The 118,642-nt window shown below is 51.7% G+C and overlaps 5 protein-coding genes across 8 annotated transcripts; 3 read left to right on the forward strand and 2 right to left on the reverse strand.

Annotated features, from left to right (window-relative positions):
* The first annotated feature begins 21,506 nt into the window (after positions 1-21,506).
* WLS (Wnt ligand secretion mediator) lies at positions 21,507-42,878 on the forward strand. The gene is made up of 12 exons (XM_065737201.1): positions 21,507-21,684; positions 28,835-29,107; positions 34,915-35,039; positions 36,151-36,312; positions 36,765-36,901; positions 37,278-37,446; positions 37,608-37,705; positions 38,055-38,118; positions 38,502-38,645; positions 40,260-40,343; positions 41,823-41,976; positions 42,497-42,878. Exons 1-12 carry the CDS (start codon positions 21,579-21,581, stop codon positions 42,604-42,606), a joined length of 1,626 nt encoding a protein of 541 aa, XP_065593273.1. The 5' UTR covers positions 21,507-21,578; the 3' UTR covers positions 42,607-42,878.
* An 8,652-nt stretch (positions 42,879-51,530) lies between these two features.
* On the forward strand, positions 51,531-67,953 carry GNG12 (G protein subunit gamma 12). The gene is made up of 5 exons (XM_065737745.1): positions 51,531-51,549; positions 58,183-58,240; positions 58,796-58,895; positions 66,855-66,971; positions 67,626-67,953. Exons 4-5 carry the CDS (start codon positions 66,876-66,878, stop codon positions 67,749-67,751), a joined length of 222 nt encoding a protein of 73 aa, XP_065593817.1. The 5' UTR covers positions 51,531-51,549; positions 58,183-58,240; positions 58,796-58,895; positions 66,855-66,875; the 3' UTR covers positions 67,752-67,953.
* Positions 67,954-71,355: 3,402 nt separating this feature from the next.
* On the reverse strand, positions 71,356-72,303 carry GADD45A (growth arrest and DNA damage inducible alpha). Its single transcript, XM_065737719.1, has 4 exons — positions 72,124-72,303; positions 71,943-72,044; positions 71,639-71,852; positions 71,356-71,469 (listed from the first exon to the last, which is right to left on the reverse strand). Exons 1-4 carry the CDS (start codon positions 72,165-72,167, stop codon positions 71,356-71,358), a joined length of 474 nt encoding a protein of 157 aa, XP_065593791.1. The 5' UTR covers positions 72,168-72,303.
* Positions 72,304-76,685: 4,382 nt separating this feature from the next.
* SERBP1 (SERPINE1 mRNA binding protein 1) lies at positions 76,686-92,528 on the forward strand. Of its 4 annotated transcripts, none has more exons than XM_065737572.1 (10): positions 76,686-77,177; positions 79,740-79,899; positions 81,007-81,144; positions 81,261-81,356; positions 81,933-82,007; positions 84,285-84,462; positions 87,465-87,512; positions 89,927-90,100; positions 91,009-91,047; positions 92,097-92,528. In XM_065737572.1, the coding sequence occupies exons 1-10, from the start codon at positions 76,796-76,798 to the stop codon at positions 92,151-92,153; spliced, it is 1,347 nt and encodes a 448-aa protein (XP_065593644.1). In that variant the 5' UTR covers positions 76,686-76,795; the 3' UTR covers positions 92,154-92,528. The 4 variants fall into 4 exon arrangements, with proteins under 4 accessions (XP_065593644.1, XP_065593653.1, XP_065593662.1 ...); XM_065737581.1 differs by having other exon boundaries at positions 76,687-77,177; positions 81,285-81,356; XM_065737590.1 differs by lacking the exon at positions 87,465-87,512 and having other exon boundaries at positions 76,689-77,177.
* A 5,721-nt stretch (positions 92,529-98,249) lies between these two features.
* IL12RB2 (interleukin 12 receptor subunit beta 2) lies at positions 98,250-112,325 on the reverse strand. Its single transcript, XM_065745770.1, has 15 exons — positions 112,271-112,325; positions 110,217-110,543; positions 109,269-109,383; positions 108,489-108,667; positions 108,145-108,281; positions 107,237-107,381; positions 104,834-104,913; positions 103,360-103,579; positions 102,789-102,989; positions 101,905-102,006; positions 101,667-101,822; positions 100,818-100,955; positions 100,015-100,099; positions 99,113-99,212; positions 98,250-98,839 (listed from the first exon to the last, which is right to left on the reverse strand). The coding sequence occupies exons 1-15, from the start codon at positions 112,323-112,325 to the stop codon at positions 98,327-98,329; spliced, it is 2,553 nt and encodes an 850-aa protein (XP_065601842.1). The 3' UTR covers positions 98,250-98,326.
* Between the last annotated feature and the right edge of the window lie 6,317 nt (positions 112,326-118,642).

The raw sequence follows: 118,642 nt of genomic DNA on the forward strand, positions 1-118,642 counted from the left end.
ACACACTTCTTAGATTGTCAGACCAAAGGCAGGAAGGTTCCCACAGGGCCCTGCTCCCGAAGCAGCTTCTGTTTCTCATTTAGGTTTTGTTTCTTAGTACTGAAAAGCCTGTAGTGGCATTCTGACGGTTGTGGCCTGGAAATTTGTCTAAATTAAAGCAGGTCTTGTTTATTTACTTAAAACTACTGACAGACTTAGGCAGTTCCACAGCATTTTTTAGGGGTTGCATAATCCTGAAATAGGTTTAGTTGATTCAAAACAAATATGACAAAAAAAAGCATTTTTCTTAGGCCACTGGAAGTATTTGTATATATGCAATAAGGACATCTGAGAAGTTGTAGGTGTGCTGGGTGAAGTGTCTGGAACTGATAGGAAGTGTTACGGGCCTTACTTCTGTTGCTGGAAGAGAAGCAAGAACATGATTTAAGTGAATTGAAGGTGGAGAAGTCAGGAGACAGCTCCCCAGATAGAGCATGCCATTTCTCTGGTTCCACAGGATACTTCAGGTAGACACGTGTCTGCTCCCATCCTATTTGGATTCTTGTTCTGTGTTCTTTGGGGCTTTGTAAAACCCCACAGCTGCTGATACTGAGTGTCCTGTGGCAAAGTGTTAACTCCACTGGAGGACAAAGGCAGCAGGTTTGGCAAATGAGAGATTTGGGGACTTCATCATTTATCTTTCGAGCTAAAAGACATCAGGTGCCTACATATGTGCTGGGAGTATAGTAAAAAAGAAACACCTGAAAGAATGAAATCCTGCACAACTCAGTTTATGCCTAGAAACTCCTCTGCGTCAGTCTCTGCCTCTCCTGATTAAGTGCTGGGAGACTGTATGGGAACTGCTGAATCACGGCCTGAACCACTGATTGGTCACCTGAGGTGAGCACCCAGTCAGCCATGGGGCCACAGGTGGAGGTGATATACCTGTGTGATTGGAAGGGGTGGAGCCTGGCTCCACCTCTCCCAAACCCCATTTAAGGGCTGACCACCACCAGGGAAGGATCTCTTCTTGGAGATCCCTCCCACGTGGAGCCTGCAGTGAGCCTTTATCATCCTAAAGGTGAGCCACCTTCTTTTTGCTTACTATTTGTGTACCATCCATATAGTTCTACAGAAATATACTACCTTTCATACTATTTTTGAGTACCATCCTTGGGGACTATTTACCCTACAGAGACCAAACTGTAGGGTGAGATTTCTGGGATGAGGAGGAGATGTGGCAGTGGTGGTCAGGTACATGGCAGTTGTGGTACACGGCAGTTGTAGTAGTAGTAGTAGTGGTACACGGCAGTTGTAGTAGTAGTAGTAGTAGTGGTAGTGGTACACGGCAGTTGTAGTAGTAGTAGTAGTAGTGGTAGTGGTACATGGCAGTTGTAGTAGTAGTAGTAGTAGTGGTAGTGGTACACGGCAGTTGTAGTAGTAGTAGTAGTGGTAGTGGTACACGGCAGTTGTAGTAGTAGTTGTAGTAGTGGTAGTGGTACACGGCAGTTGTAGTAGTGGTAGTGGTACACGGCAGTTGTAGTAGTGGTAGTGGTAGTGGTACACGGCAGTTGTAGTAGTAGTGGTAGTGGTAGTGGTACACGGCAGTTGTAGTAGTAGTGGTAGTGGTAGTGGTACACGGCAGTTGTAGTAGTAGTAGTGGTAGTGGTACACGGCAGTTGTAGTAGTAGTGGTAGTGGTAGTGGTACACGGCAGTTGTAGTAGTAGTGGTAGTGGTAGTGGTACACGGCAGTTGTAGTAGTAGTAGTAGTAGTGGTAGTGGTACACGGCAGTTGTAGTAGTAGTAGTAGTAGTGGTAGTGGTACACGGCAGTTGTAGTAGTAGTAGTAGTGGTAGTGGTACACGGCAGTTGTAGTAGTAGTTGTAGTAGTGGTAGTGGTACACGGCAGTTGTAGTAGTGGTAGTGGTACACGGCAGTTGTAGTAGTGGTAGTGGTAGTGGTACACGGCAGTTGTAGTAGTAGTGGTAGTGGTACACGGCAGTTGTAGTAGTAGTAGTGGTAGTGGTACACGGCAGTTGTAGTAGTAGTAGTGGTAGTGGTACACGGCAGTTGTAGTAGTAGTAGTAGTGGTAGTGGTACACGGCAGTTGTAGTAGTAGTGGTAGTGGTAGTGGTACACGGCAGTTGTAGTAGTAGTGGTAGTGGTAGTGGTACACGGCAGTTGTAGTAGTAGTGGTAGTGGTAGTGGTACACGGCAGTTGTAGTAGTAGTGGTAGTGGTGGTAGTGGTACACGGCAGTTGTAGTAGTAGTGGTAGTGGTGGTAGTGGTACACGGCAGTTGTAGTAGTAGTAGTGGTAGTGGTACACGGCAGTTGTAGTAGTAGTAGTGGTAGTGGTACACGGCAGTTGTAGTAGTAGTAGTGGTAGTGGTACACGGCAGTTGTAGTAGTAGTAGTGGTAGTGGTACACGGCAGTTGTAGTAGTAGTAGTGGTAGTGGTACACGGCAGTTGTAGTAGTAGTAGTGGTAGTGGTACACGGCAGTTGTAGTAGTAGTAGTGGTAGTGGTACACGGCAGTTGTAGTAGTAGTAGTGGTAGTGGTACACGGCAGTTGTAGTAGTAGTAGTGGTAGTGGTACACGGCAGTTGTAGTAGTAGTAGTGGTAGTGGTGGTAGTGGTACACGGCAGTTGTAGTGGTAGTGGTGGTAGTGGTACACGGCAGTTGTAGTGGTGGTAGTGGTAGTGGTACACGGCAGTTGTAGTAGTGGTGGTAGTGGTAGTGGTACACGGCAGTTGTAGTAGTAGTGGTAGTGGTAGTGGTACACGGCAGTTGTAGTAGTAGTGGTAGTGGTAGTGGTACACGGCAGTTGTAGTAGTAGTGGTAGTGGTACACGGCAGTTGTAGTAGTAGTGGTAGTGGTGGTAGTGGTACAAGGCAGTTGTAGTAGTAGTGGTAGTGGTACACGGCAGTTGTAGTAGTAGTAGTGGTAGTGGTACACGGCAGTTGTAGTAGTAGTAGTGGTAGTGGTACACGGCAGTTGTAGTAGTAGTAGTGGTAGTGGTACACGGCAGTTGTAGTAGTAGTAGTGGTAGTGGTACACGGCAGTTGTAGTAGTGGTAGTGGTAGTGGTACACGGCAGTTGTAGTAGTAGTGGTAGTGGTAGTGGTACACGGCAGTTGTAGTAGTAGTAGTGGTAGTGGTACACGGCAGTTGTAGTAGTGGTAGTGGTAGTGGTACACGGCAGTTGTAGTAGTAGTGGTAGTGGTAGTGGTACACGGCAGTTGTAGTAGTAGTGGTAGTGGTAGTGGTACACGGCAGTTGTAGTAGTAGTGGTAGTGGTAGTGGTACACGGCAGTTGTAGTAGTAGTGGTAGTGGTAGTGGTACACGGCAGTTGTAGTAGTAGTGGTAGTGGTGGTAGTGGTACACGGCAGTTGTAGTAGTGGTAGTGGTAGTGGTACACGGCAGTTGTAGTAGTAGTAGTGGTAGTGGTACACGGCAGTTGTAGTAGTAGTGGTAGTGGTACACGGCAGTTGTAGTAGTAGTAGTGGTAGTGGTGGTAGTGGTACACGGCAGTTGTAGTAGTAGTAGTGGTAGTGGTGGTAGTGGTACACGGCAGTTGTAGTAGTAGTAGTGGTAGTGGTACACGGCAGTTGTAGTGGTAGTGGTGGTAGTGGTACACGGCAGTTGTAGTAGTAGTGGTGGTAGTGGTGGTAGTGGTACACGGCAGTTGTAGTAGTAGTGGTGGTAGTGGTGGTAGTGGTACACGGCAGTTGTAGTAGTAGTGGTGGTAGTGGTACACGGCAGTTGTAGTAGTAGTGGTGGTAGTGGTACACGGCAGTTGTGGTAGTAGTGGTGGTAGTGGTACACGGCAGTTGTGGTAGTAGTGGTGGTAGTGGTACACGGCAGTTGTGGTAGTAGTGGTGGTAGTGGTACACGGCAGTTGTGGTAGTAGTGGTGGTAGTGGTACACGGCAGTTGTGGTAGTAGTGGTGGTAGTGGTACACGGCAGTTGTGGTAGTAGTGGTGGTAGTGGTACACGGCAGTTGTGGTAGTAGTGGTGGTAGTGGTACACGGCAGTTGTGGTAGTAGTGGTGGTAGTGGTACACGGCAGTTGTGGTAGTAGTGGTGGTAGTGGTACACGGCAGTTGTGGTAGTAGTGGTGGTAGTGGTACACGGCAGTTGTGGTGGTAGTGGTGGTAGTGGTACACGGCAGTTGTGGTGGTGGTGGTGGTAGTGGTACACGGCAGTTGTGGTGGTGGTGGTGGTAGTGGTACACGGCAGTTGTGGTGGTGGTGGTGGTGGTAGTGGTACACGGCAGTTGTGGTGGTGGTGGTGGTGGTAGTGGTACACGGCAGTGGTGGTGGTGGTGGTGGTAGTGGTACACGGCAGTGGTGGTGGTGGTGGTGGTGGTAGTGGTACACGGCAGTGGTGGTGGTGGTAGTGGTACACGGCAGTGGTGGTGGTGGTAGTGGTACACGGCAGTGGTGGTGGTGGTAGTGGTACACGGCAGTGGTGGTGGTGGTAGTGGTACACGGCAGTGGTGGTGGTGGTAGTGGTACACGGCAGTGGTGGTGGTGGTGGTGGTACACGGCAGTGGTGGTGGTGGTGGTGGTACACGGCAGTGGTGGTGGTGGTGGTGGTACACGGCAGTGGTGGTGGTGGTGGTGGTACACGGCAGTGGTGGTGGTGGTGGTGGTGGTGGTACACGGCAGTGGTGGTGGTGGTGGTGGTGGTGTGGTACACGGCAGTGGTGGTGGTGGTGGTGGTGGTGGTACACGGCAGTGGTGGTGGTGGTGGTGGTGGTGGTACACGGCAGTGGTGGTGGTGGTGGTGGTAGTGGTACACGGCAGTGGTGGTGGTGGTGGTGGTAGTGGTACACGGCAGTGGTGGTGGTGGTGGTGGTAGTGGTACACGGCAGTGGTGGTGGTGGTGGTGGTAGTGGTACACGGCAGTGGTGGTGGTGGTAGTGGTACACGGCAGTGGTGGTGGTGGTGGTGGTAGTGGTACACGGCAGTGGTGGTGGTGGTGGTGGTAGTGGTACACGGCAGTGGTGGTGGTGGTGGTGGTAGTGGTACACGGCAGTGGTGGTGGTGGTGGTGGTACACGGCAGTGGTGGTGGTGGTGGTGGTACACGGCAGTGGTGGTGGTGGTGGTGGTACACGGCAGTGGTGGTGGTGGTGGTGGTACACGGCAGTGGTGGTGGTGGTGGTGGTACACGGCAGTGGTGGTGGTGGTGGTGGTACACGGCAGTGGTGGTGGTGGTGGTGGTACACGGCAGTGGTGGTGGTGGTGGTGGTACACGGCAGTGGTGGTGGTGGTGGTGGTACACGGCAGTGGTGGTGGTGGTGGTGGTACACGGCAGTGGTGGTGGTGGTGGTGGTACACGGCAGTGTGGTGGTGGTGGTGGTGGTACACGGCAGTGGTGGTGGTGGTGGTGGTACACGGCAGTGGTGGTGGTGGTGGTGGTACACGGCAGTGGTGGTGGTGGTGGTGGTACACGGCAGTGGTGGTGGTGGTGGTGGTACACGGCAGTGGTGGTGGTGGTAGTGGTACACGGCAGTGGTGGTGGTGGTAGTGGTACACGGCAGTGGTGGTGGTGGTAGGTGGTACACGGCAGTGGTGGTGGTGGTAGTGGTACACGGCAGTGGTGGTGGTGGTAGTGGTACACGGCAGTGGTGGTGGTGGTAGTGGTACACGGCAGTGGTGGTGGTGGTAGTGGTACACGGCAGTGGTGGTGGTGGTAGTGGTACACGGCAGTGGTGGTGGTGGTAGTGGTACACGGCAGTGGTGGTGGTGGTAGTGGTACACGGCAGTGGTGGTGGTGGTAGTGGTACACGGCAGTGGTGGTGGTGGTAGTGGTACACGGCAGTGGTGGTGGTGGTAGTGGTACACGCAGTGGTGGTGGTGGTAGTGGTACACGGCAGTGGTGGTGTGGTAGTGGTACACGGCGGTGGTGGTGGTGGTAGTGGTACACGGCGGTGGTGGTGGTGGTAGTGGTACACGGCGGTGGTGGTGGTGGTAGTGGTACACGGCGGTGGTGGTGGTGGTAGTGGTACACGGCGGTGGTGGTGGTGGTAGTGGTACACGGCGGTGGTGGTGGTGGTAGTGGTACACGGCGGTGGTGGTGGTGGTAGTGGTACACGGCGGTGGTGGTGGTGGTAGTGGTACACGGCGGTGGTGGTGGTGGTAGTGGTACACGGCGGTGGTGGTGGTGGTAGTGGTACACGGCGGTGGTGGTGGTGGTAGTGGTACACGGCGGTGGTGGTGGTGGTGGTAGTGGTACACGGCGGTGGTGGTGGTGGTGGTAGTGGTACACGGCGGTGGTGGTGGTGGTAGTGGTACACGGCGGTGGTGGTGGTGGTAGTGGTACACGGCGGTGGTGGTGGTGGTAGTGGTACACGGCGGTGGTGGTGGTGGTAGTGGTACACGGCGGTGGTGGTGGTGGTAGTGGTACACGGCGGTGGTGGTGGTGGTAGTGGTACACGGCGGTGGTGGTGGTGGTAGTGGTACACGGCGGTGGTGGTGGTGGTAGTGGTACACGGCGGTGGTGGTGGTGGTAGTGGTACACGGCGGTGGTGGTGGTGGTAGTGGTACACGGCGGTGGTGGTGGTGGTAGTGGTACACGGCGGTGGTGGTGGTGGTAGTGGTACACGGCGGTGGTGGTGGTGGTAGTGGTACACGGCGGTGGTGGTGGTGGTAGTGGTACACGGCGGTGGTGGTGGTGGTAGTGGTACACGGCGGTGGTGGTGGTGGTAGTGGTACACGGCGGTGGTGGTGGTGGTAGTGGTACACGGCGGTGGTGGTGGTGGTAGTGGTACACGGCGGTGGTGGTGGTGGTAGTGGTACACGGCGGTGGTGGTGGTGGTAGTGGTACACGGCGGTGGTGGTGGTGGTGGTGGTACACGGCGGTGGTGGTGGTGGTGGTGGTACACGGCGGTGGTGGTGGTGGTGGTGGTACACGGCGGTGGTGGTGGTGGTGGTGGTACACGGCGGTGGTGGTGGTGGTGGTGGTACACGGCGGTGGTGGTGGTGGTGGTGGTACACGGCGGTGGTGGTGGTGGTGGTGGTACACGGCGGTGGTGGTGGTGGTGGTGGTACACGGCGGTGGTGGTGGTGGTGGTGGTACACGGCGGTGGTGGTGGTGGTGGTGGTACACGGCGGTGGTGGTGGTGGTGGTACACGGCGGTGGTGGTGGTGGTGGTGGTACACGGCGGTGGTGGTGGTGGTGGTGGTACACGGCGGTGGTGGTGGTGGTGGTGGTACACGGCGGTGGTGGTGGTGGTGGTGGTACACGGCGGTGGTGGTGGTGGTGGTGGTACACGGCGGTGGTGGTGGTGGTGGTGGTACACGGCGGTGGTGGTGGTGGTGGTGGTACACGGCGGTGGTGGTGGTGGTGGTGGTACACGGCGGTGGTGGTGGTGGTGGTGGTGGTGGTACACGGCGGTGGTGGTGGTGGTGGTGGTGGTGGTACACGGCGGTGGTGGTGGTGGTGGTGGTGGTGGTACACGGCGGTGGTGGTGGTGGTGGTGGTGGTGGTACACGGCGGTGGTGGTGGTGGTGGTGGTGGTGGTACACGGCGGTGGTGGTGGTGGTGGTGGTGGTGGTACACGGCGGTGGTGGTGGTGGTGGTGGTAGTGGTACACGGCGGTGGTGGTGGTGGTAGTGGTACACGGCGGCGGTGGTGGTGGTGGTGGTAGTGGTACACGGCGGCGGTGGTGGTGGTGGTGGTAGTGGTACACGGCGGCGGTGGTGGTGGTAGTGGTACACGGCGGCGGTGGTGGTGGTGGTGGTAGTGGTACACGGCGGCGGTGGTGGTGGTGGTGGTGGTACACGGCGGCGGTGGTGGTGGTGGTGGTACACGGCGGCGGTGGTGGTGGTGGTGGTACACGGCGGCGGTGGTGGTGGTGGTGGTACACGGCGGCGGTGGTGGTGGTACACGGCGGCGGTGGTGGTGGTGGTGGTACGCGGCGGCGGTGGTGGTGGTGGTGGTGGTACGCGGCGGCGGTGGTGGTGGTGGTGGTGGTGGTACGCGGCGGCGGTGGTGGTGGTGGTGGTGGTGGTACGCGGCGGCGGTGGTGGTGGTGGTGGTGGTGGTACACGGCGGTGGTGGTGGTGGTGGTACACGGCGGTGGTGGTGGTGGTGGTGGTGGTACACGGCGGTGGTGGTGGTGGTGGTGGTGGTGGTACACGGCGGTGGTGGTGGTGGTGGTGGTGGTGGTACACGGCGGTGGTGGTGGTGGTGGTGGTGGTGGTACACGGCGGTGGTGGTGGTGGTGGTGGTGGTGGTACACGGCGGTGGTGGTGGTGGTGGTGGTGGTGGTACACGGCGGTGGTGGTGGTGGTGGTACACGGCGGTGGTGGTGGTGGTGGTGGTGGTGGTACACGGCGGTGGTGGTGGTGGTGGTGGTGGTACACGGCGGTGGTGGTGGTGGTGGTGGTACACGGCGGTGGTGGTGGTGGTACACGGCGGTGGTGGTGGTGGTACACGGCGGTGGTGGTGGTGGTACACGGCGGTGGTACACGGCGGTGGTGGTGGTGGTGGTACACGGCGGTGGTGGTGGTGGTGGTGGTGGTACACGGCGGTGGTGGTGGTGGTGGTGGTACACGGCGGTGGTGGTGGTGGTGGTGGTACACGGCGGTGGTGGTGGTGGTGGTGGTACACGGCGGTGGTGGTGGTGGTGGTACACGGCGGTGGTGGTGGTGGTGGTGGTGGTACACGGCGGTGGTGGTGGTGGTGGTACACGGCGGTGGTGGTGGTGGTGGTGGTGGTACACGGCGGTGGTGGTGGTGGTGGTGGTGGTACACGGCGGTGGTGGTGGTGGTGGTACACGGCGGTGGTGGTGGTGGTGGTGGTACACGGCGGTGGCGGTGGTGGTGGTGGTGGTACACGGCGGTGGCGGTGGTGGTGGTGGTGGTACACGGCGGTGGCGGTGGTGGTGGTGGTGGTACACGGCGGTGGCGGTGGTGGTGGTACACGGCGGTGGCGGTGGTGGTGGTACGTGGCGGTGGCGGTGGTACACGGCGGTGGCGGTGGCGGTGGTGGTGGTACGTGGCGGTGGCGGTGGTGGTGGTACGTGGCGGTGGCGGTGGTACGTGGCGGTGGCGGTGGTACGTGGCGGTGGCGGTGGTACACGGCGGTGGCGGTGGTACACGGCGGTGGCGGTGGTACACGGCAGTGGCGGTGGCGGTGGTACACGGCGGTGGTACACGGCGGTGGCACGCGGCAGTGGCGGTGGCACGCGGCAGTGGCGGTGGCACGCGGCAGTTGTGGCGGTGGCGGTGGCACGCGGCAGTTGTGGCGGTGGCGGTGGTACGCGGCGGTGGTACGCGGCGGTGGCGGTGGTACGCGGCGGTGGTGGTACACGGCAGTTGTGGTGGCGGCGGTGGTGGTACACGGCAGTTGTAGTGGTGGCGGCGGTGGTGGTACACGGCAGTTGTAGTGGTGGCGGCGGTGGTGGTACACGGCAGTTGTAGTAGTGGTACATGGCGGTTGTAGTTGCGGCAGTAGTGGTACATGGCGGTTGTAGTAGCGGCTGTAGTAGCGGCTGTAGTGGTACATGGCGGCTGTAGTAGCGGCTGTAGTGGTACATGGCGGCTGTAGTAGCGGCTGTAGTGGTACATGGCGGTGGTAGTACATGGCGGCTGTAGTAGCGGCGGTAGTAGTGGTACATGGCGGCTGTAGTAGCGGCTGTAGTGGTACATGGCGGCTGTAGTAGCGGCTGTAGTGGTACATGGCGGTGGTAGTACATGGCGGCTGTAGTAGCGGCGGTAGTAGTGGTAGTACATGGCGGCTGTAGTAGTAGTGGTAGCAGTAGTGGTACATGGCGGTTGTAGTGGTAGCAGTAGTGGTACATGGCAGTTGTAGTGGTAGCAGTAGTAGTAGTGGTACATGGCGGTTGTAGTGGTAGCAGTAGTAGTAGTGGTACATGGCGGTTGTAGTGGTAGCAGTAGTAGTAGTGGTACATGGCGGTTGTAGTGGCAGCAGTAGTAGTGGTAGTACATGGCGGCTGTAGTAGTAGTAGTACATGGTGGTTGTAGTAGTAGTACATGGCGGTTGTAGTACATGGCAGTAGAAGTGGTAGTTCATGGCGGTTGTAGTGGTAGTAGCAGTAGTAGTGGTAGTACATGGCGGTTGTAGTAGTACATGGCAGTAGTAGTGGTGGCAGTAGTACATGGCGGTAGTGGTGGTAGTAGTACATGGCGGTAGTAGTAGCGGTTGTAGTAGTAGTTCATGGCGGTTGTAGTAGTAGTTCATGGCAGTAGTAGTGGTGGTGGTAGTACATGGCAGCAGCAGCAGCAGTAGTACATGGCGGCGGTGGTGGTGGTAGTAGTACATGGCCGTTGTATCTCACATTTGTCTTTTGCCACAAAGCGCTTACAAAACCCTGAGTGATGACATAAGAGTTATGGTCATGGAAGTGTAACTCATGTAGTAATGACCGAGAGTGCACACACTTGCCATATTGCTGAGAGATGTGAGATGCTGATTTGTCTTGTTCCTGTAAAATGCAGAGAACTAAAGGAGTAGAATTACATCTCTCACAGTGCATACAGTTCACAGCTGCAGGGCTAGAGCCTGTCCTGGGCTGCCCCAACACAAGCTGCTGAGGAAAAGATTTGGTCCTGAGGCCCCAGGAACCTGTGACAGCCAAACCAGAGGAAAAATCAGTGACACTTCTGTGGTTTGTGTTGGAATGGCAGAGCTGGCCGAAACGTCTGAAATCATGGGGTGGCTCCTGAAAAGCTCTCTGATCAATTCAGCACGCAGCAGCTATGTGAAGGTCTGCTGCTTCTCCACTTTAATGGTGTAACCAATTTTCTGAAGCCATCTAAAAGCTCCTTATTGTTTGGAGGAGATGTCAGTTCCAAGCAGCTGGGTTTCTCACTGGGCCTTCATTCTAGGAAATTGCTGATGGATTTATTACACCATGAGTGTTCGCTGCTGAGCGGTGACACCGAAGCCTCAGACCACGCTGGATGCTTACCATCCCCCGAAGGCAGTTTGTAGGGCTGCAACAGCTAGTAATCAGTGACTGGATGTGGTCAGGGGACTTAGATAAACATGCAGAGGAAGAAGATGAATCACAAAGTAAATATGGTATTGACGCTGTAGGAACTGCAGCTGTACTGTATGTTTGTGGCAGATGTGACATAGCTGCTCAGAGGCTCCTTTGACTTCTCTGGCCCTACGGTTCAGATTGTGGCCAGCTCATCTCTGTGCTCCTGAGATCATTATTTGTGCATTTTCCTGTGCCTTGAGTGATGAGCACAGCCAGCAGTGAGAGTCACAGTGTGCTGTGCAGATCACCAGCGTGGCTGCGCAGTGTGTGTAGTTTTCCCTGCGCCTGTAGCACGCAGAGAGCTGTGGGCACAGCAGAGCGGTTTCCCTGCCCATTACATCACTTCAGTGCTGCATGCTGGTTATTTGCTCTCTATATCACTCCCCCCCAGGAGGTCCAAAGAAATCAGCAAATCTCCCCCAGCAGAGCCACGAATACCTCTGCAATTCATTCAGGCGCAGCGGGAAGGCCGGGGATTAATCTGAGGGGGAATGCTGTGAATTCCAGCACACTCTTTCTTCCCCTGGCACAGCTGGTGGTGGGATCCTGCCACATGAAAGCCAGGCTGTCACTATCCATCATCGTTACTTGGGCGGCCACATTCCAGGACATGAATTGGCCTCATTTGGTAACTCTGGTGCTGTTTTCTTCTGCCACATGATACGCAGGAGGAATCCAAATTCAAGTACACCTCGACATTCTGGCTTTCAATCGGTTTTTAGGGGTTTCCAGAGTCCCTAAGACAAAATTAGGATGGATGTATTAATGAAGGATGGACTGCAGCTTTGCTGGGACTGGAGGTGGAGCAGTTTGTTGCAGCCCATCTGCTTAGCACCATGGAGGAATTCTCTTTCTGCTCTTAAATTCCCTAAATGAGATTCCAGTGATGTAACAGGAAAGCTATTCTTAAGCTTCTTATGGGAAATTGTTTTCTATAGGATGGTATTGTTTGGCTACAACTTATTGTCATAGATCTCAGTAGGGATAAAATACCAACGGATGAGGCTGAATTCTTCTTCCTTCATAGAATGCCTCTATATGTATGAATTATTTTCTTTTCTCCAGCCCCACAATCTTGCCCTCTGTTACCTAGCTCTGCTCTCCTACACCTCATTTAAGGGCTGATCACATTGGGGAAGGATCTCTATCTGGAGATCACTTCTTTGGAGCTTCCTACTGCAAGCCTAGGACACAAGTGAGCATTTTCCTTTATTTTGTTTCTCTTTTCATCATGATAATATAACTATACCATCTACAAAATATGTTGACTACAATACTGTTTGGCATTATTCATTCTGTTAACCATCCACTGAGCCAGCAGCATCTCACGGACAGCAGCAATGCTCTGCAGGGAGCAGAGAGGCAGGAGGCTGCTGGGAATCACTGCTGCCAAGCAGAACTGGGGTGAAAAACAATATTCAATCCTTTACAACGATGAGAATCGATTTATTTTCAATATATAATTACAGTTTCTTTGTTTGGCATGTGTAACTCTGCAGCTGTGTACATTCTTTCCTCGAGCTGAGAAGTCTACATCTGCACCTGTCATGGCAGAACAGGGCATTTCTTGAACCATCATGAGTTGCTCGTAAACATGCTCCTGGAGTGCTCTCTGCATACATGCTGCATTGTTGCATGCACGCAAGGAAAATGAATTCTCCTTCAGATGCTCTGCTATGTCTGTAGGTTGACTTTTTGTGCTTGAGAGCAAAGACTTCTGATTGTCATTTTCTGTCAGGACCGAGAACTCGTGTGAGATTACAGGAGGTGTTTGTTTTGGCAGTGGTGCTGGCATAAGTAGCTCCTTCCTCTTGTGCACATTCATGTACATATTTCATTTGCTTCAGGACAGGGTCAGGTTGGGTGTTAGGGGAAATTCCTTCCCCAGAGAGCACTCATCACTGCACAGCTGCCCAGGGGTGGGGGGTCAGCATCCCTACGGGTGTCCCAGGGCCATGAGGATGTGGCACTGAGGTGCAGCTCTTCTGGAGCTCCCCAACCCATCCTGACAAAGAGAAATTACACTTAATCATTCCTGGGTGTTTTCAGAACACCTGATTCTAACAGGGAAAGCAATTTGTGTGGCTTAACTGTGATTAACTGTGATCAACACTTTCCTCCCCTTGATTTGAGTCATACCACCTTATTTTATCTGAAAGGTTAATCTTAGTTTAGCAATTGGGGTTTTGAGAGTTAGGTGGGAACGACCTCGTTCCAAATAATCCACCGGGACAACGTGTCATCCCAGGAACCAAAAATAACTCCCTCCTCATCTCCTTCCACCTGCCGTGCCTGCGCTGGGAGCAGCACCTGATGCACCCTGCCCTGAGCTGGGGGCTGCAGCTTCCTGCAGGTACGGGCCGGCAATCCATGCGAACGCCCCCAAGAGTCTGGGAGGAACGGAGGAGCAGTGAGTCAGAAGTGAGTCATGGAGCCTCCCCGGATCTATCCCGGGACGGGGGACGGCGTGCACCGCTCCTTCGTCTGGTCTGTCTCGAAAGGACAGGCCAACAGCCCCGAGTATAATTGTGGAAAAATAAATGTTAGCGGCAGCCATCCCTTGGCAGCTGCAGGCTGTTCTGTTTTGTAAGGTATTCCCTGTGCCTCCTCACTATTATTCTGATAAGAAACGGGGAAAAAGAGCAGGGTGGGATGCAGGGAGAGGGGTTTTGCTGGCAGGGGTGTGCAGCCACCCCGCTGTCACCCTGGGCACAAGCTTCAGGAGCTGTGCTTGTCCTTTTCCCTCCGTGTCTGATTGCCCAGAGCACTGCTGCTGCCTGGCACTGGGTGTGGGGTGCACCTCCATCTCCCACCCAGTCCCATGCCATACAACGTTCTGTAGCCATCACACAGTGGCAGCACCTCCAGGCCCTTGTGAGGTACAGCCATCTGGAGGCTACTTAATGATTTAAAGATCATAAAGCCACTTTAATGTCACAATCCCTGTTCTTTGCCAAAGCACAGGAACCAAGTGGCTGAGGATGTGGGCTCCGACAAAATCCTGCTCCAGATCCTGGAGCAGTGCTAATTGAAACCTAGTTGGGACTGCCTATACTGTGTGTCTCTCATGGAGCTGGAGCTGCATTTGTCTTACTCAGCCTTATGCTTCTGCTTCCACTCTCCTATTTGAACTACAGTGCTTGTTTTACCTCTGGTTAAGCTGGTTTAGCTCACAGCCTGGCAAGAACCTGTTGGCTTTGTGAGATTAGGAGTGCACTTTCTGCTTGCTGAGCAATTGGAGGAGCACAGCAGGCATGCATGATGAGCACCAGGAATGTGGAAGAAGGAGGAGAGGTGCCTCCCCCAGACGTACCAGAAAGCCATCAGGTCAGCTTACATCTCCCCTAACTTCACCCTGAACTTCCCACCGCATGCCACACTGGAACAGTCAGCTGGTTGGCAGCAAGGGAACAGGCAACCAGAGCCAGAAACTGGCACGGGGTGAGAATCTCAGCTGCTGATGCCAACGGCTCAGGAGAGTTTTCACTCCTCTTAACAGCCCTCTCTTGGCTTGTCCTGTGTATTTCCTTGTTTGAGTTCCATGAATCCTTAGAGTTGGAAGAGCCCTTTGGAAGCCGTCTGTTCCCACTCCCTGCACTGAACAGGGACACCCACAGCTCCACCAGGAGCTCAGAGCCCCATCCAGCCCAACGCTGGGTGTCTGTGGGCACGGGGCACCACCACCTCTCTGGGCAGCCTGTTCCTGTGCTCTCACCCTTACCATAAAGGTCTTCCACATGTTAGTATGGAACCTCCTGTTCATGTTTGAGGCTCCTTTATCACCTTTGTGGCCCTCTGCTGGGCTCCTTCTAGGGGATCCCCATCTGTTTTGACATGGGGAGCCCAGAAATGGACACAGTATTCTACATGTGGCCTCACAGGGCAGAGTAGAGGGGGAGGGCAGAAAGATACCAATTCCTTTTTATTCCTATTTCTTTTGCACACTTAAAATGATGGTATGGAAGTTGGATGTGAGCAGAGCTGACGAGCTCGCTGCGCTTGGCATTCTGACCAACACAGCATCAGCAAAGCACACACATCTGGATGGGAGGGCAAGGTCCATGAGAGGCAGCACTGCACGAGAAGGGCTCCATTTCTGCAGCGTTCCCAGCTCAGCATCACTCGGAGTGAATCCAGGTTAAGTTGCCACACCTACTAAAGCAGGCAGAGACTGATGGTGGTTACCTGCGTGAGGTCCCGTTGTGGAGTGCTGTGCCGTGGGAGTGCATCCCACTGGCTCAGAGCATGCCGTGCCTACATCGTTCTGCAAAGTTCCTGCTGCATTTCCTCTCCAAACGCAGGAGGAGCGATGTCACCGACCTCGGGGAGCAGCTGCACAAAGCTCCCAGCTCGCACGCTGCCCTTTACTCACTGGCAGGAAATGACCTTTTAACTCCGCTTTTGCCTGATGAGGCAATTTTCATTCCAAGAGCACTTGCGTTTATGCAACTGTAAATCAGCAGATTAAAAACAGATCAAAAAAACTTCGCCCGTGTACGTGTTGGGATCGTGCAGCGATAACCCACCCAGGGCCGAGCTCCGGGACGCGGCGCCGGGTCCGTGCGGGATGCCGTGCTGCCCTCTGCGGGCTGCTGGGCATCGGGCGGCTGCGGAGAGCTGGGGGCTGCTACCAGGAGCAGCGATGGGACGAGAGGTGACGGCCTCGCGCTGTGCCGGGGCAGGGCAGGCTGGGGGCTGCGGGACATCTCTGCTCCCGCAGAGTGGTCAGGGAGTGGTGGGGTCACCGTCCCGAGGGGGGGGGGTGCCAGAGCTGTGGGGATGTGGCACTGGGGGATGTGGGGTGAGCTGGGGTGAGCTTGGGGTTCTCAGAGGGCTTTTCCAGCCTCAGTGGTTCTGTGGTCCCTGGGGCCGAGGCACACAGCCCTGTGTGGACACACGTAGAGGAGTGGTGGGGAGAGCACCGAGTGCTGCCTTTGTAGGTAGGCTGGAGCAGAACGTGTCCTGTCCCCATTCTTGACACAGCTGTTACTGCAGCAGAGATCTCTCCATGAGCTCTTTCCTTCTCCAAACCCACGAGCAGCACTGGAGTTAAGGAGCTGAGCTCTTTTCTCACCTTTCATCTCATTCTTTTCCATCTCTTGAAGGCACACAGATAGAACTGTGTGCTGGCAGCACTGTGCCATATAACCAGAGGAGTCTTTTCCAGCTGAAATGTCCCTGATTCTGATATAAAGCAACTGCAGTGATTTGCATCAGCATGTACAATAGCACTCAGCAAACATTTGCTCCATCATTACACAGACCTGATGTAGATCTCGGAATTGTCACTCCGTTAGTCACGTGCTTCCTGTATTGGTGCCTTCATATGCTAGAACACCTCTTAGAAACAGAACTGTTGAACCAAAACATTTGCTCAGGTATATATTCCCAGAAAAGTGAGTGAGCACTTGAATAACGCATGAAATCTGTGTCAGAGTTTAAGACGTGTGCTTATACTGATTGCTTTTACTGTAAAGAAATGCCTAACAGCAGAAAAAGAAAAAGGAAAAAGGAGAACAGAACAGCCCATGAGCGGTCCGTATTAAAAAGAATCTGGGTCATTGTGTCTTGCAGCTGGAGCAGAGAGCTCCAGGAATGCCGACAGACAGCCCTGGCTGCTCTTTGTGCTGCACTGTAACATGATGCGGCCTTACAGCAGGCCTGGGGGCTCTGCAGCAGCCCCACACCCGAGCTGTGGCCTTATACCTGACTTGACAGGGGGTCTGCAGCAGTCCCAGCTCTGAGCTTTGGCCTTACAGCTGACCTGGGGGGTTTGCAGCAGTCCCAACACTGACGCTGCCGTTCTGCTGCCCTGGTGTCTGTGAGCAGAGGCAGAGCAGGTGGTGGGCTGGCTGGTGCTGTGTTTGAATGCAAACCACTGTGTGATGACTGGAGACCACAGAGCTGTAGTTTTTTTCCTTCTCAGTTCTCTCTCATCACCTGTTTCAGAGTGAGTAAAATGAGGATAGCAAAGTCCAGCCCTGCAAATTCCCAAGACTGAAGCTCCAGGTACAAGGTGCTTCAGTGCCCTGGGACACGGCAGTGATTGCAGGTGGGTTAATTGTGCCAGCGAGGCAGGTAGTGCTGCTGGCTGCTGTGCCAGGCTCCCCTCCTTGCAGGACACAGCTCCTCAGTGCAGGGTGCTGCTGTGTGGGCAGCAGGTGAGAGATGCCACCAGGCCCTGGGGGGCTGTGGAGAAGGAGGGGGCCATGGAGCAGGAGGGGATGTGGAGCTGGAGGGGGCTGCAGATCATGAGGGGCTGGCTGTGGAGCGGGGCAGTGCTGCAGGAGCACAGCCAGCAGCACTGCTGCAGCTGCCTGCCTGCCCATCTCTGTGCAGAGCCTGGCATCGCATGCAAAGTGAAATTAGAAAGAGAACCATTTTTTCTTTCTAAGCATTTCCCTGTGTAACAGACACACTTGTATTTTAAGAGAACAAAAACCCTCTCTTACTCAAAGTCCGCCCCTTGTCTGGAGCAGCTTGCCTTGATTACATCGTACTAAATTACCCATCTTGGATATATGATTCTCTTCCTTTTCCCTGCCAAGAGCAAAAATATGAGATTATTTGGCAAGAGGAATGTGTATCTAAAATGTCAAATTACAGCTCATAACGATTACGGGATAGTTCTGGCGATAGCCCTTTGTGGTGGCTCCAAAACAGATGTCTCTTTCTAGGAGATCTCTAGAACCAAGCCATGCTTTGTCTTTGCTTTCAGATGGTGCTTCAAGAATGCTTCACCAGCACACAGTACTGAAGTGTCCATGTCCAGTACAAAAATAGTGTTCTTTGCTTGCTTTTGAGGAGGACACGAAGCTGGGATCGGCCCCCCGGTCTGGCAGCACACCTGCAGCCCTCCTGATGTCTGCCTGCCCTGCACGGGGCAGCCACCTCCTTGGGGCTGCTGCTGACCTGTGCCTGCTTTGGTCAGTGTCAGTGGTGTCCACTGCTGGGGAGAGAGGAAACACAGGCACTTATGTAGAGAAATGCCAGGCTGCAGTAGTTGTGAAGGAAGGTGACACACGCAGTCTGACAGCTAGCTTTCGTAGAAGCACGGAATCACTCAGGATGGAAAAGCCTTCTGAGAGCCCCAACCCCACCCCATGCACACTGCCCATGTCCCTCAGTACCACATCCCCACAGCTTTTATGTGTCAGTATAGTAGATAATAAGATAATAAGCCAGATCTGACAGGGACAGTATGATCAGCGCTGGTAGACCGAGTGGGCAGGAGGAGAGCAAAGCACGCACACCTGGCTTGCAGAAGTTTGGTTCTTGCTGCAGGGTTGGTCCTCTGTAATCCCATAGTGGTGGCAGTGTGGAGATGGAGGAGCTCGAGGTGCTGTGCATGAGCAAAACCTTGGGATCCTCTGCATCATCACTCAAGATAGAAGGGTTTGAGCAGAGCTGTGCTTGCTGCCAGATGAGCGCCAAGTCAGGGCAGAGGGGTGGGGGGAGGAACTTGGAAACGCAGTGATGGGGGTGATGGATCTGCCCCAGCCTCACTCACAGGTCCTGCCACAGCAGCTCTGCTCATCAGACCAACGGTCACAAGAGCTGGCTTGGCAGGAGCAGAGAAATGCTGAAAATTTGGTCTTTCCGCAGTTCTGCTTTTGATGGCTTGCGCCTTCTGACCACACAGCAATTGTAAAGGCTATAAATAAAACTTAGGAATCCAGTTTAAACAATCTTTAATAAAATATAAATTATTTTAATACGCTGTCATTGGCCCCTCCTTCAGGATGTCGCAAGTCTGCACTTTCATCCTGACAGGCTGTGTTCTCCATCAAAAATGAGCTCTGTTTTGCTTTCCCTGCAGACTGGAGACCTCACTGTCCCCACCGCAGCTCCATCCTCATGCATTTCAGGCACTGTGTTATTCGGGGAAGGTTTTGAGGGAGAATCAGAGAAAGGAGAGCGATCTGGGACGCTGCCCTCTGAGCGTTTCCAAGTTCAGGCCCACACCCACAAGTAACAGCTCTGCTTGCAGGGACAGGAGGGCTGGAGAGGGAGAGGAGAGCAGAGATGCTGAGCAGCGAGGGCTGCGGTGAGGACGCTGCCATGCAGTGCGCAGTGCTGCCCGTGCAGTGCCCCACATCTCCCGTTCTCTAGCAGCTGTGGTTGCTTACAGGTTGTAATCCTGGTGGGGAGGCAATTCCTTTCCTAAGGTCGTGTTCTGTTCGCTTGTGCTGTGTTGGCATCACAGCAGCTGCACCAGGAGCTCGCGCCCGGCGCTCGTGTGTGGGGATTAATTAACCAGCGGCATTCCTCGTGCTCAGCTGACACAAGGGCAGCCAGCAGGGAGTGCAGCGCGGCCGCTGTGGCTCAGCTTCCCCATGGAAGTAAACCTGGGATGTAAGTCAGAGAACCACGGAATCATTCCAGTTGGAAAAGCCCCATAGCTCCCCCAGCCCACCCCCCACTGCCCACGTCCCTCAGTGCCACATCCCCACCGCTCTGGGGCACCCCCAGGGACGGTGACCCCCACCCCCGGGCAGCTGTGCCGGTGCTCTTTGCACGAAGAAATATTTCCCCTAATACCCAACCTGACCCTCCCAGGCACGATGTGAGGTCTCCACCTCTCGCTGTTCCTGAGACGCTGATTCCTGCTCCTACAAGTGAGTGCACACTTAGCACAGACCTACCCTGAGGGCTGGGAATTCTTCTGGGTATTTATAGCTCCGAGCAGGGCTCGGGATGGAGTGGTGCACAGCTGTCGGTTCACCCCGACCCCCGAGCAGTGGGCAGTTGCAGGCCATGGATCTCTGCCAGCTCGTTGGTATGAGCCCTCCCCACCAACACTTCCTTTTTAGATGGATGCTGCACTACCAGCCATAGAACAGGGGTTTCTTACAAAGATAACATTTCCCTTCCCATCCGGGCACTGGAAATAATGCAGAACGCCCTTTTCCCCTTTGAGAAAATGTTCCGTGCTATCAGTGTGTATGGAAGAGACCAAGAGCACACATCACCCACAGGAGCAGTTAAGAGCAGAGAGAAGCAGGCGGTGTTCTGAGTGCCTTTAACCCTCTCCCCCTCTGGCAGTGAGTCCCGTGCTGTTTGTCCCCATCGCCTGCACCCCCCGACACCCTTGGGTCTTGGAAGCACATCTGCATCAGTGATGCCACTGCCTTCATCATGGGCACAAAGCATGTGTGCATTAAGAGCTATTTTTAAAGAGTGAAGTCATAACTGTAATGTAAAAGCAAAGCCAAAACAAAGCTGAAGAGGTCGAACTCGAGAAGCTCGAGCCTTCCTGCTTGGTAGTGTCACATTTTGTGACAGATGCTGCTCTGCTGTTGTCCTCCAGCAGCGGATCCATGCAGTGTCCTGGCAAGGGCCAGGCACAGGTAGCTGCAGCCCTTCCTTACGAGGCAAAGCCTGCACTCTGCTTCTGTACCACGCAACACATCTGCCATCACTGCCCCTCTGCCTCTGGTGATGCACGGAGCTGCCACGATGCTGGGCCGTGCAGATAAGCACCCGGAGCTCTGCGTCCCACCCGTGAGCAGTGCTGGGAGCCCGGGGTGGGGTGCAGTTTTGCTGTCTGTGAAGACCATTGGTTTTGGGTTTGTTTGTTTGTTTGTTTGTTTGTTGTATGTATTTCTTCTATGTGTATTCTTTTTCTTGTCCATGACTATTTGCTTCAGGTTATTGTTTGTTGCACCCCCTCAGTATTTGACCCACCCTTCATTTTATGTGTAGTTGTGGCACTCGGGGACACGGGCAGTGGGCACGGCGGGGTGGGTTGGGTTGGGTTGGGTTGGGTCGGGATGAGGACCTCAGGGGGCTTCTCCAGCCTCAATGGTACTGTGAATCCTGCCCATCTTTTGTCAGTGATCGTTTCCCTTCCATACATGCCCTCGAGGAGTGTTTTCAGTACTACAGAGTCCCAGGACATCCTGCTTTGGAAAGGACCCACGAGGACCGCCCTGGCTCCACACGGGACCACCCAAAATCCAAACTATCCGTCTGGAACAGCGTTCCTCATCCTAATCCTGACAGCAGCACCGCGGACCCTTCCGGCGCCCCATCCGTGCTGCGGGGCACCGATGCCTCAAAGCAGACGACGGCGGCGGAACGAGCTCGCTCTTACGGGCACGCGCCCGGCCGAGGGGCAGAGCAGCGCCCGCGTCCCCGCGTGCCCCCCAGCCCCGCTCCGGGGTCCCGGAGGGGCTGCGGGTGGGAGCGGCGCTGAGGAGGACGAAGCGGGGACGCGAGAACCGGAGCGTGACCGGGATGAAGGCGGTGCGGGTGCCGTGCCCCGGAGCGGTGCCGCGGCCGCGTTTCAGAGCGTCACGCATCCGCCTGAGCCGGAGGGGCACTCCGAAGGCCACGGGGGACGGGGACACGCGCAGCCCCGCCTCGGCCGCCCCCGGTTCGGGGCACGAGCGGCGCGGGGCCGGGCCGGGCCGGGCGGGGCGGCGGTGCGGGGCCGGGGAGGGGCGGGGGGGGAGCGGCGCCACGTGATGCGCTTCCCCGCTCCTTAAAGCCGCCCGCCGCGCCCGCCCCGCCACAATCACGGCCGCACGGCCCCGCCGGCAATCAGTGCCGCGCCCGGCCCGGCCCCGCCGCCACCATGGCCGGGGCCATCATCGAGAACATGAGCACCCGCAAGCTGTGCATCGTCGGCGGGATCCTGCTGGTGTTCCAAGTGATCGCCTTTCTGGTGGGAGGTCTGATCGGTGAGTGCCGGCGGGGCAAACTTCGTCCCCCCGCCGCGGTGCCGCCGCTCGTGGCGGTGTGGGCGCCATCGGCTCATTAGCGCGGCATTGTCGTTAAGCACGCGGAGCTCCGCGGGTCCCTTTGTGCTCTCGGGCCGCCGCCTGCGGACGGCGGGGGGCACGGAAAAGTTTGCCCGGCCTGCTCGAGGCGTGCGCCTGGGAGAGGCAGGGCAGCCGGCAGCATGGCGACCGGTGCCGCGGGGCCGTGCCGCCCATCGCTTCTTTTTTTTTTTTATCTCTTTTTTTTATATATATATTTTGTGCTGACCCCCACCACCACCCTTGTTTGGTTTTGTTTTTTAATTGTTAATTCTGCCTTCCCTCTTTCCGCTTCCCCGGGCCGCGGGAGCAGGGAGCCTGCCCGCCTGCGGCAGCGCTCGCCTGGAGGAAAGGGATGCTGGGGGGGGGGGGGAAGGATTGGGGGCCGCCCGCCCCGGAGCCGAGCCCCGAACCCGGAGAGCTGTGCTGGGGAATGGAGGGAGAAAGATGGAGGAGGGCGGGCTCGCGGCAGTCCCGGGGCTGCAGGGCGCTCCGAGGCAGAGCGGGGGATGGATGGCTGCAGTGGGCTGCGATCGGCGTTCCCTCGGCTGACACGCGTCGCCCGTTTTTGTTTAGGGGAGCGCGGGTGGGACGTTGTTGCAGCGATCTTTATTTCGGAGGCGCTGAAGAAACTGCCGCAGCCGCCGTTCCGAGGGCAGCTCCGTTGTTGTGCTGCTCGGTGCTCCTGTCCCCACGAGCTGCTGCTCCGTAAGAGCTGGAGAAACTCTGCCCAACCTAATTGCGAGATCTGTGTTTCCATCCTTCTCTTAAGTGGTCACAGAGCAGCCCCTGGCAGCGTAGAACCTGGGCGATCTGCTCCTGTGGGCCAGATCCTGCTCTGCACAACACCAGGGTTGGCTTTTCTGTCCTCTTCTTCTGGTTCAGACGATGCTGGGTCGGATGTGGGTTACTGAACCCGATGCTGATTCATTGGATGTGGTTTCTTGCTCCGTGTTTCATATAGGAGCTGTGCTCCATGTTTGTAAGGCTATCTTCATTCCTAGAAGTGTTTTGCCACAGAGCTCTCCAAGTTCATAAGGCATAAGTTGTGTGTACAAGGCAGTCCTATTGAAAGCTTTGGTTCTTTCTGCATCTGGGGACAGGTATGATAAACAGATGTATTTGTGTTTAGGATTGCATGGACTAAACAGGCCTCTTCCTTTCATCTCGAAATCCCTGCAAACCTGAGCAGAGCCTGGATCTTGTTTGGTCCACCATATGTGCCTCCTGTTAGGGCCTGGCCAGCTGCTGGCAATGTGGCAGTGGCTCAGGGCTCAATGCCTCTTTCATCCCGAGGGTGACTTTGCACCAGTCACGCAGGGGCACCTTCTTTGTTATGGTTCTTTTGCTGGAAAAGCCCACTTGGAGTCTTTGGGCAGGTAAAACTGTGTTAATGCATCACCCAGACTGCATCCCTGGCTGTTCTGCAACGAGCCCAAGCCCTGGAGGACGGTGCTTGGGCAGCTGCTGGCAGCTCAGAGCAGGGCCGTGAGTAATGCTGCTCGTGTCGTGCAGGGGGTGAGAGCTGAGGTGCCACTGAAATAGTGACCCGGTCTGGTTTGATCCAGCACGCCAAGGAGACAACAAGAATCCAGTTATTTTAGTGTGTTCAGGTCTAGACAAACCAAAATATGTACACAACGGGAGTGCAGCTACAAAGCGAGCTCGGCCGTTCCTCTAGCAGGGAGTTAGGTCATGTTTCAAAACAATGACTAAGTGCTCTATTTTAACAGATTATTTTGCGAGTAGAAAATACACAAATGCAACACATTGGTACCTGATAAGGCCAGGAAGCTTCCTTCTCCTGAGTTGTGCTTTCTGCCAGTGCTGGTCCTCAATGGAGTTTGTGAACAACAAACTATTTATGTTTAATAAGGCTCACGTACTTCCATCAGCACTTTTGTTCAGATGCAGAACTTCAGTGAGCATCCCTATGGGTTTTTGCTTAGAAATGTGCATGGGCAAAACGTGGGATGAAGGCATTGCAGAAGTCATAGCATGTAGAGCAGAGCTCCCGCAGCATCTACAGGAGCTGAGCAAAGCTGAGGTGTGAGATGAGCTGAAGGGATGGTTTATTGGGCTGTCTCTTTGCAGTTCTCCGTGGAGGAAACTACCCCTCCTTGGGCAGCTGCTCAGTAACTTGCTCGAGGGCAGTTCCTTGCTTCAGGACCACCAGGATTGCATTACTGCCATCGCAGTGAGCTGGCTTTGTGTACCAGGGCTCAGTAGTGGATACGAGCAGTCCTGCAGCTGCCCATACATTTCTGCAAATGTGACTGTTTGGAGAAGTGAAGGCGTTTATTTCCTCACTGGGATGAGGGGATGCGTTAGGGAGCGAGCAGCTCTGCTGCTTCCTTCACTTGCTTTAAGACTGAAGGAAAAAAAAAATGGAGTTGTTTTGACTGGAGCCAATAAAACTCCTGCTCGTGTCTCTTGCCCAGAGAGATAATGAGTCATGAGTGCAAATGGCTGAGCAGCTATCAACAGTCCCAGCTCATTATCTACATGTCGGGTTTGGCTCCCAAGCAGTGAGTTTCCAGGATTTAATTTCCTTTCCCAGGATATCATTACCTTCCTGGGGCTGAGGTGGAGGCGGCTGGGCCCACCTCAGCCCCCCCAGCACGTTGCTGCACCGTGGCCGTGCATGCCAATGGTGTGCCCTGCGTGGTGCATTGCTGGCCCTGCAGCCTTGGCAGGGCTCTGGTTGCCTTTGGAGAGCAGACGTGAAAGGTCATCATTGCCTGATTCTTCTTTGGAGGAGCAGTAACTGTAGCAGAGTGGGCGAATGTGCCAGGAAGCAGGAGTTCCCAGCAGAGAGGGCCAAGCTGGGGGCTTTGAGGAGCGAGCAGTCGAGGCTGGAAATCCTTTGAGATAATTTTTTCTTTATTTTTATTTCCCTCCCCCCCCCCCCACTCTTCTCACAGTTGCATCACTTTCAAACTAGAGCTCTCTGGGGGTAGCTGTGTGACAGAAATGCTGTCCCTTGCAGCTTATGTGCAGCAGGAGCTGCTCCTGCCCCTCTGTGCCTTGCAGTCTGCATTGGCTTTATCAGACAGCGTGCATGCAGCCTCTGCCCTGCAGGACTGACCGTGTGGCTCCTGCAGCACAGGACAGCCCCAGCCTTTGAAGTCGAGGTGTCAGTCCTGCAGGGTGCCTGGGAAGGAGGAAGGGATGTGCACAGCATCTCTGTGCCTGCTCCAGCCCTGGGACGTCACCGATGGCACTTGTGGCATCTAGGAGGCTGCAGCTCTGTGAGGATCAACTCGTGGCTCCTCCTGCTCCCAAGGGGCTCTGCTGCATACACTCTGCACAGATCCTGGCTGCAGATGTGGGCTGGGAATCTCACAGCCAGGCTGTGTTTGTATGGGCACGTGCATTCCTATGGCCCAGGAGTGATGGATGTGCTGGGGCAGGCAGAGCCAGCAGTGCTCAGCTGCAGGGCTGCCCCACCACGTCCCCTGTGACAGAGTGCACAGCTGGTGCCCTGCTGCAAACTCCTGCTTCCTCTTTACTGAGAGTGGAACACATTTTCCTATTTTCATTTTGATAGAAAAGCAGTTATTGTTTCAGCAGGAGTAGGATAAGAGATGATAAAATCTCACAAAAAAATACCTTTCACAGGAGGAACTTCTCAGATAGCATGGTAGCTTAATGGGTGCTAAAAAGCAACAGTGAATGAGTAACTCAAGGTAAATTGGTGGGGAACTGAGAACCCAATTTTGGGGCAGCACTATTGAGATTTCCTTTGTTTTGTTTTAGAGATACATTAGAGTTTTTAAATGGATAGCAATTCTGTATTCAAAATCTGCCATCAGTCTGAAGAAAAATGGCTTTCATGTAGGCTTGTGAATACAGTAACTAGCTTTAAACAAGAGGGATGGAAAGATTTCTACAGTGGTCAGTCACTAATGTTAAACTGGGAGTGGTGAGGTTAGCAAACAGCAGTTTTGTGCTGCAATAAATGTATATTTATAAGTAAAATAACGTTATTCAGGTTCTCACTGCTCTAGCTGGAAAACCTCTATCAGTTGGATGATAAATTAGCTTGTTTATTCCTATCCTGCTGTTGGTTAGTGTAATGAAGCAGAAGCCCATTGTGTGTGCTCATTGGGTAGTGATGGCTCTGCACAGAAGGGGGTAATTGAGTAGAAAAGCAGAATGCTCCTGGTGCATGGGAGAAGTTAACACCACATGAGGTCAGTAGGATTCCAGCTTTAATCAATGTAGACACAATGCAACTGAGATTTTGTAAAGGGCTTGTTTATGGTGCCAGAGCAAGGGTCAGTAGTTAATTGGAGATGCTGTAGGTGTTCTAGATGAGAAGGTGCAAAAATCTATATCCTAGAGGTAAGGACATGTGTGGGAGGAGAGGATGCTGCTCCGGTGTGTGGGCTGAGCGCTCTGTTTGTGAGGTTAGGGAGGAAGGAGAGAGGGTTCATTGTCAGAGCCTCATTGGATTCCCCTCTAACAGGCTGGCCAAGGAAGCATTGTTCTGTGAAGTGAAGCTTTGATAGCGTGCATTTTGATACAAAAGCCAGAATTTGAGGGTAGGGTTTTGTCTTTAACTGTGCTCATGTTGGTTGGGGAATGGACACTCGCCTTTTTAAGCAACCAAGCTGGGATGGTTGTCTCTGAACTAAAACTTCTGCAGAGCGAATGAAAAAGATCTGTTTGTCTCATTCAGTCTGCCCCTGGGCTCAGCAGTGCAAGGCACCTGTAGCTCCTGTCTGTCCTGGGGACACGGCTCCTTGTGGGATCCCTGCACGTATGGGATGGGATGCTGCAGCCCTTGGCTGGGCAGTGTGGGGGTTGAAGCAGAGTGCAGGGCTGGATGCAGTGCTGGAGGTCCCAGCTGTGCAATGGGTGCTCCCTCCTCCTGCTCTGTGTAGCAGGCAGGAAGTGGAAGAGCTTTGATTCCACTTGAGATGGAGGAGAGAAATCCTCAGTGTTTGGCAATAGGATGGCTGCCAGTGCTGAATCAGCTCACGGGATCTTTGACTTCTCTGACCACTGCTGTCAGTGGATGTAAAGTCTGCTGCAATGCCTCCTTCAGCTCCTCTTCTTCGGAGTGTTTGTGTAACCTTGCCATCTCCTAAATTTCAGGTGAATCACAGCTCATGATTCAACACGATGCTGAGCAGCTATTCAAAGCTGAAAGCAATTTGGCTTCTGGTTTCCTGTCTCCTGTCCCTATTAGCCGCTGCTTTGTCCTGTGGACAGAGTTAAGCCAGCCTGAGCATACAAGTTTTCTGAGACAATGGCTTGGGAAGTTCCTCAGTGCCCGTGGACTGGTCCCAGCCCTCGGATCCAGGATGTCCTTGGGGCTCCCAAGAGTTTCAGCCTCCCTGGAGGCAGAGGCTGCCCTCTGCCTTGCAACTGGGGGAGGGCCTGACTTCACATCCCATCCAGCACAATGGGAACATGGCTGGGGCTCATCCCACTGTTGCATGAAAACAGCCATGGAGCTATTTAGGGGCAGGCATATCTCACTTGATGCGTCACACGGAGCCGCCTCGCAGCCCACGGCGCAGTGGCTCAAGTCTCCTGATGCTCCTTTGTTTTGCACAGCACTTTGTAATGCTGTGAGCAGACTTGGCTGCAGTTTCCTGAACCGTTTTTTTTTTCCCCCACTTGGTTCGACACTTGCTTGAATTTAATGGGAGCGGAGCCAGACAAGGAACACAAGCCAAGTGCCGACGGTTGTTTGGTGCGTGGCTCCCGACGAGGAGTACGTATAGGAATTGTCTCTTGCTCCTCAGAGCTGTAGCTTTGGCAGGGGGATACTTGTGTTAGCATGCCAGGCCTTTAAAATTGTAATCAGCCTGCGATGAAAACGTGTATTTATGGCTGTAATGAGCTGCATCAAAGGGGGAAACATGAGCCTTCCCCGCAGAAGTCACTGTATCTCTTCACTCAGAAATGCCTGCTTCTATATCGCACAGACCTTACCAAGCTCAAAAGCTCTGACAGGGCTTGGCCTGACTGTCTGCCTATTTCTCAGCAGCGTTCTTCTTACTTTTTCCCAGCTGCAGTTTTAGTCACTGCTACCAGGTTCTGCATTGAGCTGTGGTAGAGGAATGCTGTGCCTTACGAGTTTCATGTTTAATGCACTGACGGTCCTCCAGCTGACTGTGGCACCCTGGGCTGGCAGTGAGGCTGGATATTTTTGTAATGCTCAGTATATTCTTTCTTTTGCTGCTTTGTTCTGGCATCTCAAAGGTGGTGGTGCATTGGTTTGCTCCATTTGTCTCATTAACAGGCTGGAGTTGTGCACAGGATGCCATCACCTGATGGGGGTGTTTCCGATGGGCTGGGGTCTGCCCAGAAGTCCTGGGCTGTGTGTCAGAAGGACCGTGGTGACAGCATGGGAGTAGTTCTGTAGGAGCCCACGGGCAGGCTGGCTGCAGGCCATACATGGTCTCCCTGGCTCCTTTCTTCCCTGCAGGTGCTGTCATCCCAGTGTCCGTTGCTCTGTGTGCTTCTCCTGCTTTAATTCCTCGTGTTGGGAATGTTTCAGTGCTCCTCACTCCCATTGGAGCAATCTTACACTGTTGAATTTGCACTTTCTAACTTCCCTCCATCTTCCTTTAAAAAAGGATAGGACAGGTTTGGTGTCTCTTTATTAATTGCAATTTCACATTTAACTGGGTTTACACAATTCCTTCAAACTCTAGTGAGGACAGAAGTAAATAAAACTCTTTAACAGCTTAAGAAGAGTTAACCTGTTCCTTCTGCTTGCCAAAGCCTGTGAACCTGGAAGTAGTTAATGTGATCACGTTGTGATACTTCATGGATAATGCTTTAGAAAATAAGACAGCTCTGCTTCAATGCAGCAAAATGCATTGCGTGTTGTGCAGAGTAGTGCTGCATCTTGTGACAAAGGCCTGTGAGGAATGGGAGCGTTGTCACTGAGTGCTGGCACCCTCAGGTCAAGGAGCTGTGAAGAAGAATCATTTGATGCATTTGCTTTGAGTTGCTTTCAGGTAGCTGAACAGGGAGCTGCATGTTTTGGTGGGGAAACCACGGCATGAGATGCTTAAAGATCCTAAAAGCATGGTTCTTTCATTTGCAGCTCCCAGCCCCACTACAGCTGTTCCTTACACGTCAATGAAGTGCATTGATGTAAGAAAAAACCACCACAAGACCAAGTGGCTGATGCCCTGGGGACCCAACCACTGCGAGAAGCTCAAGGACTTTGACGAGGCGGTCAGCAGGCAGATCGAGGCCAATGACATTGTCTTTGCTGTGCACGTCCCTCTCCCCAACAAGGAGATGAGCCCCTGGTTCCAGTTCATGCTCTTCATCATGCAGCTGGACATCGCCTTCAAGATGGACAATGACCTGAGTAAGTGGCATCCTGCTCCTTGTTACATGCTCACCGTGTGTGTTTCCCAGCATGGTTTCATGTTGCCTTTATGCAGTGCCATGTGCTGAGTGCATGCATGCAGGGAGGTGATGCAGAAGGGTGGGGGTTAGCCATGAGATGTTAGTGTGGGACCTTCCATAGCCCAGGTGCTCTATGGCCTTGGGCACCTCCAGGGATGGAGCACCCACAGCTCTGGGTAGCAGTGCTGGGACCTCACTGCCTTCTGAAGGAAGAACTTTCCTATAACACCTAATGTAAAGGTCCTCTCTTTCAGTTTAAAACCATTCCCTCTTGCCTTATTGCTCTAGGACTGTGTAAAATTATCAAGATGTACCCTGTTTTAAGTTCAGCAGTTTGCTTTCATAGCATATGCTCCTTGGTTCCTTGCAGTTTGCCCAGGTAGTTTGAGTTGTGGAGTGCCCAGCACTAGCTTGCACTAGATCGAGTCCCTTTGGGGATGAATTTTTATCTTCAAGCACAGAGTCATAGAATCAGCAAGGCTGGAAAAGACCTCTGAGGTCATCCACTCCAGCCATCCACCTACCACCAGCACTTCCCCACTAAACTGTGGCCCTTAGTACAACATCTTAATATTCTGTGAACACAAAGCAGGTGCTGTCAGGTGCTGAGATGCTTCTGTGCTTGGCTTGGCTTTGGGAAATGTGGATGCAGAGTACTTCACTTTGAAGCTACAGTGATCCAGGTGAAATGGCCAAACCATACAGGTATGGGAACCGTGGAAGAAGTGACATATTGGGATTCTCCTGCCTGGGAGAAGGTGAAACACACACAGAACAAATCCTTAGAAAATCTGCAGAGAAGTGAGGAGCTGCATGGGCAGTCTGCTCTTCCCCTTGCCAGAAGACAGCTGTAGGTGTGCCTGCATGTTGTGAAGTTGTGGAAAATCCCTCTCTTAACAAATACAGCCAACAACAAACAATTTGCCTCTCAAACTGGTCTGAACTGGAGCCTTGGCAGCTGTTTGGCTGGAGCAGCCACGTAACATATGGTTGCTGAGAGAAGTTCAAAATGGGGCTCTCTAAACCTTGCATGTACTCTTAACCCTATAATCATCTCTAACATATAGAGAAGCTGTGTGCCTTGCTCACTTCCCAGGCTTCACCAGGCTGCTGCACAAAGCTGCTGCTGTGGCTGGAAGCACTGAGCTGGAACAAGCACCTGGCTGAGCACCTGGGGCAGGCTCTTAAAATGCTAAATGAGCTTTTTGACAGTCGTTTCTCCTGCAATTGCAGAGCCTTTCCTTCCTTTTCTTACTTGAGCTGCTCTGTGACCAACTCCTCCAAGTCTGGGAGCTGAGATTAAAAGCAGAACAACTTCTCTGGTTAGTAGAAGTGGAGTTTTGGGGATGGTCTGTCCCACTGCCCCAGTGCTGGGGGTTGGGTCAGAGCTGCTGGTGCTTTCTGATTGTGAGAAGTGTTTGGAGAGAGGCATGCCAGTACTTTGCATTGTGTGAGCTTACTGGCACATCCTGCAGGTTTCCTTTCACTGGCTGAGGGAAGCTTAGAAGTGCTGCTTTCCTCCCCTTGTTGTCAAGCTGAAGTTAGATGCAAATGAAGTGTGAAATCTGTGAAACAAGTGGACAACGCCTCTTGCTTGCTAAATTGTGTTGTAACGTTTAAAAAAGAAAAAGCAAGGAACTTCTTAACCTGAAGTAATTACCTGTGTGTCTGAATCTTGCTGCTAACTTAGCTTTAAGAACTTCATTTAACAGATGATTGGAGCTGGCTCTGAAGAGCAGGCAGGATCACCTTACCTCTTCTTTCCAAGTGATGTGGGATGATGCCCCTGTGCACGTGGGAGATTTATTTTTGACTGATATTTTCTGACCTGGACTGCTTTGGGTCTGGGCTATTTGCACTTAACAGGGAGCAGCAGCCCTGCTCAGAGCTGGGCATTACTTAAGGACACCTGTATTTATCAGAGGGCAAAGCAGGGTGGTATGGAGGGACTTCTACAAGTGTTCTGTCTCCAGAAAGATGTTTTCCTCTCTTTTTATAGCCAGTGAATCTGAAATATTAATAAGTGAGAGACTTGTGGCTGCTTTGCTTCAGAAAGAAATTGCACAGCTGCATGCTCCTGTTCAAATCCATGATTTGGGTCTCTGGTAGGCTTTGTAACTTCAGAGTTAGTGGAGCATGGAAGCATAATGCAAGTAATTGTAAAGTTTCTTCTGTTTGCTTACATGTGCTTCTTCCCAACTAGCAGGATCAGCATGCAGCTGGCACACAGCTGTCTCCCAGACAGCTTCTCTATTTTTAGACTATAGAAATGGGTGGGAAGATACCCTGAGTGAAATCATACTAGAGTAAATCCTGGAGGAGCTCTTAGGTACTGAACAGTCAGCAGTACAATGCACCAGAACTCCTGCTCGGGCAGTGCTGGGAGCATGAGAGGCACAAAGCAGCTCACTTACAGAACCGGTCACCTTGAAGGTGCCCAACCCATTCCCCCCATGTACTTCAGTGCTACATCCCCACAGCTCTGGAGCACCCCCAGGGATGCTGACCCCCATCCCCGGGCAGCTGTGCAGTGCTGAGTGCTCTCTGGGGAAGTGGTGCTTCCTGACAGCCCTGCGATGGGGGTCTCAGGTCTGTGGGCTGATGGTGTCTTCTCATGGTTGGCCATCCCTGGAACACACAGATAGAAAGACCAACCAAGCATGTCACTAAAATGAACACAGGTAGGCTTGGTAAGTGTTTTCAGATAAACCTGTGATGCTAGTGAGGTTGTCACTCTGCCAACACCCGAGCTGATTTGCCAGGCTGACGATGACACAGGCAGTATCTCTGCACTTTTTGTTGGCCAGGATTGCTGAGGCTGTGCTTTGCACCAGGTCTGACGTGCATGGCTCTGGCTCCTGGTGACAGATAAGGCAGGTTTCTGTCTGTGTATTCATACCTTTTGTTTTGGGAATTTGTGGAGAGTCTTGTTTGGCGTGCATGGAGGAGCCAAGCGATGACTTTCCTTGAATGCCTTAGCATCTGAAAGGCGGAGTGTAGGTGCCTGCCAGCTTGTCTTCCTCCTTCCTTGCACAGTTCTTCCCCTCCTGCTGTGCCTCAGCCTTGAATAATTAAAACACTGCACTCTGTCTCTGCTTTTCTGAGTCTGTTCTCAGCCTGAATTCACTTTTTTTTTAACAAAAAAAAAAAGCCCTACCAGATTGTTTGCTTATCTGTCAGAAAGGCAGAACCAATGACCAGAGATTTGTGGGGATGTGGCTGCCCTCTGCCTTCTGATCCCAGAGCTGTCCCGTGTGGGATGAAGACACCAGAGGTGCCTGGGGGTGGGCACCTCCATGGAAGTGTGGAGTACAGCAGTGGGGGCACTTCCTCATTCAGTTTCAGCCAAACTGCAGAGCATTGGCCTTGGTTGTTCCCCTACAGAGGTGTGCCTTATGTGGGTCCTCCTGGAGGCTCTGTATACAAAGCTCTATTCTAAGGGGAGATGATACCCCCACGTAGAGGGTGATGGAAATTCAGACATGGATGGTAATTCATTACTTCACAAACATATGCTGGTATATATTTTCTGCTGTCTGGTTTTCATCCTCAATGGCAGCAGCAACATTTGGATTACAGAGATGAGATAATGAAAGCTGTTTTTGTTGGATTTAGTCCCAAGCATTCCAGTTGGTTTTATGGCTTCTGAAATGAAGTTTGCAGTTCTTTTTAATTGGGCCAAGTTCAACCTTATGTTCCCATTTATCTGTTTTCACTGGTCTTCTAAATAGCAGATCTGAGATGGCAAGTGCATGTTTCATGGAAACCTGACCAGCGGCTGTGGGAAGGAGCTCCATCTCAGTCGAGATGGTATAGATCACGTGTGTGCAAAAAATGCTCAGAAAAATCTAGTTGCATCCACACTGAGGCACAGCAGAACTGTATAAATAGCAAGCTGAAACCACCCATCCCATCCACGCCCCTTCCCATCATTTTGGATGAGCGTGCCACCACGTAGTCCCCACACAACTGTAACTGAAAATGATGACAGATAGATGGGATGCACAGCACTTCAAAGTTCCTTGCAGACACGAAGTGGTCTCCTGCAGCACTTTGAAGGCCAGACTTTTTTCGGAGGAGCCGAGTGCTCTGTGCTGAACTTCAGAGCTCCCCAAGCACTGATGTTCCCTTGCAGCCCATTCCCTGCACAGTCCTTGTTCAGGAAACTCTGATCAGTGCCTGCAGCTCTGCATGCCTCCCTCATCCCCCTGCAGTGGGAGGTGTGCGTGTCAGCTCACCCACAAGCTGCTGGCCTGGAGCTGCAGGTGTGCTGCTGCATGTTTCCAGGGACCTGCAAGTGTGAGCAGTTAGCAGCAGTGAGAGCACTGCCTGGGGCCTGGCACAGCACGCAGCAGTGCACGCGGAGCTCTCTGGGGCTGCTGATGGATGGAAGCGGGTGAGGTTGCAGCACACACGTGCTGCAGAACGCATGCCTCTTTCAGAGCCTTCCCCTGGAGCTGTGCCTGGTAAAGAGGAGGATTTTGCACCTGGTGGAGCTGGTACAGGCTTGCCTTGGATTTTTACGCTGTTTGTGTTGCTGCTTGGCACACTTCAGCTGTAACTCTTTCAGTTTCGTGGGCTGACTCACTTGGGATACCTCAGTACATCTGTTCTAGCTCCGTTTCCTCCTGGCAAGAGCATTTTTAAAGGCAGCTATGCCTCGGATGCTTTCTAGGAGGAGGTCTGGCAGAGATATGAAACCCAGGAGCCCTCCCCTCCATGTCCATTATTTGCCCTGCTGGTTTTCCCTCCAGGTGTGGGGCAGTGTGAACGTGCTGTGCGGTTCTTATCTGGACACATCAGTTCTGTGCATGTTCGATGTGCAGGCAGAAAGCAGTCAGTGCTGGGGTGGGGGGCTCCTCAAACTCCTGATGTACAAAGGCTTCATTTACATGGGATGAGTGAGAGTCATTTCTGAAGGTGCAGCCTTTCCTTTTTCCAGCAGGGACAACATAGCTACATTTACTTTTTTTTTTGTTGTTTTTCCTTTTTCTTTTCATAAGGTACTTAGGATAATGTTTTCTTATCACTCCAGGAACCCTTATTTCTCTTTTGAGAGCAGTTGTGTGCAATTTTAAGTGAATTGTGCTTGTGATGTGCTGTGATTCTCTCCAGCAGTGTTTCTGTGTTCCCCACCCAAGGGTCTCTGCAACCCTTTTTTTTTTTCAGTTCCATTTAAAATCTCTCTGGCAGAAAGCACCTGTGTTCAGGAGCATATTCCAGGCCTTTTTATTTAAGGTGTTGGGCCTTCGTGTTTATGGCAGGTGATCTACATCCAGCAGAAACCCAGCATTACGTGGATGGATGACTAAATGCCATCATGTCCAAACGAGCAGTGTCCCCTGTGCTACCTGCAGCAGCAGTGTGTGCCAGCCCATCCCTCTGTGCCCCTGCCCACCTGCAGTGAGGGCTGCTGATGGCTGCCTGCCTGTCCAGCTCTGTGACCGTCTGGGTTCCAGATTATTGCTCCTAATGCTGCATGAATAAGTAAAGCTCTTTGCCCACAACCACAGCACGGCTACGTCACGGTATGTCAGCAAGATGCCAGAGCTTTGTGACTGCTAAAAATTAGGTTCTTTCTTCTCTACTGGAGAGGAGATAAATATTTTGGAAAGGGTAATTTGAACTGTGGCGTTTGAAACGCCAAAAATCCCATCCTTTGAGACTGTGTGCCTCTCACAGGTCCTTTCAGCACACAGAGACTCTCCCAACTTTGTGGTGTTCTGTGCTGCTCCTGAGAAGCTCCATGTTTCCTTTCTCTTGCAGAAGAAAATGCAGAAATTACCCTGGATGTGTCCTTAGCATATCGTGATGGCATGTTTGATGACTGGGAAGAAATAGCACATGCAATAGAGATCAGAAAGCTGAAGTGCACCTTTGGTTCCCCAAAAGTAAGGTGTTCTGGTGGTGCTGGAGGTGGGGAGGTGTGGGAGAGCAGTGGGAATTGTTCTCCTTTGTGGTGTTTCTCAGAATTGTTCCCTTGCAGCTCTCAAGCTTGTTGCCTTCTTTTGGCTCAAAAGCTTTGAAAATCAAATGAGCTCCACATGCAATCTGTTTTTGTTTTGGTGATGCAAGAGAAAGGGGTGAAGTCAGACAGGGCGTAAGAAGGGTGTGAGGTCGGTGCACAGATGCAGCTACAAGCAGAGTTTGAAGGCTTTAGGATCTGTGTACCCCATGCTGCTCTTAAGCAGTTAGACCTTTCTGTCCTGTGCTTCTGTGGTGCACAAAACCTTGTTCTTCAGGAGTGGCAGAGAAGCATACTGCAGCACTTCCAGAATGTGGCAGGGTGGGAGTTCCTTAAAATAACTTCTTAATGCCTCGAGCTGCAAAGCATACACGTAAAAGCTACAAAGCTTATGAGTAATGAGCACAACTAGCAGTGAGAGCAGAGCATCTTGTTTGAATATGTATTTTTTTTCATGCTACAGACTGTAATTTCTGTGCTCAAATCAGTCTGATGTCTTCAGCAGGCTTTTCAGCCCTCTGCCTTGCTCTCCTGGTTCACGGTCCCTCTCAGAGGGTCACCTGTACCTCCAGTAACACCCATGCCCTTCCACAGAGCCATGCAGACACAGTAAATATGTATAAGGTGCGGAGGAGAATATTGCTGGTAAAACAGGACTTCAGACGCTCCAAATTTAAACATGTGGGAGGGGTGGCAGATTTGTTTTGGCTCAAACTTTATTTGCTGGTGGAGGGACTTCAGGTCCCAAGGCAATCTTTTATCTTGAAAGGCTCCACTTGCTTGAAGTTGGGTTTAGGAGCTTGAAACGTGAGCCTGCTTGAGTTTAAACGCCATTGTATCAGCGGCCCAGAGAAATACAAAACATCTAAGGAAAAATGTTCCCAACGTGCTGTGTCTCCAGGCTCTGCCCACCCTTAGGATAAGGTGGGGGTGAGCAGGTGATGTCTCGGTGCCAGTGATGCTCCCAGCTAAGCTGAGTGCTGGGGCTCACAGTGCTCAGGACGCAGCTGACTGTGCTCTTCCCATCCTTCCTCTAGACCCTGGAGTCCGAGGGCCGTCACTACGACTGCGACTTCCTTCCCTTCATGGAGATTGGCAGCGTGGCTCACAAGTACTACCTCATCAACATCCGCCTGCCCGTGAACGAGAGGAAGGGCATTAATGTGGGCATCGGGGAAATCAAGGACATCCGCCTGGTGGTGAGCCTCCTCCTGCCCACCACGCTCAGCCAGCAGCTCGTGGTGGCTGCAGACGGCGGTGGGAGGGCGTGTGTCTGGAGAGCTGCATTAATTTGGCCTCTGCTTTTCCCACCCGTGGTGACTTAGCTTCATGAGTATCTTGTTACTTGTCTGAGGGCAGCTCTATCCGTTTTTTTCCACGCTGTGTCAGAAGGGCCTCTCTGACCGCTTTCTGCCTCATGATGGAAGCTGTGGGTTTTGGCATCTGTTTCTGGGACTGCTGAAGCCTCCTCAGATGGTGTGGGTGCTCAGCAGGCAGCTGCTCCCTTCCTGCCTCGGCCAGACCGCGTCTTTCAAAGGGTGGTTGCGTCTGCGTGTGCTTACATGATAAATTCAAACCTCTCCTGCCAGCTGCTGTAAGCGGGATAGCACCCATTGTGTCAAAACTCATATCACACCTTGTTTCTCCTCAGGGTATCCACCAAAACGGGGGCTTTACGAAAGTGTGGTTTGCCATGAAGACCTTCCTCACCCCCAGCATTCTGATCATCATGGTGTGGTACTGGAGGCGGATCACGCTGATGACACGTGCCCCTGTCCTGCTGGAGAAGTGAGTGAGGGCACTGCGCAGGGGAAGGTGGCCCTGAGGGAAAGGAAAGGTGCTGAGCGGGTCCTGACCGTGTCAGCCCGTGTGCCAGGCAGAGCAAACAGCCAGCTGTCAGGAACTGTCTCTTCTCCCTCCTGTCCACTGCCTCCACCAGTAGACACCCACAGCATCTCTTTTCTGTTACATTAACCCCCCTCCCCCCCCCAGAAAAGGAATAGCTGCATTTAGCCTGGAGGAGCTGAGTCCCTCTTTGAAAATCTGCTGCTGCTGCCCAAATAGTGTGGGGTTTTCTTGTCGCTTGCTGGGCACAGCTCTGGCTCCTGTGGCTCCGGCTCCCCTCCTTGCAAACTGGAAAGAGATGGTGTTTGTGTCTCTCCAGGGTCATCTTTGCTCTGGGAATTTCCATGACATTCATTAACATCCCAGTGGAGTGGTTTTCCATCGGGTTTGACTGGACTTGGATGTTGCTCTTCGGAGACATTCGACAAGGCATTTTCTACGCCATGCTGCTGTCGTTTTGGATCATCTTTTGTGGAGAGCACATGATGGTGGGTACAACAGAACAGAAGGTAGTTTCCGTGCCCCCTGTAGCAACACCAGAATCCCCTGGTGGGCACTGCAAACAGTGCTCTGGGGACTTGTTCCAGGTGAGAGGACCGCAGGCTAATGTGCTCTTCCTCACTTTTCCTCCTCCTCATCCTTCAATTAGGACCAGAATGAGCGGAACCGCCTCTCGGGGTACTGGAAGCAGGTTGGACCCATAGCTGTTGGCTCCTTCTGCCTCTTCATCTTTGACATGTGTGAGAGGTAGGTGTCACTGCCCTCCAGCTGGCATGCCCCAGGAGCCTTCCCTGAGCAGTGGGCAGAGGCTGGCGGCCACCTTCAAGCACATGGGTTCACAGTGCCTTGGGGACAGTGGGGCTTGACCCACGTGGGTGGATGTGCAGCTCTGTCTTGTGAGGAGGGAGCAGGCTCCCGGTGAAGATGCTGAGGCCTTTGGGCACCTCACAGCAGTGCATCTTGTCCTGTAGGGCCAGAAGGACGTGCCTCCCACTTCTGTGTCCTCCTTGACCATGGGGACAATTAACAGGGGCAGCTCTCTGCATATATGGGGTTCTCTGTGAGCATTTGACAGCTCTGTGTCTTCTCTCTGCAGGGGAGTGCAGCTGAAAAATCCCTTCTACAGCATCTGGACCACTGAGGTTGGCACAGAGCTGGCTGTATCCTTCTGCCCGGCCCAGGCAGGCCCAGCACACAGTGTTGGTGTCTGAGGGAGGTGGGCCTGCCCTGTGGGTGCTGCTGCCCAATACCTGCAGCCACAGGAGGCCTTCTTCCTCCTGGCTGGCCAGGGCTGGGGCACTGTGGGGTCCCATGGTGGATGAGGAAACTGTGGTGGGAGGTTCGGTGCCAGATGCAGGGACCAGTGCTGTGCTTGGGGACGTGGAGATCTGGGAGGCAGCACTGAGGGTCCAGATCCTGATTGTAACACAGCCTTCCCACCGAGAGGTTAACGATGACCGTCGGGATCGTGTTAGGAGAAGTGAATCAGCCAAATAATGTTTTCAGTTATTTTATGCTGTTTTCTTTTAACTCTGCCGCTCAGATGGCCTTTATTATAGTCGCAGGAATTTGCTTGTGCCTCTATTTTCTCTTCTTGTGTTTTATGGTCTTCCAAGTGTTCAGAAACATCAGTGGAAAGCAGTCCAGCCTGCCAGCAATGAGCAAGGCCCGCCGCCTGCATTATGAGGTAGTCACTCCTTGCTGCACGGAGCCTTTGCTTTTGCAATGTCTTTTCACCTAAGTACTCTACTGAAACCTTCACTGTTACTGCAGCCCTGAGCTGAGAGGTTTGATCCTCATCAGCTTTCTTACCTGCTCAAATCCCCTGGCTGCCTTTTTGTTCCCTTTGGCTGCCATCATGTCTTTTTCTGCCCTGGGGTCTCTGGCTGTGATCATTTTATTCTCTCAGGACCATGTGTGAACCAGCTCTCGGTTTTTGAGTGGTTGTCTCCCAGCTTGCTGAACTCTGTTGTGGGATAGAATGAAATTGCCCATCCCCCCCATTTAAAGTGATGACAGTGCTCCCTGTACCTTGGTTTCTCCTTGTCTAATATTAGTAATTGCGTTTAATGAAAAATATTACCAACACCACCCAGTTTTCTTAATGGCACTAATTCAGATTTACAGTGTTGTCTTTTCCTAACCAGAGTGCAGGAGGGAAGCTGTCACACTTGGGTCAAAATCAGACATGTGCAGCTCATTTTCCCCCTTTGTAGCCCCTGAGTGCTGTTCCTGTCCTAGCTCTTTACCTGCTGCAGAGCACGAGCAGCTCACTCCAGGTGCTTGAGCTGAGAGAGTCTTGTTGTTCTCACGGCTGTGTAAACATTTGTCACCAACATCATTCTGTACAATGCAGGCAACTTTCAGCAGGTTGGTTATCTCTCATCAGTATTGTACATGAAAAACAGCAAATGGGACTTGAAAGAATTTGCACGGGACGTTTAGCATTTTTTCCATCTTTCCCTTTAGCAAGAGGCAGAGGAAGTTAGCTTGTGTTATAGAGCTGTTGCAGCCATGCTGTAAGTAGAACCATCTGGCAAGCACGAGTCTGGTCTGGAAACATAAAACTAATGGTCATTTATGGTCACTGTATAGCCCAGTAATTATGCACACACAGACATTACCATCAAAATTCCAGAAGTTGTTGAAAAATGCAAATATTTTTAAAGCAAGAACTTTGCTGGCAAAAGCAAATAAAGAATGTAGTAGGATTCCCAGCCGAGAGCCATAAAGACTTCGTCTTACTTTCTGCATCACAGAAGAATGTGAATGGTAATTCTGGCAAGCATTCAGCACTGCTGCAGCTTCCTGCAGGCTCTGGGGTGGGAATGAACCTACACAGACCCCTGGCCTTGCAGTTCAGTGCCCCGCTGTCTTGCTAAAACCTGAATGCTGTCTGCAGGTTCTGCTTAACAAAAATTGGGAGCCCTCAGGTATGCTGTCCTGTGGATGGAAGCCCTAGCTCAGCCTGCCCTGCCTCCTCTCCCACGTTAACTCTTGTCTGTCAGTCCCAAAAGCAGCTGTAATGGAAAGCAGGAGCTGTCCGGACACGCACGGCCCGCTCGGAGCATTGGGGAGGAATGCAGACGTGTGTGGGGAGCGGAGAATATTGGCTGTCATGAATGTAGCACAGAGGAGTGGGTGGAGGTTGTTTTGGTTTGGGGTTTCGTGGGTTGGACCCTTTTTGTCTTTCTTTCTTCCTTTTTTTTTTTTTTTATCCTTGTGTCCTTTGCGCACTGAAAACAAGAACGTGTTTTTGTGGATTCTGTTGATGTGAGCGGTGGCATTTCTCTCCAAACAGGGGCTGATCTTTCGGTTCAAGTTCCTGATGCTCATCACCCTGGCTTGTGCAGCTATGACAGTCATTTTCTTCATCGTGAGCCAGGTGAGTGTGACAGAGCCCAGCTGTGTTGGGGAACATCCCCCCTAGGTTCTGCGGTGGCCGACGGTGTGGAGGTTCAGAGAGACCAGGTGTGCATCTCATGGGTACATTTGGGAAGAAGTCTCTTTTTAAGAAACTCTTTTCATGTATTTGAAGTGCTGCCATGAAATTGCTTCGGCTGAAGCTTCCCCCGGGGCCTTTGGCTCGCAGGGTCTGTGTTTTTTGAAGTATCAGCCATTTCTGAGAACTCAGTGAGAGCAAAAACGTTCTGTTCACATTAAAAGAATCTGGTGGCTTTCTATACCCACAAAGAAATGCCAGAATTCAGTCTTTCCGGGCTCTGACTTTACAACCCTGTTGTTTCTAGCAGGATATATACCTACTTATTCTGAGCTATGATGCAGTCTCTGTCGCATGAGCTTGTATAGCTGTTCAAATATACTTTGATGGTTTACTTCAAGTAACAGTTTGCTGTTCAGATTGTGTCTGTTTCAAAGCTGCCCTTTATGGCTGTTCCTAAGCATAAGCAGCTTGCAGCTTCAGGAGAGCAGTGGTACAGCCTTGCAGATCCGATAGTGCAGAATTATCCCTGTAGGAGTAGGTTCTCTTTCGCTGCACTGCTTATGCTCTGGGGTACGTGGTGGGTCCCAGTGGAAAACACAGTAGTAAAGGATTTTGCTCTTGAAAATCTGCTTGGCTGAAGCAATCTTCATCAGTGGCAGCTGGTGATCCAGTTCATCACTGACCTTAGGCATAACACAAAGGCTCTTGCCCAGCAGCTCTTTTCAAGGTGAGCTTTAGTCTCCCCCTGAAGGCAAGGTTGTGCTGCTGTGGCTTCTCTTTGGAGCAGAATGTCCTGTTTTTTTCATATCAGGAAAAGGCATGCTACAGTCACACATCTTTTTCTTTATGGATGGACAGCACTTCAGCACGAACGGTCCATGTAATGTTAGTATTGGTGATGGTTGGGTAAATCCTGACAAATCCCTGCGTGTCAAAGGCTGCTGCAGTCAGCCTAGGCCTCATAAGAGAGAAGCAGCAAGAGGGCACCCAGCACTTCAGCTCTTGGCATTATTCACACCGCTTCCCCGTGTATGGAAGGTCTATTTATAGAAGTCTCATGTTCTCAGATGCAAGTGGTTGTCTCTGAGGTGCTGCCCTTCTTGTGGCAGCCTTTGCTGAACACATCAGCTGTGGCAGCTGCATATTACAGAACATGAGGGATTTGACTGCATTTGAGAGTGATAACCTAGAGTTAGAGAAAGCCCAATGCAGCCCCATTGCAGGCAGTGTTTCTTGCTCGCAGGCTGGGGCTGAAGCAGACAAGTCTTGCCCAGCTGCCATGCCGTGTATGTAGTGCCCTGCTCTCATGGAACTGACTCTTTTCTCATTGCTTTTCTCCAAGTTGGAGCTGTAGCAGCCACAGCTGCGTTTTAGCAGTGTGCATTTAGAGCTCAGCTGTGACTTCTTTCTCGTGGGCAGGTGACAGAAGGCCACTGGAGGTGGGGGGACATCACGATACAGGTGAACAGTGCCTTCTTCACCGGCATCTACGGGATGTGGAACCTCTACGTCTTCGCACTCATGTTCCTGTATGCGCCATCACACAAGAACTACGGGGAGGATCAGTCCAATGGTAAGTGGCCCTGAGTGCTCTGCTTGCAAAGGCTACACTGCAAGAAGGATGTGAAGTGGATGATGCTTTTGGTGCACCTTTATTGCCAAACTGCACGTTGAGCACACGGAAACGTTGTGCAGATGACCATTTGTTCTTCAGAGCACTGTTGTTTAAGCAGATATCTTCATTATCAACTAGGTTAGATAGGTTTAAGTGTTCAGCCGTAGCTGTCTAAAGCCTTGCAGCTTGGCTTTTTGTACTTCTTGGTGTTGCCCAGTTGTGACTGCATAGCTCGAACATGAACAGAAACTTGGGCAAGCGGAGAGTGGCAGTGCTCTTGGTTGCCTTCCAGTGACCTGCCAACACGCTGGCATTGTAATGCCTCAGATAAAAGCATTCACACAAGCACAGAACAGCAGAGGTTGGAAGGGGCCCTGAAGGCCACCTGGCTCCAGCCCCCTGCCACAGAGCTCATGCAGCTGTTGTGCAGCCTGTGGCTCAGGTAGTGACCATCTGATGTTGTGGCTGTGTTTTGCAGGTGACCTGGGGGTGAGCAGCGGGGAGGAGCTCCAGCTCACCACCACCATCACCCACGTGGACGGCCCCACAGAGGTTTACAAGCTGGCTCGCAAGGAGGCTCAGGAGTGACACGGAGACGTCGGGTGCAGTGGCGGGCACAGGACGACGCGATGCTCTCCTGCAGGAGCCGTGTCCGACCTACCTTGCTTTTTGAGCACCTCAGCTTGTGTACTTCCACAGAGCAGTGACACCGAGCGGAACATTTGTAAACTTTAATATGGTGTAGTTATTTCTGGGGGGAGGGCTGTGTGTATTGTGTTACTCTCAAGCACATAAATATCTGCTAGAAAAGCATTAATGTTGCAAAGTGGCACGTTCTGGTGATTGGAGGTGGCAGAGCTGACCTTCTGTTGGGCAGCATGAAGCCGGTGCTGATGGTGAGTTGGTGAGCACGTGCTGCTCTTCTTGTGTGTGACTTCAGACAAGGGCTCGGGCTGGTCTGGAGTGAATGCCTCTTTTTTCAGGAGCGTGTGCTCCTGCCCCAGCCCTCATTGATCCGAGCTGTGGGCAGTGTTGGATGCCCCACTCCAGGTGCTGTGTCTCTGTGCCTGAAATCACAGCAGCACAGAGGTGCTGAATGCCACTTAAAGACATCATTTTGGATGGTTTTGGATACTTGAACTGGAACTGTTTTTGCTAAGTGTGTATTTCTGTAAGGTGGGATGCTGGTGCTCCTGTACTCAAAGCAAATAAGTTAAAAGAGGGGGCACATGTAGTGCAAGTGCTGGGGCCATGGGCACAGCTGGCAGCTCACGAGCAACGTGCTGAAGGAAACAAGTGCTAGGGAGAGCAAGCAGGATGTTTGGCAGCAGATCTGCCACAGAGCACACAGCTCCAGCATTTCCCTCTGCGCTGTGCTCAACTTTGCAACTTTAATGTTCTTCTTTTGCCAGGTTCTTATGTGATATTTATGTTCTTCCCATAGGTGTGCCCATGGTTTCCTTTACAGCGTAGTATAGCATTGCATTTTTGTAAAGGCTCTTTACAAATGGGGCATTGCAGCTTTCAAACCAAATTGTGTGTCAGACACTAACAACTTGTTTACGGGGCGCGTGTACGTGTGAGCGTGTGTGTGTGTGTGTCCACTTTTTTATTTCTCCATTCCTAAGCCCTACTCATACGTCTCAGAATTAGTCCCTGGATCTTATTAAAAGTATATCCTTTTTTTGTTTAGGTTGAGTTCACTTTTTACAGAATGCTTTTAAGCAACCTGGAAAACGTGTAGCTTTGTTAATTTAAATAAAATAGCCACCGGAGCGGTTTGTTGCAGGCCTGGTCAGTGGCTGCAGCACTGTGGCCTTCCTGCTGGGGTCACTCCCCACGTTGGGCTCTCACTGCCCAAACCATTCTGTGACTCACTCAGACAGTTCTCTCCCATCACTTTTCAGATGCTCTGGGCTGCAATGCCAATGGCTTTTTGTCCCGCAGCCCTCTGCTGTGGGAGCAGTCATTGGCAGCACTGGTTCTCCCAGGTTGGCACAAGCAGCAGAGCATCCCCATGGGCAGCAGCCAACTGCTGTCAGGACGGCCACAGAGCAACTGGAGGATGCTGCCTTGACTAAATTACATGATTGCTGCCTTTGAGATGGGAAATAAAAGTTTCCCAGGGGTTACGCTTGGGAAACAATAGAAAATTTGATGAGAACAGATTGAGTTCAAAATTCAAACCACTGCAGCAGGAGCTGCCCCAATAACACAGCACGTTGGAGGGCAGCTCCCCGCAGAGCACGGCTCCGAGGCTCAGGGAGCAGCTGGAGGGAGGCAGTGCTCCCAAACCCCACTGGATTGCAAAAGAGCAAATTCATGAATGTTAAATAGCACTGAAGTCTCTAGCAGCCTCCTGCTCACAGCTCCCTCCTCCTGCTTGGCGATGTGCTCCAGCGAGGTCCTTTGCTGCCCTCTGCAGACTGCGTGGTGTTAATTGGGTTTAATGAGGAAAGGAAAAAAGAGTACCGAAGATGGACACCCCACTTTCTCAGCTGGCTGCCAACAGATTTACTCCTGGAAGGATTTTGCTCTGTAGTGTTTCGCAGTCTGCTTTCCTATCAGCACGTGATGTTACACTCTGCAGGAGGTGATGGCTTCTTGAGGATTCCCATTTCAGAGACTCACTGCTATAAGTAATCAACAGGAATTTCAGGCTTCAGATCCAGAGTTTTAAATGAAGTGAGAGATTCTGTCTTGGCTGCAGTTGCTGTCTCCTGCCTCCCATCCCTGCCAGCTGTGAGGATAGTGCAGAGCGAGCCTTCCTGAGCCCCCACACCAGGAATACCATCTTCTCTTCAGCTGTTTCGTGACCTGGAGTCAGGGAAACTCCACCAGCAGGCATCAGCGTTCCCCTCTGCTCTCTCCATCCTTGTTCACTATGCCCAAAGCTCCCCAGGACTTCCAGGAGAAGGGCTCTCCTCCACGTGCAGCTCAGGTGGGTGCTGGGGCTCTGGAACAGAAGAGGCTCTGGAATGCTTTCTGCCTAAGGTGCTGCAGAAAAGGGCTGGGATCCTCCTGGTGCTGCCCGGTGCCTCTCCCTGCGCCCTGCTTGCAGGAGGAGCTCTGGCAAACAGCTGCTTTCCATTTAGAATGGAAAATGTGGTCACTGTCAGCTCCTGAGCAGAGCTGCCAGAGGGGGGGAGCCCAGGCAGGGCCAGCTTGATTGGGATCAGATGGGGAGCAGCCCCAAATTGCACTGCCCTCTGAAATGGCTGCTTGAAAAGGGGATGTCTGCCTTTGAGCAACAATGCCTATAGCTGAGAGAGCGGCTAAGCTAGGTTAAGTTTTCCCCTTTGCTCTGCAGCTTCTGTGACTGCAGTGATTAGAGATGTCTGTGTGTAATCAGGCTGTTGGCTTTTTTGGCCTCGTTACTACATCTTCATGCACACTGTGATAGCGGTTGTGCTTTTGCCTTCCTAACCCCTGTCCCTCAGTCCAGCACTGATCATCTCCAGGTCTGAATGGGAGAAGAGCAGATGTGAAGCCTGAGGAGCTCAGCTCTGCTCACGGCCTGGCCAGCCAGTGGGAAGGGGCAGTTCATTTCTCCTTTCACACGTGAGTCTGAATAACTGCAACAATGCCAGGGCTCAGAGCAGTGCTGCACATCCTGCTGTGAGCGAAGCTGGAGGCTGCATCATTGCGCTGTGATTTTGAACAGCAACACTGCTGATATGAGGGATTGCTTTTTTATAGCACCCCTTCTAGAGAAATGATTTCATTGTCGAAGGTGAGCAAAACACTTCCATCCTTTGGAGGTGCCTGCTGCCTCTACCCTGCTTACAGTTTTGCCTTTAAAACCAGGCTGGCAGCAGGGACACTTGAAAGGAAGTGTTGTGACGCCCAAGTCCTGCACTGTGCTCGCTGGCAGCTGGAGGTGATGTGGGGCAATGGAGCATCAATGTGGGTTTTCCTTAGAGCTGTAGCTCAGCATCTTGGGCTTGCTTAAAGACTGGATCAAATTCTTTATCAGTATTTTTAGTTTCCACTACTCCAGAGTTCTTTTAATTCCCAGAAATGCTGACAGCAGCATTGCAGTTAATTGCTGAGGACCTGTTAAGCGACACACGGATCAGGAGGTGTTGAATCAGAAGTGTTGAATGGACAGAGAGAAGCCCAGCAGATTTCCCTCGCTGCTTTGCTGGAGGAAAAATGATTCTGACAGCGTTCCTCTTGGAGCCGCTGCCTGGCTGCTCCCTGCTGTGCAGAAGCCTGAGTGCTGCTCCATCAGCAGTGCTTACGTTTGCACACAACACTTGTTGCTCGCTTGGGGCTGCTTCCTTCCTGCAGCTGGACCCGACCTGTGAATCAGTGCCAGGAGTACGTATGGGGAGGAGAATATCTGACAGATCTGCAAGAGGAAAATGCAGGCAGCAAGGGAGTGCCCACCTGCACGTGTACGGCTGCAGCCAGCAGCCCGGTTAGTGCTGTGTCCTACTTCCCAGAGCCAAGCAGGAGCACAGTTAATGTAACCAACAGCTCTGGTGTACAGCAGTGTTGCTGTACGTGTGTGTTCTGTCACTGCACGGTGCTCAGAGCACTCCCTGAGAGTAAAAGCACATCTTTGTCTTCGCCATTGTCTGTGTTCTGCGGTGCGAGCCAACAAAGCATGCTGAAGCAGCGAGGAGCTAATGAAAGTGCCAAAGACAGATGGAAATGAGTGGCAGCATAGCAACCTCCTGCTGAATGGGCATGGCCGGGCACTGGACTAGCACTGCTACACCCCATTTGCTGATGTTTTTTACTTTTGAGCCTGCATCTAATAATGAAGGAAATCAGGGGTGAGGAAAAGGCAAAGCCACAGGCGTCAGCACTGCACTGCTATGGTCGCTGCTCTCAGTCTGCTTTGTCCTGACCCACCTGCTCCCCCCACCCTCAGCTGAGCCCCTTGGCTGTAGCAGTCCCTGAGGAGCAGACCCGAGCAGCAGTGCGCAGGCACGAGCTCTGTAACACACAGAAGGAATTCATCCCATTGTTCCGAGCTGCTCCTCCGGGCCAGATGGATCCACAGCTTTTCTGTGAGCTGCTTTGCTCTTGAAACAGCAGGCTTCAGCACAGAAAAATCAGAAGGGAGTGCTCATCCTCCAGGAGCAGCTGTAGGTAGGGCTAGGCTCACTGCTGGGACATGTCTGCACCCCATGGTGCGAGGCATCCTCCACATCACCAGCAGGAAACACAGCTCCAGAAATCTGGGAGCAGTGTTGGGAGCCCCAGGCACCGTGTTAACATGCCGCCCGCGTTGCACTGACTTTACAGTCCAGCCATGTTCCTCCCTCCCTCATGGGGAGAGGGGAGGGAAAATAACTTCCTCTCCTTGAATCCCCACCAAAGTGTGCTACAGGCACAGACGGAGCGCAGGAAAGGGAGGAACGGGACAGAAGATTGGAAATGACAGCAAAAGCAGCGTATTAAAATCTGTCTAAATGTGATTCTTGAGTCAGCACGATGACTGCAGCTTTCAGGAGGAAATGAGCTCACTCTCCCCTGTGCTGCACGCCTGCTTGCTCCTGCTGTTAGCCCACGCTCGGGAAGCAGTGCTCAGGCAGCCCCTGCTGGAGTCCCCACCACACGCTGCAGGAAAACTGTGTCAGTGTGGCACTCAAACTGTGGGCTCAGTGGAATCACCTTATCTATAACTGCCCTTGTGTACACCCTTCGTAAAGGATGAGAGCTAATGGACTTAAGCTGTGCCAGGAGAGGTTCGGGTTGGATAAAAGGAGGTGTTCCTTCTCTGCTCCCCGATCCCTCTCCTTTTTTCTGGGTCTGTATCCTTCAGCAGTCCATTCAGCATCCACCAGAACAGCCAAGTCGCTGATTCTTTTGGCTCATTAATTCAGGCAGTGCAAAAGCACGGAGCTCTGTGCCAGGGCCCTGGGATGGAGCGTGGGGGAGGGAGGTTGTTTGGTGGGACGGGGTGCTGGCTGAGGGGGCACGCTGGGAGTGCTGGCACAGAGGCAGCTGCCGTCATCAGCTCTGTCAGCAGCAATGCCACAGCCAGCGTGACTCAGAGCCGGGGGCGGACAAGGAACAAAGCCCAGTTTTGGCAGCAGTCTGCCTGGGAGGGTCTGTGCCCCCAGTTGCTCCATCCTGAGCTGGGGGGATCCCCTGAGAATGCGCTCAGCCCACATCGTGGCAGTGATGAGCACAATTAGGGTGTGTGGACACAGGCATGCTCATGGAGGGGATACACGCTGCAGTGATGAGTGATGCCCGACCTGCAAATTATATCAGACCGTCTCCTACACCTCCGGCTCTCCCTCCTCCGATGCCCAGCAGAACTGCTGCTCTGCTTGAGGGTGAACCTCGCTTCACTGCTGGCTGTGGGCATCTTTCTGTTATTTGTAAAGTACCTTTCTGTCAGTATTGCTCCGGACTGCTCAGGGAACCCAACCCAGGTGTGTGGGGCTACGCCTTCTCAAAAGCAATCACAGACACGCACCTCTGTGTTCCGGCTTGGGGAAAGCCCCGGCCTGCTCCTGGCTGTTTGTGGATTGTTTTCTGTGCTTACAATTAAGCATGAGCTGAGTGAAGTTGTCAAGTCAAAATCTCTGTTTTGCAGGGAAATAAAATAGGGGGAATTTTGTTGTTTGTTTGTTTGTTTTTGCAAGGGGGGGGGAGAGTGTTGAAGAAGAAACCTAGGAAGTGTGAGCTTGCTTCCTCGTGCCCCATCGTCCCAGCTCCTGCCAGGGGAAGGGCAACACCGTGTCCCCTTCCCTGCTGGGAACAGGCAGCTCGCTCACCTCTGGAGCTGAAATGTTCAGGGGACACATGCTCACTGCTCCCCGTGCATCCTGCCAACAGCAGTCCTGCTGATTGCCTTGAAGAAGTGACTGCTGCAGCCGCTGCTGTTTCTCTCGTTCAGCTCATTGTGTGCTGTGTTCTGTGTATGATTATTTTGCAAGAAAAGTGCCCCGGGGTGCTAGCAGCACCCTTTGTGCTCCTCACCCATGGCACTGCAGCCCTTCCCCGGGTTAGCTAGGTCCCCCTGTCCCATGGCTAGGGGTTTGCTCTGGCCACATGCCACAAGTGGAGCTGGAGCGTCCCTTCATTCACTGCTGGAACTGACAAAAGCATGGCCGAGACAGGAGGAGGAGCAGCTCTACACGACTCACAGCAGAAATCTTGCTTTGCATCAGCGTGGCCAAAGCGTGCACGGAGTGCAGACCTTCTGTTCTCCAGGTTTGTTATTGCAGCGTGTCCCTTGGCTGAACTCTGAACGTTGTTACACGCAGAATAATAAGAGCTCAGTGGAGATAAATGATTGTGGTGGACAGGATTCCGCCCTGGGTACTGCACCAAATCCCACAGGCATGGGCTGCTGCGAAAACCTCATGTTCAAGGTGGTGTTTATGCACTTTGCTATGGGTTAAGGGGAGCAAAACAAAAGAATCAAATGAAAAGGAAGTCTTTGCAGTAGCCAAGGCTGAAACACAAGGTGTCGTATGTAGCAAGCAAGCTGCAACAGAAACTGTGGCTTTGTAGGATTTTTCCACACGGGCTGGAAGCGATGTAGGGACAGAAGGACAAGGGGGTCAGGGCTGCTGCTCCACCAGCCTCGCTCCATCTGGCTGCTGCCCACCACCAGCACCTCCTCGTCCCGGAGTTATCCCAAGCAGTGCTTGCAGAGAGGGGGATCCACCTCGAAGCCGCTCTGCTGTGAATCAGGAGGTTGGGATGTTCACATTTCTGTGCCTACGTTCTGAATTCCCGCTGGCCCCACGCCAGCACTGTCATTTTTCAGACATACGGTCACACTTTGTAGGGCAGTCGCACAAATGGTTGTGAATGGCAAAGAAATGCCTTCTTTAAGAACAAACGAATAAAAGGAAATGAACCTCATTCATCACTGTGAGAACGGCTGGAGCAGCAAATCCTGTCGTTCGTCAGAGGAATTACTCAGCCAGTCCAGAGCCATCATTTTGCTGCTACAACCTCAGCTTGTGGCAGCGTACTCGGTGTTTGTCAAAGCTCCATGGAGGTCTTTCCATTCACCCGAAGGTGGAAAGTGGGCTCCGTTTTCTCCTCCTCTCCTCTTGCTGAGGCAGCACAGGTGGGACGGGGCCAGGAGCCCACGAAGCACGGCAGCAGCGGTTAATGACGCTAACTATAACCGAGTGACGGGAGAGCTGCTGATTTAGCCCACGAGAGGGCATTGTTTCCTGGAGCCGGCTGCTGGAGATGAGCGAAACTCTTCCGTTCGGAGCAGAGATTCCCTAAGTTCCGTTTCTTATGGTAGATAGATCTCCTGTGTCATTTTTTCCCCTCTGGCTTTTTTTTATATCAAAATTCAAACATGAATCTTCAAAAAGTGGCTCACTTCAAACAAAAGCAGACACTTCTACACTAATCAGGGAAGAAACCCTGGAAAACTAGACCAGATTTCTTGCCGCTGTCAGAAGTCTGGAAGACTGTGGCGGTAAGGAGAAACACCCCTAGAAATGGACAGGAGGGGGACACAGGGCACGTACTGAACCTCAGCGGTTTGTGCCCTCCTGAAACACTGCAAAAATTGTCCAATCCTTAACCTGATCTCACTGCAGGCTTCCGGACCTGTACTCAAACTGCAGGCAGCTCAGGGCCCGCAGCACCGCGCCCTGCAAGCCGCAGCAGGCCGGGACGCTGGGACAGCAGGCGAGCCCTGACAGCTGCCGGGCCTGCTACACCGTGCCCTGCTCATGCAAATCCCATGCAAAGCCCAGCTCCTCTCCGTGCTGCTCCGGGATGCACTGGGGGAGCCGGAGAGACCGGATCCGGTGGTGAAACCATGGAGTGGAGGAGGCCTGTGGAGCTGGGCTGGCGATGGCATCGTGGAGGAGCCATGGAGGAGGCAGGGATGGGCGTCTCCAGCTGAGTTTCTGGGGGGACTGTCTAAGCGTTCCCTCCCACTCTGCTCTCCTTGGCCATGGCCGCTGAGTAAGGAGTGCCTGTGGGCATCGGGCACTTGTCTTGCAAACCAGAATGACCTCCAGCATCCGCCTTACGAAACTGAAGTATCAGCTTCCGAAGTTTGAACTGAACCACGGAATAATCACTGAGGTTGGAAAAGCCCTCTGAGCTCCGCAATCCACCCCCCCTGAAAGCCCACGTCCCTCAGTGCCACATCTCCAAGGCCCTGGGAGACCCCCAGGGACGGTGACCCCCACCCGTGCGCAGCTCTTTGCGAGATTCCTCCCAACACCCGCGCTGCCCGCCGTCTGACACAACGCCAGTCCCACCCCCACGAACATCGACCCTTCCTCCCAGCAGCACCACTACGAGAAGAAAAAAGCTGGGGAGGGGTGAAGGGGGGACCCACTTCCAAGAGGAGAGCATTCAACGCGAGCCGGGCGCTGAGCCCCGCCCCGCCCAGCCGCACCGGGCCCACCGCCCCGCGCTCCCGCAGAGGCCCCGGGGCGGTTCGGGGCGCAGCGCACGCGGCCTCCGGGGGCCGGGCCGGGCCGGGCCGGGGTCGGGCGGGGCGAGCGCGGGCGGAGGGCGGAGCGCGGGGCGGTCGCCCCTGGAGACGGCAGAGGGCGGCGGACGGCGGCGGTGAGCGCGGGCCGGGGGCTGCGGGCCGGGCAGCGGGGCCGGGCAGCGGGGCCGGGGCCGGGCAGCGGGGCCGGGGCCGGGGCCGGGACGGCGGCGCTCAGGGCCGAGTTTGGAGTTGTTCGTGTGTTGTTGCGTTGCGTTTCTGTTCGTTTGTATTTATTTATTTATCGTAGTTATGATTATTTTTCCTGATTTTTAATTCCCCCCCTTTCCTCGGAGCGCCGTTCCGCGCCGCAGGGCCGCGTTGGGGTGCGGGCAGCGAGCCCTCCCCCGGCGGCCGGATCGCGTCGCCGCCGAGTTCCGAACTCCGCCGAGCCGCGGCTCTCCGGTCCTGGCGGAAAAGAACCGCTCCCGCCGGGCAGCGCCTCGCGGCCTCGCGTGGGTGGAGCGGCGCCGGGAAGCGGCGAACGATCCGGGGCGGGGGAGCGCGGCCACGGAGTGCCCCGAGGTCGGGGACGCGCCACTGACGGCACCGGACGGGTTATGGGATGAGCTGCTGGGCAGGAGCTCGGCGCTGACGGACGTGGGGGTCCCGGGGGGTGAGAGTTGACCGTGAGCACTGTGCCCTGGTGGCCAAGAAGGGATCCTGGGGTGCTTTAAGAAGAGCGTGGCCAGCAGGTCGAGGGAGGTGGTCCTCCTCCTCTGCTGTGCCCTCGTGAGGCCTCACCTGGAGTGCTGTGTCCAGTTCTGGGCTCCTGGTACGGAACAGACAGGGATCTGCTGGAAAGAGTGCAGCCTCCCTTATGAGGAAAGGCTGAGAGAGCTGGGGCTGTTCAGCCTTGAGAAAAGAAGGCTCAGAGGGGATCTGATCCACGTCTATCAATACCTGAGGAGCGGGAGGCAAAGGGACGAGACCGGACTCCTCTCAGCAGTGTGTGGCGATAGGATGAGGGGAAATGGCCACAGACTGAAGCATGGGAAGTTGTGCAGCAGTGTGCGTGGGAACTTCTTCCCAGTGCAGTGACGGAGCACTGGAGCAGCACATAGAGGCGGTGGGGTCTCCTTCTGTGCAGACATCCCAGCCCCGCCTGGACGCCGAGCTGTGCACCCTGGGCTGGGAGCTGCTTTGGCAGGGGGTTGGACTCGGTGAGCTCTGCAGGTCCCTTCCAACCCCTGCACTTCTGTGATTGTCAGTCACAAGTTGTTTGTTTGTGTCCATCGTGGTTAGATTCACTTAGAAACAAAACTAGGTGAGGAAGTAATGGGACAGCAGTAGGATGTTATGCTACGGTACCGCTGAATGTGATTAAGGGATTAGGATGTAGTTAATGACTTCCCAATCCCGTATGTCAGCCTTGTGTTGGATGTATGGCTGTAATTTAGGGTATCTTTAATCAAGTGCCAAAGTGGGAAATGAATTCTAATGGAAAGCAGCTGGTGAGGCCGGAGTAGTGCCATGGAGCTGGCTCGTGTCATGACACAGCGACGGGAGCACCTTTATTTACCTGCTAACAAAGCCCTGGTGTTGAGGGAGGCACTGAGGGCTCCAGCAGTGATGGCCACTGGTTGGGACTGTCTCTCCATCTCATCGCACTTTAAAGCAAATACTGAGCTGTGTTGCGTTTCGGGTACTTCACTTGTTTCAAATACGTGTCTCTGTAGCTTTACTTTTATGAGCACTGAGAATGCATTTCTCAGGCTGTGTTCCTCAGAATGCTCGGAATATTTCGGCCTGGATCATGGGAAGTTGCTGTGTAGCACAGAGCCATGGGAGATGCCCACAATACCTCCAAATACTCTGCAAACTGAGCCCACCAGAGAGCTGCCCTGCAGTGCTGCTCTTCCAAACAGGAACAGGCTTCTGCCCGGGTCCTGGTGCAGCATCTTCTGATTAGGCTCCGTTGCAACAGCAAACTCAGATTGCTCCAGAAGTTCATGGTGCAGCCTCTCAGTCATCACTGCCAGCCCCCCTGCTTCATCCCTGCTCAGGAGCAAAGGTTACAGCACGAGCCATCTTCTCGGGGCAGGAAAAAGAGGTACTTGCTAAGCAGCGTGTAATCAGCTTGCTGTGATAATGTTGGCCAAATGATTTAGCTGCATTCTTAGAAGGATTGTGTTTCTGCAAATGAAATGGTCATCTGTTCTTACCAAAAATGCAGAAATGAGTGGGGCTGTCAGCTCTGCTCGCATAGAAAAGCCCTTATCTTGCCGAGAATCAGTAGTAAAGCTTTCATTGGCTTTAATGAAAGCAGAAAGCAAGTTCCCCAGATCTGGAAAGTAGTTGCAGGCTTGCTGTTTCTTGGGAAATTGGAGCTGCAGATGTTTGATGGCTCTCGGGATTTGCTCCGAGTTAATCACTGCTGGAGTCGTGCAGCTGTTTTCTGCATTTTGTCATATTACACAATGAGACCCACTTTTCCCAAAGCTGAGCGTTTGTGCTGCACTCAGCACTGCGGTCCCTCTGAAATCCCCTCGTTTCTGTTCTCCACAATAAGCTGATGAGGGCTACGGAAGGGAGGAAGAGAAAGTCCTAATGTCGCGGGGGAAAAGTTTTTACTCCGAGTGTTGCAAGGACTGATGAGAAGTACCTCAAACAGCAGAGGTAACGGGAGACGTTCTGGTAGAAGTCTCTTATTTTCCCTCTGTCCAGAGAGTCCGGCGAGTCCGTATTTTTAGCTTTGTTTCTTGGGCTGTTCGGTGCAGCAGGCGGCGTGTTTATGTTCAGCTTCCTGTCTCCATGTCAGCGTCTTGGCATGTGATGGAGGTCGAGCGAGAATCGGAGCGCCTGGATGTGCTGGGTGATGGAGGCAGGCTGTCTGCCTGTGGCTGCTGGGGTGCTGGCAGGTACAGCAGCCTTTTCCTCCTCGTTGGGACGAGAACTGGGCCATTCACACCATCACAGTTCCAGAGCTGCTTCACCCTGCTCAGGAACTGAGCCTTAAGCATTGTGGTACCTAGCAGAGAGTAGGGTGCTTGGGGAGTAGCTGTCGGTGTAGGATTGAACGTGGGGAGGAAATCAATGGCTTTTGGTGCTTCAGGATGAGGAGAACAAAAACAACTCGCAGTCATGATGGGATGGGGTTTTGCAGCAGGGAGCAGGCTGCTGCTCGCCCTGGCCATGGGTGCAGCACTTTCCTGGAGCAGGGGCTCACCAGAGTGGGCGCACGTCAGCCTGAGGGCTCTTCTCATCAGGAACCAGTGGATATCACTGGAAAGAGAAGACATGGGTTGACAAACAGGGAAACCTGTTGTTGCGAGTCCGGCTTGCAGAGCAGGACCTGCTGCAGCAGCGCTGCTGGGCGGGTGGAAGAGCCTCGCAAGCAGTGGCTCTGCCCTGACAGAAAGGTGTACACCTGGACGCAGTGCTGGCTGTCCCTGTGACAAGCCTTGGGGCCACGCATCTCCCGTGCTCCTGGTGTGTTTCGGTGCTCCCTTCCCTGGGCTTTCCTCCCTTCCATGCCTTGAGATGCCACCAGCAGCCAGCTGGGAGGTGGGCAGCACTGGCACGCTTGGTTCCTCCAGCATTGGCATTACCAAGCTCTTTCACTGTGGAAAAAAAATAAATCCTTTGGCCCATGGTCATCCCAAAAGCATCACTATTTCTGTGCTGCAAAGCTTTTGTAGCATCAGCACACTTTATGTGATACACACGTGCTGATGTACATGTATATGTGCATATCACATGGGTGTACTCGGCAGAAATGCATTTCAGTTGTTTATGGATGTGAGCTTCCACTTAAAAGCAGTGACAGCGTAGGAAGTCTGCCTGCAGAAAGGCTTTTCCTGGGCTGTCTGTCCCTAATTGGGCGTGTTTGGATTTCTGTCCTGTTTTGTTAGGTCTTTGTGCTTAAATTTTCTCAACATTTTGGTACAGTCTTCAGTTCTAAGATACGTGATGTATCTGTGTATACCTTTTAAGTTAATAAAAGAGAGAAAGGTTCTCTGCGGTGTCGTTAATCATTGCAGGGAATGGCCAGAAGTATTTCCAGAAGCAAATTTCCTTTCTGTTTTTAAAAAGGAAACGGGGCAGATACGAAAGGTGTTTACACTCACTGACATCTTACAGCATTGGGTGAGGAGTTCTGTCCCGGGGTGGCTGGCTTGAGTTTGCATTGGTGAAATGAAGCTCAGGGTGCTGTGCAGCAGTGGCACACTTCTCTCTGTGCTGCCCAAGGCAGTCCCTGCTGGCTGTGAAGGTACAGAGAGCCAGCGCTTTGGGTACGAAACCTCACTTGAACAAGGCTGTTGTGCTACTCCCATGCTTGCTTCATAACCAGTTATTATTTAAAAGGAAATGAGAAGTTGGTTGAGACTTCACGACCTGCTTCTCCTCTGCGTTGCAATAGAGCATCAGCTTCGGACGAGCGTGGTTTAGGCAGGCTGGTGCATCGCACGAGTGGGTAAGGTTGTGTTTGTGTGCAAATTTGCTTTATTACCGAGCTCGTAAAATCCTCCCTGGTATCTAGCAGCATGAAAATTAAACCTTAGAAGGAAGAAAAATGCACGTCCTGAAATGTCAGGCAGCAGTACATCGGTTCACGTACAAACCACATCGTTCCCCTGCCCCACTCCCCTGAGTGCTGCCACAGGACGCCGTCCCTTAGCACAGCTGCCATGGGAAGGCCTGGGGCAGCAGGGCCCTGCAGCGGTGACGCAGGTCCCAGAGGTGCTCCTTTCTGAATCAAAGTCACGTAGCAAAGGATCTCCAGTTGAGTTATCAGGAGATAACTATGAGGAGCCCGAGGAGTCGGGCGCTGTGGGCAGTGCGGGTGGGCTGCCTGCTTCCACGAGCCTGCGTCGTGCTGCTGTGGAAGCCAGGGGCTTCAAAGCCGTGGGACTTCCTCCTTTTGGGGGGAGCTTTTGGAGTGGAAAGAAGACTCCTCCTCTCGCTTTACTCTTTATATCCCGGCCTGTGGCTGCCGCTGAGCCCAGGGCCTGGCAGCATCCTGCAGCGTGGGTCTGCCCTTCCTCCCTGTAGGAGCTGTGCGTGGGCCTGAGTACTGAGGCCTTGTGGCTCCATAGTGGAGAGTGGCCCGTGATTTATGAGCTCTAGTTATCTACAGGGTGCTCTGGAGCTTGATTTGTTCTCTGTCAGGAGGCAGAGGTGGGTAGATGAGAACTTTTCTTTTCCGCAACGTTTTCGGGGCTGTAGGAGCAGAGCTGGCCGTTGTGTAAGCAAGCAGGAGCTAGTTTTCATTAACAACTCATTTTGCACGGTACAGCCATCACAGGTATGTGCAGGAGGGTTGCATGCTGCATGTTTTATTTCCTTGCTGTACATGAGAAGCACGAGTCCAGAGCTGGGATAACAGGGGCCACATGCAGCAGGGCTGTCTGGTTTTATGTAACTCGTTCTTCCACTCTGCACAAGGATTCTAACAGCAGCCATTGAAATCTGGCTGCCGTTTCCAGCATGGGAAACAGTGTGGGATTTGCTGGCAGAGCCCACGTGTGTGTTCCCTTTCTCTGTGGGTCTCGGAGCCGCTGCTGCAGGGGCTGGCACACCAAGGGCTGCCCTGCATCCCTGCAGCCTGGGGCTGGCAGCGCCCAGCCACCCACTGTCCCATGCAAGGCTGTGGGCCAGGGCTCCCTGCCACTGGCAGACGGTGCTGGTTTCCCATCCAAAAAGTGTCAGCAGTGATCCTGGATCCTGCCGTGCCTTGGTTAATGAGTTATCAGTGTCCCAGCTGCTTCCTCAACTTCGTAATGCCCGGTGCGTGTGGTCAGAGGTTTGCAGCGTACCTGAAAATGGGATGTCTCTGCAGAGATACAGTTGTAGAACTTTGCACTGTGAATGATAGGAAAGGTTAATACGCCAAATACTAATGAGTATTAGATCAGTAATTGCTGGTTTTACGACTTCTGGCATGTACTGCACACCCTAGAGTGTTCCTCTGGGTGTGTTGCACTGAGATTGCACGCACACAGGCCTTGTGCAGGCCAGATATTGGGAGAAATTTCTTCCAAGAGCAGTTGGGCACTGGCAGGGGCTGCCCTGGGAGTGGTGGGGTCACCATCCCTGGGGGTGCTCTGGAGCTGTGGGGATGCGGCACTGTGGGCCGTGGTGGGGTGAGCTGGGGTTGGGCTCGAAGCAGAGCTCTCAGGGTTGTTTCTCCTGCAGCTTATCGTGGCTGCTGGGTTGTGTTGGTAGAGGCTCAGGGAGCACAGCTTTGTGGTGGGGCCAGGACGTGGCTGTTTCCTTCCCAGAAAGGGAGGGATGCGATTTGCCTGCAGCTGCATTTGCAGTGCAGGTGACAGGCAGCTGCCCTGGCTGTGTGCTGTGCTGGGAGTCCAGGTGGGCTTCTCCTGCCCTGGGCTGCACGCTCGGGTGGGTGCATGCCTGCTGCACAGAGGGCCCCCTGTGGTTAAAAATCACCAGCTGAGGTTCTTGTATTTATTTGGTTTTCATGCCAAACAAGCTTCACTCCTGTGGTATGTTGATCTCATTCTGTTTTTTCCTGTTAACCCATATCAAAATCTTGTAGTCGTGTGTTGGTTCCTTGAATCATAGCATACTGGGAGGGGGGAGGGGGTGCAGGGGGGCTGTGGGCTGGCTTCTGTTTGGTTTTGGGGTGACCAGAGGGCCCTGACCTGATCTTTGTGATCAGGGTTAAACCACAGGTGGTCACCCCTTTTTGCTTTGGCTTTCTTGCACGGTGAAGTACTTAATGTTTTTATCTGACTTTGTTTCAGGGTCATTGCACAAATCAAAGCAAAGCAAGGCGGAGAAGTAGCAGGACTGCCTATGTAGGTGAGTTTCCAGCACTGGGGGCAGAAATGCTATTTGAAGGGAGTTGCCTCTCCCACGTAAGTCAGGTTGTTCCTTGTTGGTTAGCAAGAAGTAGTGTGGAAGCCTCTGTAGATGTCCATATTTGCTGGAGTACTTTTGTAATCAGTTTCACCATGTCAGAGTGCAAACCCTTCTTCCTATAGTCTCTCTTTTCTTGAAATAAATACTCTGACAAATGCTTGTAGCCACACCTGCATAGTCATAGAGCCATACAATCATTAAGGCTGGAAAAGCTCTCCACCCCCTGTGCAGCCTATGCCGATGCTGACTGCTCTTTGCAGAAGAGATTCTCCCAGTATCCAGCCTGAACCTCCTCTGACACAACATGAAGCCATTGCCTCTCTATTGCTGAGACTGACCCCTCCTCACTACAACCTGCTTTCAGAGAGCTGTAGAGAGCAGTAAGATCCCCCGAGCCTCCTCAGCTCTGCAGCCCTGTAGTGCCTCTGACCCAGGAACCGGGGAGCTCTTAGCAGAGCTTCTCCCTCCAGCACTCACAACTTTTATCTTTTTCAGACAGAAGAATTTGCTGAAGGCCACAGAACCTGAGGTCAGGCAGCGTCTTGTGACTCCCAGTGTGGTGCTTTGATTGCCAACTGCTCCTGCTTTACATGCTGTAAGATCAATGGATTTTGATATAACCAGTCTTTCTGTAGTTTATGTCTTCTCTTATAAGCAAGCTGGGGATGCTGTGTGGAGGAGCAGATCCCTTCCTAGGACGAGAGGTACCCCAGCTTGGTTGGGCATGCTGGTTGCCTTTACTGACAGTAGCAGGCTGAAGGCTCTAAAACAACACTGCTCAGATGTTTTTCAAAATAACCTTGATGTAGAAGTCAGCTTTCATGGCTTTCATTTATACTAAAGATAGAAAGAGTCCAGTCAGTAAAAATATGGAGTAAAATGAAAGCAGGTTTTTCCGCTATTCACTTCCCAGCAAGTAAATTGGGTTTGACAGAATCATGTGTTTGGAGGCTGACTTTGAAATGAAATGTGGCTGTGGTGCAGGCTCAGCCAGCAGAGCCATCCTGGTGAAACGGAGCTGGTGGTGAAGGAGCAATCTGTGGGGTAAATCCCCAGGAATCGATGTCCTCCACTGAGAGCTCCATGTGCTGCGTGCTGCAGTTGTGAACTTTTTACCTTTTCTTTGTGCAAAAGTGTCGTCCTTTCTTTACTGAAGCCTTTGTAGTCTATGTGGAACACTTGGGCTGCGACTGTAGGGCGGCGTTGAGGCATTTCCCTGCTTGTCGGATCCCCTTTCCCACCGTGTTCAGCAGAGGGAAGGCGCTCAGCCGTGTGCTCCCTCGCCGGGCATCTCACCCTGCCTTCCACTGGGTGTCAGTGCGGCCCCGCGCTGCGCTTTCAAATAGGGTTACCCTTAGGACAGCGAGGTCCCCGTGTGAGGATCACCATGGATAGCTTTTGCAGCGCTTACTTTGAAGGTTATTTCAGTACCCAGCCACGGTGTTTAATTCCTTGGCACGCAGTTGCGTTGCTTTGGGTTCTGCAAGTCGAAACAAACCCAGCGCGGAGGAGCAGCGACTTCCCACAGGAAAACCGACTGCAGCATTCAAGTCCCAGCCCAGCCTGCAGCTTCCTGGCTCCCACGCAGGTGCCTGTGCAAACTGCACGTGCTGAAGTGCTCACAGAGCTCAGAGGGCCTGCAGAAACCAGCGAGCCCTTGGTGCTGCGTGGCAGGCAGCGGGGCACGGCAGCTATCTCAGGTATCACGGAGGGGTAAGCAGAATTGCTGTCCTCAAAACCCTGATGGGGTGAATGGGTGCCGGTGGTAGGGTGGCTGCAAAAAGGCCCTGAGGGGAAAGCTGGGAAGGAGCAGGGAGCTGGTGGTGTGCTTGGGCTGCTGGAGCCTAGGTGGGCAGTGGTGATGTGCGAGAAGGAACCAGCTTCGGGCTTTCAGAAATGCCTGGGGAAACTGCAGGACAGGGCATAGTTTCACTTGTAAACCTGCAGCATTTGCTGTGGGATCACCAAAACTGTAAATAGTGGATCCCACTGTACCTCTTTGCAGTTGTTCTTGGAGCAGAAGTGCTGCCTTTGGCCAAGCACTTGTGATTGACAACCTGGAGAAGGGGTGTGCCCATACCTGCTCCGAGACCTGTCTAATGGTTCCTCAATCCCAATGAGTGTAAAGGGAAAAGGTTTCTATGCCCCAGCTCCCAGCACATGGCCTCTATCAGCCCCAGCGTGGCTTTTGTCACTCTAAAAGGGAGACATGCTGGAAGCTTGCACGTGCAGATTAGCCTTAATGGCAGGTTCACACAGACCCCAGCTCTGGGCTGCTTTATTCATCTACAGTTTTGAGATATTCAACATAAAAGGTACCTTGTTTTGAAGGAAATACTAACAGGACAGCAGGCTGAACCCTTCTGCAGCTGCCATAGCCTAGAGCTGCCTCTGCGTACACACGAAGCACGAGCTGTGCAGCACGGAGCTGCCATGCCCGGCCGAGCTCCAGCAGTGCTGCTTTAATTACATCTCACTCAGCAGGTGGCCCAGCACTCCTAGCTCCAAAAGAGTAAGGAAGATAGATTGGTCTTTAATTATCCCAGCTGGAGCCCAGCTGCAGCGCCCGCCACGTACCTGCCGAGGCCGTTGTTCTGAGCGCCTGCTGCATTTTAACCTCCTTCCTTGCAGCCCGTGGAAACAAGTAGGGCAAAGTCTTAAAAACAAGGTTCTTGTAGGGAATGGGGTCAGCTCTGCCTGGCTGTAGCTATTTCTGTTCCTATTTGTTAAAAAATACGAGCGTGTGCCCTGTGTGAAATGCTCTCTGGGAGGTTCGTGTATTTTTGTAGCGAAACCTTCCCATGGCAGAGTGTGGCTGGTGAGCGTCCTCCTCGGTTAAAGATGGTTATTTAAACAAACCAAAGTCCTCCGTTTTCCATGGAAGAAGGTGTTTTCCCCAGAAGATGAGCTCAGCCTTCCCACTGCCCTGTTTGGTTTGCTGCACTCATTTGTTGACTCTGCTGTTAGTGCAGGAGCCTTGGCCCAGCGCGCGCCGCTGCCAGTGTCTGGAGAGGGCACGCAGCCTTCTCGTGCCTCGTGTTGTTTGCACCTTCCCATCATAATTCTTTCCGCTGCTGACAACCTTCAAACAGAAACGTGTTTTTTCACCACTGAAAGGAAGGGTTTGTGTGATGAAGGGGAGCGGCGGGCGGTGCTGGAAGCTGCGAGCTGCTGCCTGAGCGTGGTGAAATCCTTCTGCGCTGGGGTTCCCCGCGTCCCTGCTTGATCCCACCCCTGCTGTGTGCTCGGAAGAATTCTCAGCATTTCTGTACATCGAGTGCCTGGCCGTGCCCCTTTGGAGCAAGGCATGTACTGGAAAATGTTTTCCTGCAGCAGCTGATTTCAGCCTTTTACAATGGAGGAGTGGAGAAGCGATAAAACCCAGAGCAAGGATAAGGGGCAGTGGATGGATGGGGCACAAAGTGACCATGAGCTCATGGCGGCGTGTGCCACGGTGCTTGGTCAGAGCTGGGTTGTGCCCGACGGAGCCCAGAAGCCCTGCCGGAGCCCGTGGTTCCTGCAGTGGAAGCTGCTGCTCCCTTCTGCTCCTGTGGGCTCTTTTATTAAGGACAAAATCAAAGCTGCGTGGTGTGCTGGAGGCTGGAAGCAAAGAGCAGCTCGTCCCCGTGGCACGGCAAACGCTGTGCTTCGGGGAGCCCTGTGCAGAGGGAGAGCTGCAGGCAAACCTCGCCCAGCAGGCGTGGAGCACGGGAGCTCACTTCTTTTATTAGAGCAGCCATAGCCAGAAAAAGTAAACCCCATCTGTTTTCAGACATAGCTGAGCATGTTTTCAGCACTTCTGTGGAAATGCTTTGGTCTTGGGCAGGATTGCTGGGAATGGCTGTCGATGGGACTGATAATTTGGTCTCTTTTTAGCTCGTGAGTCAGACAGTGGGGAGTTGCACCATGGCTTCGGCGTGGCAGGTTTTTGTCGTCCTTAACTCTGGTCCTGGTGGGCCCTTGTTCTGTGTGGGCACTTTGGGGACAGTGGGCTGTCCCCTCGGACAGGTCCTTGCAGCAGCAAGCACAGGGGGTCCTCAGCCATGCTCCTGTCCGGGTGCTGCCACAGCACTGCAAGAGGTCACGCTGGTAATGTCTGTGTCCTCCCTTAGTGGTGTGCAGAGCGGCCTATGCTGCCCTTCTATGTAATCTGCTGTATGTAACTTCAGGCAGATGCACCCTACAAGAGATCACCCAGTTTGAGATGTTTGCAGCAGCTGCTATCAGGGCAGTTGCCAGGAACTCAGAGGAAAAACAGTGTTGGGAGATGACCTACTTGTATATGAAGCTCTCTGCAGTAGAGATTTGGTAATCTTAGGAGGACCATTAAAGTAATGCTGCTTCTGTTTGTTTGGAGATGAGGAAACGTGGCAATTTAATTTTCTAATGTCATGTTTTTGTTTTTTAGGGATCTGATTTATTAACAAAGCAATTCAGTTGGGAAAATAAGCCCTGCAACTTCCCTAACGAGGTCACTCCTGGAGCCAGGCAGGGGCTCTGGAGAGGCTCCACCCACTCCAGTGGCAGAAGGGGTCATGGCCATGGGAAGCAAAGGCAGAGCAAAGCCAGCCTGCACCCAAGGAAGCAAAATGAGGGGGGAACCTATTAGATTTTAATTCCACGGTGACATTTTTTAAAGGTTTTCTGTCTTTAAAAAATGAAATACTGAAACCGGAGCAGTCGGTGAATGTGGAGCCATCTCACTCCTCAGGGATGTGACCATTACTTTGTGAGAAGATCGCAGTCTTTCTTGTTCCCTTGCTTTTTCTTTCCACACCATTAGTTTCTCAGTAGAAGAAATGAAAACCACAGAGTCTGGGGTCAGAGTTAGGGTTTGGGTTGTGGTTGATGAGTGCTTTGTCCGTATCCATACAAAGCAGTGTCTCACTGCTCCAAAATGACAGTGTTCCCGTGTTGACTTAGCAGTGCACCAGCAGAGCTCCTTATCAGCACAGCAGGTGTGCTGCCTACCAGATCCAGCAGCATGAGGCCCTGCTGGAAACCTCTCACCATAATGTGAGCATGTTGGGCAGCTCAGAGCCAGGGCCATCCTCTGCATGGTCATTCTGCAGCACAAAAGCTGCGTGTCTTACCTGGCCTGATCTAATAGCAAACAGTTTTGGAACAGAGGAAAAAAAAGCAAAGCTGATGAGAGCTGCCACGTTTCCAGAGGAGCCGTGTGTCGGTGCAGTGCTCTGCTGCTGCTGCACATCCCAAGCTGGCAGCACTGGAGCTGCGTGGAGCAGTTGCTCACTGCTGGGTCTGCCCAGTGGAGGTCCAGGGATAGTTGTGCATGGTCTGGTTTAACCTGTTGTGTGATCCCGTGCTCCTGGGCCATCCCTGGCGGATCCTGAAGGGCTGTTCTGACACGTTTGGTGTTGTGGGAGGCAGGGAGGGCTGGGTGGGGGCAGTGCTCTGCTTTTATCCTAGTCAAAAGGGAGCCTCCACAAGGAAGAGTCTTCTGATTTCACACTGCATTCTTTGCAAGGCAGCCAGCAGTCTCTGTTACCTTTTCTTCGTGGTGCTCTCTGAGCAGAAGTATCTTTTAAATACCAATTCTGTGACTATCTTCAATTCTTACCCTTTCCCAGCAATACAGCAAATCATCTGAATATGAACTTTTGCAAACAGATGGTGACCGTTTCCAGACAAATGTGTTTATGTCCGTCAGCTTTCCCATTTCTCTTGAGTAATTTGCAGGTTGAATCACCGACCACGCCATCAAAATGCATTTTAATATTTGAGTGACGCCGGTGTGAGCGATGCAGGACGCTGTGGGGTACTGTGTGTCTGTGATTAACACACCTGCCTGCAGTGTGGTGCTGCACGCAGCCCATCTGAACCAGTGACAGGATGTGCTGTGCTGTTTGTGCACAGCATTTTGGACGCCCGTGCATCCCTCCTGACAACTGCAGCTTGCACACTCGGCTGCAGAGCTGCTCCAGGAGCACCGTGCCCGCCCTGCTGCCCAAGCTGAGTCACAGCCCGGCCCTGCCACCTGCTGCCTCCCTGCATGCCTTGGGTTCGAGCTGGAACAGGCTTGCAGTGCTGCAGGGCGAGTCGGTGTCCTGCAGAGCACCCTGCCTTCCCTCCTCCCCCCTCCTGCTTGCACCAGTGCCGAGGGGCTGGTTGTGATCCGTGGTCCCATGCAGTTACTGTGGCTTTGCAGGCACGGGGTGCAGCCTCCCCCAGGAGCCGTGTTCCCACACCTGTGGGAGTTCTGCTTGGGGTCTGGCAGCATGGGCAGCAGGGACAGGAAGGGCTGTGCAGCCGGCATGGTGCAGCTGCCCCCTCCCCTCCCCTCCCTGCAGTCACCGAGGTCTGCTCTGCTCTGATTTCAGGAGGTGTGCTGCAGCTTTCCTCCCGCTAACTGCACAGATTGAAGTAGTTAAAGTGTGTGGTTTGTGCTGCAGATGCAGCGTGTTCCTGCAGCAGCCAGAAGCCCTGCGTGCTGCCGAGCGCTGCTTGCTGCTGTGATCTTTGCACTGGCACAAGTTTAAAGACTCTGAACCCAGAGAACTTCCACATTTACCCTGGAATTGGTCACCTGGAGCTCATGCAGCGTTTGAACCAGTTTTGTCTCATGCCTGTCTCCTCCCAGCTGCACACCTGCAAAGCAGGCCGGGGAGCCCAGGAGCTGCCTGCTCGGCAGCCACGTGTCTCTGTGCACATCAGAGATTCATGACTGTTTTCAATATCTCTTCCAGGAAGTAAGTTTCTAATGCTGCCCGGTACCAATTATTAGATCCCTCCTACCTGTGTGCAAGCAGGAGGAATCGCTTGCCCATTTGCAATAACAAGCCATTGCTGCTGCCTGCTTCCTGGCCAGTAAAGCAGTGTGTGCTCTTTCGGGTCCCTAGCCAGCAAAGCAGTTTCTCAGCTGCTGGGTGCTGCATGCAGCCCCAGCCTGTGCTTGCTGGGCTCGGGGGCTCTGCAGGGAGAACAGCAGCACTCTCTGCTTGTGACTCAGCACAGGGGGTTTCGAGGAGCAGCAGGACTCAGCTGCCAGTGGCAAAGCACGAAATACCTGTTAGGACGGCACTCGCAGCGTTTCTCACTGCTAGATCATAAGATGCTTAAGAAGAAGTTAATCGCCTTAGCTTTGTTAATAATTTAAAGATGTTTTTAATGGATATGGGATTGAAATTATATTTTCTCCGAGTCAGCCAGTGTTGTCCCAGCTGCACTACGGACTCATTTATTGCACAGAAGCCATTTCTCATCTGCTCAGCAGAGCCCCAGGCAGCGTGCTGCCTGCCAGGGCTGTTGATGCAGGTTGCAGCCCCTCCTGCTTCACTACTTCCCTGAGCTGGGTAGGAAGGGGCTCGTTGAACTTCACCGAGCCAGCCCCTCCTGCAGGAGCTCTTTGCTTTTTGCTGTAGTTGAAGCAAGCAGCAGCAGGACCGAGTCACACATCCCCAGCACCCCCATTTTGGGGTAACCAGGAGCATCGCTGCGTGGTGCAGTGAGTTGTTTGTAGGGGAAAATGCTGGAGGATGCTGGGTGCTGATGGCATCGCATCCTCTCTGGCACACAGCACTGCTGTTGGGCATGAGCTGGGCATTAACGCAGCAGAGCCCTGCAGGAGGGACAGGAAGTTTGGAAACGTGGGCCGTGCCAAACCAGGGGCTCTGCGCACAGAAATGCTGTTCTCAGCACACAGAGCAGTGGGAGGAAAAACAGCACTGCTGCCCTGGGCAGCGTGTGAGAAGCAGAGGCCTGCAAGGAGAGGCTGCATGCGGCCCCAGGAAGGTCACATTCAGCAGCGTTCAGCTCGAGCCCCTGTAGTGCTGTAAATGATTTGAGCACAGCACCACGGAGCCAGTTGTTCTGCAGGACCTGTGTAAAGCAAACAGGAATCTGTGCACTGCTGGTGCCCGCGTGCCTCTGCACAAGCGGGTCTGACAGGGCAGCACTGCCTGGGAGCAGCTCTGAGCTGCTGGCTGCCTGCTCACAGCCACATTGACAGGTGGCTCTGCGGTGCTTTTTGGTCAGGACCCGGCTACCAGCGCTCCCCAAACCGCTGTCCCAGTCCTTCTGTGCAGTGTTGGGGGCAGGAGGGGCTGCACCACCCCCATCGAGCTCCTCCATGGCCGAGCCCCTTACAATGCTCTGTGGCTCAAGCTGTGCAGGGCTGGCAGCTGCATGCAGCGACAGCAGCAGCATCCTCCTGCCCTGCTGGACGCCAGCCAAGCGGGGTCCCTGCTTTCCCTCCTTACCCAGAGCAGCCAAGTCCTGGGGCCGTGCTTTTTTTTCCCCTGCTCCGCCTCCATATATGGCCATATGGGAGCAGACGGCAGCTGGGAGTATTTCTGTGAACTTTGGCTGTTGTTTTTTTTTTCTTTTTTCCCTGCGATGCTGTGAAGCTGCCGCAGACCTGGGGCGGGGGACAGAAGTGCTGCGGTACATCGGAGCTCAGTGCAGTTTTTCTGGGGGGTGTTTGGTGCCACTGTGTAAAATAGGAAAAACAGCAGTGCTTCTTGCAGCTTGTTGAGTGTCTGCTGAGTCGTGCTGTGTTGCCTTGGGAAAAATAACCCATTGTCTTTCCCAACAGAGCATTGCAGTCACACTGAAAATGTCGGGTAAAACAGCCAGCACCACCAACAACATAGCTCAGGCCCGGAGGACTGTCCAGCAGCTGAGAATAGAAGCTTCAATAGAAAGAATAAAGGTGAGAGCACGGCCCTCCCCAGCCCCTCTTTTTTCTCCTGTTTTCCCCCAACAGGACACGTGCAAGGGAGATGCACTTCAGATTTTCCCTCCTCTTGGAACTCGACATTTACTTTGCAGCCCAGCAGCTCTGCATAGCACTAAGTCATTCTTAACTGTGCCCGAAGGAGCTGTGGGTGCCCCATCCCTGGAGGTGCCAGCAGTGCAAACTGAGAAACACACACAGCAAAGTACCCTTCCTTGGTGTGGGGTTGTGCAAGGGGAGTCCATATTTAGTGTTCTAGAAAGCGTTAAGTCATCTGAGGACACTTCTGTTTGTTGTCCTCAGCTTTATAGACAATAAGTTCCTTATTACAAACCTGCTGCACGATTTTGAGCCCTTCCTGTTTGTTTTTGGTCTTCTGCAGGAGCCCTGTACGAGCAGAGCCATCCTATTGCCTCGTGTCACAAACTAGTGCCAGAGCAGCTGGAGGAGCTCCCCTGTGCTGAGAGGGCTGGCCCCAGGGCGAGGCGCAGGGCTCTGTCCATGGCAGGAAATAGGGTGTGGGCCTGCGAGGTGCTGGTGGCCCAGCATCCCTCCCTTCACACGGGGTCACTCAGCTCCTATTGCTGGCTGTGGGGAAATAGCAGCCACTGTGTCTTCTGTGTTCTGCAGGTGTCGAAGGCATCGGCAGACCTAATGCTCTATTGTGAAGAACACGCCAAGAAAGATCCATTGCTGATGGGCATTCCTGCTTCCGAAAACCCCTTCAAGGACAAGAAGACTTGCACTTTGTTATAGGGGCAGGGCAAGGCGCAGGCAGACTGTAGGCAAACAACCTGTAAGGTACCCGCTATTCACTGTCCTCTTCTCACACGTAGAAATGATCTCTTAGGCTTTCTGAAGCGTTCCTTCCGCTCCCAGCCTCCGCTAGGAAGCGAGATTTCACATTGAATCTCCTCTCTCTTGGCCAGGGCAGCGTGGTCCCCATGCAGGGCCGTGGCTCCCACAGACCAAAGCTGCCCGGCTTTGCTGCGCAACAGAGCCGGGCTAAGAGTTGGAATCCCCATTATTAAACATCAGTGGTGTCACACTTGTTGAAATCACACGTGCCCGCGGAGCAGGGCCTCCCTCCTTAGCATTCAGATGTGCATTTGTGCACGTTCACACTTAGAAGTGCATTATCTAGCAACAGCTGCCTTGAGAAATGATGGTAGTGAGTGCTGGAGAGCTCCAGGCTCACGCCAACACCTTGGCAGGGTTTTTGTAATGTAAAACCTAACGTGTCGAGAACCCTCAGGTAGCCCGGGCTTTCTTTCCTAGCCTTCAGGAGGAGCTGAAAAAAGCAGTATTCAGCTTTAAATCTGCTTTTCTGGTTTCTCTCATTGAAAACCTGTGCTGGTGTTAAAAAAGCCCAAGAAGCTGTCAGAAGAATCAGAGATGACAGCCTCGTGGTTGGGGTCCTTGTGGAGGACCAGAGGTGTGGTCCCGGCACTTGGAGTAAAAAACATAAAAAAGACATTTATGTTTTGTACAGGGACTCAGAATTGGGCTCTTTCCTAAATTCCTTTGTAAAGGGGAACAAATAATGCCAAACTGCATCTGGATTGTGGTTGTGCAGGTGTAAGGGGGGTGGGGGGGATGAGGCCTTTCCATCGAGCAAGTCATTTTATATCTATACACAATAAAAAAGTCCTGGCGTGTGTGTATATACATACATATATATAAACTTGAACAGAATATTTATACAGACGTTGCATATGAACAGAACCCTTCCAGGGGACTTTGGGTGGTGCTGAGCACAGCTGGCTGCCACGCATCCAGCCGTGGTGCAGGGCTTCGTGAGGATGCTCACAGGACTTAGGAACTGCTTGGACCGACTGCCTTACGTTGCCCATCTGCCATTTCTGTATCGGGTCACACATCGAGAAGCTCTGTATTTGTTGAACAGACAGCTCAGAAATGGCGATGGGAGGCTGGCAGGAGGAAACCTGCACTGCTTCCTCTGCGCTTAGATACCAATTACTTCTGAGATTATTTTTCTAGTGATGATTTCCAAGCAATGATGGAGACGAATGTAGATCCTCTCTGATCTATCATGTTTTTTTACTGGGCCAGCCAGCGTTGCGTGGGGTGTGGGCAGGTGTGGGGCTCGTTGCTCCTTCCAGGGGCACGCTGCATTGAGCTCCTCACCCCATTGCTGGGCACGGAGCGTCTCTGTGTGACTGAGAACACCGCTCCGGTTCTCTCTCGGTGTTTCTCAGCTCAGGCAGAACAGAGAGACAGTGAGACACTGCTGCTGGCAGTGTCATCACACAGCTGTACGGGACATCTCAGCACGCAGGGGCACGCGTGGGCTCCGGCAGTCACCTTTCAGTCTGCACCTTCTCTCTTCCACTATAAATGCTGCAGCAGAAGTGCAGGAGCTGTACTCTCAGTAGCACAGGGACACGGTCCCCCATAGACAAATGGAAAAGGAGAAGTGAAACCTCGTGGGCAGGGTGGGCACTGCCTCACTGCCCCGCCTGGGCCTGCATCGTGCCTCCCCACCACTCCAGGCTCCAGCTCTGCGTGGATCTCTGCTTCTCTCTGTGCGCTTTCACTGCTGCTGCTCAATTTGAGGGGGAAGAAAAGTTCAGTAAAGCCGCAATTCTGTTGCGAGGGAGGGGAGGGGGGATTTATTTGTTGGTTTTTGGTTTATTTTTTCGTTTCATTTCGCTGGTTTGCTTTGCCAAAACTGAGTGCGCTCAAACTCGTTGTTCTCGTCTCGACATACTTTGGTTTTGAGTCAAAGGTCCCGTGTTGGTCAGCAGCCCGGGCAGGGCGGCTGCTCCCAGGGGAAAGGCCTTTCTGCTTTACACACGCGCGTGTCCGTGTCAGTGCACACACGGAGGTGGACGGGCTGCTCGGGGCAGCTGTCCCTGTGCGCTGGGGAAGCCAGGCCCGAGCAGCAGCCCGAGGGGCCCACGGTGGACAAAAGGACGAGCCGCGCTGGCACGTGTTTGGGGTCAGCTGCACTCGGGCTTCACTGGGCCCGTGACATCTGCGCTCCCAAAGCGCCGTGCACCACAATAAGGCATGCTGAATGCAAAGGGAGGAGGCAGCACGGGATCAGCGCCGGGGCCGCGTCCGCTTTAGAAATGCTGACTCCGGCCACGCGCCGTAATCACAAAGCTAAAAATAACGCGGTTGGGAAGATCCCACGTCGGGCAGCCCTGGGCCGGGCTGCAGCGGGGATGCAGAAAGTGGGGCTGTGGAGCAGGCGATGCCCTATCCCAACAGCAGCAGCAGCAGGGCCTGGGGGGAGGGGGGCTGCTCTTTGGGGGCAGGGGAGGGGTCGCTGCCCGCTTTGTGTGCGGCGACAACAACACACGCAGCTGCTCGCGGGCCCCGCTGCTCCCCCCTGCCCGGCTCTGAGAGGCACGAGGAGCAAAGCCGGGGAAAATGGGCACGGGGGCTGCAAAGGGAGCATTGGGAAAGGGGTTCCCGCACAAAGAAACAGGGCTTCCCCAACTTGGAACGAACCCCAGGCCCTGCGGGGGCTGCTGAAACGCTTCCTCGTGTCTGAGCTACGCTGCAAAGCGGCGGCGCTCGAGAAAAATAAATGGCATTTCCTGCAGCACGCAGCACAGCACGCCAGCTGCCGATCCATTTGCTGGGCTGGGAGGGGCCGGGAGCGAGCCCAGGTGCCATTACAGGAGCAGCGCAACAGGAGCTGAGCCCGGGGACTGCAAAGCAAAACCCGGCACCGAGGAGCAGAGTCAAAAGTTTTTATTTCAAACAACAACTCCCCCCCTCCCCCCGGAACCCCCTCCCCAAAAAAATAAAACCAACCAAAACGCCGTCCGATTTCCAACAATTACATCAGCAGCAGCTGAAAGACACGCGGCTGTGGAGCAACTGCTCCAAGGAAGTCCGCTTCACAAACCTCAGCGTATAAATAATTCGTCTCCTCGATATCATAAAATAACTTATTATATATCTCAGCATTTAAAAACCTCGAGAATCAACGTCCCCAAAAAGAAAACCGTTCGGATTGAAACCTTTTGGAGCTCCTTTTTTCGAGGGAGATTTCAACCAGGAAAATGAAAAGCAGCCCAAGGGGCGGTCGGCGTCGCTGCGTCCCCGCTCCGGGGGTTGGATCTTCCAGCTCCGCTTCCGTGCTCCTCTCCAACACTTCAACGTGACATCAGCTTCATTCTTCTTAATTTTTTATTTTTTTATTTTTTTAGTTTCCCTCCTGTCTTCCTTAACTCGAGGAGGTCGATGGTCAATTCCTGAGCGGAAAAAAAAAATAAACCGATGTCGGGAGGTTTTTTCTTTGTTTTCTTTTGGTTTTCTTGGGTGGTTTTTTTTTTTGTTTTTTTTTTGTTTTGTTTTGTTTTGTTTTTTTCAGGACGAGAGGTCACCGCTCGGGGAGGTTGATCACCGGCACCCACTGATCCATGTAACGACTCTCCCGGCAGAAACACATCAGCTGACTCAGCGCTGGATCCTTCCACTGGGAGGAGTGGGGATTCTGGATGGGAAGGGGAAGAAGAAAGGTTCAGCAAGAAATCCACTTAAAAATTAACAGCAAATTCGGGTCCTGGGGAGGTTCCCGAGGCCGAGACGTCGGCGAACGCCGACGTCTCGGCCTCGGGAACCTCCCCAGGACATTGGCATTGAGTCATCCCCAATGGACTCACCGTGACCAAGACGCAATGGAGATCAGTGGGTGGTTCAGGACCGCCGTCGGGCAGCAACAACTGGGCCAAGCGAGCCGGGTTGCTGACCCGCAGGATGTTGATGTCGTTCTCGCAGCAGAAAGCTTGGATTAAGGTGAAGTGGATCTGCAGCGCGGCGTCTCCTTCTTCTTCCTCGTCGGCAGCCAGAAGGCACAACACCACGTTGTCGGGATCGCTGGGGGTTGGGGGGGGGAAAGTCAGTGATGGAGGGGGACTGGTGGGTACCGGGGGGTTGGGTGGGGGACACTGAGAGCGGTTCACTCACACATTGAGCAGCTTGGCCGCCTCGTAGACACCCAGGGTGAGGCTCCGCTGGCTCAACGCTTTGCTCAGCACCTCCTCCAGCGCATCCCCCGCCTGCTCCATCCTGCACACGCACGCAGCCCATCAGCACCGGGGCATTTAGCCGTCGTCCCCAAAGCAGCTCGCGACCCCCTTGTCCCTACCTGCCGGCGGTGCGCTGGTCGCCAGGCAGCTCCTCCAGAGTCATAGTGCGGCCGAACGGAAGGGGAAGGGGAGCGCTGCCACCTCCCGGCCCGGCCCGGCCCGGCCCCGCTCCCGTTCCCGTCCGCTCCCGTCCGCCGCTCCTCTCCGTTCTCGCCGCCGCCTCTGGGGGACAAAGGCGCCCCCACCGTCATTATCCGGCCCGCTCGCAGCCAACCCGCGCTGCCTTCATTTGCATACGCGCGTTCTATTGGTTCATGCAAATGAGCGCTCGGCTTCTCTACGCCCGGCGCCGAACTCCGCCGCCGCGCCGCGCTGCCACGGGAACCGGCGGGGCGGCGGCCGCTGATTGGCTGCGGGGGAGGTGGAGGGCGGGAGCTACGGGCTGGGGCGTGGCTTGGCGGAAATGGGCGTGGCTTGGCGGGAAAGGGGGCGTGGCCTGCCACCGCCTCTTTCCCCGCGCGATGCTGCCCCGCGTGGCCGCGCAGCGTGCGCGGGGTCAATGGTTGATGCGGCCGCTGAGTCACGGCGCGGGGACGGGAGAACTTCGCTCCTGGGAGCGGCGCCGGGGCAGCGCCCGCGGCCACGTGCGTGGAGGCCGCGCGTTCCTTGCGTGCAGCAAGCCACGAGCGTGGGGGGTCCTTCCCCGGTGCTGAATTGCGGGGACAGCGGCCGAAGCGCGCTCCGCTTCGTGGGCGGTTCCCGGGGCCCCGCCCCACGGGCACGGCGCAGCCCCGGGCACCGGCGAGGCCTCAGGTGGGCGCCAGATGGTGCGGCCCAGCGCAACAGGTGGGCGCATTGTGCGCGGGTCCCAATTAAATTCGCCTCATTAGCGGCCGGATTCGCAGCCCCGGTGTAGGGGACGGGATTATACGCGGGGCCGCTCCGAGCTGCGATCATCTGGGCGTGCCTGCGAGCTGCGGAGCCGCCTTCCTGCCCCCTGGGAGCAGCCCCCATCGCCGGCGTCAGAGCTCTGTTTGTTCGGGTTTCGGGTGCTCTTTCCCACCCGAGAGCGGAGCTCGCCCCGCTCGGAGCTGCGGTGTGTGCTGCGGGCACGCGGTGCTGTGCAGCAGTGCTGTGTCGGGACGCGGCTCCTGCGTGGGACGTGCCCGTGTTGGCCCCGGTGGGGGATCTTGGAGTGAAACCGTTGTCAGTGAGAAAAGATGAACTGCCGAATTGTTTCTAAGTGCGTTGTTAATGCGTTGGAGCCGCGCTTCGCCCACGCTGCGTTTCAGCCCTCACTGCCGTCGTTTGCGGGGCTGATGCTACAGTGATGCCAACGCCGGGGTGAGGAAATTAGGCTCGTTGGCTGCCGGTTCCTCATTGCTCACCCCCACCTACACATCCCCGCTCAGCATCCTCCTGCCCCGGGCACCGCATCCCCTCCGCGCCCTCCCGGCTGCAGAGGCAGCGGTCGCTCCCTGCAAAGCAAACAGCATCTCGCATGTTCCGGGCAGTCCCTTTATTTCCCTGAGCTCCAACTCCCTGCAGGGATCGGTGAGTACGGGAGGGATCCCCCCGTACCCCCCCTCCCCGCTCCGGGGTGAGCACGCAGCTCCCAGCACCCCTCACCCCCACGCAGCGCTGGCAGCGTGGCCCCAGGCAGAGGGAAATGAGAGGGAACAGAGCAAGGAGAAGAATGCAGCAGTGCGAGCTGCGTCCTGCTGCCTCAGCCAGCAAAAATGTCGTGGGGGGGCACGGAGAGCCCCGGGGTGTGAGCACCCGCAGAGCTGCGCGGGCTGAATCCGTGCGCTCTGATTTTCGGTGCCGGTCGCATACTGGGTCCATCCCAGCTGGGTGATGGGACAGCAGTATGCCTGGGGACCTCCTGCCCACGTGGAGATGTTTATCTGTATATACAAATTATGTGTACATAGAATATTAACACGATCATAGACTCGCAGCGTGGCCTGGGTTGGAATGGCCCTTAGAGATCATCCAGTTCCAGCCAATCATGATATACGATGTGCAGCGTTGTGAAGGGAATAATGGGGAAGGCAGCCAGGGGCGCGTGGGATGCTCTGCAAAGTCCTATTGGATTCCAGCAATGGGCCGGGGCGTGCTGCACTGCCCAGGACAGCGCTGGGGATGAACAGGAGCAGGGGACGGGGACAGGAGCACCAACAGCCGTAGGCTTTGCTTGTGCCGCACCGGTCGGGCAGCCCGTGCTGCTCATTAGCAGAGAGCCGGGGCAGCTCCTGTGCCTGTAATCACCCTAATGAGCAGTTGCCGCGCTGTCTGCAGCAGCGCGATGCCGTGACCTGCTTTCAGGCCGTTTGATCTCGCCTGCCCGCGTTCCCCCGCCGGCTGCTGGCACACGTGGTCCGAGCGCGCCTGGCACCAGCACGTTCAGCACGCCGAGCTCCACGCTGCAGCCCCAGCATCACCCACGGACACGGCACGCTGCTCCGAGGTCACGGAGCCGCTGGGGCGGCCTCGGAACGGCTCTGACAGCGGGGAAAATGAGCAAAGCTCCCCGGGAGGCTCGAGGAGCAGTGCTGAACCAGAGAGCTGATCCAGCCAAAGAGTCACAGCCTGGGCCACAGAAAGAAATTAATTAGTTAGAAGGAGGTGTGCTTGCTCTTCTTCAGCCAGCCGGGGTGCAGGTACAGCTCCGTGGGGTGTGTGGCACAGCAGCACTGCTGGCAGCACCGTGCATGTTTTGCTTTGCTCGTCGCGGCCTTCACAGCACTGCAGTGGTGCCCGCTCCCCCGGCCCTCCTCGGGGGAAAATGCTTTGCTCCTCCTTCCATCTCCTGAGGACAGAGCACAGCAGAGCCCACTGAGAGCGGCTTGGGAAGGGCAGAGCAGGGGATACCTGCTGCCCTGCTGCTGGGAGGGAGCTGCACTCGCCTCGCAAGTTGCTTGGGATTCAGGGGAAGCAGGAGCAGGAAGGGCTCAGTCAGTCCGGGTTAAGTTCTGTGGCTGCACGCTTTGCGTCACTTCTCTGCTGCGCATCTCCATGTGCAGAGCAGCGCTCAGCTCTTCTGCTTTCCCATGCAGCTCCTCAGAGCCCTGCAGGACGTATTCCCACTGCCAGCACTGCTCAGCTCCAGGACTGCTTCCCCTCAAGAGCCCACGTGCCAGGAGCACTCAGTGCAAAGAGCTGAGCACAAAGCACGCTGTGTTCCAGCTGCTGCATTCCCTGCATCTCACTGCAGACGTGAGCACCACGCTGAGTGCTATCTCCATGCAGCACACTGGGAATCCAGCGAGAGCAGCTGCCAGAAAGCTGAGCAGAAACTTGCTGAAGCTGCTTAGCAGCATGCCACGGCGCGGTGACGCATGGAGCTTCTTTTGCTGCTCTGAAGCCACGGCTGTACTTCGTTCAGAAGCAAATGTCACGTTCTCTGTACAAGAAGTCAGTGTGGCCTTAAGGAGCACCTGAGCAGCCGTGGATGTGCTGCGTGTTCTGGTGGGGAGGTGCCACGTGCATAGGGAGAGAACAAGCACTGCGTGCTGATAAAGGTGCCTTAGTTAAAAATTAGGACAAACACTTCTGGGGAGCGGAGCAAAGACCCAAACCGACTCCTCTCCCTGTGCCTCAAGCTTGCTGCATTTCCTCCTCTTGCTTAATAAGCCGACAGCTGCTGGCAACACTCAGAAATGGCAAGAGCAGTGTGCGTCCTTGTGTGGGGGATCCACTGCCCCAAGAAGGGCTTCCCAAAGGAAGGAAAGCACTGCTGCTGTGAGCACACGTGGCTGTGAGGCTGTGGGTCATGGTGGCGAGTAGCAGGAGCTGGAAAGTGGGCCCACCCCACACGGTGTGGGTGAGCCACGCAAACAAGAGCTGCAAAAAAACCTCAATAAATTAAAATGATTTTTCCAAAGCCATTAGTTAACATGGTGTGAGTGCTCGGGGCTGGAAAAGCACACATAAGAGAGATCCTCACTGAGGACAAAAGTAATGCCCAGAGAGGTCGTGGATGGTGCCCTGTCCCTGGGGGTGTGCAGGGCCGGATTGGGTGGGCCTGGTCTGGTATGAAACGGGGAGGTTGGTGGCCCTGCCTGCAGCACAGGGCGTGGGGACTCAGCATCCTTGGGGTCCGGGTCACTCTGCAATGACAGCATCGAGTGCCGGGAGGCTGTGACACGCACGTAGCGGCATTTGGGGAAGCAATGTCAAATATGAGCCAGCGAGGTACGTCCCAGCGTTCAGCACGGTTGTCATTTCCTATCAGCAGGGCTAATTAACACCGCAAACGTTCCCCGTCCCATCTCCTGGACAGCTCGCTACGCTCTTCTCGAGGCGCGTATCCACCAGTCAGCCGAGCACAAAGCGTAAAGGAGCGCTACAGCCCGGAGCCTGCTCCAAAACGCAGCTCGGTGCGGGGCAGAACCGCCAGCTCACAGCCCCTCGGCTCCACAGCCGCGTTTGTTTTCGCGCACATCCGCCGCCATTGCCGCCCCGCCCCGCCCCTCCCGCACACAATGGCGGCGCGGTGCACGCCGGGAGCTGTAGTTCTCCGCCCGAGCGCGGGCGGCGTTGTGCGCGTGGCCGCCTCCGAGTCCCGGCGCGCCCCGCGCGGGGTGAGGTGCCCGGATGTGGCCGGATGTGCCCGGCGCCGGAAGAGAAGCGGCTCTCTTCGCGGCCGGCCATCTTGTGCGGCAGCGAGCAGGGCGCGGGGGGGGGCCCGGCAGCATCGGAGCAGGATCCCGCCGACGGGGGCCCATCATGCCCGGACACCTGCAGGAGGGCTTCGGCTGCGTCGTCACCAACCGCTTCGACCAGCTCTTTGATGACGAGTCCGACCCCTTCGAGGTGCTGCGGGCGGCCGAGAGTCGGCGGAAAGAGAGCGGCGGCGGCGGAGGGGCCCAGGGGGGCGGCGGGGCCCGGGGCGGCCCCGCGGGGGCTCAGAGCAACTCCTCGGGCGGAGCCGGCGCCGGAGGTCCGGGCCAGGCGGGCTCGGGCGGCGGAGCGGGCAGCGCGGCCAAGCAGCTGCGCAGAGAGTCCCAGAAGGAGCGCAAGAACCCGCTGCCGCCATTCGCCGCCTCCGCCGGGGGAGAGCGCCGGGAGGAGGGCGGCGGGCAGCCCGGAGCGCCGCTGCGGAAGGAGGGTGAGCGGCGGCGGGAGAGCACAAAGGCGGCGGGAAGCGCCGGGGAGAGAGGGAGGGAGGGAGGGAGCGGCCCCTGGCCCGCACGTGGCGGGAACGGGGCCGCGTGGCGCGGGGGGGCGGCCCCGGAGAGCCCCGCGGAACCGCACGTGGCCGCGGCCTCAAAATGGAGGAGCGCGTGGGGTGCCCCGCGCGTCCCCGTGTTCGGCCTGGGACGGGATCCGGAGGGGGCGGCTGAACGCGAGAGCGACCTGTGTGCAGGCAGGTAGCGGTGGGACGAGGGGGGGACGGCTTTCCGCTAAAAGAGGGGAGCTTTAGTTCAGGTGTGAGGGAAAAACGCTCGCCCAGAGGCGGTGATGCCCTGCCACTGCTGCCCCAGTCCTAGAAGCGCCCGAAGCCGCCGATGGGTCCTGGGCAGCTGGGGCTGGTGGGGGCACGCAGCCCGGAGGCAGGTGCCCTAGGATTCTGCGATGGGAGCAGCAGGAATTAGGAGAACCCACTCGTGAGCTCCGTGCGGTCGGGTGAGTGCTGGTGTCTGTCACGCTGTGAGCAGGAGCCACTTGGCTCGCTTTTGTGCAGCACCGAGGACTGGGTCGGAGAGCAACGCGCACTTCGTTAATAACTCCCACTCTCCGCCGTAATTGCGCGACCCCGGAGCCGTGTCGCTCTGCGGGCGCGGGGCGTCCTGGCTGTTTGAAAAGGAGCTGGGAGTGCAAACAGAGCCAACAAATAAGCGGAGAGCGGAGGGGTCGGTGCGGCAGAGAGCCGCATGACGAGCGGCGGCTTTGTGGCGCAGGTGGCCGTGCAGCACCCCGTGCGGGGGCTTGGGTTACACCGGCTTTTGAGAAAGAGAAGTTAATACACGATGCTAGAAGGTGCACTGCTGGGTAGTGAGAGCTCGCTGAGCGGCGGCTGGGATCTGATGCAGCACTCTTTTCTTATAGATGTTCTGTGTTTCCCAGTGCGATGCCGAGGAGGTTTTTTCCTGGGGAGGAGTGCAGGGCTTTGTGGTGACTGGTGGTTTCCTTGGTGCTCGTGTCCTCCCCGGGTGTGGGTCAGGTGGGAGCCCACGCGGTGAGACACGGCAGCGTGCTGGGCCAGCACACAGGGTCTGGGTCCTTGGGAGACAGCTCAGGAGCTGCAGTGCTTTGTTGTGACAAGGAGTCTTTTGTGGCTTGTTAGGCGGCAGTGAAGCAGACGTCCTGGCCTGCTGCTGCAGCAGTGCCCTGCGAGGTGCAGTGCGTTGCTGCTCGTGGGTTCTGCAGTACCGAGGGATAACGCGGTGTGGTTCGGCTCCCAGGAGCTCCAGGCACACGGTGCTGCACTTGACATCGGATTGCACGTTGTGTGGCTGGCTCTGCTGTGCCTCTGCAGCCAAGGGGCCCTTCTCAGTGTGCGGGTTCTCCTCGGAACGAGGGGGGTTGAGGCCGCTGTGTTTGTGCTGGAGGGGAGGCAGCCTTACTGAGCAAGCAGTGCCTGCCATGCAGATGGAGTGTCAGGTGAGGAGATGTTGTTGGTCTGGGTGTGTGTTGGCGTGGATATCATTACAGCTGTAACTTCTGGGGCCCCACCCAGGTGCGGCACTGCTTGTTCGGCAGGAGCTCCTGTCTTTGGGAATATTCAAAACTGGCTTTTTTTTTTTTTTAATAGCAGAGAGCTCTGTTTTTTGAGGCAGCCCTGGGGATGGTGGTTTGCTGAGGGTTTTGTTCCCTGTGTGTTTGGGAAATGTGGCGATGCGATGGCAGATGAAGGAGTTGGTGCAGGTCATTCTAAAAAGTAATGAAGATGAGCGAGGAAGTGCTTACAAGACCCTTCAGGTGTTGTAGTGGGGAAGGTGGGGCACACAGTGCTTATCCTTGCCATTTGCAGAAGGGGTAGGAAGGGAGGGTGGCAGCGCAGCGCTCGGCTGTGTGCAGCACGCTGCCAACTGAGCCTTTGTCCGCCAGCACGCGGGGCTGTGAGCAGCAGGAGCTCGAGTCATCCTGAGGCTCTGAGCCATGCTGCCCTGTTTGTAGGGTGTGGGTACCACCGGGCTGGGGGGGGGCAGCCCTCTGAACAGTGCAGCCCTGGGGTGCTCCGTGTGATTAAACGCTTGGAGGCAGAGCGTGGTGGGATGAAACAGGGTGAGTGTCGTAGGGACTTGGTTCTGGGGAAGCTGCTGCCCTTGTTTTGGTGCACATCAAATAGGAAGCACATGTTCTACCTGAAAAGTGCCCTTTGGAGAAAGAACACAAAACTTGCTCATCCTGATCCTTCTTTGAAAGCCGATGGTTTGAACACGGAGCTGTGGTGGTTGTGTGCTCTGACAGGTCTTGTTTCCCACAGTACTGTAAGAGCGTATGCTTGGACAAAATGCAGCTTGAGTGACATGCTGCATGGAAACATCAGTTAGACTCAAATGATCTGCAGTGTCCTTCTTAAAAAGGTATCGTTTCTGAGATGGGGCGGTCACAGGGTCAGAAGAAAAGCCTGAATTCCAGCTTGTACCGGTCTTGTTTGACAGTGCTGTCATATCTGTCCCGGAGCAGCTCTGCATTCCGTTGGTGTGTTGTGCTCCTGTTGCAGGGATAAGGCGCATTGGCAGGAGGCCTGATCAGCAGCAGCAGCAGCAGCAGGGCGAAGGCAAACCCATTGACAGGAGACCCGAGAGACGACCTCCTCGTGAGCGCCGATTTGATAAACCTGGCGATGAGAAGGGCGAAGGAGGAGAATTCTCTGTCGATAAGTAAGAACGTGCCTTGTGTGATGCAGAACTTGGTGATACTCCAGAGCAGAGCTGTCCTTTCTCCTGCTACTAAGCTTCAAAGCTGAGCAAAAACCGTTAGAATTCAAGCAATTGAATGTCAGTCAGAAGAGGCACCTGTGTCAGCACAGAGTGCTTTCCTATTGCGTGATTTTGTGTATGAATGTGGCTCAAGTTTTCAGCCAGGAGTCACGTTATGCGAACAGTTCCTTTGGCTTGTCAGAAAGCGCGGTATAAATCAGTAAGATAACTCAGGTTATTTCTGAAAATCCACAGCACAGAGGTCAGAAGAGGAACTGAAGCATAGATCTTGCCTGTAGGATGAGGTCCGTTCAGTTGAACAGTGAGCCTCAGGTCACTGCGTGTTTGTCCATGGAGGTGTTCACACTTCCTCGGCTCTGGTGGCTTCGGGTCTGGAAGTAACGAAGCCAGCTCGTGGCTGAAGGGAGCCGAGTGTCACCTTGTGTCCAGAATACAAGAGATTGTTGGAAATAATATTCAAATGTTAGCATTTTAGTGGTCAGCGTTGAAATGCTTTTAAAGGTAAGGTGGACAGGATCTCCTGAACAGGAGATGGTGGCATCAGTGAGTGATGTAATGCAATATGAACACTAAATTTGGGAGCGGTGGGCAGGAGGCACAACCAAAGCATTTGTTTGGTTACTAAAATGTGGAGAGCAGCATTACGTATGGTTTTCCTACGGTCCTATAGTTTAGCACTGAAATTAGACTGCACGTAACCAGAATTAGTTCAGTTGGAAGGGAGAGACCTGTAAAGGTCCTCAGGTCCAGGAGCCTGACTGCTGCAGGGCTAGCCAAAAGCTGAAGCGTGTTAATTAGGGCATTATCCTGGTGCCCATAAAGCACCGACAGGAGTGTGGTGCTAAGCACCTCGCTCAGAAGCCTGCTCCAATGTTTGGCCACCTTCGTGGTCGAGAGGATTTTCCCCAAGACTTGAAGTGCACACATAAATACAGTGAGTAATAATCAAAGGCAAAGTAAGTGAACCAAATTTGCATAAGAAGAAAAAGTTGAAAGCTGTGTTGTAAGCCTGGGGGGGAAGTGCTGAAGTGTGACTGCTTTGTGTAGACCCATCCTGGACCGACCGATGCGTGGACGCGGTGGACTTGGAAGAGGACGTGGCCGTGGCCGTGGGATGGGCAGAGGAGATGGGTTTGACTCTCGTGGCAAACGTGAATTTGACAGACATAGTGGCAGCGATAGATCGTAAGTCTTTACCTTTTCCTAGAGCTTCCTTAGCCATTCTTTACTATTCACAGACGTTTCAAAATGTCTTTGAATTTCTGTATCTGGACACTATAATGTTAACTCAGTTTTGTTAGTTCTGTTTCACATTCACATTTCAGCGGCCTAAAGCACGAGGACAAGCGAGGTGGCAGCGGATCACACAACTGGGGAACTGTCAAAGATGAACTCACGTGAGTAATCACTGATTGCTCAGGAGTCTGTCAGAATGTTCAGTCCTAGCTCTTACAGCCTGCAAAATGTCAAGATTTGGTGGCCTTTTTTCCCTTCAGATTTTGGGAGTTTGTGGCAAACGTTGAAAGAAGCCATTGACTGCAGAATGTAGTGAATTATGGATGTGTGAGATGGCTGCCATGTCTAAAACCAGGATTTTGGGGAAGTTTAGAGCAGGGGACCATCTTGTATTGTTCTTTGAACAATCCTTTTACTAAAAATCAAACAGGCTTTTTTTTTTCAAGCATTACACTGAATATAAATATATAACTATGAATATAGTTTTTAATATCCAGATGTTTTGTCTTGAGCTTTGTTGGAAGGCATTCAGAATGGCTACTACTCAGTGTTGGGGACAAACAGGGGAACAAGGAGAGCAGAGAGTTTAAAAGGCAGGGGGAGCACTAATTCTTAGTGAATTAAAAAGAATAGCAAGCTATGTAAGCATACTATAGAGCTTAGGTATTCATCTTGCATGGTTTTAAATAGGCATGAGCTTAAACAGCAAAACAAACAAAACCCAACTGTAATTACAGTGAATTGGATCAGTCTGCTGTAACTGAGGAAACGCCAGAGGGAGAGGAGCATCCGCCTGCTGATTCTGAAAACAAGTGAGTGTGCCCCCTCTATCACGTTCCCTGATTGCCTCAAAGGTATTGCTGCTTTGCTTTTACCTCCTGATAGTTTCCCCACTTCTGTTTTGCCATATTCAAAATCAGTCACAAAATCAGTCATGATGCTGCTGAAAAGCTCTTGTGAAAATGTGGCATCTAGAAGTTATCTTTACACTATTGGTTAGCTCTTAGGTCGCTTTCAGATTTAGTTATTAATAACCTGTTGTAATCCCAAGATTACACATTACAACTGTAAGTACTGAATCCAAAAGCAGCCATGCTCATGACTACCTAGAACAACCAGGGGACGGAATGTTCTGCCAATGGGAGGCACTTAGTTTCTCAGAACAACTGCTGAGGCTGTGTGGCTGGCCTGTGGAAGAAACGTTGTCTCTCACTCTTTCCATCTTCTGTGCATGTGGGCAGTTCTCTGAGAAGTTAACTCCCTTGCTTCTGTATCTGCTTGGACACTGTTAAGGGGAAAGAAGCAACTAGTCAGGGAATGGGGTAACTCCCACAGCTTAGTTACTTGGAGCTGATTTAGAGGGATACAAGTTTTTATGGATATGCAGTATTAATGAGTGTGTGTGCTGTCATGGATTCAACGGCAAACAATAGGAAACATTTGAAATGCTTGTTTGCCCAAGATTTGTAATGTGGAATCCTCTGCAGCTGGATCTCCTTGCTAGTAGCTTTGGTTTCTGGTGAAGCAGTGACTGAGTGGAGGGTTAGGCTGGGATGTGCTCTAACTAACTGCTATGTGCTGTCACTTGAACAGGGTTGAAGATGCCTGTGGTTAAGGTTGCCTTGTGCATTGTAAGAACCTGAGCAGTTCTAAGGAATTACAGCTACAGCAGTGGTCAGAAAATGCATGCAGTTTGTGTTGGGGGGGGGGGGAAGAGTACTGCAGGTCTGTGTGCCCATGTTGGGGGTTGGAACTGGGTCATCTTTGGAGTCCCTTCCAACCCACAACATTCTATGTTTCTGTGACATTTTGTGTTTCCTGGCTCTATTAGTAGTGGTGTCTGCTGCTTGACCTTGCTACTGATCCGCACGAGGGTGGCTCAGTGTCTGCAGCATTCTGCAGGCCATCTGTGTGGGTTGTTTTCTTCTGGAAATCTACAGGAGATATATTCTGCTTTGAGTATATAAGTCTTCTGTTGAAATCCATCGGTTATCTTTCCAGGGAAGCATCCTCACACAGCTTCATTTCCAAGTTGGCTGTTCTGGATCTCTAAATGCTTCAGTGGAGCTGTAGGATGCTTGACACAATAAGGAGAATGCCAAGTGGGGCAGTACCTTTGCAGTGAGCAGTAAGCATGGCTCTGCTCTGCATGTATCACAAAAAGTCACTCTCTCCTACACTGAGTGAAATGAAATAGGCTAGTTTTGACATAAACCCTTTGTGTTATTACATCAACTCATGGCTGCAGGATGGACTTTTTCCTCTCGAATTGAGGCTTTTGTGATGATTTTGCTGCACATACATGGCACTGCTTTTCTATAATGTCATAATAGCTCATAAATCAAATGGAGTTGCATAAACACACCAAAGAATGACTGGAGGATTGAGTGCCTGAGTAGCTGGAAAATGATCTGTCACTGAACATAGTGGTTGTGTGTTTTACTTAAAAACAGCTCTTTGGCAGAAGCGAGGGGCACCAGACTTCACAATGAGGTGATGCATCTCCCAAGGAACTGCATTTGTATGCAGTTATTTTCTCAAGTTAGCCACAAGTAGTAATTGTTATGGTTACCTGGAGTACTAATAGCTGCCTTTAATTGAGTAGAAGAAGCAGTGTGCAGATCAACAACAGGATCTTGAGGATTACGGTAAGAGCAAGTGCCCAACTAGACACATGGGGAGGCAGGTCTCTTGGAACAGGGGAGGACAGCTCCAGATCATCTCTCTGGGAATAATAAGCTTTTATATCTGCAGATGCAGCTGCCATTAATACTGAAAATAGGCAGCAAGGCTCAGTGTTAACTTTAACAGTGTTACTGTGGTCGCCATTTACATTTTTAAAGGTGTCTGGTTGTGAGTTTTAGCAGTTTTCATTTAGCTAAAGGAGATAAATTTTCATGTGTGCTTGTTGAGTGTTGGAATTGAGTATTTAATACATAAGTCTGAAAAAAAATAATGACATTACAGTGTGTGTGTATAGATAATGTTTATTATAATTTGGTGCTGATGAGAACTGCTTTTGAATTCACTGTCTATAGGGAATGAGTTCTAAGTCATGATCGTAAGTAATATCCATGAATTTACTGCAGGGAAAATGAGGTTGAAGAAGTTAAGGAGGAAGGTCCTAAGGAAATGACCCTGGACGAATGGAAAGCTATTCAAAGTAAGGATCGTGCAAAGGTTGAGTTCAACATCCGTAAACCAAATGAGGGTGCTGATGGGCAATGGAAAAAAGGATTTGTTCTTCACAAGTCAAAGAGCGAGGAGGTAAAGTGATTTTTGATATTTGCTAGTGTCCAGATTGTATAGGTTTTTCTAATGATGTGCACTTCCTGGAGTGTAAAGCTCTGTTTGACAAGCTGACCTTTCTGTAAAAGTTCATAAAGCAAGGACAACTTCTCTTACATAAAACTGAAGCTGTTCAGTAGTGTTAGTTGCTGTTCTTCCCGTTGTTAGCTTTCACTTGTTCTGTATTCTTAGGCTGATACATACTGTGTTAGAACCCAACCATTAAGAGAGAAGACTGGAGTACTGCATATGGGCAGGGAGCTTTGTAAGGACCTTGTATTGGTGGGAACATCAGCACTTTTTTTCCTTTTTTTTTTTGGTAGGAGTTTATTGTATCACCTCTGTTGGTCATCCTTAGCACACTGATTGTTCTCACTAAATTCTGTGTAGGACTGAAGAAATGTGGGTGATGCCTAAACTGAGTTTTAACCTGGGTAACTTGTAATTCTGTAAGATTACCTAGCCAAGTGCCCCTGACTATTTTTAGAAACCAGGTGAAATGAGTTTGTGTGTGTCAGTGATTCAACATAGTTCTGTAGAATCACTTGAAAACTGTAATTTCTCTAAGTCTTTGTAATAACAGCCAACTTCTGTTTTTAAGGAATGTGCAGAGAGAAACACATTGTCCCACTTGAAAGAGAAGAGCAGTGCTGAGAGCTCTGTTTCCTAAGGTTGGGCTCTAGTAGCTGGATTCAGTTTCAAAACTGACAGGACCTCTAAATCTTTGGTTTTAACACTGTTAATCAGCAGCCCAGTGTTAATCAGGGGCCTTCAGCCTCGTGCAGCAGGTGGTTCTGACTCCTTCTGAAGTAACAAAGTAGAATGCAATATGCTGTTTGGTCTTCTAATGTGTGTTTCTGCTTTTCACACCTTGTCATTTTTCTCTTGTGTAAGATGGGCATGCCATACAGCTGGGGGAGCACTGTTCATCACTTACCATGAGATCTCTATTTCAAATCCACTGAACTTGGAATGGGTTTAAGACACAGTTATGCCATTTTCTGTCTGTGAAGTTGATTGGTTCTTTTTATTTTCCTTAAGCTGCTCAGAGTTTGAAGTTTTCCTACTCTACTACTTTCTCTGGCTTGGGTAGAGACTGAAGGGCTTGAGTTAGACTGAAGGTTGCTGTGTGTTAGAGAAGTAAGGTTGAAGGGATGTACCAAGCAAGATCTTTAGATGCAACACACCTGTAGCCACTGGGCGTGTCAGGACTTCCTGCCCTGCTCCATTCTCCCCAGAGCAGATCTGTGACAAGTTATCAGTGACAGATGGATTTCTTTTTTCCTGAACACATCTGAATGTATGATAGTGTGATGAGATGGTTGTATTCCTGAGTCATTAAGAAGCTGGAAAGCTCTTTCTTCTTATTTTCCTCCAGAAGAGTGAACCAGTAGTTTGCTTATTCTCCTTCAGTTTTTCTTTTTTTACGTCTGAATTCTTTCATGGAACCTCTGGCATGACCAGATTGCTCTTCCTGAGGTGTATTTGGTTGATTTCTCTTCAAATGAACAAATCAGATACTTCTAACTAGTGCATGAGTTAGCCATTCCTTGCTGTTTGAGCAGAGAAATGACATATCAACAAAACTGTCATTAATAGACTCTTCTAAACTTGTCCAGCAAATGTCTCATTTTGCTTTTCATTGTTTGATGGTCTCTTGGGAAAGTGTTTTTCTTTTCCTCGGTGTTACAGCACAGTCACTAAAAGGTATGGGCTGAGCCTTCCCTGCAGTTCCTTTGTGAACAGGTAGAGAAGGTAGTCACTAAGAGTTATGAACAGAGCTACTCACCACGTGCTGTTCTTGCTCCCTCTGTCTTCTTGGACATCCTTCTGAGTTACAAGGTTGGAAGGTATCTGTGATAGGTAATGAGAGTGTTGGTCTGTGTGACTTGGTTAGAGGTACATTCTGGGTTTCAGCCCCAAATGTTCCCAACCCTCAGGGCTGAACAGTGACAGTGTGCACCTGCAGATTTTCTGAGAATTTTAAGTGTCACAAGGGCCACCTTCTCAGAGCTCCTGGGAGTGTCCTAGGAAACTTCCATAAAGGAAACGTGAGGATCCAGTGCTGCTCATCTGCTTCAGCTCCTTCCCGACGTTCTCCTCCTCGAGTTCTCCACTGAAGACTGAAATGCTTGGCTGTATCTCAGGTCTTTCCCACATGCTGTGCAACAAACTCTTCGTACTGTCTCAGATTCTTGCTAGTTTAATGTGAAATCCACACGTGTGTATTGGCAGCCCTTGTCTCATGAGTGTCTTTCACCAAGGCTGGGTTATGCTGTAAGAGATCCTTTTCTGCAGCTGGCATAGTGTTCAAGTACTTTTAAGTCCTGCTGAACAGGTAGCAGGAGGCTGAGTTGTGGAGAAAACTTAAAGCTCATTCCAGTTGTCCAAAGCAACTCCTGGAGAGATTGATCCACCAGTAAATGAATTCCTGCTCCATGTATCTGCTGTGCTGTGCCTCGAAACTTTTCTTGTTACTCTCATTACTTCCTTAGAGAGGAGATGACAGTGGAAGGCTGAGAAGCAACTTTTGGAGCGCAGTCATTCATCTTTGCAAAGTGTGTAGGAGTCGCTCTCGAATCCAGGCTGTGCAAAAACTCTTTTCATTAAGAGTAATTACTTGAAGCCACCCCCAGCCTGTGCCATCTGTCTGTGCAGATCTGTGTGCCCAGTGTGGTGAGGTGCAGGAAGTCGGTCTGCATGTGTGCTTTCCAACAGCTTGTATTAAACAACTTCTTGTTCCCAATCCGAGATCTCTCTTTGCCTCCTGGTATAAGTCCATCCTCTGCTCCTTCTGGATCCTTGCACAACTTCTGCTCTCATCCTTTTGCTGCTTCGTGTGCTCGGTGACATCTGTATCCAGCAAGTTCATGTGACCTTATTACGTGTTGTTTCTATATGTAGTTGAGTCTCATTTCTTCCTTTTGTTTTCTCCCTTTGTTCCTTTTGTCACTTTGGTGTGGACTCGCAACTTTCATCAGACAAAGGCGATGACAGAAATGCAGGGGAGTCTGCTGGAGTCAAATGAGGTACTGATCCTTTCTATCTAACTGGTGATACGTGTTTTAGCTGAGCCCCTTCTGAAACGGAGGGCGTCCATATAAAGAAAGTACAAACAAAATACAGAGCTTTTCTGTCCATGCCTGTTGTCTCACTGTGCACAGTGTAGGGCCCTCCATAATTAGGGCCTTTTCTCCTAGTTAAGCTGAATTCAGGCTATCCCATAAACACTTCCATCACGAGTCTCTTATTTTCTGTTGCTGTTTTTCCATATCTTGCTGTCTGCTTTTGCTTCCTTCCCATTGATGACTTTTTCTTAAAGCTTTGGACAGCCTTTCCCAAGGCCCACAAGTGCCTTGAAGCAGCTATGCATTAGATCAGAGTGCTTTTGAGAGTGCGTACAAAGTGCTTCCAGAGGTGATTCAGAGCAGGCAGTCTGTGTGGTGCATCTTCTGCCACCGAAGCACTGGAGGAGAATGAGGAGAATGTGCCAAGTCTTCTGTTGGTGTTTTAAATCAGCTAGAGTTACTTTGGGTGAAGAAATCTTCAGGTTACACGCAGAACTTGCTGCTTGCTGGCTTTAGTAGTTAAACCAAAGTTCACTTGGGGAAAATAAGAGTATTTTGGTAGACTGTAGAGTTTCCTTTCTAAGCAGTAGCAGTGCAGGGAAGTAGATGCACAGAACTGCTTCTGCCTCTCAGAAGAGAGAGTCTCTTAACTGCCAGTAAGTTGGAAATAACTTCTCAGTACCCTGCAGTGATTGAGGTAGTAAGTGAAACATGAGGCAACAGGGAAGGAATCAAAACCATAACAGGAGGCGTTCCTTGCTCTTTGTATCACTCGTGCACTTCCACTTGAGTATTGTTCAGCTTGTGCTATCAGGTAGCGATGGGGAACGACTCTTGTCTGAAAAGCATCTGCTGAGGCCAGCTTCAGAAGCATAGAGAAGAGATCTGAGGGCTGAGAGTGTGGTTCAGAGCAGTAAGACCAGGACTCTTAGGGAACAGTTGCTTCATGGGGCACATCCCGCTGAAGTGCTGGGAGTGAGCCAGCATGGAGCAATACTTCTTGCTGTGGCTAATTAAGCTGCAGGTTTTGTGGAGGCCACACGTCCTGCTGGGCTCCGAAGGGGTCATTAGGGTGGGGGGAGGACTCCTGGTGGCTCTGTGCATTCTGGTGCTTGTGACTGACTCCAGGCATCCCTGAAAGCAGCGTTCAGCCCTTTGACTTCAGCCCTCTGTGTATCCATTGGCTGCCCTGTGAAGGATCCACAACAGGTAATTAAGAGGTGTTGCACTTAATTGCATACTGTGTTGCCTTTGAAAGTCAGGAAGTCAGTGTATTGTGTAACTATACCACAAGAAGAGTAAGTTACGGTCAGGATTCTGAAGCTTGCATGTGGCATCTGCATGTAGGGAAGAGAGCTAACAGCTGCTTGTCCAGTAGTTGGGGTTTAATAGGGTCACATATTACCATGTTTCCAAGGTACAGGGGCTGGGTTTTTTAAGAAGCAGCACTGGATAACCCCTTGGTCTGATCCACTGTGGTCAGTTCAGTGTTCTGCACATCACTGTAGGTGCCAAAACCAGGTTGTCTGTGTGGAAAACTAATTGTGCTCAGTAGGGGGAACAGACAGCTGTTGCTAGTTGTGTTTGGTGTATAATGACTTGAAATACTGGGCCTGTGGTGCTTGGTGGGACGCAGGGTGTTAGGTGTGCTTGTCAGTGCATACTTTGCTCTTGAGATTTCTCACTGAATGCACTGGGAACCAGCAGTCTGTGAGGGGTTGTTTTGTCATGGCAGTGCTGATAGCAGCACTTCCTCAGTGGAACTGGTGAGGTGGGGTCTCTTTTAGCCCTAATTGTGTCAGTCACCTTAGTTACATTCTGCCTGAACTGTGCTTATGCCTCTTCCACTGTTTACTACGTCTGAAAACCAAGGTGGGATTCTTATGGTTTCCAGTGCTTGAAGTGCTTAACACGAAGCAAAGCAAATGAGGATGTGTAAAGCACTCATGAGCAAAATAGAGATGGCTTATTGAGTGCGTATTACACAAGACTTAATTAATAGAATCTTAAGGTTCCTCAGGTATGAAGCGAGAGGAGGTGAAGGGCTGGAAAACAGAGTTCTGTATTGGCTTGGTTGGGGCCCAGGTAAGCCTAGACTTGTTCCTGAGACAATGCCAGAGCTTCCCTGAATTGCCTTGGAAATGTGGAACAACTTGGTTCAGGTGCTGGAGCTTACAGTCAGGGCAGCGCGTGTTTGCTCTCCGCTGCACTGTGTCTGTCCTCTGCAGAGATGGCGCAGCTGGTTTACAGTGGTTCCTGCTGTATCTCTTAGCACACTCAGTTCGGAGGTGAGCGCAGCGCTGCGTCGCTCATGGTGCAAGGTGGAAACGCGTTGGGTAGTGATCTGATGACTCAAGAAGAATTGTTCGTTCCAGGCTCATGCTGAGGACTCTGTAATGGATCATCACTTCCGTAAGCCTGCCAACGACATCACGTCCCAGCTGGAGATCAACTTTGGAGACCTCGGCCGCCCCGGACGCGGTGGCCGAGGGGGTCGGGGTGGCCGAGGGCGTGGAGGCAGGGCCAGCCGTGGGGGCAGGACTGACAAGGTGAGCAGCCAGAGCCTGTGGCACTCGTGCTTTCCCTTCTGTACTGTCTTGTTTTGGGGGGAGTTGTTCAGAAAGCAAGCCCTGTTTAAAGCCAAGTGAAAACGTCTGTTCTTGCAGGTTTGCTTTAGAACTAGGTTACTGTTAGGACAAAAGGGTGAGTGCTCCAGCAGTGTTCTTACCAAGTACGAACCAGGGGAGGCAGGGAGCAGGTTACTATCAGGGAAGAAAAAAAAACAACAACAAAAAATGGTTCTTTTCAGCTGTATCTAAGCCTGAAAAATGACTCCTTGGTCAGAGCTGAGTGTACTGCCAGTCACTGTGGGCAGATATCTGCCCTGTTACCTCTGGGAGGGGAGGGAAGGCATTGTTCTGTGGCTGCATGGTGTATCTTCAGTTTGAGGGATTTTTGGGGGGATCCATACAGAAATAAGACATTGCTTTTTCCTGATGTGCAGGAACTTTGTTCTGCCTGCAGTACTAAAGCCCTAAGGAAATATTTGGAAGAAGCACTGCCTGGGGCAGAAGTGTGAAGCTGAACTAGTCATGTAGCTGTAGCAAAGTTTGATTTAATACAGATCTCTTACTTGCCATAAACACAGTATTCAAATTGCTAGTTGACTTTGGTCTGTGGCGTGGCTTTTGTCACGTCAACCAGTCTGGCTCGTTTATGTCCTTGAAGGATGCAGACTTTTTCTTTTCTCTGCGTTATTTTAAATAGTTTATTAGTTTGAAAAATAGGTTTATTAGTTGGAAAATTCTTTCATGACAACAGCGTGAGAAAAATTTATAAGGAATTGGTATAAAATAATAGGACTGATAGGACATGTTAGAAGCATGTTGTCATGAGGTGGTGAAGTACTCTGAGATCTGCAGCTTGTTTGATGTTGACTTTGTCTGTTTCCTTCCAGTTGGTTAAGGAGTTTGATGTGATCCACACGCCCAACCAGGTGGGTGATCCCTGTGGCATTTGCCATCCCCAGAGTGGGGAGCTGCCCTCCCTCCTGCAGTGCCCTGCCTGTCCTGCCTCCCTGCCTGCTTTGTGCCTCAGCAGCTGCAGATGTGAAGCCTGCATGCAGAAGGCCCTGTTACTATTTCTTACTCTAGCTTGTGCCACGGGTGCTTCTGCAGCATGTGTCTTACCCACAGATGTTGCTGCAGCTTTTATTGGGATGGTTTTGAGCTTCACTTCTCCTGATACACGTAGATGTTTGCTGGAACTTCCAGAGTTCCTATCTAGAAATTGTTTCTACTCTTTTTGCCCACCAAGTTTGTCCTGTGGAAGGTGAAGGTTACTCAAAAATCCCTCCTTTCTGCATTTCATTGCAGTGCTTTTTAGGCACAGTGGAGAGCCTTTTGGGGAAAAATTACTCTGAGCACTGCAGAAGTTTGTGCTGATGCATCTGAGTTCTTAGGGGTAGACAATGTGGTTTTGTTTTTTTTTATTAATAACCAATTTTTGAGTGGGGAAAGTTGAAGGTGTGAAGCTTGACCTGTGCTACGAACAGGTAATGCTGTTCTGTAATGCATCAGTCATTCATTGAGAGCTGGTGCTTATGTGCTGCTACAGCAGCAGCAGTGCACTGATAAAGAATGGAAAGAAGCTGTAAGCTCTGGGCATGTGCACATCTGGTCTTCTCTGTGCCTCTGAAGGTAACAATAATTCAAAAAGTCACTGAGGAGACTGCCCGGACCCCGGGCTGGGGGGAAACAGCAACATTTATTGCCTGTCAAGAAGGAAGGCAAGAAGTTGCTCTGCACAAATACAGCAGACTTCTTAGAAACCCAGAGTCGTTTGGGGTAGAACCTACCAAGCAGGGTTTGGGGTGGCCTTACAGAAGGGGTGCCAGCCAGGTTCCCCATGCAGGAAAGGGCTTGGCCTTGCCCCGTGGGGAAATGGTGTCAGTGATGCTGGGCTGCTGGCACAGTGCTGGGTGTGGGACCACGTGGAGGGCTGTGTGCTGCTGGAGCTGATAACTGTCTGATGTTTCTCTTTCAGTCGAGTGCTTCTGCTCCTGATGTAGATGACCCAGAGGCTTTCCCAGCTCTGTCCTAAACTGGATGTCATAAGCCAACCCTGCCCTCGTCGGGCCTTCCTCTCCGAGGCTTGCATGCTTAAGGATCCTAAACAACTAAGAAATTTAAAAAAAAAAAAAAAAAAAAAAAGAGGAGACTGTCATTCATACCATTCACACCTAAAGACTGAATTTTATCTGTTTTGAAAATGAACTTCTCTCGCTACACAGAAGCAACAATATGGTAGTCAGTTTTGTATTTAGAAATGTAATGGTAGCAGGGATGTTTTCATAATTTTTTCAGAGATTTATGCATTCTTCATGGATACTTTTTTGTATTGCTGCTTGAAAATATGCGTTTCCAAACTTGAAATATAGGTGTGAACAGTGTGTACCAGTTAAAAGCTTTCACTTCATTTGTGTTTTTTTTTTTTTAATTCAGGATTTTAGACGTTTTCCCCTAACTGTGAGCTGGAATTGAATCCTTGCACACTACCTGTGTTCCCTGAGCTCCTGCTTAGCAGGTTTTTATTGGCCTGTGGTCTTTTGGAATATGTGGAGTTTCAGCTTGGCAGACAGAGCGCTGTCTGAGATCCCACCTCCTGGAGTTACTTCAGTTTTAATGCTTAACTTCAGACTTGGAAAAACAGTCATTTTTGGTCTGCTTGGTAGTTTGTTGACACAAAAGCTTTATTTGGAGTTGTAGTGGGTGCTTGCACACTCAGGGCACGTGGGTTTGCAGGTCCGTGCCCGTGTATTGTTCTAGCAGCAGTACATGGATCGTTGGCCTAAACAGGTTTTAAGATTAGTGGGACACCTTTCACTCACCCATAATTCCCTCCTTGTCCTTGGCTTTGTTGGCAAGCAAACAAAACAACAACAACAAAAAGCTTTCAGATTACCTCTGCTTCTCCTTTGGGAGGGTGCCCTGTAACTGAGCCACCTCTTGTGTGGAGCTGGGGGGGTTGGGGGGCGAAGAGGTGGCAGCTGCAGCTCCACTGCTCCTCTGGGACTCCAGCAGTGCCCGCAGGGCAGTGGGATCCCATGTGCTCACAGCACGCAGCAGCAGCTCTGCTGAAGAGGCAGCTCCAGGCTGCTGCTGTGGCAGGAGTGCTCGGGGCTCCCTCTGGCACACAGGGCACTGCGGTGGACAGCGTTTCACCTTTCAGTCCAAATTTCATCGTGGGTCCTGGTGCTGCTCGAGGTTGGACTGCTGGTTGATAAATGAATGTTTTTCAGAGAGCGATTGTAAGAAATCCTTGGGACCCCTGTAGTAAGGGTAGGTTTGGTTTAATCCCTGCCAACAGGGACAGCATTCAGCACCCAAAAGCAGCGAAGACAACATTGAGGAAGGAGGGTGTCGTAGGGTTTATCTGCAGCATTTAGTAGGAGACTAGAAGCAGGATTCTCATTTTATTTAATGTTTTACACTTTGGACAGCTTAAAGCATTTGTAGTTTCTTAACTAGGTAGATAGAGAACAAATGGTAATGCCCTATTTTTTTAAAAGCTGTACAGGACAGGCGAAGAGTATCGGAGACCTTTGACTATGAAATACTCAACTCCATAACTGTGGCGTTGGCTGGCTTGATGCACCTGAACTATTTTCTACAGACGTGCTTGTTGTAAACCACTGTTGACAGCATCAGGTCAGACTTCCTGGAGTTCTCACCTGCCAGCTCAAAGCTGGGCTGGGAGGAGGAGGCGAGTTTCCCACTGGTGATGGTGACAGCTCGTGGTTTGCTTCTCCAGCTGAGCAGCCCTGAGACGGGTGCTGTGCTCCTTCTAGCACTGAGTGTTCCTCTTCCCCATCTCCCTCTGTGAGTTGGTAGGACATGCTGCAGTTTCCTTTCTGGGGCGCCTTGAGTAATACAACTAATTGCCTTGACGTGCAGAAACACTTAGAGAGAAGCTTTCTCTGTAACATAAGCCTTCCCCGTCTCCAGGCTGTGATTCTGCTGGTTCAGTTGTCACTCTGCTTTTTTTCCAGATGCCTTCTGGGCTGTGCAGTCAGTCCTTTGGGGCCCTGCTGGCCAGAGTGGCCAGAAGCTTTCCCTTCTTGTTTAGAGGATAGAGCAGTCCCCGGAATGGCACGTCACATACGGTGCTCGAGACAGCTTGTACTTCAGTTTGGTCTGTCTGCTGTTCTTGATAGATGTAAATTTGCCTCTTTCAGTCCATTCGTGTCAAGAACTAAAACTGTGAACGTATATCTTTAATATTGGTGGGTGTTAACTGAAATAAAGGTTTATTTTCATGCTCTTTTAAAAATGTCATGGAAACCCATGGAGGTGAAACCACTTGAGGTTAGTGTCTCCTCTGGGTTCTGCCCTGGGTGCTCCAGATCTTCCTGTGGTGGTGGTGCCACTTCCATTGCTGGCATCAAATTGGCTTTGGGAAGACGTCTCCCTCTGAGTTGAGTAGCTCCCTTCTGTGAGTGAGCTTGCTCCGTGGTGACTTAGATCCTCTTGCTTGTCACACCAGCCCCCGAGGACTGGACCTGTTGAAATCTGAGCAGTTTGTCACCAGGCAGCCAGCAGAAAAAGCTGGAGGGGGAGAAGCACACGGTGCAGATTGGCTTCTGAATAACGGTGGTGAGGTCTGAGCATGAAAGTTCATCTTATGGGGCTGGAGCTGGGAGGAAGTGAGGCTGCTCTGTGAACGTGGGTGTTTGTTCTGGGGGAGTGGGCACAGCCTGTGAGGCAAACAAATGTCAGTGTGTGTGAATACATGGTGGTGTCTGCAGCTGGGAGAGCTGAGACCGCCCTGAACTGTAACGGTGTGCCTGCTGGGCCTGGTTTGCATAGCTGCACCTCTTGCTTTAATAAATGCAGGGCATATGCCTGAAGCTGACACTTGCAGCATTTGCTAACCTGCTTCTTTTCTACCATCCTTATGAAGACATTGCTGCCTTTGTTCCGTGCTCTGCTGTGCTGCTCCCAGGCCCTCCATCTCTCAAGCTGGGGCCAAGAGCCCTATAGAGCAGTTTGGTATATCATGTTCTGGGTTGGAAAAGCCCAACGTGGTGCTTTGCTGGGGAGCTTGAACCTGACAGGGAAAGCTGATGGCGTGGCCTCACCCCAGCAGGCTGTGGGGGGGAGTGTGGGGACAGTGCAGGCTTCATCCCTGCTGCTGGCAGAGCTCATCTCCTACTGCACTAAGTCTTCACGGAGCTGCACGTGGGAGTTGATCTGCTTTAAGAACAAAGAGAAAACGAATCCCAGCTTTCCATTTGTGACTAATAAACGTGGGGATCGAGTAGCTGTGTGTGTGAGGGTCTGCGTGCAGGATTAGGTGAGTGAGAAAGTGGTGCTAAGAGCAACAGCTTCCTTTGGTTATGGGTATTCATTGTGCTTTTGTGCAGCTGTCTCGAGGTAGTGAGGTGCTGTGCATGTGGACGAGTGCTGGCAGCGTGCTCCCAGGAGGGAGATGTCCAGGTACCAGGCTGAGGACCAGAGCTTGGAACAAGCTGCCAGACCCAGAAGGTGTAACTGCAGAGCTGATAACTTGCAAACAAAAGAAAACTCAAACCCTGTGTGCTTCCCTTGTAGTTGAGTGGGTGGCCTTGTGCAGGGGCTGTGCTTTGTTGCCATGGTGGCCTTTCTGTGTGTGGTTTCTTTGCCCACCTTGCATGTTATTTTCACCTGCAAGCAGTGAAGAAAGGAGGATGTCAAGTACTAAAGCTGTCGTCCCCTTCTGCTGAGCTCCTGCTTACTGAGCAGTGCTGGTGCTCGGGTTCAGACCACTCGATGTGAGCTGAGGTCGCTTTGTTCTGCAGGCAGGAGTTGAGTGTAACAGTGTGAGCTGTAAATCCCACTAAGTGGGCTCCTCAGTCCTGGCTCCAAGTCATTGCAGCACCGAGTTAGAGCTGAGGAAATAGGATTCCTGCTGCCTTGCATGGAGGTCAAGTAGAATTGTTGCTTCTGTTCTCTGCAAAAGCAGTGCCTGAAGGTCTGGCTCAGTGAGGATGGAGCGGCCATCACTGCATGCAAGCAGCAGTTCCTGTAGTGATGGACGGCAGAGTGTGTTTGCTAGCTTGGGGTGCAGATGCCAAGCAGGACTCCTGCTTTGCAGGTTGCTTCTGAAAGCCATTTTTCTTCTGGAGGTGCATCCTCCCCCCGCTGTGCTGTGTGAGCACGGCCGTGAGCAGCTGCTGCCTTTCTGTGAGCTGAGCCCGGAGCAGGGAGGTGGCAGCCAGCAAGTCCCAGAGGGGAAATACTGTTCTGAAATAACAGCTCAAAACTGACCCTCTGATAGTTCTGTGACATGGGCAGCACTGCAGGAGCTGCTGTGAAGCTTCCTTGTGTCTGATTTGCAAGTCTGCACATCAGTAAATCCTGCTCTGGCACCCCTATGGAAATGGTGGGTGGGAGAGAAGTGTAGGCCTCGTGTTGGTGCTGTGTGGGGCAGACGTGGGGTTGCCCTGATGAGGACGTGCATGTGCCTCTCCTGAACAAGAGGCCTGCCTGTGAGCATCCACTGCCTCATCTGGGAATGGTTTCAGTGCACGACACCTGCCATGGATGTGCTGAGCCTGCGTCACATCGTGATGGTGAGGGTGAGTATTCCCATCCACACGGGGCAGATGGGAAGAAATGAGCTTTGCCACGGTGCTGGTGTGAGAGCAATGCCTTGCTGTGTCTGTGGGGCCTGGCTGTGTCCCGCTGCAGGTGAGCAGAGCAGTGCTGGGAGGTGGGGGGAGGCAGCGGTGCATGCTGAGCTCAGGCAGATGCTCCTGGTGTGGGGTGCCATAGAGGAGCCCTGAAGCAGCACGGGGTTGCTGGAGGGCAGCGTGCCCCCCTTGCTGTTCCCTGCAGTGCTCTGCTCTAGGGAAGCTCCGTGGGCAGGAGCTGTGTTCAGCCTTCTCTTATCCCTCAGCTCCTTCTCACCAAGCTGCTCCCCAGTGGAGCGAGGTGCACGCACTGGGCACGAGCTCTGGGTGTAGCAGTACAGAGGTAGAGCCCCATAGACTTAGTGGTGTTAACAATCCTTAATTTTTTGGCACCAATGGGGAAGGCCATGTGTTCAGGTGTGAAAAATCACAGCCGTATCAGGCAGAATCTTTGGACCTGGGCTCGCCAAGAGTAAACGAGCAAGCAGAGATCTCCCTAACGCAGCACTTTGGTTGACTTTCTTATTCCAAGTGAAACGCAGTGGGAAGATCTGTTCTTGCAGCAGCAGTCTCACAGTGCAGGTATGTTTGCGGGGCTGCTAAGGGTTATTTCCTTGTGGCTCTCTTAACAGAAGTGCTCTGGGTGTCACGCAAGGCTTTTGTCATGCGTTCATGACACTGCTCAGGTGTGGGCTCCCTCCTGCCCAGCCACAGAGCTCCAGCTTTGTCACTCAAGGCGCTTTGTTCTGCGCTTGGCTGCAGCCCAGCATCCGAGCTGGACCAGAGGAAACAACAACAAACAAATCCCAGGTTTCCAACATTTATTTATAAATAACACGCGCACATAGTAAACAAAGCCATTAAACGTGTAATGCAGACTTCCAGCCTGTAATTAGAATACTTCAATAAATCATTAAAATCCTCAGCAGCCCATCTCAGTGACTGTGTACATGTGCTGCCTGTGTCTTTATTTCTGGAGGGGGTTGCTTTACGCTAAGCTTGCTCTGCTTGGTTTTGCAGCAGGGCTGAAATGCTCAGCCAAAGTTTGGATCCTTCAGTGCTCACGTTAGCATTGGTGTCTCTGGGACAAAGTGAGCACCCATATTGGGGCAGCAGTGAGGAATGCTGTGTGTTGGGTGTGAAGCATTGGAGCTTGGCATGTGCTTTGCAGATCCTCAAATGGTGCATTTCTGACCTGCTGCATGCAGTGCAGCCATCATCTGGCTGCTGAGCTCTGACCTTACCTTACCTTGCTGGTTCTGGGCAACCAGTGTTCTCAGTGACTTTGTGGTGTTCAGGCAGTGGGGCAGGGACCTGAGGCAGCTGTGGCTCTCTGCAGGCAGCAATTAATCTTTAGAAGCCTAATTACAGCACCAGCAATCTGGGTTTTTGTCTTTAATTCTTCCTAAGCGTGCTCTGTGGGTGACGAGCTGCTGTGCTGTAAAGCAAGGCGTGACTTTAGAAAGCTGGAAGGGTTTGTGAGTTGGGTCGTGTTACCTGAAGGCGTGATGTGCAAGTCACTGCAAGCTGCAGTGGGACACAGACTGCAATACTCTGCTAAAGTGCAAACGTTCAGGCCAGGCTGCTGTACCACCCCGGCTGCCTACCTAGTGAAAGAGCCACAGCTCAGTCTCACCGTGTCCAAATTGAGTTTCCCTCCGTAGGGGAATTCTGGTGGCAGGAAAGTTGTTGGGAAGACAGAGACTGAATGGCAGCCCAGTTCGGGGTCTTCTTCAGTAGAGTCTGTGGGAGGTGTTGTGATGGCTGAGGGCAGGTAAGCTCTGTCTGTAAGCAGATCAGCGATGTACTCAGAATCAGTTTGTGTTTGCTCTGGCTCTTCCAGCACCATCTTCCTGTACCAGTCGGGGAGCTGGTGCTCAGCACTGTGTCTGTCTGTTGTGCTGGGTAGAGGCCTGTACTCTGCCTCCTGTTTCTCAGAGCTGCTTTCCAGCTGCCACTCATCGTTTCTGCTGCAGTTGATGGTGCTGAAGATGAGCCTGTCCTGGAAAACCTGGAGGTCTCTCTTGATGAAGCTTTCCTCTACTTCTGTCGTTTCAGGCTCTTCAAAGCTGCTGGTGTTGTACGAGAATGGACTGGAAGGTACACTCAGCTCACCCTGGTGGGGGGCACACGTACAGCAGTGCTCGTTAATTCTGCACTCACTGCTTTGTGCACAGGCATCTACCACTGCTAAAGGGGAAATACCTCTGCACTGTTCTCTGTCACTTGGTGCAATACATACTGTGTGTGACACAGTACAGGACGGAGCTTTACCCTTGCCAGAAATGGCAGGATTTGCTATGTTAAGAGATGCCTGATTTGATAGGCTCCGACTGCTTTTTCTGCTGAAGAGGGTGGGGTTAGAAGGGGAAAAAAAAGGCTGATTTACCTTCATAGGTTTGTCCTTCTTAGCCCAGGTAGCATTAGCTGGATCTGGAATGGCTTTGCTGTGCCACTGAGGTACAGTGGCAGAGAAGAGCGAGAGTAATCTGCAGATGGAGCAGATGAAGTTAAAAGCATAAATGCCGATACCTGCAAGTTCTGCTGAGCTGGAACGTGCTGTATGCAATTACTGAAGAATTCTGTGTCATGAGTCTGCGTTACCAGAGATTAGCAGAAACTCAGGCTGGGTGGGACTGGCAGAACCTGCCTGAGTTTCTGAGGACACAGCAATTTTGACTGACTGGACAACACAGCTTTGGATTTCCCCTTTTTTTTCTGGCCACGACATCACTTTATGAGCATACATTATTGCCTCCCCTCTGGTCTGTAGTCCATACTGTGTTCATTTTTGGCTGTTCTAAGTGCTAATATTTCCCAGGTGCAAAGCCAGGAGTGAGGTAATACTGAGCAAGTACTGACTTAGCAAAAACCAGCGCAGCTCAGTGTCCTCCTGCAGCCAGCCCTCGTTAGACGTGCATGATTAATAGCACAGTGTGCTCTGCATGGCCGTGAACTCAGCCCTGGAAATTCAGGTTGGAGGTGCGTTTGTGTTGCCAAGAAAAAAGGCTTTTTGTCACAGGGCCTGACTTCCTCCTCAGGAAGGGAACAGGGTTTGTACCAGCTCGGGTTCAGTGGAAGCAGGCCTTAAGATCTAGGTGAAGCATCCACGACGTATGAACTGTAGCTATCCTCTACTAAGCACAGTGTGATGTTCTTACCATTCACATTATCTAAAACCTTTGTTCAAAACTATCCTCCCTGTTCCACAAGATGTCCTGAGAGCATGTTAATATGCCCTCAGACAAAACTCCCATGTTTTGCTGGGATGGAAGAGATCAATCCACTCACAGTTTTCTTGCAGGACGCAGGGAGCAAATGCAGGCTGAGAGTATGAAGAAGCTGCAGGTGAGCACAATAATCCAGTCCACAGCACCTGGAGCACAGAGCAGATGTGTTAATCTTTTATTTAATGAAGAAAAAGTATCCTAGTTCAAACTGGACAATGATCATGGTTTGCACTTGTCACAAATACCAGAAGGTCTTAGGTTTTAGATCAGATTTAGATATCTACCAGATATAACTACATGAAGGGAGGTTGTAGTGAGCTGGGGTTGGCCTCTTCTCTCATGTAATAGGATGAGAGGGAATGGCTTCAAGTTGTGTCAGGAGAGATTCAGACTGGATGTTAGGAAATACTTCTCTGAAAGAGTGGTCAGGCACTGGAATGGGCTGCACAGGGAGGTGCTGGAGTCACCGACCCTGGAGGTATTCAAGGAACATATAGACATTGTGTTGAGGGACATGGTTTAGTGAGAACTATTGGTGATGGGTGGACAGTTGGACTGGGTGATCTTGGAGGTCTTTTCCAATTCTGGTGATTCTGTAGTTCTAAATCAGCATAGCTATCTGGGCAGGCAACTTTCCCTTTTGTAATAAGTAAGACTACAAGCATTGAACTGTTAGCTATACAGATAACATCTTGGTACAAAACTGAGAAGTGGAAGACAAGGAAGGTATGTCACGTCTTAAGACCAGCTGAAACTAGAGATTTTCAGTTATTAAAGAGTAGTGGTTAAAGTATTCCAAATCTGTGGACAACAGTGGGCCCAGGGATAGGACTGTTGGTCCCCTGCCCACTGCTGACTCCTTACCTTCCAAGCAGACCAGCTCACTGTTTCCCCAGGGACTTTCTCCAGCAGCTGTCAGTGCTGTCATCCACAGGACGTAGTACTCACCACGCTGCAGGTTTGTGATGTAAAACGAATGTTGAGAAGGTGTGTTATAAATGGCTGAAAGAGAAAGGGGGAGAAGCAAACAAAAAACCTAGCACACATTCTTAATGCATTCAACTCTATGAAGAACTGTGTTCCTGGGAGCTGGGACATGCAGAAGTTCTCTGTTGCTGTAAGTAACCTCCTTGTCTATGTTGCTGAGCCCTTGGAAGGGCTGCAGGAGGGCTCAGGCTGTTGAGGTTGCTCTGAGATCTGTCCCACTGCATGGAGTTGAACAGATGCTGCACAGGACTGGGTACCCTGTCCTTTATCTGGTTTTGTTTGGTAAATTAGTGTCTAAATCTAAAATGAGGTCTGTGTGGTGCAACTACGAAACGTCCGTTAAAAGCTGTCATGCAGCTCCTGAACAAGATAAAAAAAGTTTCTTGTCTTGGGTGGGAGTGTGGGAGTTACACACGTGGGTAACAGGCCATGCGTGGGGAGGGTGTCCACGTGCTGGAATGCAGTGTGTGCTGCCTGCTGCGTGTCTCAATGCGCTGACTGTGCATTTGTTGAATGCAGCTTTTAGACAGTAGTTAGAATCAACTAACTCGATGTAAGAGTATAAATATGCAGCCTTGTTCATGAACAGCTGTAGCAGAGAGAGCTGAAGCTGCATCTCGCTGCTCGATGAGCTGCCTGGGACTCTTTCTGGTCTCTTTCTTGGCCAGCCTTCCCTCCTCAACAAACAGCAGGTGCACATCACGCTGTCTTTCAGCAGATACCTACCATAGACAGCGGGATTTCCATCGCTGTCCTTCTTTTGCAGGTAAATTTTGTACTCTGTGATGCAGCCCCTTTGCTGGTGGGGAGGGATTTCTCCCCACGAAACCAAGATGCCATCTGTCTGTGGCTTTGTGTACACTTGTGGCCCAGCTGATGGTGCTACAAAACACGAGACAGACTTTGCACGCTGAGCAGTTTAAGCTGGCTTTACAGTGCCTGGAGGAGTGCTACTTCGATTTACCTTTTTCCCTTGAGTATCCCCTCACTGATTTCACTTGCCCAGCTCTGTCCTGATAAAGTGCAAAGACGCTGATGTAATAGCACACGTTATCTTCTATGTGCTCTAAAAGAAAAAAAAAACAGAAAGTAAATAATTATCCCATTAAAATATTTACAGTTATGGCTAGAATATTTACTTGATCAGATCTATCCCAATACTTAATGTAGGTTGTGGAAGAGTGACTGTAATCAAAGTTTCCCTTTTTCAAAGCAGAGTACTAAGTAACAGCATGAAAGTGCTATTTTTTTTTCCCATTTGCTTGAGAGAAGGGATTTAAAACCCTGGGAGGCACAGCACCAGGACTCAGAGTAGGAAAGACTAACCAGAATAACACTCCCATCACTCTGATTGTAACTTTGAAGCTATCTAGGGTAAAGAACAGTGCCACTGGTTTGGATCAGCGAGCAGCAGCTATTAGAATGGAAATATTCCTCTTAAATCTCTGATCTTTGTCTTATTGCACTTCAGAAGGAACGATTTTATTTTATTTTTTTTTAATTTTTTATTTTTGTTCTTATTTATTTATTTTATTTATTTTCTTATTTTTTACTTTATTTTATGTTTATTTTCCATTTTGTTTATTGTTTATTATTTTATTTTGTTATTTCTTATTTTTTGTTACTTTTTATTTCATTTTATTTTTTATTCTAAGGCATTCTGCTTAGCAGGTAAAAATCATCTGAGGGACGGCTGAACCACTGAAGTCTTTTCTGTCATGTAAAAAGCTTTAAATATCACAATCTCTTATGCTGAATGAGCAAAAATTAGAGTCTGATTTGTTCCTCAGAAGGCTTTCAAAATTAAAATAGTGCTTCAACAGTATCCTGCTTCCATGTGGCACTCACCTGATATCACTACGGACAGGTTGGATGCCACAAGTTTTACCCAGCTTGGCTGTGGCTCCAGGCTGCTCTGCCTATGGGTGTTTATCCATTCCACGATGTACCCATTGATGGGTGTGGTGGATTTAATGGGAGGTTTCCAGCTGACCAAGATGCTGTTATTTCCCATTGCTACAGCAGACACGTTCTGAGGAGAGGGTAAATCTGTCATGGGAAGAAGAACAGTCAAACAGAAAGCACACCATCAGCACACACTGGCCTCAGCCTTAAGATGACTTGGTAAGTGGCAGAATCATAGGATGGCCTGGGTTGAAAAGGACCTCAAAGATCATCAATTTCAACCCCCTGCCGTGGGCAGGGTCACCAAGCACTAGAGCAGGCTGCCCAGTGCCACATCCAGCCTGGCCTTGAGCCCCTCCAGGGATGGGGCACCCACAGCCTCTCTGGGCAACCTGTTCCAGTGCATCACTGCTCTCTGAGTGAGAATCTGACTGCTCTCATGGTCTGTGGCCATACGCAGGACAAAGCAGAGCTGAGCTGATGTGCAATGGCTCAGAACAGCGGGGGGCTTTACCTCGGATGTGTAGGTTAGTCAGGATGGATGCAGGAGGGGAGCTCCCCCTCGAGTTATCAGCAGTGACTGTTATCCTGTAGTCCATCTTTGGAGTGACTCTGGTGTAACTGGTCTGTGTGGTAACGTTTGTCTCCATTGCTTTGGACTCCCCATGGCTTAGTGCTTCAAAGGTCACTGTGTAATGCAGGATTTTTCCTCTTGCCTCTGACTTCTGCAAAGCCTGCAAAGAAAATGCTTTTAGCCTCCCAGCAAGGGAAAAGCCTGGAAGAGAGGCAAGGAAAAAGTCAACAACATACAGTGTATCGCAGAAAACTGCAGCACCAAACTGATGGGCAGCCTGAAAATGCCTTAATAGTGCTCAGGGAAGGAGGCAGTGGTTTGGCTCCTTGGCACTGCTGTGTTTGGACAGTCAGCTGCTCCAGGTCTGCTGCCTGTCTGCGGGATGGACGAGTGTCCCACAGCTGCAGTAGCAGTGCTCCACGTGGTGGATTTAAGTGCAGGACCAAAAGAGAACTGTTCTTGAGCCACTGCTGGAGTGAAGGGCTCGTTCTGGGGATCCAGTCACCAGAAAACATATATTCCACCTGCTTAGCATTGGACCTTCTGCCATGAGAGGGGATTTTGTTACACCTGCAGACCCTCCTGAACAAAGCCTTAAGGAGCACACACGCTCACGCCTGCCTGCAGTTTGCCCTTTCACTGTGGGATTCCCACTGAGCAATGAGTGCAGAGCTCCTCCATGCAAAGCAACGAATGGAGGCAACCCCTCGCTTCAGAACCTGCTGTGAAGGTGGTTGGGACGCTTGTTATTTCCTGGCATGAATGAATCAAAGTGTTTTTCTTCCTTTCCAAGAAAGATTAAGTCCAATGTAACGTTTCAGTGCCTCCTAGGAGCTAGTGAGCATCATTAAAAGGTCAGAGAGATCACTGGACTTGCTACCAGCTCCCTGCTACCCTCAGTCTAACGCTCTCAGCCCTTCAATTGATTTTCCTGGACCTCTTCACATCTTCTGCCTCATGACACATCACAGAATCACCGTGCTTGGAAACAGCCTACAGGGTCATCCAGTCCAACCACCCACCTATCACCAGGAGTTCTCTCTAAGCCATATTCCTCAACACAACATCTGATGATGGTTCAAACACGCAAGGTACCCGCTTTAAGTGGGGAATTTGTGTTCTGACGGTACACAGCAAAGTAGGAAATGAGGAGATGGACATACAAATTAGAAAATTAAACTAGAAAGCCTAAAGGTTGTTATCTGTTCTTTTACAGGTACCATCGTGGTGTGAAAAGGGGGAAGGGAATGTGCTGGGGTGTGAGGAAAGTCTTGGGTAGCAGCTATTCTGAATCACTGGACAAAGCACTGCTGTGCCCTGGTTTGAAATCCTTTCCTGCAAACATAAAGTAGAGTTCTCCCTCCAAAGCTGCTGATTATTACTGCGTACACTGAGTTTTACTTCAGCAACTTACCTTCCAAAAAAGAGAAATGTTCTGCATTTGGGAGCCTACATCCTGCGTTTTGTACCAGACATCTAAGAGCCCAGTAGGCACTGGTTGAGAAAGAAAAGAGAGAAACAGAATTAATGATGGTATTTGGAAACAAAGAAGGCATCCAATAGGCTACAGGTAATCCTCAAACAACTCATATTTAAGATTCAGAATCCCAGAAACCATGTAACGTGCTGTAGCCTTAAAGTATTGTTTTGCATTTTAAGCTTATATTTGCTATTACAGCTGCAGTGATGACTGCCCACATGACTGCAGTCACAAAGAGCAAAATTTCATGTAAATAAGAGAGGGCTCTGCTCTGCCACTGACTTCATTTTGCTCTCAGTAACCACTGACTTGTAAGAAAGCCTATAAGTCAGTGGGGCAGTGTTAGTTCTCATCTCTGCATAAACGTTGAGGCTAAGTAAGGTCCAAGGGAGGCACGTCCTGAAAACCCTTCATTTTTAAACTGATTCTCACTGTACCCTGCATGTTTTGACTGCAAAAGCTGATTAACAGTGTGCTCAAACAACTCAGAACCTGATAAAGACATACGAAGAAAGTCAGGGTGACAAAGCTTGGCTCCTCAAGGTCCTTGAGCATAATCAACTCATCAAAATTAAATAAGAAGTATTTCTAATAACCTGAGCAGCAGGCAACTGATGCACAGCCCTGCGTAGCCTGGGGCTAAGACTGTCTGCTATTTCCTAAACCCAAACACAGAAACAATCCTCAATACCAGCAATGCTAAGGACTCTTTGTCCTGCTTCCACTGCAAATAGTGACTGAAATAGGAAAAAAAAAGGAAGAAAATAATAACAAAACAAGCAAACCACGGCATCTACAGAACTGTGACCAGAATGCACTCACTGTGAGCAAGGGGCAAGCTCAAAGCAAGGGGAAAAGGGAGGCAGATTGCATCTGTTGAATGCCAGCCCAGATTTTAAGGTTCTTTTCACAAGTCAACCACACAAGTTCGGTGGAAAGGAGAGGATTCCTTTGCTAAAGTGCTTGCAGAAAGCACGTTTTGTGGCAGGTCAGGCCTGGAGAATCATGGGGGAGGAAAAAAAAGCAGCTTCATATGTATAAAAGGTCCTGAATTCACCAAAGGCCAAACTAGTGTGAAAACTTGAGCTAGTTTGAAGAAGAGCGATGATTGTGTATGTAGAGTTCATCATCTGCAGCCTCACCTCGCTGTCACTCAGCCTGATGTCAGAAAATGTTCCCTGATTTGTTGAAGGGAGCCTTGCTCTGCAGCACTGCCTGGGGGAGAGGGGTGATGACCACAGACACCATAGCAACGCCGGGTGCATCGAGAAGGTTAAGAAAACTGCTGAGAGGAAAGTGGGGGAGGGAAGGAAAAGTTCACACCTTTTGCATCAATCAATGCTTACAGAAACTGCTGCTGGCAGTAGTGATAAATAGCATGAGTAATAGCTGCAGGAGCCTGGAGAGCTCGTAGTAATTCACAAAAACAGAGCAATGAAAGCCAACTTCGAGATGAAAGGAGGGGATGCCAAAGAAGCCAACGCATCTATATTGAAATCCTTCTTCAGAAGCTTTCCTCTTTCATAAGAACACAGAGCAATGTGAAGTTTCAGAGGTTGAGCAGCAGATGGTGGCCCTGCAGCTAAACTGAAGACTTCTGCTATTGGAAGTGGTATAAAATAGGAGAATTGATCTCGTGTTTGTGCTGCGTCCCCTGGACTCTGCTGTGCAGAAACACTGTTTTCTCACCTTCTTATTCATGATGGGATAGCTCCCCAAAATGCACGGCCCAGTTCTCATCCATTAAGGCTATAGAGCCCTCCAAAGAGCACACTGCTTAGCAGAGAGAGCTAGCTGGGAATTCTCTGAATGAACTATCTTCTTTGCTTGGAAAGGCAAATTGGCAAATTTAAACTGTTTTGTTAAAACCTTCCACATGGGATCTCTTGCTCTACGTTTTGAGAAATGTAAATTTCCAAGCTGCAGTATTCCAGTACAGCACTTCAGAGACTTAAAGAACGGCTCTTTGCAGCATGTGCTCTTCTATCTGTGCACCCTGGGCTGGGAGCTGCTTTGGCAGGGGGTTGGACTCGATGATCTCTGGAGGTCCCTTCCAGCCCATACAGTTCTGTGATTCAGCTGATCTCAGTCAGAAGGGGCCCTTTCCTGTCCCATTCAGCAGCTCCTCAGCAAACTGGAACGTGAACTGATTGATTCCCTGCTCATGACGAAGACCTGCTCTGTTACAGAACTTTATTTCCCCGCTGGCTTTGTTTGTGGATTTACAGATCCTAACCAGCACAAACCAAGTGGTGTTTTGAATTCATTGGCTAAACTTTCCGCTTCTATGTAAACCTTGGGCACGAGCTGAGTATGATCCATCATGCATTGTATTACCTGCTTCTGGAGTCTGGAATTGAAACGCACTCCAGTTACTCCACAGCCCTCTCTCAGGATGAATTTTACAGCTGACTTGAAATTCATAGTCTGTATGAGGCTCCAGACTGTGAAGACTGCATTTTTCACTGTTTAAACTTTCAACCTTCAATGAAGACAAAGCATACGTTGCATTAAACTCACAGGGAAATAAGGTTAGTAAGGAATTCTCCGCTCATATACCTGAATTAACTTCAAGCAATTCCTTCATTTTAGCACTTAAAATATAAACTAAGGATTCCAGCCAGCATTAGTTGGGCTGATAGCAAAAGGATGAGGGGGAATGGTTTTAAACACAGACAGGGGAGATGGAGGTTGGATGTCAGGAGGAAGTTTTTTACTCAGAGGGCGGTGATGCACTGGAACAGGTTGCCCAGAGAGGCTGTGGGAGCCCTATCCCTGGAGGCACTCAAGGCAAAGCTGGATGTGGCTCTGGGCAGCCTGCTCTAGTGCTTGGTGACCATGCCCACGGCAGGGGGTTGAAACTGATGATCTCTGAAACAATTAGAGACAATGATTAGAGAAGACACAAGCATTTGGAAAATGTACGCCTGTACCCTTGAGCTACAGTGAGCAGAAAGGACCACATCATAGCAGTGCTGAGCCAAACGTAAGCTCTGATTCTATGTGCATTATACTTGACACAGGGGGAACTATGCATGCATGCAGGGGGTTTTTTTTTGTGTGGTTTTTTTTTCCACAATAAGCATTCTAACTTCATTCAGTTTTAGATCAGCAATAGAGGTGTCGAGGAGCAGGCAACAATTTTTCCTAAATAAGATGCTAGAGGGCAGACTCAAGAGGCAAATGACAATATTAAAGGAGAATCCAAGGACCATAATATCCTCTATTCTTCAGAAAAGGATTACCGTGTTCCAGGTGCAATTGGTAAGTGGACAGTATCTTACTCTACAGTGCTGCACGGGGACTTCACTGTGCCAAACAATAGTACAGTTTGTTGCAGAATTTTCAAATTCCACCAAGAATTTGGGAGGATGTGGTTTCACTAGCAGCAAAAACAGAAACAAAACAGAGAAACGGCACTCAGATACACATCACAGCTCCTAATGGAGGTTACACCATAAATGGAATGGGTGATTGAGGATGGATGGATCCCTTTTCTGGCAGGGATAAACTACAAAGGTAGAGTGCTCAGTTTTCACTTTCTCTGAACAGACAGTGCTAGATGAAAGAAGGTAAGTAAGGCATTTACCTATGTCTATTAGCATGAATTGAAGTGGCTGTGAAAGAGCACTTCCTAGCTTGTTGGAGGCGACAACCACAAGTCTGTAAGTAGATTCAAAATTCAACCTCGTGCTCAGAACTAGCGAGCCAGACATATTACTCAGGCTTTCTTCTGAAAAACATAAGGTATCAGTCCCATCCGATAGCCTAGGACAGAAGGAGAGCTCTCAGTTAATACTTTTCCATACACTGTGAAAGGTAAATCCGTTTGCTCCTTGCTTGTAGCTTGCTGCAGAAGTCTCCAGGCTTTTTCAGGGAAAGCTCAGCAAAACCAGAGAGCAACAACACTGTGGGTTCTTAAAGATGAAGCAAAAATAGCATGGCTTGGAAAAGTTTTCTCTTCATCTCCTTAGCTAAACTGTGTGATAGAATGAGAAGTTCAGACCTGAGGTTTTCTGGTGCTGGCACCACGTCGTGTCTACATAGAGAAGAGCCACGATGGGGAAACAGCATATCTAAGACTGCATCTACTATTAAACTTCCCTTTCCACTAAAGGAGCCATATCTTGGCATATTCTCTTCATGTGCTTAACCCAGAAGTAATTTAACTACTGCAGCACACACAACTGTAAACAGAAAAGTCTTTGTTTTCTGTGATCGTGGCAGCCTTGCACTGACTTGTTCAGAGAGCAACTCTTGTGTGAGTTGATAAAGGGTAAATCTGTAACAAAGACATAAAACTAACGTAAAAAACCCCTCCGAGATCTGACTGCAGGCTTTGAAGAGCCTACTTGCCTGTGTTACTTACTGTACTGCATACGTAGTGTTCACGTGCGTAAACCTGCCTTTGTCCCAGGTGCAGGTGGGATTGCCATCCATCCCATTCTGGATGCATGACACATTTCTGGGCTGATCTGGAGGACCTTAAACAAATATTCTGATCAGTTTCTTAAAAATGTTGAGAGGTGGCACACTGAGACATGCTAGGAGGTCAGTTTGTTTTTATGGATTTACAGGCAGTAAGTGTGAAAGGTTCAGGCTGACACGTGAAAATAGCTGAGTGTCATCTCTGCAGTGTGCTGAGACCTCTGAAACGAGCAACGTCACAGTAAATTTCCAAGGGACAAAGGTGTCAGATGGACACAAATGCCCCACCCCTGTCAGGACTGGGCACCACCACAATATCTACTTGAAGCAATCAACCATTATTCCTTTAATGAAAAAAACACACAAATGTAAGTACCCATGCAGAAAATGCTGCTGCATCAGCTCATCTACAGTGAGAAGAAAATCTGAATTATCCTTAGTATTGTTCTTTCAAGGCACGTGTGTCCTGGAGAGATGAACTTCAGGAGTGTGAGGGGTAGGGAGAACAGGAGAGAGTATGATGTTTTGTCCATCATCTCTCCAGTTTTTAATTACTTGAACCCCTCCACTCATTTGCTATCATGGAGCAAGCTGGTGGCATGCAAATGATGCCACTACATATCAAGCTGCACCAGAGGCTTCTCAGAGGTGAGAGGCAGTGGGCACAGAGAGGCAGACATGCACACAAAGCCTTTTAGATCCACACATCCACACAGGGAGCTGGGAATCAGGGCCTGAAAGGCCTCTGTTGTGTTCAATATTTCAGATATAAAGCCATTCAAACACAGCACCTTATCTAGAAAAGGCCACCCCCCATGAGCTCATAACATCTGTTTCAGAGGAACCTCAGAACATCAGAAAGAACAGGGAACAATGAAATTCTCCTTACTTCCAGACTCTATATCAATTCCACAGATGAGTTTTTTCTTGTATTCACAATCTATCTTGCAAGTGAACATGTGCTTGCCATACATACTGACTGCAAACGTGTTGCTTACTGAAGCACCATAATGGCTGATCAGTTCAGAACCATTAAAGAAAAGAGCTGTCCTGCACTGCTTGTTGTACGTCGCTTGTTTGAGCTGGCAGGAGAGGGTGATGTTGGCTCCAGGCTGGACATGAGAAGCAGTGTTAGCAGTCATGTTTCCTTTTTCGCATATTTCTGCAACACCGTGGGGAAGTTTGCTGGCAGGCACGTTTCCCTTGCTGCATGCTTCTGCAACAAAGGGGCAAAACAAACCCTTAAAATGAATATATCGTTCATCTCCTGAAACACAGCGTCTCTGGGAGGACAGCTGTGCCAAATTCATCATGTAAGGGTTCTTGTCTCTGCATTGTAACTCACAATGGATTACCATCCATGTGTGTTACTGGACACAAAAGGCAATACTGATTTCAGTGTGCAAGGATATGCATGTGATGGCAGACCCCGAGACACTTACGTGGTGGGAAAGTGACACAAACAGCTGCAAAAGATGGAAAATGGCAGAGCACCATTTTCTAACTCTGCTTACTTGAAGTTCTGACAGTCTCTGAGGAAACTGCACTTCTCCCCACATAACAAACAGCACAAACTCTTCTCTGAGTTAAAACGAAACGCTCCCTGCATATATTATCAGCAGCTCTTAACCAGGAGATGGTCAGACCAGAGAGAAACAAAGCACTGCCAGTGCCTGAGCCTATCTGCCTCTTCTCCTGAAGCCAAGTCCATGCCTGTCCAGCACTTAGAGCTGTGCAACGAGGGTGTAAATGCCACATCACAGCAAAACTGCCTGCAACCCACAGCAGACATAAACAGCAACGCATGTTGCCATGAACACTGGGAAGTGGATCAATATGTTCTTAAAGAAAGCATAGAATAAACCAAACCATGCATCAAATGTTGCTCTCTCTAATAAGAAAGACGTTTACTTGTGTGTCTGAAAGAGAAAGCTAATTAGGCAGTGCTTCTCTTAAGTGATAACTGCTATATCCATAAAAAAAAATCTTACCTGCAGTGAAGTACATCAGCAAACAAATTGTGGCAGGCACAGTCCATGCAAACAACATTTTGCTCCCTACATAGAAATGATGACCTTTTAGCAGCTCCTAAAAAGTGGGAAAAAATCATCTTACAACATTGGCACTACTTCAGAGCTTTGGAAAATCCAACGTGCTTATTCCATCAGTCCTTTCTAATGAACTCTCCTCTCTAATGCTGCTGAATTGTGGCACTCCAGATGTTATCCTGAGCGGCAGCTGAACTTTGGGTTGGCTCTCCTTACAGACAGGCACGCTGCTTAGAGGGATGTTAGAACCACAGATACTTTGTGACTCTGCTTCAAGAAGAGATGCACTTCATCCCTTCCCTCCCAGAGATGCTCTGCAAGCCCAGAACCAAAAACCTTGCTGCAAATGTCAACCAGAACAGACTCTCACTACCCCTCGTGCAAAGGATGAAGGTTCTTCTCATTCATTTCTGGTTTTGTGCCTCCTGCTTTGCAGTTTTACAGTAACATTCTTCAACTCTTTGTAGCTCCGTAATGGCTGAAATTTAGCAGAACCTGAAGCAAAGAGGACACACTATGCCAAGGAAGTTTGAACAATCACTATAGAGAAACAGCATCTCCCGAGCCTCTCCATTCTCTCCTTGAGATTCCCATATACATATGCACAATGCCTCCTCACTCTGCACTCCCTGCATCTTCTCAGGGAATAAGAACACGTGCTGTTTCTCCCCAAGGAGCCTTTTTGCTTCCCACACTGCAGAGCTGTCACAGTCCTGAAGTCCTGCACCTCTTTTGTAGCACGAGCTCTCCACTGGTGCTGCCAACGTGGGGCTTCTTCAACAGTATAATGTTTCTTTGGGGAATGGAGAGGGAGAAAGAAAAGAAGAGAAGGGGAACAGACAAAGGTGGAAATGCCCGGGGTTCCCTAGGGACCCAACGTTGAGAGTTTCCTTACCTTTTGCATGTGGATTTCTCTCATCCCTCCAGTGGCAAACTGCTACAGCACGCATTCGGATGAGGCAGACTGCAGCTGTGAGAATAGCAAGGAGGGGGAGTTAAGGATGCACCAGTGAACAGGGAGGAGAGACTGAGCAGGTCTGCTGCACAGGGAAACCCTGCTGCAAATCCAGAGTCAGATTGGATGGAGGATGTGGCACTCCTGTTATCAAGGACGTGGGTGCTCTTCCACTGACCTGTGCTGAGACTTTCCATAGGTTCATATAAAAACTTTGCCTTTCATTTAAATCCTCCAGTTCCTCAGATGGAAATGTTAAGATTTGCTGTGACACCTCAGCTTCGCACAAACACTGAAAGCAGCAAAATCTGTAGGTGATTAGTAAGTGCCAGGATGAGCAATCACAGCACCAAAGTTCTTCAGATAAACCTACTGCCTTCCAATAAACTGAAATTGCCAGTTTGACTGTGTAAACATCCTTCAGGCAGCAAAACCTGTACCCCAAACACTTGAGTCAACACAGAAAACCAGCAGCTCTTCACATAATTTCCCCCTGTAATCAGCACTGATGGGGCCCCACCTCAAGTACTGTGTTCAGTTCTGGGCACCTCAATACAGAAAGGACACGGAGGTGCTGGAGCAGGTGCAAAGAAGGGAAGGTTATAGGTTGGATATAGGAAGCACTGCTTTACAGAAAGGGTCATTAAGCACTGGAATGGGCTCCGCAGGGAGCATGGTGGAGTCACCATCCCTGGGTGTGTTTAAAAACCCATCTGGATGTGGTGCTCGGGGACGTGATGTAGGGGTGGGCTGTTAGAGTATGATTTAGTTGAGGTTGGATTTGGTGATCCTGAAAGTCTGAGCAACTCTATGATAATCCTCATCAGAGGATCACTACGGAAGGGATACACAGTTCGTGCAGCATCACACGAGCACAGCAACCACATAAACCACGACCCGAGCCAGATATATGAAAGGAATGAGAAACAACCTTCGCCTTGGATCAAAGATATGTGCTTTAAAGGAGAAAAAATCCCACCGTTTCACACGGAACTTGGAAAACCGCGTGGCCACGCACAGATCAAGCAGCACGTAACAGGCTGGACGAGATGGGGAAGCACAGGAGCTGCTCACACAGTGCAACCACACTCGTGTCCGTGTGTCCGTGCCCGCTCTGACATCTCAGCTGGGATCGTAGGGGCTGAACGCCGCGTGCACTTGGCTCTCTGATGCCCAGAGCTCATCAGCTGCGCTGGGATCACAGCGGTCGGTTCACGTCCTTCCACGCAGCGCTCCCCACGCGGAGTTCCCTCCTCCCGCCCCGCGGTGCCGACTGCAGCAGCACGGAGGGGAGCGCGCAGCGCTGCTACATTACACCCCGAAGCAAAAACGGGCTTTCGGAGCCCAAACAGCGCTGCAGGCTGCACGCTGCGGGTAGCACCGAGGCTGGGAGCGAAACGGTGCCCGGCTCGGAGACCTGATGTACCGACATCAGCTCTGCGGAGGGAGGTCCCGGCTCGGACACCGCCGGGCGGAGGTGAGCACCCGTTAAAGGAGCGGTGCGGGGGTCAGTCCGTCTCCCCCAGTCCCACCCCATCCCCGCTCGGGACCCGGAGCATCGCTCCCCGCTACTCACCGCAGCTCCGCGCATCCCACGGGTGCAGGCTGCGGTACCCGGCCCCGCTGCCGCCCGCCCCGCCCCACGTGCTGCCCTTCCCCTCCCCCCCCCCCAAACCCGTGCTGCTCTCCCTGGGAGGGTATCGCGCAGGAGCTGCAGTTGTGGGGTCTCAGAACCCCAGAGCCATAGGGCGGCAACGGACCCCTGAGCTCCCCCAGCCCCCACCCCGTCCCAGAGCAGGCTCCCTGTGGCTCTGTACAGGAAAATGGGGTTGGATTCTTATTTCTCGCGTTGTGAACGGCTTCCACCCGAAGATAGCCCTCGTTGCTGTCGTTCCTTCTCTTGTCTGGTTGTGGCTGACTGCCACTTGCTTAAAGACAGACTTTTGCTGGGCTGAACGTTGCTGGGGCAGCACGAGGTCTGCAGGACCACAGCCGTGTGTGGGGCTCCGGGTACCCTCACCCCTCTGCCAAACTGCACCGTAACATTCACACTTTTTTTCTAGAGAGAAGGAAGTGCTGACAAAGCTGGCCATCCACCCCCTGCACATCCTACAAGTCTGTGCCCTGCGAAGCTCCAAATACCACCAGTTTCCTTTTTAGTGTCTGTCTTGTTTCCCCTCTGCCTTCATTTGGTCCACACTACATTTACACTTTTTACAACTTTCAAGCACAAGCCTCAGCCACACGCCATAAAACCAGGCCTCGTGTGTTTAAAATAAGACTCCAATGGAAGTTCATGTGAAATCATATCTCCTGTGGCTTCATTCATGGCTCCACCTTGCTGGCTGCCTTTAGTTTTCATTTTCAGATGAAGGTATGGCAGCACAGCCACGCACTGTGCTCAGCTGGCAGCAGCAAAGCTTGGCAGCTTCTTACTCATGGGTGATGCACTGAAGGGAAGGTGCCCCTTGGGTGGGCCAACCCTCAGTGTCACCTACAGGAAACTGAACTGAGAAATGCCATTCCACTGCCCAGTGTGAACTGCAGTTGCTTTCTTTGTTCTTTCTGCTTGAGGTTCAACAGCAAAGTCTGCGTGTTCACGCAGTGCTTTCTCACTGAGTTGTGTTGAAATGCTGTGTGTGTTTCCAAGAGCTGCCACGGAGCAGTCTTTAAAGCTGTTGTATAATCTCTCAGCTTTTCTATAAGGATTTAAACAGAGTATTTCACAGAATCATTAAGGATTTGCTAAGTAGTATTCTCAATTCAACCACTACCAGATTCCAGAAACTGGTGGGAAGTGCTTTGCTGTGGGTGCTTTGGATCAGTGAAGGTGTTCACGTGCAGAGCATTCCTCCAGGGCAATAAAACAAAGCTCCATCCTCAGCTGAGCCCGAAGTAACTTTGTGTCATCTCTCTCAGATCTGAGTTGAGATGCAGTGCTGAGCAGACGCTCACCAAAACCTTAACCTTGTGCTCAGCTGCAAAAATAAGAAGAGCAAAAGGGCACAGCTCCTTCTGCAAGTGGAGGTATCGGGTGCTGAGCCCTGTGCCAACCTGTCTGCACAGCCAGAGCTTCTCGGGGCAGAAGATGATGTCAAGGGAAGTACAGAGTCATCAGTTCTCTGAGATGAGGTGCAGTTCTGAAAATGCAGTTTGGGAAAGCACCATCGGTGGCTGACATAATGTGATGGTCGGTGGGGATGGTGGCCACGGGCTGTGGAGAGTTTGTAGCAAAGCAGAGAGGGCTGTGGCCAAAGAGGACAAAGGAAAAGGGTCCAACACTGCACTGCTGATGGTCGCAGTGTGATCTCTTACAGCTCAGGCAAAGCTGTGCCTCTGAGATCTGCAGCTTCAGGGGCAAGCAGCAGATCTGCTCACAGGCGTGGTGCTGCCAAACGTCCAGAGACGTAAATCTGAAAGAAATCACCATTAGACAGTAAACAATGCGTAGAGGTGAGGATGCTGTATGCTTCAACTCACTCCCATAATCCAGTGGATGCTGGAATTAGAGGCAAACTGTGAGCAAAGGATCTGGCTTTTCCTCAGTATAGTGGTGGTGGGGGGAAAGCAGATATAAATGAGGTAATGAAATCTGAATGTATGTCGTTGGCAATTCCTGCTCAGCTGCTGGAAGTGAAAGATGAAATAATTTATCTGGAGTCAAGTTATGTGTAAAAGGAGTCTAGTAAAGCAAAAACAGTAGAGAGCTGGGAAGGGCTTACTCAGCCACTGCCTCCATTGGGTTTGTAAAGAAAAAAAGCTATCTAAAAATGCAAGAAGGTCCAAATATTGAAAAGCCACCTCCTTCCCAAATATTTTAAGGAGAATCAAAGAAAGTTAGAGCTGATGATGGAAGACTGGAGCCAGGTCAGGATGCAGACAGGTGTTTGTGTTAAAGTTATTGCTAGAGAACACAGAATTCAAACTCAAAAGTGAAATCAGCGGGTGCAGACATTGCACCCTCTGGTTATGTCGAGTTGTGGGTCTGGAAATAACCTTCAGAAAGAGCAATCGTGAAGGAAAGGTACTGAGTCATCAACAACGAAAGGAGATGTGAGGAGTGGCAGCTCACTGCAAGTTAATTATTGAAATCTTGAAAAATCATGAGAGAAATGGGGAGTCTACCCCCAAAATCTTCCGTCTGTCATCAGTGAGCAGTCATGGAAGGCAAATGGTTGCTCTTTTTCATGCACATTTCACTTTGGTGGTTCTCTCTGCAGCTCTCAGCTTTACCACGCTGTTAGTCTGGCTTAGGGAAAGCTGTTACTGCAGTGCTTGCATCCTCGTCCTTTGCCAGGCGTGCCACACTTATTTTGCCATTTTTCTTTTATTTCAACACAGTTCCATATTCTCATATCAGCACGGATAGCTCTCATGAATGAAGGCCTCAGAGGTTTGCAGGCTACTTTGAGGTTGGTATCTCTTCCCCATCAGGAGGGTGACTCCTTTCTTCCTGCACCAGTTTCTTTAATTTTTCTGATTAACTTATGGCCTGTCTCTGTGTCTTTTTGTGATGAGATTCCAGAGGAGAGCACAGTTCCTTGATCTGATTGCACAGGGGACAATGCAGGTGAAGATGTGCAGCAGTAGTGCACCAAATAGCACATCTCTTGGCACAGCGAGGGCTCTGTTGATCCTGCTGCCAAAGCTGTTCACTTTTTATTACTGTTTAATTTGTGGGTACTTTTGTGCAGCTGTCAAACCCCCATCATCAGTCACTCTGCACACAGCAGAACCTGTAGGACATGGGAAGCTCTCTAGCTCTTCAGTGCCAAGCTTAAACTGTTCATTCCAGCTGAGCTGCATGGTTTCATAACCAGGGGAGCAAGGAAGAGCAGCCTGGATGCAGGACCATCACAGGCAGCTGAGAATGATGGCTTTTTGAGCAGGTCAAGCAGGTCAAGCTGGACAGGCTCACACCACACATCAGCTTCTGCACATCCAAACAGTGCACAAGGCAACACCAAGGCAGTCATAATGCTTGAGAAGCACAAATATTGTTACTGTAATTACGATTAATGTGATGGTTTGAGCTCATTACGGCCAATTATTTCCAAAAGTTTCTTTCAGGGCATTGTTCAGTGATCTATTTTCTGGCAACAACTCCAGTTTATTCTATTGCCAACCCAGTGATGGAGGCCACTGTGCCAGTGTTAGCTGGGTGATTCAAAGCAGGGAAACACCTGGCTGGAAAACTTACTGGGCAAGAACACAACTCATGTCACAGTAGAGCTGGAAACACTATATGTGATTGAGGAGACCCAGCTGCTCAGGTTGGCCTAAGCAGCTCTGCGTGGCTCAAGCACGTGCTGCTGTTTCCAGAATCATGCTTGGTCCATTCATTCCATCTGCCTCTCTGGCCACCATATCTTCAGTGAACTTCAGCTGCTCACACCTCAGATTTTGTCCACTGTGCAAGAGTAACACTGAAGCAGCTGCTACAGCAATACACTGGGTAATGATTGCTTGTGTGTCTGCTCCTTCAGTATTCCAGGTTGTCTGTGTGCTGGGTTTGCAGCTGTTACTCGTGCTGGTGAGTCTGAATTTGCCTTTACCTAGCAGAATGAAATGGGTTACTTAGTTCTGCAACTGCAGATGCTCTGCCTCCTTGAAACCGAGCAAAGTAAGGCTGAATTTGGGTATGAGTAGAGCAGTGCCTTCCCAGAGAATCCTGGGAGGATGAAGTGTCATTCTGCATCTTCTATGAAGTTAAGAATGATGGGGTTTTGTCATTGCTGTTTTCAATATTCTTGTGGCAAGATTAATTCCTCTCTCTTAAGGAAGACTTGTCTGCTTTGGTAAATCCCATTCCTGAAGTCTCTGAAAGATCACTTTAATAACGCGTGTTCTATTCATTGAGTTTGATGCTTGCTTTAACCGTTGATCACAGTGCTGCTCCCATTGTTTTACAAGTGATATTTCTGAGGGATTTGACTTTGTGAAGCTAACATTCAGCAGAGCCATTGAAGACGTAAAACCACAGCCTCGCTTCTCACATCCTCTTCTACAAATTTCAACTTCAGTTTCAATCTCTGCTGCTGTGCTCAGTCCTCCCACCCTTTGAAAAACTGCTCTTCCCTCCTGAAGGATGAATCCTCTCAAAGGCTAAAGGTGGTGAAACAAAACAGAATTTGAAGTGGATATTCATGCAGTCACTGTGTGTCCGTTTTACCTGCTGGCATTTTTCAGCTGCCTCATTTTCAGAATGGTTTTGCTGATTGGGACGTTTCTTTGTAGCTTTGTGTGCAAGTCCTGATCACAACCTGGGCTTTGGCCTTCTGTCTTGGCATCCAGAAATCCCCAGTTTACAGC

This window comes from Cyrtonyx montezumae, unplaced genomic scaffold (assembly GCF_038088225.1).
Source record: "Cyrtonyx montezumae isolate F1298 unplaced genomic scaffold, pur_monq_1.0 scaffold_1, whole genome shotgun sequence".
NCBI classification, from domain to species: domain Eukaryota; kingdom Metazoa; phylum Chordata; class Aves; order Galliformes; family Odontophoridae; genus Cyrtonyx; species Cyrtonyx montezumae.

Coding starts and splice junctions, on each gene's coding strand:
- GNG12 (XM_065737745.1), top strand. CDS start 66,876: ATGTCGGGTAAAACAGCCAGCACCACCAACAACATAGCTCAGGCCCGG. Junction 66,972..67,625: donor CTTCAATAGAAAGAATAAAG/GTGAGAGCACGG, acceptor TGTGTTCTGCAG/GTGTCGAAGGCATCGGCAGA.
- GADD45A (XM_065737719.1), bottom strand. CDS start 72,167: ATGACTCTGGAGGAGCTGCCTGGCGACCAGCGCACCGCCGGCAG. Junction 71,853..71,942: donor GCGGCCAAGCTGCTCAATGT/GTGAGTGAACCG, acceptor CCCAACCCCCAG/CGATCCCGACAACGTGGTGT. Junction 71,470..71,638: donor TCCATTGCGTCTTGGTCACG/GTGAGTCCATTG, acceptor CTTCCCATCCAG/AATCCCCACTCCTCCCAGTG.
- WLS (XM_065737201.1), top strand. CDS start 21,579: ATGGCCGGGGCCATCATCGAGAACATGAGCACCCGCAAGCTGTGCATC. Junction 37,447..37,607: donor TTTGTGGAGAGCACATGATG/GTGGGTACAACA, acceptor TCCTTCAATTAG/GACCAGAATGAGCGGAACCG. Junction 38,646..40,259: donor CCCGCCGCCTGCATTATGAG/GTAGTCACTCCT, acceptor CTCTCCAAACAG/GGGCTGATCTTTCGGTTCAA.
- IL12RB2 (XM_065745770.1), bottom strand. CDS start 112,325: ATGCGTGCTGTAGCAGTTTGCCACTGGAGGGATGAGAGAAATCCACAT. Junction 110,544..112,270: donor GAGAAATCCACATGCAAAAG/GTAAGGAAACTC, acceptor CCTTTGTTGCAG/AAGCATGCAGCAAGGGAAAC. Junction 107,382..108,144: donor CCAATTGCACCTGGAACACG/GTAATCCTTTTC, acceptor TCTTCATTGAAG/GTTGAAAGTTTAAACAGTGA.
- SERBP1 (XM_065737572.1), top strand. CDS start 76,796: ATGCCCGGACACCTGCAGGAGGGCTTCGGCTGCGTCGTCACCAACCGC. Junction 90,101..91,008: donor GTGGGGGCAGGACTGACAAG/GTGAGCAGCCAG, acceptor GTTTCCTTCCAG/TTGGTTAAGGAGTTTGATGT. Junction 91,048..92,096: donor TGATCCACACGCCCAACCAG/GTGGGTGATCCC, acceptor TTTCTCTTTCAG/TCGAGTGCTTCTGCTCCTGA.